This window comes from Cavia porcellus, unplaced genomic scaffold (assembly GCF_034190915.1).
Source record: "Cavia porcellus strain 051 isolate PalLab524CR breed Dunkin Hartley unplaced genomic scaffold, mCavPor4.1 scaffold_38, whole genome shotgun sequence".
Taxonomy (NCBI): Eukaryota; Metazoa; Chordata; class Mammalia; order Rodentia; family Caviidae; genus Cavia; species Cavia porcellus.
Window position 1 is genome coordinate 733,494 of NW_026947521.1, and position 144,179 is coordinate 877,672.

General features: G+C 43.0%; 3 protein-coding genes across 9 annotated transcripts; 1 reads left to right on the forward strand and 2 right to left on the reverse strand.

Annotated features, from left to right (window-relative positions):
- The first annotated feature begins 517 nt into the window (after positions 1 to 517).
- On the forward strand, positions 518 to 27,786 carry Gcnt3 (glucosaminyl (N-acetyl) transferase 3, mucin type). Of its 2 annotated transcripts, XM_063243519.1 has the most exons (4): positions 518 to 660; positions 24,496 to 24,729; positions 25,230 to 25,261; positions 26,062 to 27,786. In XM_063243519.1, the coding sequence occupies exon 4, from the start codon at positions 26,108 to 26,110 to the stop codon at positions 27,419 to 27,421; it is 1,314 nt and encodes a 437-aa protein (XP_063099589.1). In that variant the 5' UTR covers positions 518 to 660; positions 24,496 to 24,729; positions 25,230 to 25,261; positions 26,062 to 26,107; the 3' UTR covers positions 27,422 to 27,786. The 2 variants fall into 2 exon arrangements, with proteins under 2 accessions (XP_063099589.1, XP_003463558.2); XM_003463510.5 differs by lacking the exon at positions 518 to 660 and having other exon boundaries at positions 24,303 to 24,729.
- An 8,387-nt stretch (positions 27,787 to 36,173) lies between these two features.
- On the reverse strand, positions 36,174 to 51,677 carry Gtf2a2 (general transcription factor IIA subunit 2). 4 transcript variants are annotated; one of them, XM_003463491.5, is made up of 5 exons: positions 51,519 to 51,676; positions 46,538 to 46,658; positions 45,423 to 45,527; positions 39,094 to 39,220; positions 36,174 to 36,473 (listed from the first exon to the last, which is right to left on the reverse strand). In XM_003463491.5, the coding sequence occupies exons 2-5, from the start codon at positions 46,607 to 46,609 to the stop codon at positions 36,448 to 36,450; spliced, it is 330 nt and encodes a 109-aa protein (XP_003463539.1). In that variant the 5' UTR covers positions 46,610 to 46,658; positions 51,519 to 51,676; the 3' UTR covers positions 36,174 to 36,447. The 4 variants fall into 4 exon arrangements, with proteins under 4 accessions (XP_003463539.1, XP_013000935.1, XP_013000936.1 ...); XM_013145481.3 differs by having other exon boundaries at positions 51,510 to 51,638; XM_013145482.3 differs by lacking the exon at positions 51,519 to 51,676 and adding an exon at positions 51,043 to 51,066.
- A 799-nt stretch (positions 51,678 to 52,476) lies between these two features.
- On the reverse strand, positions 52,477 to 77,862 carry Bnip2 (BCL2 interacting protein 2). Of its 3 annotated transcripts, none has more exons than XM_063243521.1 (11): positions 77,653 to 77,862; positions 71,988 to 72,094; positions 70,837 to 70,904; positions 68,818 to 68,994; positions 66,850 to 67,026; positions 63,951 to 64,053; positions 63,014 to 63,145; positions 60,975 to 61,061; positions 60,767 to 60,865; positions 59,747 to 59,782; positions 52,477 to 57,022 (listed from the first exon to the last, which is right to left on the reverse strand). In XM_063243521.1, the coding sequence occupies exons 2-11, from the start codon at positions 72,035 to 72,037 to the stop codon at positions 56,971 to 56,973; spliced, it is 981 nt and encodes a 326-aa protein (XP_063099591.1). In that variant the 5' UTR covers positions 72,038 to 72,094; positions 77,653 to 77,862; the 3' UTR covers positions 52,477 to 56,970. The 3 variants fall into 3 exon arrangements, with proteins under 3 accessions (XP_063099591.1, XP_063099592.1, XP_063099593.1); XM_063243522.1 differs by lacking the exon at positions 77,653 to 77,862 and adding an exon at positions 77,249 to 77,588; XM_063243523.1 differs by lacking the exon at positions 59,747 to 59,782.
- Positions 77,863 to 144,179: the final 66,317 nt, after the last annotated feature.

Consider the following 144,179-nt stretch of genomic DNA (forward strand, 5'->3'; position numbering starts at 1 on the left):
GGAAGGGACGCAAGCCAGGCTGGGCAGAGACATGCCAAGGCACTTCGAAAACACCAGTTGCTTCCACAGGAATTTGTGTCTGTGTGTGTGTGTGTATTTGAGACAGGGTCTCACTATGCAGTTCAAGCTGGCCTTGAACTCACTTCGTAGCCTCGGCTAGACTCAAACTCGCAAAGGATCCTCCTGCCTCAGCCTCCCAAGTGCTAGGATTACAGGTGTGAGCTGCCACGCCAGCCCCTATTCCACAAGGGTTTAAATAGAATGGATGCATTATCTTAACTGTTGTTCTATTTGTGTTACGTAGCCTCTGAAACATGACTGTGGTCTCACGAACATTGGAGCCCCCTGTGACAGCTTGCATGTAGCTGTCCCCTCTGAACCTCCAGCATTCCTAGGTGGCTGGGTCTGGGCTGTGTGAACAGGGATCATGCTGGTGATAACTCAGTTAGTCCGCTGATTGGGAATCAGCAGAGTTCTGGGTGTGGCTGAAGCCATTTATTGAAGATAGAGGACCCACCCTGGGTGTGGGTGGCACCAACAGATAGGTTGTCTCCGGCATGAGGCACTGGGAGAAGCAGGCTCCCTGCTGCTGCCGCTGCCTGCCCCGCTGTGATCCCCCCCACCACCACCAGCCGCCGACGGACTGAACCTCTGCGAACTGTAAGCCACATAAACCTCTTCTCCTTTAACTTCGGGTGGCAGGGACTGTGCCCCATCATGAGAAAATAATCATGACACCACCTACCCAGAAGCAAAGACAGATCACAAGACAGGTCCATGCAGCTTCCAGAAGGGCAGGACAGCCTCTGTCGCAGGGAGGCAGGGCTGTTCATTACAGGCGTTAATAAACATCTCTCTTGGTTAGCATCCGAATCTGTTTTACCATAAGGAAATTTTATCCATCAAATCTCAGAGTTTTTGTTGCTGCTGCTTATAGTTTACGAGTTTCCTGTCTTATTTGAAAAGATCACCTTTCAGCAATACAAATATTCTCCGTTGTTCTAGTTCTATCTTTTTGAATTCAAATCAACTTGCTTTGGGGCCCAGGGATCACACCCAGGGCCTCACACAAGCTAGGTGAGTTTTCAAAACTGAGTCAGATCTCTGACTTGTATTAAAACTACATTGCAATCAATTTGAGAGGCATTTGCATATGGCATAGGGTTTGTTATTTGAAAGGGACTTCCAGGTATGCCAGAATTACTTATAAATCAGCTCTTTATAGATAAATCACTGTGTGTGACACAAAACTGAGAAAGAATGAAATGTAGATTTTTCTTGGTGGTCAGGCTACAGTACACCAAGTCTTTTAACCACTCTAAAAATAGTTTGAGAGCTTTCTAGGTCAAAGAGTCTGTGAGGGATATACATATGGGTGAGATGCGCTTTCTTGGTCTTAGAGATTCCTTTTTTCACCTTTGTAATTTGCAAACTCTGCTGCCCATCCATGGGGGCCCCTTCCACCCATTTCTGTGGATGGAACCCCACAGTGCTTCTTCCCAGGCCACCTGTGTGTCCCCCAGCACTCCACACTCCCGATGGAGCACAGTGGTACCTGCCTCCCCTCCACCTGTTACACCACCTCTTTCCTTACATCCTTGCCATCCAGGCTGCTTAGCGAAATCCTTAGGCTGGGTGGCTTATAAACAACAGAAATTTATCTTTACTTTAGGGCCTGGAAATCCAAGGTCAAGGTGCCAGCACATTTGTTGCCTGCGAGGATCCACATTTTGGTTCACAGGGGACTGATATCATGGAAGGGATGGATCGTCTCTCTAGGGTCTCTCATAAGGACACTAATTCCATGGATAAGGGCCCCACCCTCATGACCTCGTCACCTCCCAGAAATCCCACCTCCTAATGCTCTCATGTCTTTTTGATACTCATCAACCTAAGGATTTCAGGGAGACCCAGATGTTCAGTCTTCTCTAAAGTGGAAATAAATCAGTAACAGCAGTGATGTCATGGGATGGCCATGGAACTGAGGAGAAAAGCACCAGGTCCCCATGTGTGTCTCGTGAGCGTGCAGGAGGCTGAAGTGGCTGACAGTAATTCCACTTGTTAGAGGCTGGCTCTGTCCCTGCTGACCCTCAAAATCTTAGGCTCCCCAGTTCCCCAGCCAGCTCTGGGTTCAGAATGGCCAAATGGTTGGTGGCTTTTCTGGGACCTTTGCTTGCCACACATTTCTTCGAAAGGAAAGAAGAGGAGTTGACTTAGATCTCGACGCAGAGCCCCAGGAGTGAAACTCAGTTCTCTGCAGGATTTCTGTGTGCTGGCCGGCACCGGCGGTCCTGCTGAAGAGGCTTCAATATTTTTATTTTTATTTCAATACCAGGAGATGGGACTTGTTCTTGAAGAGGGAAGCCAGGCTCAGAGAGGTTCAGAAACTTGTCCAGTTCAGTCTCAACAGCCAGAAGCAGCCAGGTTGGGTTTAAGCCCAGCCCCGGGGCCCTGTGGCTCGACAAGTGGGGTGTCCCTTGAAATGTGTCCCCGGGAGCTGGGACCAGAGGTCCTAACCGTGGCTTCCTCACTGTGCTGGGTTGCAGTCCTGCGGGAGAGGAGGCGTGGTGTGCTCAGTGTGTGAAGCCCCGTTTCACCACCCTAACAGGACAGGGAGGGACCTCGGCCTCCTCCTCTGGATGCCCCAAGACACTTCCCAGAGGGACACATCTCTCCTAGGGTCTTTGCCTTCCTCTCGGGCTGAAGTCCACGTTATCTTAGAAATCCTCGTAGCCAATTGACCGCACTTTCCTCTTCCCTTTCTATTGATCAGGAGGGCCACTCACTCCCCAGCAACTGAAACATTAGATGTGTCTTTGGCTTCGGGACACCGCCCTAGACAGTTCTGGCCGTGAGCCCAGGGCGTGATGGGGGCGGGCAGAGGACGCCGCTCAGTGACTCAGAGGCGGGGCATCGGCATCATTAGCCGCAATGATTTACGATGACTTGTGCTTTTCTTTTTTCTTTTGTGATAAAGACCAGGAAGAATTCCGGCAGCACTGCAGGAAGTGAAACCAGGGGAATTTTATTTTATTTCTGTAATTTATCGTTTGATTGAGAGCCTGTCTCACTCTCTCCTGCTCTTTCTGTGTCCCATTCTTCCCTGCTGATGAACAGGACACCACTAAGCATATTAAACTATTTGCTCAAGGTTGCAAAATGCAGCCCTTAGTTTACACAGAACTCTTAGGCTGGCCAAGGCCAGGCAATAAGGGAGTAATTAAAACAAGAGATGTCAGTCAGGGTAAACTGAGGCATGTTTAAGACCACCAAGTCAGGCGAAGCTGAAGACATAAGCACAGTTTATTGGAGTCTGGGTACAGGTGAGCCAAAGCAATCAGACCACTGGCCACTAGCAGGGCTGGGGGAGGACTCATAGGGGTGTTTGGATAAGGGTGGGGTACACAGGGAGGAGTGGGGAGTTTTAGTCTAGGTGTGGGGCGCTGGGAGGGTGCGTGACCTGTGTGTCTCGAAGGTGTGGCTGTTCTGGGCACTACTCGCTGGCCTCCCTCTGTGAACCCTGATTTCTCATGATTTCTGTGTCTCTGCCACTGTGCCCTCGGCCCTGCCCGAGGAGTGGGGGCCTGGCGATATCCCCAACACCACCCAGATGTGGGGTGAAGGAACCTTAATCCCTGAGTGATCAGATTTAGCTCTTTCTGCTGATGGGTAAATTCAAGACCGACTAGTCAAAGGCAAGGTGCTGTCCTGAGACCCAGGCCCTGGCTCCTCTTAGCTCCAAGCCCTGTCCCAGACTGGGCACTCAACCAAGCAGGTGGGGGCGGGGAAAGTCCCCTGCCTGCCAAGATCTCCCTCTCCCCCTCCCCCATCACATTTACCGAGGGCCTTGGGCTGTTAAGTTACTTAGCAAACCATTCTCAGGGAAAAGAGTTGGTTGCCGAGATGATATGTTGTTAGTTGTTTTGCATCAGAAAGGAGGCTAGACATGGACCAATATCATTTTGAGCTAAGAGAAAATGGGTGAAATTTTTCTATTCCTTTGCCTTAATGTGGGTTCCAAGTTTTTATGATAAGCCTTTCTCTCTCCTGCTTCTTCCCTCTCTCTCATTCCTCTACCCAGCCATCTCTCCATCCTTAGATTGACTGCAGTGGACTCCGTGGTTCTTGGATACTGAGTCTGTATAACGTCCTGACTGTAAGAGTTAAGAGCATGTGTACAGGGTTCCGCGGCCCCTCTCGGTGTGCTCCGGGCTGGAGTGTAAAATCAGTGTCAAACTCTGCCGCACACCTTTTGCCCACAAACTCATATCAAATTGTCTTCTAGAAAAAGAAGTGAATTTATGGAACAAGATAACTAGTGTTGTTGTCAGGGGTTGCGAGGAGAACAATTACATACAGGACACAGAATTTATAATATTTTATGATGGTCACCCAGGGTTAAATACAAGAAAGTGCAGGAAATCTGTCCACACACTAAAGGTCTAGAAAACCTAGCCCAGGGCCTGGATCCTATGGCAATGTCCTGCAGGAGTTCAGCTGAAGACCTAGAGTCCACGACAGTGCCTCCCACAAATCCAACTGAGGGCTCAGAACCCTTGATAGCGACTCACGCCAGTCTGTTTCACAGATCTGCGCTGGGAAGGGCCCACGGTCAGTGGTAGAAGCTGGAAAGTCTGTGCCAGCGGGGTGAAGGGGCTGTGCCGTAGGCTGAGGATTCTATGCTGGAGCCAATGCTCAAAATAAGGACCAGGACTCCCCCCAAAAAGTACTGCAGTCATCCTCAGCGACAAGGTCCCAAGCTCCCCCCCCCAATAATGGCTAAGTTCATATCAGGGAAGCCAGCGTGACGAGCTCCTCCAGCAGCTCCACACAATAACACTCAGGAGGACCCACAATGCCCCACTCTTCCTCTCGAGTCTCCTTTTATGCCACCAATTTCCCTTAGGTGGGCCATCCACGCTCAGCACCATACCAGTTAAACTCAGCTGTTCTTCAGGTGAGCACGAGTTTTAATCCATAACAACTAATAAGTATAATTTTACTTTATAAGAAAAGTCACATTTCGAAGCAAAGGAAACATTTTGGGCCAGGCGTGGTGACGTGCCTGTAATCCCAGCCCTTGGGAGGCTGAGGCAGGAGGATCATTATGAGTTGGAGACCAGCCTGGGTGTTATGGATTAAGAACGGGTGGTCAACTTAATGCCAGCTGGATTACATCAGCATGGCATTGAGTAAAGATGCTCCATCTGAGGAAAGTTGCCAGAATAAATAGGTGACAAAAAAGGGAGGTGTTGAGGGTTGAGGCGTTAAGGAGGCATTGTGGGTTCTCCTATGAGTTGCTGTCTGAGCTGTTGGTTCTCCTGGAGAAGCCTTGGTCCTCACATCGAGCATTGCTTCCTGGCTCTGGAGGGGAAGACATGTGCTGCTTGGTCTCCAGGATGAACTTGTCATGTTGCTTCTTGGCAAGTACCCGACTGTGCTTGTCGTCAGAGGAGCTCGGGGCCTCCGTGTCGCTGAGGATGGCTGTGGTGCCTTTCAGGATAGCCCTGGTCTTTGTTGTGTGACTTCTCGGCTCCAGTGTAGAACCCTCATCCCACTCGCACAGCTCCTTCATCCTGCTGGCATAGACTTTCTGGCTTCCACCGCTGACCCTTGGGTCTTCCCGGCACAGGTCCGTAAAAGAGACTGGCATGAGTCCTTCTTGTGGGCTCTGGGCCTCCAGTTGGACTCGTGAGAGGCATTGTCCTGAGCTCTAGGTTTTTATCTGGACTCATGTGGGATATTGCCGTGGGGTTTAGGCTCTTGACTAAATTTATGTCTTTGGTGTTGCAGATAGATTTCCTGCATTTTCCTGTGCTAACTCGTGGTGACCATTATAAAAATATTATAAACTCCATGTCCTAATCCTAGTTGTTCTCTGTGTACAACCCCTGACTATAACACTGGGCTACACAGTGAGCTCAAGGCCAGCTTGAACTTCATAGTGAGGCTCTGTGTCAAAAAGACAAAGAAAAAAAAAATAAAGGAAAAAACACAGGACAGGCCACCAGGAGACCCAGCTGGGATCCCAACCTGGACATTTACATCTGTGTCACCATAGACCACCATGCAAATCTGTGAATGGCTCGTGTTTCCCCCAGCTAAATGGGAACCACCAGGCGTCAAGTCCTGTCACCATCTTTGTGCTACCCCAAATTACCAGCATTTGCCTGCTCCCCCCGGGTCCCCTCCGTGACTGAGGAGCTATCCAGGTCCAGCACAGTAACCCAAAAGCAGAACCAAAGTCCTTCCCGAGCTGGGGCACTTTCCTCTCCAGCCTGCACCCCAGCGAAAGCATCTACACACTCCCTGCTCTGCTATCTGTCTTGGGCTGCTCAAACCACCTCTGAAGAATCCACTGTACCCACTCTTTCCAACAGCACCCACAAATGCTTCAGAAGACTTCTTGTGTTTCCCCACCCCAGCTTTTGTTACTTGTTGTAGCTTGGCATAACTGACGCCATCTTGAGCCCTGCATTTCACTAGTGCCTTGTATTTGACCCAGAAGAGTGAAAAATTACTCAGGATATAAGTCCTATGAGAAAGCAGAATGAGCTGCACCCACAAGAGAAAAATTAACCTGCTCAACAAAGAAGCAGGATGCAGGTGTCAACCAAAAATTAATGTAAGACTCTGGCTAAACTGTTTCCAACAGGATGTCTTTTGTGGTTCTCTGTTTAAAAGCTTTGTAATTTTCCAGTTCAGGGCCACTCAGTGAGACTCTGAAATGGGTCCACGTGAAGGGTCGCTGAGCTCAGCTAATTAAATTCCAAATTTATCAATTTGGCTGCTTGGATTCCTGTTCTGTTGTACAGGAACCCACTTTACTACTGACCACCCCTTCTCAAAACGCCTTCTCTGGGCTCCTCTGACATTTTGTTGTTGTTGCTTTGTTTCGTTTTTTTGAGGCAGGATCTCACTGTGCATTTCAGGCTGACTTTGAACTCACTTTGTAGCCCAGGCTGGCCTGGAACTCAGGGTAATCCTCCTGCCTCAGCCTCCCGAGTGCAGGGATTATAGGCATGTGCCACCACAACAGGCTCCTCCTGATCTTGTTTATTAAAACAAAACAGAAAAAAAAGGATAGAAACAATACAGAATTTTTTTTAAATCAGGAAATTAACACTAATTAATATATTGCATATTGTTATCTTAAAAGTAGTTGTTCAGGTTACAAGATTTAGACAAAAAAAAAAAAAAATCAAACTATCAGAGTTTAGTAGTACAGCTATCTATTCTGGGTACACATGTGACCTTTCCCCTGCTTCCTTATCTCCTTTCCCCTAATCAGAGCTTTACTAGAGAAAACAGATATAACACGAGATATACAGAGGTATAAGAAATGACAAGATGGGGGGATTGAGCTCAGCGGCAAAAGCCCCTGCCTTGAAAGCACATGGTCGTGAGTTCAATCCCCGTACTGAAAAAAAAAAAAAATGACAAGATGGGCTCATGCTGGTCAGCCGCAGAGTCGGATGAGGAAGTGTGCAGAGGGCATCTGCATGCCCGAGGCCAAAGCCTTCAATCTAAGGTCTGGAGTTCAGTCTAGTGCCTTGAGAAAGTCCGAACCAGCAGGCCAAGAGGTCTGTGCCCCAAGGCTGAAGAGTCTATGCAGGAGACCGAAGGATCCAAGATAGAAGCCAGAGTCTGCGCTGGAAGCCAGGCGAGGTCATCCAAGCCAAAGGCCAGACCAGAGTTCCTCTGAAGAGTGGAGCTCACTTGCCCTTCCTCTGTTCCTTTTATGCCATCCATTTGCTGAGCCTCCCTAGGATGGGTCTTCCTCGCCCGAGGGTGCAGAATTGCTAAGCCAATTTAATCTTCTAAATGTCTCAAATTGACCCAATCAGCCAACCACTATGCGTATGCTTTTTAGCATTTTCTTTCCCTTTCACTATCACAATATCTATTGTACATTTTGGATCTTTTTACTCTTTCATTTTTTTTTTAGACTAGGGAGACAATACGATAGTTACAAATGTGAGTTTCATTTATTTCACTTAGGAGTATGGTCTCAAATTGCCTCCATTTACCTAGAAAAGCCTCAAGATTATCCTTCTTTATGTCTGAGTAGTACTCCATTGTATAAAAACACCACATCTTTTTTATTCATTCTGTGGTTGATGGGCATTTGGGTTGTTTCCAAGATTTAGCTATTACAAATTGTGCTGCTATAAACATGAGTGCACATATATTGCTGTAGCATGATGTTTTCAATTTTTCTGGGAAGATACCCAGAAGGGGAATAGCTAGATTGAGTGGGACTTCCAATCCCAGTTTTTCCTGATTTCCACAGTGGTTGCACCAGTCTGCCCTCCCACCAACAGTGGAGAAGGGTTCCTTGTCTCCCATAGCACCACCAGTGTTTGTTATTGGTTGATTTCTTGATCTTGGCCATTCTTTCTGGGGTGAGATGGAATCTCAGTATTGTTTTAATTTGCATCTCTCGAATGAACATTCGAAAACATTTTTTTCATACATTCATTTGCCATTTGTATTTCATCTCAGAAGTGCATATTCATCTCAGATGCCCATTTTTGGATTTGGATTTGGACTTTGGGTCTTTGAATTGGGGGGCCTGATGCCTTTCAGTTCTTTATGTGTTCTAGATATGTCCTCCTGACTTTTAAAACTTTTTCCCAGATCCTTTTGGGAGAAGCCCTGGAGCTCTCTTCCTCCATCGTCCTCCCAGCAGGCTCACCTACAGTTCTGAGTGAGGTCCTTTTCTTTCCCTTCCATCCTGCCTGGCTCCTCCTCCTCAGCCCTGCGCTCAGCCCCCCACCCTGCACCCCGCATTGTGTGCAGTGCCTCCCCAGGCTTCTCCACTCGCACTCCCAGTCCTCTCGGACTCAGTACCCCAGCCTCCTCATGCTCTGCGCACCTCGGCACAGTGCCAGGCACTGCCGCCCCTCCCCTGAAGTCCTACCCACTCTTCCATCCGCATCCAGTGAGTCTCAGGTTCCCATCACCTCATGGACCGCCTGCAGCTGCGTAGTCCCATCGTGGGACCCACGAGGCTTCCAAGCACAGAGGGTACAGCCTGGCTCTGTGCTCGCCGCTCTGTGGCCTCAGGAGAGTGTTTCAGATTTTCTCTACCTCGGGTATAAAATGAGAGCAGGCACTGGGGTGCAGGGAGTGCTCAGGTCAGGGTCACTCTCCTGGTGCTCTGTGCTTCACGTGAGCCAGCCCAGGCGCTCCCTGCTGTCTGTCTGTCTGTCTTACACCAGTCCTTACGCCCGCCGGCAAACCAGTGGCCAGGTCCAAGGCTCGCATCACATCCTTGTGATCAGGAAGAGCAAAGCTCACATACCTTAGTTTACAGAGGTTTTCACAAACTCGCCACCTGTTCATGTCTTCAGCTGCCTTACCTCCTCTTGTCCCAGTGTGAACCCGCAGCCTGCTCCCTGCCCTCCTCTCCCTGCAGAGCCTTCCACAGCCACCACTCTGCCCAGAGGATGCTTTCTCCTGTCCAGGCAAGGGCCCTGGCCAGCGACTCTTTTCCCCAGGAACACTCCTGACCTCCCTCTCTCTCATCCTTCTGGTGTCAAGGGACACAGGGGACAGACGGCCTTCTCATTTGACTCATGGGCGCCCTGCCTGGTGCCCAGCCTGGGGAGAACATGGGGAGCAGGCCCCACAGCGCTGCTGTGTTTCTTTGATAATGGGATCACAATGTTTTTTGTCACGGTCACTTGGACAGCAGGAGCAGGTGCAGCGCACAAGTCTTCTGGCAGACAGGAGCAGACAGCTGTGTCTCCTGGTCCGGGGTTGCCTAGTGCTCACAGAGGCCTGGGCTGCAGAGGGAAGCAGTGTGGACGGTCCCTAGAGATGTGACCCGAGTAGCAGAAGCAGGTGGTCAGGTCCCGACGTGGCTCTCTACACTCCCATGCTCATCCCCAGTCAAGTAAGTAACTGAGGCAAGGACTGAGTTCCTCTCCTGAGTGGTATCTTCATTGATAGGTGGTCATGTTATCCGCTGAAGTTTAACTTTCAAAGTTGGGCCATAAGTAATTTAATTGACTTATTGAAAAATTAACTACTGGGGGCTGGGGATTTAGCTCAGTGACATAAGCGCCTGCCTTGCAAGCAGGCGGTCGTGAGTTTGATCCCCAGTACCGATAAAAACGAAAAAGACCAAAAAAAAAGAAAGAAAAGAAAAAGAAAAATTAACTAGTGATTGATAATGTTCCTAACTAGCTCAGTTCCTTTTGAATGGGGAGCAGAGAAAGGACAAGCACAGTTTTCTTTCTTTCCTTCTTTCTTTCTGTACCAGGAATCAAACTCAAACCTTGCGCTTACCAGGCAGGCACTGTGCCACTGAGCTATATCTGGCTCCCCCACTGCTTTCAAGAGCTACAGGGACATTGCTGCCATGTTGGAAGCCCACGTGGACATTTTAACGGCCCCAGAGAGGTATCATCGGAAATGCCCACTCACTGTGAACACGGAGAGCTCTCCTAGCTTTGGTGAGATGCCCTGTGATGGGAACTGCAGGACTCCAGGGCTAGAAATCTGGGCCGGCCTGAGGCTGACCTTGAAAGAGAACATGCCTAAAATGGACCCAAGACATGGAACTCAGACCCCGATCCACCAGCTGGCAGAATCATCGTCCTTCCTCCAACCCGAATACCTCTGTGAGACAGTCTCCCCTGCATTTTCCTGAGTATTTCAGAGCCTGCTCAGATGCTGTGCACCAGCCCCCGTTTCTCCGCAGTTGCGCTGATCTCTGTGAGCTTTTTGCTTAGATGTTCGCTGGAAGGCTGCCCACGAGATTGTTACCCATGCCTCCAAAAGGGACATGAATTTAAGCCGGACGGGAAAGTCCCTGGAGGCTCACCATGCTCCCTGCTCTTCCTTTGATCCAGTCTCTGACCCTTCCTTGGGCCCAGAAGGAAGAAACCTTCACCTTCCCTTGTTAGCACCCACGCAGGCATGGAGCTGCCTCCTGAGGATGGTGCCCAGCCAGACAGGACCTCCCCATTCCAGGGCAGGACCTGGCCTGGTCCTTTGTGACTCCCAAGCAGCTGGAAAGTATTCCAAAAACCGAAGGCAAAATCTGAAACCTGTGCTGGAATACTGCTTCTCCTTTAGACATAAAACGGCTGGCGGTTTTGACATGGTGTTTTTCCCAGCTCCCAGCAGGCAAACCTCCAGAATGATTGGGTCTTTGTGTGCACACCCTTGATTAGGGGGAGGTGGAGGCAGCCAGCAGAAGCCCCTGTGAGCAGGGCTGAGAATGTCCCCTGCACAGAGCTGGACTCCAGGGAGGAGAAGTCAGCCTAAGGCCATGGCAGGCAGGGGCGGAGGTGGGAATTCTGGGTTCAGTGCCTCTGATATATTGCACTTGGGACCAGTGGGCAATGGCTGTAAACAGTAGTAGCAGCGGCGACACGCAAACACCTGCCCCCAAGAGCAAGTGATTTTTGTTTGAGAGTCCGGGGATGCGTTACACCCAGTTGAACAGCCTGGACATGAAGGTTCCTTTCAGAGCTATAAAACCCTACATCTCGGTGTAGGAGTGACAGAGAAAAGGGAAAAGGCCCAGAGATGAGCAGAGGAAGCCAGAAAGGAGGAAAAAGGTGCGAATGGGACAGTGGGGAACAGGCTTGCAAGCCCTGTGTTAGTCAGGGTTCCCTAAAGGAACAGAGCCTACAGAATAACTGTGCCCACCAGCTTCCGGGTGGCTCCTGATGCAGTCAAGCTGATGATGACAATCATCTCAGCTCTACTGTTGCAAACAGAAGTGGGTGCTCCTTGAATAGCAATGGAGCTGGAAAGGGGGTGTGTGCTGGGGGGGGTGTCTTAGAGGGCAAAGCCACTGAAATTGAAGCAGGAGTCTCTGTCTGATTGCCAGCACCCAGCCCCCCATCTGAGCAGCACTTAGGTACTCTGCACCTTGGAGACTTCGCCAAGCCCCAAATTTCAGCCTGGGACCTTGGAGAGAATGACAAAGGAGCTCCAGGGAGGGAGGTTTTGGTTGCCTAAAAGTCCTCCAGCTGGTTGCTCCCGGTGGGTCTTCCAGGTGAGTCTTCCAGGTGGGTCCTCCAGGTGCTTCCAGTCAAAGACTCCAGGAAGAATCTCTCTGTTCCCAGGAGCAGCAGGAAGGCAGAGAGGTCTGGAATAGGCAGGTAACTCAGAATTAAAATAATGACACCTGGTTGGTGTTACAGGGTGTAGACAGAAAAGGTAGGGTCACATCACCCAAGAAACCACCTGTCATGATAAGGTGACTGACAAGGGGGAAGAAAATTCACAGTGGAGGTCAGGGATTAGCTCAGCAGCTGCTGTAACTGTGAGCCAGCCCTAGCCTCTCCTTTTTAAACCACGGCAGCAAGGCATTCGTCTCGGAGATGAGGAAAGAGACTAAGACACCTACTAACCACTCTTCTGTCTCTTTTCCTCTATGAATCGGATCACTCTGGATACTTTTTTTAGGGTTGCAGTCACACGGTTGTTTACTTTGTGACTGTTATTTCATTTAGCTTGATTCACCCAGGTGGCAGTGTGTGTTGGAGCTTTTCTGTTTTTAGAGCTCAGTATCTCACTGTAGGTATTAGCCAGGCTTTATCCATTCTTCTTTTAGTGACTTGTAATTCTGTGTGTCTGGGTGTAGTGCTGGGGATTGAAGCCAGGGCTTCGTGCATACTAGGGAAGGTCTGTTCTGTTGAGCTACATCACTGTAATAACTCGGACCCCGGTATAAAATCCCAGGAAGCAAGAGACTGAAATTTGGGAAGCAAAGGCTTTATTTCCAGGCCTGGTGATGAGTCTCCGGGAGCCAATTTGGAGACTACGTGCCAGAGACTGAAGGGAGGACTTTAAAAAGAGGCTGGAGGAAAAGGGGGGTGAGAAACAAAGAAACCTGCAGAGCCATCAAACTTGTTGACCCGAATCTGGAAACTGTATAGCTGTCCACTTAGCTCTGACAACCTCGGGAGCCTTTGAGTTACTCTCATCCTGCAGATAACAATTATCTGCAATAACATTTGGAGAAGAAAGGAGAAATCTAATTATCTCAGGACAGCTCGTTAACACTAACAGGTGGGAAGGGGTCGAAAGTTACAAGAAGCTGAAACTTAAGCCTTCATAAGGATTTGGAACTTAACCCTTTTGGTGCATTAGGGTTAAGCCACAACATTTTCCTGTAATTTCTCTGAAGCTAAGGCACATTTTATGACAGACCACCACCGGGTCAGGAAGAGGCCACCAGAAACCCAAAATCTTTATGGCCTAGCCTAGATAGACAGGTAAGGGGAGAGGGAGGCAATAAGGCGCCATACAGAACAGAAAATGGCGGTTATGTTTTTCTTTCTTTCTGGGGAGGGGGATCAAGGTCAGGTAAAGGATTATGCTAATAAGCAAATCTCCCTGCACACAAGCAAGTTACTTCAAACAAGTGTAAATTAGAGGGCCATCCTAGTTTTCTTTAGCTCTTTAGTGGAGAATAGAGGTGCCTAACAGTGATTAACAACCCTTGTTAGCTTGTTTTAGCACAACTTCTGTTATGTAGAGGGAAATAATGGTTAACATATCAATTAGGTAAGGTTTTACAATTCTTTACAGAGGAGAGCATTGCTTAACAAATCAATTAGGTCATCAAAAGGGAAAAGGAAAACATGCATAAGCCGTGTTTCAGGTTTTGTTATAATACACATATAACGAAGCTATTTTCTTAGAGTACAACAATCACAATTCGTTTTTTTTTTTTTTTTTTTTTTTTTTTTGATGGGGTCGCGCCACGCAGTTCAGACTGAACTTGAGCTCACTTTGTAGCCCAGGCTGGTCTCGAACTCCCAAAGATCCTCCTGCCTCAGCCTCCCGAGTGCTGGGATTACAGGCCATTCATTTCCATTGCCAAGACATAAATATCATCAGTTCTTCCAAATGAATGTCAAGGTCCTGGCCTCGCCATGAGACTGGTCACACAGTGGATGGGCTGCCACTGACCTGAACAGAGCTGCTTGATTTCCAGACATTTAATTCACTTGAGTTAAAGCAAAACTACAAGCTTAGGAAATGTGGACCCAGGGATCTTCAACTGCCTGAGAATAACCTTGCAAATACTAACATGAGAGAGGGAGCGGGGTAATAAACCTGGGGAGGCAGAGAAGCACAAATTAAACATTCTGAGTGGCCGGAAGGCTTTGTGTCCGGCTTGGGTGAGAGGCTTTGTTCATCCTTAGAGGTTTAGAAGTCAACGATCCCTCTCACCACAACCAGCGCAGCACTGAGCTAAGTCGCCAGCCCTTGTCATCTCCTCTTTGAGCTGCATGGGTCTTAGGAGAAGGGTGTCACCCTGTGGTCTTCTCCCAGCCTCCCTGTGGCCTGTTCCCCTGCCCCTTCTGCCTGTTTCCACCACTGGAACATCCATCGGATGTTTGTTTTTCTTTTCTTTTTAATAAAATAGTCTGATTTTAAAAGAAATTTAGGAGTATTTTCTGCTGCCTGGAGAACCCCCAGCCTCTAAGTAGCAAGTGCAGTTAAGATCAAACTAAGACAAAATGCTCAGTACACGGGGAAGGGAATTCCTGCTACATTGAAAAATAAAATCTAGTTGAATAGAAAACTTTATTAAAAAACTCAGGTGCCATTTTGTTTGGAGAGATCTCTCTGTCTTAGAAAGTGGATGGTATTAAGAAAGTCATTAATTTGTTAGAAATTTCCTACTGCCTTTGAACAGGGGTGTGTGATTTCTCAAAAGATGTAAAAACAAAACAAAACAAAACAAAAAAAAAAAACATGAGAGGCTGGGGGTTTAGCTCAGCGGGACAAATGCCTGCTTGGCAAGTACAAGGTCATGAGTTCAATCCCTGCTACCAACAACCACAACAACAAAAGATGTGAAAACAATCCAGGCAGCCTATTTTTGCAGTTTCTTATTCTCTAATAATCACTTACGAGTTGTCTAATACAGGGCAGAGCCCCTTACCCTATACTAATGACATTTTGGGCTGATCACATCTTTTTTGGGGGGTCTGTCTGCAAATGGCAAGATGCTTGCCAGCATCCTTGGCTCTCACCCACTCCAAAATTTTGACCAAAAATGTCTGCAGATGCCGCCCCATGTTACCCCTCGTGGAGATGAGCAGATCCACAGGACGTGCCTGTTTGGCTGTGCTGTTGGTTATTAACCTAGGACGCAGACATTGTTCTGTAGACGCATGAGTAGTGTCTGCCCTGCAGGAGAGAATATCTCCCTCCCCCCGCCCCCCGCAGAAGTGGACTGTGGCATCCTACGGGAGCAAGGATAGCGAACCTTCCAGAGCCGAACACCCAAACTGCAACCCAAAGCCACTTATGGATCACAAAGTGCCAGCACCACGCTGAAACTGAACACTGAGGTTGTAGTTTAGAATAAACAACTCACGCAGTAACAGCTTTTGTCTTAAGAGAAAACTCCAATCTTTCAGCTTTCAGTGACACAAAGGGCTTTTTATTGAAAGGTAAAAGTTTGCATTTGGTGGGCTTTTGCACAACTCATGTGATCTTTTTTTTGGGGGGGGGTAACCTAGACTCGAACACAGGGCCTCAGGCTCGCCAGGCAGGCTCAGCTAAATCCCCGGTAATGTGATCTTTGCTGCTGTGTGGATCCTGATAATTGCCAGACCTTGGCGAGGAGCCTGGGCTCATGTGCTGACAGACAGGGGTTCTCTCCAATGCCGCAGGGCCTGAATCAATTTTCCATCCAGCCTGGGAACTCAGAAATGTCCGCTGGTCCTGGTTTCTCACAGGTTCTTTGGACCAGCCTTGCCTCTGTACTGCCTCTTTAATTCATCAGCGAGCAGAGAGAGCTCTGGACATGTTCAAGGTGTATTTGTGAAGAGAGTCACGCTTTTAACATGTGGGAAAAGTTACATGAGTTTTACAGGAGCGACTCTGGCATGATTTAAGGGTCACCAGTGTGGCCTTGGGGTCTGAGGCTCCTGCTGGCAGCGTTGTGCCTCCCAAGTGTCCCCAGAACTGCTGTGGTGGTGGTGTCACATTCTCCAGTCTCTCCCTGCCCTTCCTGTTATTCGAGGAACCCTTTTTCTCTTCCCGTCTGTCTTTGCCACTTTATTCTACCCCTGGTTAGCTCCACCTCTATCCAGGGCCCAAACACCAGAGCCCGGGGAGACCTGGGTGGAGAGAGCTGGTCTTTGCAGGCTGAGGGTCCCCATGTCTGCCGACTCAGGAAAGGGATCAGAAAGGCCAAATGCCGCCAGGAGCCCCCCGAAAGGCAGGCGAGTGCTCTCAGAGATTTTCAGAATCAGCCTGGACGTGCCCTAGATGGTCCCTCAAACGCGGGCTTTGGGTACAAAGCCTGAATTGTGCCTGGTTTGCTGCTCACTGCCACGGCCAAACACAGAGCAGAAAGTGTTTCTCCTGCTCTCCTGGGCAGTGCACGTGGCTCTGTCTGCAGCCCCGGGGCTGGGCTCCCCCCACCCCTGACAGGTTGTCTTTGCTCCACATGGCTAGTGGATCAGTGCGCAAGAAGAGGCTTTATTTCTGTGTGACTGCGCAGACCACAGTAAACACTGGACCTGCTTTTTTGGGGAGGGGAACAGGAACTTGATTAGAACCCACAAGAGTATCTTATTTAAATAGCATCTGTGGTGCTGTTTAAATATGGTCAACATTAGAAGTTTCCTAATAGAGGTAATAAAATCCTGGGTATTACACCAAGACAGACTGACTTGTTTGCTTTCTACTTTACGATTTGGATAATCATCTCAGCCACAAAATCACTGGCTGTGTGTGATTTTCAAGGTAGAAGATCCAAAGCTTTATTTCAAAGCTCTTGCTGTTTGAGTCTAGCATAATCATTGTCTTTCTTACTTCATTCAAGATGTCAAGATATATTCTAAAATGGATCTGGAGTAGAAGAAAAAAATCATAAAAACTGTCAGAATAAAATGTGTGCATAAGCCTTGTGTGGTGGCACACACCTGTAATCTCAGCAGTCGGGAGGCTGAGGCAGGAAATCTTTGAGAGTTGGAGGCCAAACTAGCAAGCAAGCCCAGTCTGGGAACCAGTGCCATGCCCCAACAGGCTGGCAAACAAGAAGTACCAATCTCACTCCACCATGCCACCTGCCCCTGCTGTGCGTGACCAGCTGATCTGGAGAAACACAAGCTGTGATGATAGCTATCAGGTGAAATGCAATTGGACGCCTGTGGTGCTTTGGTGTTCCAGGAACATTGCAGGTCTAAGGCCAGTGGTCTGATCATGGGTTCAGAGGACAGCAGTATGCAGGGTGGCTTCTGGGGGATCTCCTTCTGAGGGCTACAGCCATTGTTGATTCCCTACGGTCTTGTTTTGAAGTCCTATATTGTTTCCATTGTTTTGTTGGGTTGGGTTTTATTCTCTTTTGTTTTGTTTGATTATGTTATATCCTATGGCAGGAGCAGCTGTTTTGAAGGCAGCAAGATATATTACGGTAGCAATTTTGATTTTACTATAGGCTTGAAATCTTTTATTGCATTCATTGTTTTGTTTTTATTGCTTCTATTTTACTCTGTTCTGTTCGATTTTTGTCCAGAGGTAGCTGCAGCTATTCTGAAGACATCAAAAGGCATTATTGTTGATTTTGTAATGTTTTGAAGTCCTGCATCTCTTACACTGGTTTGATTTATTCTGTTTTATCCTCTTTAAAATTAAAAAACAGAGAGCGAGTTGGAGGCCAGCCTGGGCTACAAAGCGAGCCCCAGGTCAGCCTGAACTGCATGGGGAGACCCTGTCTCAAAAAAAAAAAAAAAAAGAAAGAAAGAAAGAAAGAAATGTGGGTGGCGTTTTGCGTGACTGCGGAGCACTATCCGAAGCGCGGAAGGAAAGCATTAATAAGAGGAAGCATAAATAAATTTGAAAGTATGCTGTGCTCACCGGGGCCCAGCTCTTGCCCCGAAGTTCTCTGCAGTGGCGCGGGAGCCGAGCTCCGAGGGTGCAGAGCGGACGCGGACGCCTCCTCCCCGGGGCTCCCTCCGGCCGAGCCCGGTTTCCTAGCAACCGAGGGACCCGGAGAGAAGCTGCAAACCGCGCTCGGTGCGCGCCGTGCGCGCCGCTCCCGCCAAGGCGTCCGGGGGACCCTCGGCCCGGAGGTCGGACGGCTGAAGGGGAGAGGTCGGGGAGGCTCCCGGGGACGGGGTGTGCCGGACGGGCCCCCCGGCAGGGTCCTGGAGAGCAGAGGCTTCCTCGGTGCCCGCAGGGAAGGGTGGCGTCGGGGCCTGGAAGGCTTTGGTGTTTTTTGTTTTTGCTTTTGAAAGACCCAGCAAATTAGAACTGCTCTCTTTTTCCTTCCACCAGTAAGACAAAGATCAGCCCTGTTCACATGGGTATGCACAAGAGGTAAAACAAGAAATCACAGTCAGCTTCCACAATTGAGACAGTACAGTTCTGGTTTGTACTTCCTACGGGAGAAAAAAATGTTTTTGGAGACAAGCTGGCCTGGAACACACTATGTAGCGCAGGTGATCCTCCTGCCCCAGCCGCCTGAGGGCTGGCTTTGCAGAAGTGTGTCGCTACGCCCCGCTGAAGGTAATTTTAACATAAGCTTTATAAAATGATACGTAACAAAGCCGATGAAACAAAAGAGGCAATTGAAAGCCAGCGGAAATCATACAGCGCTGGGGCCCTACTCTGCTCAATTCTTCCTGAAGTGTATTTCCAAGTAAGAAAAAAAAGAGGGCGTTGTGGTGTGGGCCAGAGCTGGCGGCTTAGCAGGAAGAGGATTTAGTCCTCCGTTCCTTAAGCTGCAGGCTGTAGGCTGGCTTGTCTTTACTCCTCTAAAACAGGTTTTTCCCCTTTTAAAATATTTATGATTCTGAATGTCTCCACAGTAGGAAATGGCTTCTGAATGAATCAGAATTTGTGAATTACTGCTTATGTCACAGACCCGAAAGTCTGACCCAAGAAACTATTTGTTGTATAGACGAGAAGCAGAAGTAGCCAGTCCAGCGGTCATGGCGCAGGGATATTACTATCTTCCAGGCGTAACATTGCCTCCTGGGCCCTAGGCAGCTGCTGGAGTGCCAACCATTTCACCCATATTTATGACCATGACGAAGGAAGGAAAGAATGGCTTCATTTTTCTCTTTTATGAAGTCTCCCTTAAAGCTGTTACAATCATAGTCGTATTATTACTTTATGGTTTTTACATAGCCAAATCTCTTCTGTTTATAACTTTATGATCTGGGTATGACATTAAATAGACCTTTTCAACTCAGGGGGTCTAAAAACTGTATTCCTTTTTCTGGAAATTTTAGGGTTAGCTTTTCTTTTCAGATTTAAATTGAAAATGTGTTTGTGTGTATGGTGTGAGGTAGGGATCCAGGCTTCCGGTTTCAAATGGCAGAGCTAAAGGGACATTGCTTCCTGTAGCCTCTTGTCAAGACCCTTACATAGAGGGACAGCGCAGGAGGCACTGGACGTACTACTCTGACTCTTTGGTTTTCTAGGTTTCCTGAAGATCCATTCTCTCTCTCTCTCTTGTATTTGTAACCATTTTCTTCTCCGTTTCCCCCTGTGCTTCTCTTAGATCCTATGCATACCCTTTGCACTTGCAAATACTTTTCCCATAAAGGCTATGAATTCCCTGAGAGCAGGGGCCTCCGCAGCTCTGTAACTCTCACACTCACAGGGCAGAGGCTTCCTCCTAGATGAGTGGATGGATGAATGAACCGTGGCCCACGGCGATTTTTTTTATCACTTCCGCTCTGAAAGTTGCTTCCTAGTGATGCAATAGGAAGCAACTTAATCTCACTGCTTTTAGAAATTCGTTTACTTTTTATTAGCACATGTTTGCCATACGTAATGGTCCCATTCATCTTGGGGAGTGTGAACCTATACATCCTGTCTTAATTCTTTTTTATTCTCAGCCTCTCCCTTTTCTTCCATCCTCCTTCCCCTCCCCACTTATAAAAGCTGTTTCTTATTCCTTCAATTCTCTCTTTCTAAAACCCTTTTTCCCTCCTGCCACCCCGTTTTCCTTCCCATTTGAACAAGTTCTTTCTACTGCGAATATCTACCCACCATTTTGTCCCTTATTTATCCTTTGCGTTTCTCACAGGAGAGAAACAATGTGCTATCTAAACTTGTGTTTCTGATATAGTTTACTTAAGATTATGGTTTCAAGATGCATTTATTTTCCTAAAAATGCTTCACATTTATCATCCTTCTTTATGGCAGAGTGGTAGTTGTACAGAGACACTATTTTTTTTATTCATTCATGTGTTGATGGGCACATGGGCTGTTTTCAAGATTTAGCTATTATAAACTGTTCTGCTATAAACATGAGTATGCGTGTATCAGTGGGGTATGATGACTGTGACCCTTTGGGGAGGTGGAAGAGCTGGGTCAAATGGAACCTCTAGTTTTAGTTTTATGAAGAATCTCCATATTGTATTCCATGGTTCTTCCAGTCTACACTCCCAGCAGCAATGGAGAAGGGTTCTTTCTTCCCCAAGTCCGCATCGGCATTTGTTATTGGTTGATTTGATAATAGTCATTCTTTTTGACGTGAGATAGAATCTGTGTTGCTTTACTTTTTTTGGTCTGTTTTTCTTTTTTTGTCTTTTTCCTTTTTATTGGTACTAGGGATCAAACTCACGACTGCCTGCTTTCAAGGCAGGCGCTTATGCCGCTGAGCTAAACCCCCAGCCCCTTTTGGTCTGTTTTTGAGGCAGGCTTTCACTATGCTGTTTGGGCTGGCCTTGAACTCACTGTATAGCCCAGGCTGTCCTCAGACTCACAATGATCCTCCTGCCTCAGCCTCCCAAATACTGGGATTACAGGTGTGCACCGCCATGCCCAGTTAATTTGCATTTCTTGAACGACCAATGATGTTGAATATTTTTTCATGTATTTGTCTGCTGTTTAACACACCTCCAAACTCTATCTCCTATACCATACTTTACAGAATGTTTGTTCCATAAAACTGATCCCTCTGGGCTGGGGATTTAGCTCAGCGGCATAAAGCACCTGCCTTGCAAGCAGGCAGTCGTGAGTTTGATCCCCGGTACCAATAAAAAGGAAAAAGAGAGAGAAAAAAAACTGATCCCTTTAATACTGCTTGCCTTTCAGCTAGCATCAGCTCTGCAGATCACATTTTTTTGTGTACAGTTTGCTTTTAGGGAGTGTTCATCAGTTTGTTGACTCCAGGAAGCACATTTCCAAGACTCCCGTATTTAGGGGCCCCTGGGTGGTGGGCTGGGCTGGGGCTATGCCTGCTCACTTAGGAAAGCTCAAGGTGAATCTGCTTCCAGCAGGGTCTTGAGCTGGCTGCTGTGGGTAGGGAAAGTGGGCTGAGACCTGCTTTCTGTTCCCTAGGGAGCTGGGGACACTACAGTGAGGACCGGTCAGTTTGGGTGAGCTCAAGGGGGAGGGGCGGAGGGAAGGGAGGTAGGTCATGGCCCTGTCTGGCCCTCAACTGTGGTGCGCAGGGGCCACGGGCGGCTGAGAGGCAGGCAGCCCCACCTGCACAGGATGGGGCGCACACCCATGGGGCCGAGGAAGGAAATGAGCCTGCTCTCCATGCAGTTTGACATGTGAGTGGTCTTGGAAAGCAGAAAGAGTGTCACCTGGGAAGATCAATTTTCCTTCATGAATTTCCTGCACATGCATTGAAAGAGGTGCTTACTGATTTCTGTGAATTTCCGGCTTGGTGTTGTTTACTGTTTTCCATTTATTTTTCTTAGCACCTGTTTACAGCAGATGGTGTGTACGTCCCTGTGTGACACACCTACTTAATACATCTCAGTTTCTTTTTCCACCCCTTACCTCCTTCCTCTCCCCCTGGCGCTTGGTTCCTTTCCCAGTGGAGAAAAACCCTTCTCCCTACTTCCAATGATCTAGTTTTTATTTCACTATTTATAATTTGTGTTTCTTAGATAAGAGAAGCCACAGGACATTTAAGCTTTGAGACCATTATGGTCTCAAGGTGCAACTTTTTTCCTACAATTGACTCAGGCTAATCTTTCTTTTATGGAGTGCTACTCCCTTGTGTATAGCTGCCACATTTTCTTTATCCATTTATCTACTGATGGACATATAGGCTGTTTGCAAGATGTAGGTAATGTGAATTGTGCTGCTGAAAGTGTGGGTATGCACATTTCACTGTGACATGATGTATAACTCTTTGGGGAAGATACCTAGAGGGCAACAGCTGCGTCAAGTGGAATGTCTAGCCTCGGTCTCGGTCTCTTTTATCCCAGGCCAAGTGTCGAACTCTGGGTGCAGACAGTGGGTGGAGATCTCAGGAGGGCCACAGTGTACTGTTTCAGTCAACTGCCACTCTCCCATGCACCTCATTTACCACTTCTCCGGGACCAGAGATAATAGATAAACCCCTCTCCATCCAGAGTCCCTCCCTGTCTCAGTCCCATTTTTCTGTTCTCACTTCCTGCCTCTGTGAATTGCATTCTTTTCTCTAAAGGTCACAGGATGACCCCGTTAGTCACAGCCCTTGATGCCCAAGGCCAACACCCCACAAGTGGCCTTTTTTTTTTTGTTGGGTAAAGCCTTGGAATTCTGATGATACCTATGATTGTAAGTGCTAGGAGGAAACAGATTGTCAGTGGCCTTGGAGCTGACACATGGCACAGTTAAATGCTACCCTGATAAACAAATAAAAGATATGGCAGCCAATTTCAGTTTTAAAATGGTTAGATCCCTGATGGTTGGACCCTTCTCTGAGCCTGTTTTTGGGGCTGCAGAGTCCCCTGACGCTCCACTGAGGCACACACTAAACCCCACTGGCTTCTCCCAAGTGCTCTTTGAAGACTCTGGCTTAGTTTTCCTCTTCTTCACAACTGACACTTGTACCCTTCAAAGCTATTTCTCCAGTAGACAGGCTAAACTCATAATTAGAAAAGGATTTAAGAGTCTTGGTGGGAAGAGTCTGCTCTTTCAAAATCAGCATCAAAGCAGTCGTCATTGAGAGAAAACTCCTTTACATGTACTAGTCTCTGGTTTAATGTTGGTTTTGCTTTGGATATTTGAGGGAGGCGAATGACACCATCTTTTTAGCATGCGGACATCTAAATATCTTTATGTTTTTGGCTTCTGGAAAAATTCCCCCAGGGTCATCTGGCTCTGTCTTTGGCCCTCAGCAGGGGCAGGGAACCCTAAGGCAGGGCCTCATGCTCCAGATCTGGGTTTCTGCCCCATCACTTGGGGAGTGGATCCCGCTGGCCACCTGTGTTTGCCTGCCTCCGCACACTGCGTGGGGCTTTCTGGGTTCCTTTCCAGACGTTCTCTTTTCCTCCTCCTCCATGAATTACTGGGAGGCTGTGGAGTGGGCCCAGTGGAAGCAGAGGTGCTGATGACCTTCCGTGGCTCTCTTGTCTGAGAGCGCTGGGGACAGTGCAGACAATTCCCTCATCAAGAGGGCAACGCTGTCTGATCTCCATCATTGCCTTCTGTCCTCAGATGAGGCCTGCCACCCCATACCCAATTTAATGATGCTGGAGCAGGCGCAGGAAGAAGTCTGTCAGGCCAGAGGCGGGACTTCCGGTCGCCCTCACCACCTACTTTCGGCTTCCTTGACACCCATTTCCGGGTCCTGCGTGGCCATGTCAACGGCTGCCTGCCTCACCGGAGCCGTTTACGGTGGACACAGTGACATCTGGCAGACTGCAGTATCTTGGCCTGGGGGCCCGTCTGCGAGGCCTGGCCTCTTCCTAGAGGTCCAGTTTCATTTTGGGGGGACCCCTCTACAAAGATGTTAAGTTAGGTCACTTCCGGGCCCATCCTTAGCTCCTTTAGCTGCCTGGTGGCTGTTCCAGGGCGCGAGTCGCCTGCCCCTCTTTCCCTCACTTTGTATCCAGCTTAGTGCTCTGCAGGACGCTGCTGTCCTCGCTGGCTGCAATGCATCAGCATTTCTCCGGAAAAAGCCCTCTAACTCCCCAGATCATTGAGGTCCTCTTTCCTCCCTCTCGAAAGACCTGGCCTGTCCAGCCCCAGCCTCTGCTGGCCCGGAAGGACTCCTCCTCCTTCACCCCTGCGCTGCTCTCCCTTGGGGCTGACCCCCAGCCTCACACAGGCTAAGCAAACTCTCTACCACTGGATTGCATCCTCAGCCCCTACGGGAGTTTTAGCAATTTTTTGGGAAGCAATTTCCTTTGAAGAGTGAACTCTGAGTTTCCTTTTGTTTTTTCCCTGCAACAACAAAAAATATCCGGAGGGCATTTTTAGTTCCTCCTCTTTGCATTGTTGGAGCAGCCTGAGAAGTGACACTTACTCTGGAACAAATGGGGCAGGGCACGCCTGGGCGTTTCTGTGGTTCCCTGTTGAGTGGAGAGGGCAGGACTCCTACACACTTGTTCCGGGACCATGGGTGTGCACTGGCGGTGCTGGCTGAAGCGTTGGCCCACCTTCAGATGCCCAATGGCCTTACCCCTTTGTGGCTCTCCGCCCTCTGCCTCTGGCCTGTGAACTGCTCCTGGGTGATATGTCTGAGCTCGATCCCTTATCTGAGAGCAGGAAGCCCAAAGGTGACCCAGCTCCCTGCTGTGCTCTACCTTACAGAGATTAAGGGGGCCCCCGAATGTGTGCCTTGGATGTCTGGCCAATGTCAGGAAACACGTGCTGAAGCTCTAGAAGGAAGAAAGCCGCAGGAGAAAGCCGCTGGAGGAAGGCCGTAGGACAGACACAGTGTTCACGGTGTTCACTTTCCTTCCATGGAACCCAGCTGTCTGCCCTTGGAAACAGAATCACACCCTCCCCTGAGAGCTTCCTGAGGCTGAAAAGCAGCTGTAAAAGGTGAGAATGCTCCTGACTTGTCACTTTTCTTCCTCTTAGATTCCCATGACTGTTATTACTAAAGAAGATACAACTTTATGCGCAGAGATGTAACAAGGAAAAATAGCCTTTGCTACATGCACCTGTGACGTTTGGTTTTTCCCCTTTAATGTCTGGTTTTCTTGGGTGGTACTGAGGACCTCATTGTGTTTAGAAAGTTGGTGTGGTTTCGTACGTGGGTGAAAAGCCTGGGGGAGAGGACAGAGGGAAGCCTTGCATTCGCTTCTCGTGCAAGTGTTCCTCTGTTTAGAAGAAAGACCTAGTAATTCTGTATTTCAGGTTAGTTGTGAAAATTAACTGAACAATGTAAAAAGAAGTATCTCTGACCCACAGAAGGCACTCATGAGATGCTGGACAGTTATTTGTCCCTGTGTAGGTCTATATTTTAAATTTGATGGAGTATGTCAGTGCTTACAGTGCATTTTATGGATAATAACAACTTTGTACTTATTTTTTTTCAGAGCTGGAGAGTGAATCCAGGGTCACATACAAGGTAGGAAATCACTCTCCATTAAGCTACATCCTCAGTCCCTTGTAAAATTTTCTTTTGTGACTAAGTTGCCAAGCCTTGAACTTGAAGCCCTCCAGCCTCAGCTTCCCAACTTGCTGATTTATAGACATGCACCTGGCTTCATTTGTATTTCTTTAAGAATATTTTTTAAAAAAGGTTGCCTAGCCACCACATGTGGCTATTGAATTATAGATGTTGAAAGCTTAGTCTATAAATTGCCAAGTAGAAGCAAGAAATATGTTGCCTTCTTAAAAAAAATTCTTTTTGGAGTATTAGAGGTTGAACCCATAACCTTGTTACATGATAGTCAAAAACTACCGCTGACCATACCCCTAGCCTGTAGTTGGGCTTTTCAAAGAACTTTTAAATTTCTAGAATTGCTGCCGACAGTCTGAATTTCAGGGATGTCCGTCTCCAGACCCACTAGAATTGGAGACTGGAGATGAGAGCTCCGTTCTGGGTGGTAAGGCTTGGAGCAAAAATAAGGAATGCAGGGTGGGGACTTCCCCTAATTGCATCTTGGTGTCACACAAGCTCTCAGCTGCCATGCTGTTTCCTGATGGGGAGGCGGAGTCAGATGCATGCTGTGGGAGGCTGGTCCTAGGGTCAGGTTATAGAGCTCTAACAGGAAGCTAGGTGTGTAGCTCTCCCAGACTGGCCTTTGCTGAGGATGTTTGTTTAAAGAAATGCCTAGTTTGCTGTCAGTGTAGAGTTGAACTTGATGTTCCCATGAGAATGTGTGCATGATTTGCTTGTAACTGAGGTCTTTTGTTCTACCCAAGGAGCCTGTCCTCCTCCTCCTGCTCCCCTGGTGCGCTGGCTGGGAAAATGATCCCATGGAAGAGACTCTGCTGGCATTATCACATGTGGATCCTGGGCTGTTACATGGTGCTGGCCCTTGTGGCTTTGAAAGTGACTCTCCGGCTGAAGTGTGACTTCGAGCACCTGTATTTGGACTCCAAGGAGTTTCCCGCTCAGTACTGTAGGAATATCTTGTACAGATCCCTGATGCTGCCAGCCCAGAGGTTCATCAACTGTTCGGGGGTCAGCAGAGGGGACCACGAAGCAGTGATCCAGGCTGTGCTGAATAACCTGGAGGTCAAGAAAAAGCGGAAGCCTTTCTCTGAGGTGGACTACATCTCTATGACTCGAGACTGCGAGAAATTCAAAGCCCAGCGGAGGTTCGTGCAGGTGGCCCTGAGCAAAGAGGAGTCAGACTTCCCCATCGCGTACTCTATGGTGGTTCATGAGAAAATCGAGAACTTTGAGAGGCTGCTGCGAGCTGTGTACATGCCACAGAATGTGTACTGTATCCACGTGGACAAGAAATCTCCAGAAATGTTCCAAGAGGCAGTCAGGGCGATCGCTTCCTGCTTCCCAAATGTCTTCATAGCCAGCAAGCTGGTTCCCGTGGTTTACGCCTCCTGGTCCAGGGTGCAGGCTGACCTGAACTGCATGGAGGACTTGCTCCGGAGCCCAGTGCGGTGGACCTACTTGCTGAATACCTGTGGGACAGACTTTCCCATAAAGACCAACGCTGAGATGGTCCGGGCCCTGAGGATGTTGAACGGGAAGAACAGCATGGAGTCAGAAATCCCCAGCGAGTACAAAAAAACCCGATGGAAATATCACTACGTGGTGAAGGACAAGTTGTACATAACCAGCAAGAAGAAGGAGCCTCCCCCTTACAACGTAACCATGTTCACCGGCAATGCCTACATTGTGGCTTCTCGGGACTTCGTCCATCACGTCCTAAATAACCCTAAATCCCAGCAGCTGATCGAATGGGTGAAAGACACCTACAGTCCTGACGAACATCTCTGGGCCACCCTCCAGCGGGCCCCCTGGATGCCCGGTTCTTCGCCCTTGCATGCCAAGTATGACATCTCGGACATGACCGCCATTGCCAGGCTGGTCAAGTGGCAGCAACATGAGGGTGACATCAGCCAGGGGGCACCTTATGGACCTTGCTCTGGGGTCCACCGGCGGGCCATCTGCATTTATGGGGCCGGGGACCTGCACTGGATGCTGCAGAATCACCATCTGTTGGCCAACAAGTTTGACCCAAAGGTGGATGATAATGTTCTTCAGTGCCTGGAAGAGTACCTGCGTCACAAGGCCATTTATGGGGTTGGGCTGTGAGGCGCAGGCTCGTGCAGACACGTAGAGCCCACTGGGACATGTGGGTGGGCACCCCTGGGACAGCGGCTGCAGCTGCAGAGTGGGTGAGTGGTCACCTGCCCGCACTCCTGTTGCCCGGCAGCGGCTGGCCAGTGTCCTTGCCCTCTAACTCTGCCCTCCATTGACTCTCTTGGTGACAGTGAGGACAGTTGCCACCTGGGAGTAGGAGGAGCAGAGGACTCTGGACGTCAGCTGAGAGCCTGGCCTGAGGTTTCCAGCTGCCAATTCTGGACTTAGTGCTGAGGAGGGGCAGGTTTTAAAGGAAATCAAATGCCTTTCCTTTTCCACTGTTAACCCAAAATAAAGTGCTCCTGTTCAGAACCTCACCTCTGTGTCCCCTCTGATGAGCCAGGAACAGTATGAACACATACAGTGTGTGAGACCTTTCTTCTCACTCTTGGTAACATTTAAAATCTCCGCTGACTGATAAGAGAGTTTCTACTCTCCGAAGTGCCCCGGCAAGCTGTACAAATATCAAATTCAGAAGAAAGGAGAGGAACAGAGCTGAGTCCTTCATTCTGTGGACACAGCCAGATTCATAACTTCTCTGAGGGAAACTGCAGGTGATTTTACCAGTTTGACCACCCACATCCTTCTAGGTGCTGAGCACGGTGCTGATTTTACCAGTTCCACAGCCAGAGCATAATGTTCCATAACGGCCATGTAGATAAAGTAGGATATTTATTTGTTTGTTTTTGTTTGTTTGTTTTTTTTTTTTTTGTCTTTTTCCTTTTTATCGGTACCAGGGATCGAACTCACGACTGCCTGCTTGCAAGGCAGGTGCTTATGCCGCTGAGCTAAATCCCCAGCCCCATTTGTTTGTTTTTGTTGTTTCAAGATAGGGTCTCTCTATGAAGCTCAGGCTGGCCTTGAACTCACTTTGTAGCCCAGGTTGGCACGGAACTCGTAGCGATCCTCCCGCCTCCACCTCCCGAGTGCTGGGATTACAGGTTTGAGCCACCACGCACTGCATAGGATATAATTTATCAAGAAAACTGAAACACACTTTAGAAGGGGACAGGGCTATGCTGTTGCTAATTATACTGAGAAAAGAAAGTAGGACCAGCAGGGATGTCTACTAGTCCACATGCAGGCCCATTGAGTCAAAGCTCCCTTATTTCATTGTGCAACTGGAAGGGTAACAGGTGGGGTGGTGCAGGTTATACATTTCCTGGTGGGAGACAAATGTATTTACACAAACTCCCCAACTCTCTAATGTTACTCAGTGAAACAGTTTTCTTTCTGAAACCCCAGAGATCATTGACAGGCACAGCCTCGTCTTCCTCATGCAGTGTGTCTTGGAAAGGTGATTTCTGCACAGGTCCGTTTGTATAAATTGAGCGATGGTCCAGTGAACACATCATGAGTCTCTCGTGGGTCTCCTCATTTCTGATTGTCCTTTGGTCCCGCAGATTCCTTTTCAGTCATCCGTCTGCAGCCCAGCAGCCTCTGTGTGTGCCTTAGCCAGTTTTCTCTTGACAAGTTCGTGATTCCCTGCTTTGAACGTGTTATCCATGGACCATGGTCCTGGACACTAGGAACCCCCTTTCATGATGCCGACTCTACCCCCAGGCCCATCAGAGAGAGGCCTGAGGTGGACATGTCTGGCCAGGGAGGTGGCCAGCAGTGCCCACCGCCTTGCTCTGTGTGATTGTCTTGGGCTTTCCTGAGCCTCCGGCCTCATAGTCATCTGGCTGTAAAAGCTTCATAAAAAAGAATTCATGATCTTTAGATAAATAAAAGAACAACATGCAAACAAATTGCTGGAATTTTCTAAGTACTGACACATTCAGGGAGAATCAAGTTTACACAGTTGAGCTGACATATGTGTTGCTGGTGCCTTCCGCAGAGTCTCATCTGTTTCTTTTAACTTTTCTCTGGAAAGGAAAAATCACACTCATGAACTGAGCGGCTTTGTTTGCAGTAGCTCTTGCGGTTTAAATTGCCTCATTTTTGATTATAGGCTATTACTGAGCATTGTTCTAACAACTCGCTTTTTACTGCACATTCTGTTTGTTGTACTTCTCTTGGTTAAGTGACTTTTTTGGGGGCAGGGGATCAGACCCAGGACCTTGCAGGGCTCTATCACCAAGCCCAACTTGGCAGGTATTTTTTTTTTCTAAAGAGGAAGAAAAGACAGTTGATAACTTGTTTGGGGACATGTGACGAAATTTAGTAAGCACAGCAAGGGCCCCCTGAAGAAATCTGGTATCAGCTAACATGTGGCCGGGGGTCAGGGCAACGGGGAGGAGCCGTCCAACAGCTGGAAGGAGCAGCAATGAGGAGAAAGGACAGCGGGAAGCCTTGGTGCACTGGCCCCCAGGAGGGTGCTTCCTGGCAGGGGGGGTGGGCAGTAGCCCCCAAACCAGCTGAGCATCAGAGGAGCCAAGGACAAAGAGGAGGCCCTGGGCCGCGTAGGGCAGTGTGACCCAGACAAGGTCAGTTTCCATGATTGGGCAAGGTCAGAACAAGACACATTCAGTGAGCAATGATAAATCCCTGGAAGAGTTTTCCTTTAAGCAAAGAGAAGGAGAAATAAATAGTAACAAAGGCTAAGAGCAAGCTGACTTCATAACTAGAAAAGTGGTGTTTGGTGATCAGTGGGAAATAGCTACACAGAGCCACAGACGTGGGAATGAGATGAGGGCCATCTCCCAGTAACGGGGAAAGGGGAGATCGTGCTGTCCACAAGAAGCAAGCTCTGTCCTCACTGGAAGCCGAGGTGGTTCCCCAGAGTAACAGGATGCACGCCGGGGAGGGGATGGGCTGTGATGTGATGTGTGTGTATGTGTATTTTTTCTTCTTAATTAACATCTTATCTGAAGTATACTGGCAGAAAGTGCGAACGCCTGAAATGCACAGCTCTAGACGTCAGGCAGCGCCTGGGTCAGGAAACCTTACCCGCAGCCAGTGTGCTGCGTGCGAGCCTTTCTGTTGTTTCCCGAGCTGCTGCAGGTGGCTGCGGTCCTAACTGTGGACATCACCGATGGTTCTGCTTCTTCCTGAACCTGGCAGAAGTTCCATGCTCTTTTCGGCTCCATGAGCACAGCATTCTGCTCTTGCCTTTGACTTAGGCAGCACGTAGCCACAGCTCAGCGATTCCTGTTGCTGTGAATTCCATTGTATGAAGATACTGTGGTTTAGCTACTATGTGGCTGTGGAATGTTTACATTGTATCTTTTCTCTATTGGGAGTTGTAATCCTATGAATCTTCTTGAACATGTATTTTTAGTGAACATACGTATAGATTTTGTTTTGTGCGTATGTAGGTGTGAAATTGCTGGCTTGTAACGTGTACATATGTTCATCTGTAGTGAGTAATGTCACAGTTTTACAAAATGATCTACCAATTTACACTCCCACTAGCACTATGTGGGAGTCACATTTGCCCCATCTCCTTGCTAATATTACTGTCATTACAACCACAGGAGTGGCGGGCTGATGGCGCTATCAGATTGAGGCTTTAATTTGCATTGCTCAGATGACTAATGATGTTGAGTAGGTTTGCATATGCTTTGAAGAACTTCTGTGAATTTGTTTCTCAGTGAGATAGAGAGCAGGATAATTTTATGAGACCGATTGATGATGGGAGAGGAGATATTGGAGGTTTGGAGAAAGAGGTATAAATAATTGCTTCATGTTGAAAATTTAAAGAGTACCCAGGCCAAGGTAATAAAATGGGACACGGCAGCCCACACAGCCCAATGGCATGAGAGAAAGTGAGTTTATAAAGAGATCACCCACCTTCGGCTGCAGGGTGCAGGCAGAGTAGGCAGAGCAGGATCTACCCAGGGCTGACACTTGTTCCAGGAAGCACGAGAGAAGGGGAGGGGAGTGGTCATTATGTGGCACGGACTGATTGTGAGGTGGCCACGCCATCCAGCCTGGGCAAGGTGGGAGGGGAGGGGGGAGAGGACAGCGTAATGCTGGAGGTGCCAGCAGAGGGTCCCGTCTGTGAGGCTTGGGAGTGCTTTGAAGTGAGGCACACAGGAGTCTCGTAGAGGTTCAAGAACAGTGACAACTGAGTTCACCAAATACTGAATGTGCTGAAGTTCCTGGTAGTACTGTGGAAGGTGAGATTTAAGGGACTGAATTTGGCACCTGTTGCTAAGGCGGAAGCAGCTAGGCTTAAGGCAGGGAGGGGGTGTCGATGATGGTGAGGAGCCTGGAAGGCAGCCAGGTGGCTGGAAACTATTGTTCCTCTGCTCCAGGGAGCCTGGCCCTCATCAGTGAGCCATGAGGACTACAGGAAGTATCAAAAACCACCTTTAATAAGCACATCTTCCTAGAACACAAAAGTAGGGAGAATGGGACCACAAAACTGCCAGGCACCCACCGCTGGCCAATCTGATGCTATCTCCACGCTTCCCTAACCTCCACCAGCCTCAACTCAACTGAGCTAGTCTAAAATAAACTCTACCCTACTATTTCATTTACTACTCAGTATGTATTTAAATTAAGACAGGACATGAATATGATTTCTAAGCACAAGTTATCATGCTAAGTAATGATTCTCTGACTCATGGAACACTGCACAGGTTTTGCGTTTCCTCTACTGGCTCACGATTACATGGGTTAGGTGAATCATGACTGATACGGTTGATACATTGCATAAATCCCCAGCCTTCTTGGTTCTATCAACAGATAGTCAAATAGATAGTTTTGACCATTAAATCTTTTAGCGCTTTGTCTTCTGTATTTTTATCTTCTGTTTGGTTTTGCCACAAGGTCTCAGCAATGGTCCACAGCAGCGACAGGGAGAGGGCGATGTGGGCACTTCGTGGGCCAGGCAGGTACCGTGCCCTGCATGTGACCCACAGTCAGCCCCGAGGGGGCTTAACTTGTCGGCTTCCTCTCCTTGCTGGTCTTGAGATTAACTTAACTCCCCTCTCACACCCGCTCTTGGGCCAGATGGGTCTCTCTGTGCTCCACGGTCCTGATGCTCAAGTGTCAGCTCGGGGGACAGTTGCTGCTGAGCAGGGCAGGACAGGGAAGAAGCGATGGGGCTTGGGTAGAGCAGACAAATGTGGGGTAGCAGGGTACTTTTTAAGATTAACGATACTGTAAAATATACCATTATGGCTGATGCAGACAATGTGAGATGCCTAGAAGTTTAACCAAGCTGCTCAGCTGGCGGCTGGGGCCTCACTTTGTGAACATCCTGAGCCTGAGCAAGAGGAGCCACCTGGACGGTGTGGGTGCTGCACCTGCCCTGGGGTGCAGTGGGCGGCCTGCTTACAATATAAGGGAGGAGAGGCTCATGCTCCTCCCACTTTTGCTCTTGCTGCTGTGTTGTTCCAGCTACCTTGAAGGTTGCCCCATTTGCCTTGGGGTCAGCTGATAAGGAACTGAAACTGCCACAAACTGAGGGCTACATAAACCTTCCCTTCATTTTTGAACTCTGCATTTTGCAAAACTGAGTCTACACCCATTAAACCACTGTCTACTCCTCCTCCCCAACCCAGCAGCCACATCCCAACTTTAACTGCTCTGAACCTGACCCCTCGGTTCCTGGCAGATGTAGAAGTGTGCAGCACCCCTCCCCTGTGACCGGACTATTCAAAAACCATCATGTGTCTCCACCACTTGTCTATCCACTCACCCTGATTTTTGAGGAGCTAGCACACTGTTTTCGGTCTTCCAATGCCATCCGCAGTGTCCTAGAGGTCACACAGTTCTCTCAATAGGAGCCTGCTAACTGATGAGGAGGTCAGCAGTGCATTAAAGACTTAGGCTTCCAGCTGTAGTTTTTAAGTCTGTGGGATTCCTCCCTATAGATCCCCCAACTGCTTTTAAATTTTTTATCAGCTGGTGAGGTACTGTGGTTATCCTGCTTGGAATTACACTTCTTTCCTGTCACCTTATTGTTTTAAATCAGCCAAACAGAATGTCTGAGATGAAATCTCTCTGACATGAAGCCTTAACTGGGTAAATTAACCACACCGGTGTTAGCTGCCCATATTTTCACTTAGTCCATAGGATACTCCTACATATGTACAGCGGGGGCTGAGCTGCTCAGCTACTCAGCAGTGCTATGGAAGACAGACTATTTCTGTGTAGTCCAGGCTTTGGAGAGCTCTACTTCACTTTCTTCCTGATTGAATGCTTGGTCTGAGAAAAGCAGATCCTTGTCATTTCTTATGGGTGTTACTGAGGAGACAGATCCATGTTTGAGTTCCGTCCAACCGGGACAGTTCTCATCCATAAGCCTCTATCTGTGGCCACAAGGTGATGTCCTGGCCAGAAGGTCCTGGCAAACATGGACAGCTATGTTCCTGACCAACCTGTTAACGCACTGATTTCCCAAAGAGATTTTCTTGATCTAGAGCTCTCATTCACATTACTCCCCTAAGCCAGAATAATTTTACCTCCTGATTACTATCTTTCTTGTACATTTTAGCTTTGTTTCACATTTCTCACCCTTTTAAAGATGCCCCTAGGAATTTTCCTGCCCAGCTGTCAAGGCCTCCTGCAATCTGCTCTCATTCTACAAAAATCAGTTTCCACTTCCCCTTACCATGGACTGGCACCACTGAACCAAATCTCCCAAAGGTGCTGCAGATTCCTTCTCTAGCAAACTCATACTCGTCGTAAATCACAGCATGCATGTACCTCAGATCGTAAATACCACACACTCCAAAATCTCAGGCTTCAGTATTCATAGCAATGTGTAATCCACTCAAACCTGAAGGCAATGTTGTGATATCTACCAAGAAATGAAATACTCACTTCTCCCACCCCTGAAACCAGCTGGCAGTAGGTCACGATGAACAAGCTAGTCATCTGAATTAAACCCAAGGAAGAGGCTATTCTTTGTCTTCTTTTGGGTATCAAAAGAGCACAAAGCTGTATATTGGCTGTTATCACAAAAGCTCCGCTTTTTCATGGTTCTCACAGTAGACTATTGTTCTCCTCTTGCACGTAACAGGCAACTAGGCTGAAATCCCGGTGCCTGTGGCTAGGGAGAGCTCGAAACAAAGTTCTTGGCATGGCTCTCCTCTAGTTTCAGGAAGGTGTACATCGTGAGAAGACGAAGACACACACTGCAGGTTAGTCATGGGAGGGTTTGTATATGCAAATAGAGCTGACAGGACAGTTAGGCTTGGACTTGTGCATTCCCACCCAGAAGCAGAGGTGTCATAATCCTAGCACTGAGGCAGGAGATTGCTGCAAGTTCAAGGCCAGCCTCAACTACATAGCCAGACCTTGTCTCTAAAACCCCAAACAAGCCAACCAAAAGCAGACGGGTATATGGTGGCTACAGCAGCAGTTCTGACTGAAGAAATGTGGTTCTGACCCAAGGTATTTCATGGCAGTTACCTGTATAGTCCAGTACCTGAGTACCACAGCTGACCCACGTTTAATCAGCCAGAAGCAAAAACCAGTCCTGTGACAAGGATTGTCTCCAACAACATGAGCTTCCGAGCAAAGCTGTAGGTACAGATCCCTTTGGAACACAGCTGTGTTTAAAGGCGTCTGGGCCCCATTGCTGCGCACGTTTTCCTGTCCTCGTGCCTGGCATAGAACAAGAACTAAGTGTGCAACAGCTCATGAAGGACTGTTCACTTGGAGAATGCCACTCAACAAGCTGACTGCGATATAGCCATTCAACATGGAGGTGCAGCTGGCACGGGCAAGGCCGGATTTCCAGGACACCCCACTCTTCCCTTGGGAGACACAGGCATCACTGTTCCCCAGGTTTTGTGTGTTGTTCTTGTTTCTACATGTATTTAAATACGCGTTTGAGAGGCCAAGATGGAAGAGATCAAAATGGGCTGCACTCAGCTGAACTGGGTTTATTCTGCAGGATGGGAGGATTCTGACTCTGACAGGAAGTGTGGGAAAAGCACAGGAAGGAGCGTAACGCGTAACTAAACAGGGACCCCTGCTTCCGCCCCTTCCTCAAGCTTGCCTGTGCACACTGTGTGAGGGTTGGCAGTGGGGGTGAGGACTGGGAGGAGAAGACACAGGAGTGTGCCCCAGGGTGCCAGAGCCAAGGCCCACACCAAGTGCTAAGGAGGTAACAGAGGTATGGGCCCGGGAGGGGGGCCCTGTTCCAATTTGCAGACCCCACCAGGAAGCCTGTAAGGGGGCCGGCGCTTTGGTCAGCTCACTGCTGTTCGCTGCAAGTGCACCAACCCCACCCACTCACAAACCTCCAGGTGTCCAAACAGGCTGTAACCCCAGCCCTCGCCTCCTTTCCCTGGGCTGTGCTACAGTTACCAGGAGTCCATAGCGCCAACCCTACACTGCACTTCCTTGAGCCTTAGTGATCTCACTAGCAGTGCACTGCGCTCTCAGCCACTGTTTTAACTTCCACAGCAAGGCCTGAGTTCTGACTGACACGAAGAATTCTTACAAGTTGCCTTTGGTAACTGTTTTTCATCAGATAACATAACTGATGAAACTAACGACTATTTTTATAGCACTGGGAATTGAACTCAGGCCCTTTGCCCTTAGCTGTTTCTGTAGCCCTTTTAAAAAAAGTTTTTGAGACAGGGTCTTGCTAAGCTGTTACACAGTCCAGGGTACGTGCACTTGCAATCCTCTGCCTCAGCTTCCAGAGCGTTGGTGTGACAGGTGGGGACCACCATGCCTATTCTAACATGACTCTGTTCAGATGAACGGGTTTTTTAAGTTCCTTTGTAAGGAATATGGTACTTTCAAAATGCTGATCTAACACCTTTATAGTTCTGCTTAACAGCTGTGTCAGTTATTTACACTAAATTTTAATATGAATTTATTAAAGAATGTTTTCAGGAGGGCTACAACCTTTGATCTGTCGTTAAAAAAAGTTACATTTCTTCATGCTTTATAATAAAGGTAATGTAAAATTGTAGAGTTATAAGCATTTTCCCGCAAGAATTCTGAGAGTATAGCACAGTGTAATCATTTTGCAATGCTAGAATAAATAAAAAGTCTCTTCTATGCTTCTCTTCAAAAGCGATGAATAATTGCAGATGGCATAAAAAAGCCACTTTGTAAATTCATTCTGTAGTATTGGAGCCAGTATCTAGGAAACAGGAAAGAAAGTGTAAATTCAAGAAGCAACTTACTTTTAACGAAACTAAGTTAAGAATATAAAACACAAGTGGCAGTGGCGGCGGAGGCAAGGCTGAGGGGCGTGCTGGTGAGGGGACAGTCACATAACAGCCTCCTTTCAGGCAGGGACAGAGACAGCTCCTGGCCGTCAGCGCTGAGTAGAGAGGGCCCACCCTGCACTCCCTACGTCTGCCTCACATGAACCTCACACCCAGTGTTTTCAGGTCCTCTCCTATCTTCCTGGTGAGAAACTGACCAAAATTTAGCTACTGCCACTCTTCTCAGCTTCTGTACCAGCTTCTTCTACTGGATTTCAGAACGCAAACTCTGAGAAGAAAATGAACTTACTTTTTTGTCTTTTTCTTCTTTTTTTATCGGTACCAGGGATTGAACTCACGACCACACAGTTGCCAGGCATTATGCTGCTGAGCTAAATCCCCAACCCCAAAAATGAACTTACTTTGCAGCAGCACCTTATCCATCTGCCCTCACTGAGGGATTTTCTTCATTATTTAAACTTATCTGTAGTTGTCAATGCCAAAATATTTATTTATTTTAATTTTGGAAAACATTTCCAATACTGTATCCTTGTGTAATGATACAGGCAAGCAGAATTCAATCGAAGCATTTCTGAAGTATTCAATTCCTGAACTTCGCTGAGAGAGAAGCTCGCCACATGCCACTGAAGTAGGTAAGGAGACTCAATACTTCTCAAGCACTGAAGTTTGGAAATAACCTTGCAACCTTTAGTAAAGGCAGCACACTAAGGGCCGCGGGTCAAGCTCTTTCAAGCACCCTGCACAGTTATTTATATAAGGACTCCCTGGTGTTACGTTTGCTCAGATGCCTTCTTTCCTAGCTGAGGTTCAAATGACCAAAACTCACATTTTACCAGTTTATATCTTGTGCTGTCAGAGACAGCTGCAACATGTGGTTATTCGCCATTAAATTAATTCAGATTAGCTAATAAAACTAAAACATTAAGTTTTCAGTAGCCCTGGTCACACTTTATGTACTCAACAGCCATGTGTAAGTAGTGAGTAATGCAGAACTGAACATGTTCATTACAGAAAAAGTTCCCAGCAGTGGGGGCAGACGTCATCTCGTCCTGACAGGTATTCAGGAATTATAAATGATGTCTCCACTCCATAGCCCAGTAAAAGCTTAGCAACCTAAGGGTTATGAAGATGTCATATTAAACTACAAGAAAAAAATTACACATTACTTCAGATGGAGAAGTATTATTATTCTGGGCTGGGGATTTAGCTCAGCGGCTCAAGCACTTGCCTAGAGGTTGCAAGGTCACGACTTCAAACCCGACACCAGAAAAAAAAAAAAAAGATACTATTAATTTCTCATCTAGGAAATGGCAATTCTACAAGAATTAAAAGAAACAAAGAAAAAGGCTCAAATATACAAAAAGAGATCTTAAAATATCTGATGACTTCTGAGCACTACATGAGTCAATGTCATGCAGCCAGTTTCATAGACTTTCTGACATCTGGAAGAGACTAGTTCTTAAAAAAGAGGTGAAGGTGTTATTTTATGCAGTCATTAGAAATCAGGTTTAAGAACATATTTAACTTGTGTGAAAAAAGAGAATACAAATTTGTCTCCATGCATACATGCATTACTGGAAAAAGACTCATGAGTCTTTGCTATTAAAAAGCAGTAACTTCGGGGCTGGGGATTTAGCTCAGTGGCATAAGTGCCTGCCTTGCAAGCAGGCAGTTGTGAGTTCGATCCCTGGTACTGATAAAAAGAAAAAAGACAAAAAAAAAAAAAAAAAGCAGTAACTTTTATTTCCTGGTAATGTTACAGATGATGTTTTTCTTTGGTAAAGTTTTTGTATTTTCTACATTTCTTTGATAACAGGTATTTCTTTTGAAATTCAAAAATCAGAAGACAAAAAACCCCAACCTATTATCCAACAAATGGGTTATTATTTTCTACATTTCTTTTTGTCTTCTTAAAACTTCCTTCCATAGAAAGCAAGTCTTTTCTACTTAATATCAGGAATCACTGCCTTAAAAACAAGTGGTTTCAACTGCAAAGTAAAAGTAAGCACATATTTAAAATATGATCAACCAAAAAGAAAATCATGGAACAGAAAGCAGAGATCTATGATTTTTGAAATACTTCAGGACCCAAACAAGTTCCTAGATCTGCTGTGGAAAAGGTGTAACAGATTAAAGGAATGTATAGTTATCATTATGACCACTAAGATCTTATGGTTTAATTTAAATAAGCTTTAAAATAATTAACTTTTAAAATACAAAATGTGTACATATATTGCAACAGAGAAGCCCTAAAACAGGAAAGGAAAACATTAATCTGCTTATTTTCTTTTCCAGGTAAACTCAGTCTGCGTAAACACCTTCTCTATGTGTTGTCTGAAACATGCATGCACCTAGTCAGTCAGAGGATTGAGCTGAAAATCGGAATGGAGCTGAAGAGAAGCCAGGTCTGCACCTGACACCTGCTCATGGGGCCATTTTCCTCTGTGGGCTTTTCAGAAAGATGACAATGTTTTAAAGACACCAGAGGATGGCAAGTGGCTTTGCTCTCACAGTGATTAGGCCAACACTTACTTTTACCATCGCACGCCACAATTTTCACTTTATCCACTTTAATAAGTTCTGTCACCTCTCTGAATTCAACATCGTTCAGTACAAAAGTCCACACGTTATCGCAGAATCTGTATGTATTTAGAGAGCCCTTCAAAACAAAACACGCATATGTCATGAAAGTCATCACTGTATTTCTCTTCAAAGCAATTCAAGAAAACTTAGGTAAAACAACATGTTTAAGCTTTGTTTCACATCTTAAGCTTTGCTTAAGATTTTCTTTAATTTTAATTCTATTTTCTTTAAAAAAAATAAGCACAAGAAAAATTTAGAAAAATTAAGTTAGATTTTTTTTGGCACCAAACAAACCTACACATTGCTTGGAATGAAGAAAAGCAGAATGTAAACAGTTTGTACTTTTACTGCCCTCATGTGGTTAAAGTATGAAAGTCCGTCTAAATTTTTTATAAGGTTACTATATTATTGTGTATGTTAATTCTCTAACCTTGTACAAAAACAGCAGTTTTTTAGAAATGTTAAATCAGTTTTGACCTTGTGTCTTAGATACACCATTGTGTTAACCACCAACATTACCACACTCTTTTCTGTGCAGCTCTCTTCTAGTACTTAATTTTTAAACTAAAATATACTTGAACATTAAACTGTAAGAAATCTCATGTATAGGTATCAGCCTCTCATGATGAATGTAATCATTATCCACTACAAACATGTGCCAATAAAAAAAGGCAACTGTGAAGACTGTGGTAAAGAACAAGGACCAACACAAACAGAATACAACAAAAGCCGAGTTACAGGCCAGGTGCCACAGGACACCCGCAATCTCAGCACTCAGGAGGCTAAGGCAAATGAGTCACCACGGTGAGTCCAGCCTGGACTACACAGCCAGTCTGAGGTCTCAAAAACAAAACAAAACAAAACAAGAAAACACACATACTTACATTCGCATGTGAAATTTAGTCTGAAACCAGACTAAATGGTGAAAATCTTTAATACAGGAAACAGCACTAGTTGTAATAGCAGAAACTGGATTCAATCTAAATGTGCTTCAAGGTAAAATGAAGATACAGTGACCGCTAGGAATGATTACAAGTAATTACTGTGGGTGGCCTCTGCTGGGCTGAGGTACTAAGCAGGGAGACTGCAGTATATAACAGCACTATGGGAGACCGAGTCACTAGATAACAATGGGACACAGAGTAGAGAAAGCCTTTCTCAAAAGTGGATGCTGAGTCTTGAAAAACAGCAATCAAAGGACAGTGACATGGTAGATGAAGCCCTCAGAACAGGACACGTCCTTCTAGAGAGCAATGTTTTAGGATGAAGGGAAGGAGATCCTGGGGAAGGCTGGCAGGCTCTGGCCGATCCTAACTCGGTGGGGGGCCTGTTTCACCCTTACAGGGGTGGGGTGAGCAATGCAGGAGTTCAAGCTGGTGAGTCACACAGCTTACGTTTTGGAGAGGCATAACATGAAGAGTGGCCTGCAGGGGAACACAGCTTTGGCAGGGTCACCAGCAGTGAATATCCCTTAACCAGCTGTATCAGAGAGGTAGAAGCAGCAAAGGAGCAATAGAAAGGGGCAATTTAAAAGGTAGAACTGACAGGACTTGACAACTATGGATAAAATGGGATGGTAACCCCCAAACTTCTGACTGGAGCTACAGCAGGTTCACAGAAAAGCTGGCTTTGCAGACACTTACACCTGCAGGCTGCTCGTGATTGACATGACAAATACGTAAATGAGGATGTCCAGTCAACACTAGAGTGCAGGCCAGGGAGGATGCCAGCCTTTACAAAGGTCACAGACAGCCCTTCAGAATGCCAAGAAGGGATTACCCAGGGGCCTGGCAGAAGAGGCCAGGGATGGGGAAAAATGTAAGAGTGCGGTTTCAAGGAGGCCTGAGTTTCAAAACACAAAGGGGTATTTGTGCACCAGATTTAGTGACATGTACTTGGAAGAGTAGTCTCAGTGTAGTAGTGAGAGATTAACACATGGAAGAACTACAGACGACACATTGAGTGGAAAAGAAACACAAATGTGAAACGTACATTTAAAAATTAGATCTAGCTGGGCACAGTGGTGCATGCTGGAGCTCCAGTGCAGATGTGGGAGACTAAGACAGAGAGCCATGTGCTTGAGGCCAGCGTGGGCAGTTGGCTGGCAGTTCCTGTCTCAAAAACAAACCTACATCAAAGACCAAAGCCAAAACTCTTTTTCAAATCTATCAGAAAGATTCAATCAGCTCCTTTGCTCCTCTGCGAGGCAAAGCTGGCAAATGGCAACTTAATTCTCTTTTTCCTTTTTTACTGGTACCAGGGATCGAACTCATGACTGCCTGCTTGCAAGGCAGGCACTTATGCCGCTGAGCTAAATCCCCAGCCCCGGCAACTTAATTCTCACATCTGGCACCTGAGCGTGCCTGGGCCCAATGGCCCTGCACCTGGGAAGTTACCCACGGCCAGTCCCCTGACAGAGCGTGGTCCTGAGGTTCCGGTAAGGGAGTGACATCCACCTCCAAAGAGAAGCTGAGCACTGCAGGAGTCACCTGGAGGGAAGCATCTTTTGTCCCCAGTACTGGGGATCAAATGCAGGGGTGCTTTATCTCTGAGTTACATCCCTACTCTACTCATATTTTTTTTTTTTTTTTTTTGGTACTAGGGATTGAACTCAGGACCACCCGCTTGCAAGGCAAGGTGTTTATGCCTCTGAGCTAAATCCCCAGGCCCTAAACCTTTTTTTAAAAAGTTATTCAGACACGGTCTTGCTAAATTGCCCAGATGGGACTCAAACTTGCCTCCTGCCTCAGCCTCCTAGGGGATTGTGGGTGTGGGCAACCACACCCATCTGAAAAATCAACTTACATATGCTGAAATTTTTAGTGTTAGTATAAGTTTTTGGGTGTCAGGCAGGCACTTACGCTGCTAAGCTAAATCCCCAGCCCTTAGCATATGCTTTGATTTAATCGAGAAAACAAAATGTTACAAAACTTTACTGTCAAAAAGGGTTAACTTTATGTTATAAATTAAATTTCTCCTATATTCTCATTAAAATAAATGTATGAGTAACATAATTAAGGGAGTATAGTCACTAGATAACTTTTGAGATATTAAAGGTCATTTTTTCATTTATTTTATTTTTTTTAATTGGTACCGGGGATCGAACTCATGACCATGCTCTTGCAAAGCAGGCGCTTATACCGCTGAGCTAAATCCCCAGCCCCTAAAGGTGATTTTTTAAACGTTTAAAAAACGATTAATGACATAAATCTAATCTTTTTAGAATAACTTTGTAAACTAGAATCGCCAATAAGTAATAACCTTTATATAAGGTTTAGTTATATCTAAGTATCTTGCTTTTTTCTACTTCAATACAAGCAGACTCTACTAACTCAAGTATAATATATGGGCTGAAACAATGATTACATTTTAAAAAGTTGTTTCTGTAAGATAGTTAGCTTTTGTCAAGTACTGATTTTAACACTTAGTCAAGTAGCCAAATTGTATCTTCAAAGTATCTCATAGCGGTCAAAACAGTGTACACATCAAGAAAAGAAAAGCTTGTATAAACAGTTTAATAATACTAAATGTACTGAAACTTCATGAGATTAATACAAATTACCTTCGATCTCTAATTATAAGAGGTATGCAAAATGGTGGCCGTTAGCTTTCAGACATTTATTAGTATGGTGAACTGCTGAAACGTGTATACATTTTTTGGCAGACTCTTATCTATTTATTTATTAAAATTTCCACAACCAGGCAACATTGTTTTGTTTAAGGCTAATGTAACATTTTAAAAGTTACACAGTATATGCTAATTGTAAAAATATCAAAAATTATACAGGAAAAAGAAATTGCTAGTCATTAGAAAGGCTATTTTTCTTGACTATTAAATCTTTTAAAGCATGCTTTATTACTTGAAGCTATCATAATATATAAGTAGTAAATACTTCTATCTGTGGGCCTATAGTCCCTCAAAAGCATACAATGGATTTTTAAAATTCTTGTTATTAATATTAGTTCAATATAAATTTTCTCTTTAAAAATAAATCCAGTTCAAGTTCTTAATATACTTATTTTGATGTTTTTACTGGTGAATTTCAAATTAAATTTGAAATTCAAATTTCAAATTCATCTCTCATTCATCTCATTTTCCCTATAATATCCTACCTGCTAAATAATCTCTTATACAGAATTTATACATGGATTTAAAACAAAAAATTAACATGTTATATAAAACTACTCTATTTTCTTTAGTGGGTGCTTAATCTTTTATAGGCACACAAGAATTACTCTAAGAGAAATGTCTGTAAATATCCAGCAACGTGGCTCTGAAAATTGGTTAACTATATATTATTTTATTTTTGTTATATGCTACATTAAGCTAAGGAGAATACTACTGTACATATTCTAGACTCAAAACTGATCAATTCAGGGGGACAGGGTGGCAAAAGCCTTAATGACAGTAGCAGTGGGTAAAGAAAAATGAATGGAAAAGAAAGTCTTGATCAAGTCTGGGTAATTGTAATGTCCAGAAAATAAACAAACTGACAAAACATGGAAGAGAAAGGCCAAATGTCAAAATACCAGTCACTTTAGCCAAAGAGATGCAAACTAGAAACCCATGAGAATGCAATGGAAGACTGTTTGGGCCTTGAGAAGCCTACTGTCTCTGGGAAGTGGTCCAACATATTTTGCACATGGGCAAAAGTTTATGTATCTGTGTCGGGCGTGATGGCTCACCCCTGTAATCCCTGCACTCGGGAGGCTGAGGCAGGAGGATCTCTGTGAATTCGAGACCAGCCTAGGCTACAAAGTGAGCTCAAGGCCAGCCTGAGCTGGATAGCGAGACCCTGTCTCAAAGACCAAAAAAAAAAAAAAAAGTTTATGTATTAACACGGACCAATTCAGAAGTAAAGGATGAGGGGCCAGCGGATGTAGCTTAGTGGTAGAGCACTAGCCTGCATGCTCAGTTACACACAAACTGTCCTTCTCTATCTATCTATCTCATAAAAAAGGGATCAGGGTTCAAATGGCAAACTGGGCAGCTTTCTATAACATAAAATATCAAGGAAATTTGTCAGAGATTATTTATTCAAGAATCAGGCTGGGAATGTAGTGCAGACAGCTTGCCTAACTTATATGAAGTCCTGGACTTGATCCCCAGCACTACAAAAATAAAAAGCAAAGAAAAATCAAGAATCCACCAGTCACATTTTATACTCTCAAAACAGTCTTGATCAGTGGACTCTTACTGATCTGAGACATCTTTCATTTCAGGGAAGTTTTAGGCATATGAAACTCATAGACTTGGGGGCTGGGGATTTAGCTCAGCGGCATAGGTGTGCCTGCTGTGCAAGCAGGTGGTCGTGAGTTCGATCCCCGGTACCGATAAAAAGGAAAAAAGTCAAAAAAAAAAAAAAAATCATTTACAAGAAACTCATAGACTTTGAAGCCTTCCTACTTTTTCAATTCTGCATTTTCCGTATGAAGGACAATGCAAGCCTTGAAATGTTTATTAAATAAATAACTTTTTCATTGAATATGTAACGTCCACAACAAAACCTCTCCAAATCATAACACTGAGTCTCTCAGTGCAAGGTAATCCATAAGCTCTTTTCATGTACTAATCTTCACAGAGTTTAACCTTCCAATTCCCACATTAGGGTTATGCCTTATAACAACATAAGCATTAACATTAAATATGATAATAAACAAATCACACTACAATATGGGACTATCTATAAAGTTACTGTGGTACAACTGTTTTTGTTCTACCATCTTTCAATAAATCCTTAATACAAAACTGCTACAAAATTGAGAGAGAGAATTTTATATGACTCTTCAAAGAGAAAGTGACTTAAACGAGGCCAAGTTATGGAAACAGCCTGTTAGTTCAGGTTTTTAAAAGCCAGGTCACCCAGAAGTAGGTGGAAGGCCACAGTTTCTAGAAATAACTGTACTTCCCTGGAATGAGTGAAAGCCAGAGTTAAAAACATAACTGAACCTCAGGGATTACCCTACTACTTAACTGCAATCCTGTCGTTAGTGTTTTCAGGGATTGGAAATCTCATTAATTCTTCTGGGAAGATAGCCAAACAGCTCATGTGTGAAACAATGCAATAAAAATCTCAAAATAACTCTCTAAGTCCCTTTTAAGTGCATGAACATAGCACACAGCTGATTTAAAAGTAAAGTATAATTTAGTCATTACAAAACAAGTTCTGATTAGCCATTTCTTCCTCTTACAATCAATAAATACGTAAGGGCACTAGAAAACACTGCTTAAGAACTACTGGTGCAGGCAGGCTTTGGATTTAGTAAAATATCCTTACCCTGAAATTGACTCTGTTCCTGACCCTCTGCGCCAGTGCTGAGTTTATAGCCTTATCAAACTGAAGCAGAACTTGGAGGGCAAGTTGGGGGGTGATCTGTTGAGACTGAGGAAAAATAAAGGTCATAAATCCTCTTAGGCATGAACATTAAGGACACAAATAAAACTTACAAATGACTACTTAAATCTTAACTGAGGGTATCTAAAGCCTGTAAACCAGAGCTCCTCATTCTCCACTGCCTTAACTGACAATGAAGAAGCAAAGTCTGAAAATACTTTCTGAATTATCTCCACATGAAAAGATTATTTAAAAAAGGAGACATAGTGATTTTAAAAGCCAGAACAAATCTATGTCTTTTTTTCAGTGTCTGAAAAGAGATGTTCCATAAAATAGGGGAAATCAAGCTGTTTCTAAATGTGAAAAAAATTAAATCTTACTTAATTCCATGTATCAATATCAAAACAAACAGAAATATTTAATATATTCTCAACCGGGCAATTTAAACAAAAGATTAATTCTCCTAAAACTGAAATATAAATTCAAATTCTAATTTAAGTCTCAAAAGGTTTAATGGGCTTCATTAAGTTATTACCATTATTGTATGGTACTCAAAACAGAATCCAGGGCCAGGGCTGGGGATTTAGATCAGCAGCATAAGCACCTGCCTTGCAAGTACGAGGTCGTGAGTTCGATCCTTGGTAGCAAAAAAAAACAAAACAACCCAGGGCCTGACCTCAGCTGCATCCCAGCCCTTTTTAATTTTCCCCTCTGAGGCAGGGTCCTGCTGAATCGCTGGCTGTCAAGATGGGCTTGAACGTGTATCTCCCAGTCTGCCAGAGTGCGTGGATTATATTTGTGCACCACCTTAGCCAGTGTGGGCAAAATTATTTCTAAAGCTACCAGAACATGCCTTCTTCTACATATAAGACGCAAGTCACCGATTTTAACTTTTAGTAAGAATTGTAAAGTGTTTGGCTCATTTAGCTGTGCAGTGCTGTTGTCCTCGAATTTCATTTCAGCCAGGACAGCAGACCAAGCAGGCCTTGCACCTCCCCACCGCTCAGCCTGTGTACCACACCCCGTGTGAGTGGCCATGTGCGGCCTGCAGCGCTCACCTGAATAAGCTCATCGAGGCTTTCCTGAAGACTGTTTCCCAAAGTGGTATTTCTATAGAGCTGATATGCCATGGCTCAGGAGGAATGAATTACTCTTTCTTTTCAGGCTTGCATTGATATCCTAAAAAATTTAATGTGAAATTATTAGATCACACTCCAACACTATACATTATGTATGTAAGACAGCCTACTGTATATGTTCTAACAGAGAACTATTACAAGTCTTAATCACAAATTACTATATAGGGGGCTGGGGATTTAGCTCAGTGGCATAAGCACCTGCCTGCCAAGTGTGAGGTCATAAGTTCAATCCCTGGTACCAAAAAAACAAATAACAAATTACTACATAATACTTTTGGAATTTCAAGGAATAATAAATTATTTTTCTAGCCTTTTTCTGTGATTTAGACATAGGCAATGATATCATTTTAATATCTTATAGATGGTTTTTTGTTTGAGTTTTTTTCTTCTGTCTTTTGAGGCAGGGTCTCATTATGTGCCCCAGGCTGGCATCAAACATGCAGAGATCCTTTTGCCTCAGCCTCCCAAGTGCTAGGATTATAAGTGTTTGCCACCAGACCTGGCACTCTACAGAGAATCTATTATTTTTGTCTTTCCTTTTTTGCAACATTGGGGGCTGGACGCAGGGCATGTGCACTAGGCTACATCCCAGCCCTTTCAAAATTTAGAGACAGTTTTGTGTCTACTTCTCAGATGGCTGGGGTTACAGGTGTACACCACATCCTTTTTTAATTAAAGAATTTTTTTGAGATGGGATCTCAACTGATTCTTTTTTTTTTTTTGGTCTTTTTCGTTTTTATCGGTACCAGGGATCGAACTCACGACTGCCTGCTTGCAAGGCAGGCACTGATGCCGCTGAGCTAAATCCCCAGTCCCCTCAACTGATTCTTTCATCTCAGCCTCCTGAGATGCTAGTGTGAGCCAAATGCCTGGTTTCTTTACTATTTCTTTCTAGACTTCCTTCTGATTTAGTCTAGACTTTTTCTATGTACCATCCATTCTTACCGATGTCATCAATGATCCAGACATTCTTCAGCTTGTATTTACCCCTTTATTTTCCTGTTCTCTTACCACTAAGAGGATGACGATGTGGCAGATACGTTCCAAGGAAAGAAAGAAGAAAGATAGTCTCATGATTCTAAAAGCTTACACTCTAGGTGAGGGTAAGAGACTTGGAAAAGGTTAACTTCAGTAAAACATAGCAATAACATACACTGCATGCCAACAGAAGTCTGCTGACTGCGTTGGCTTGGAAAAGCTTCCAGATTCATTGAGCTATACTTTAATTGTGCAAAAAAGAAAAATCTTTCTAGGCAGACAAAAGAGAATGCAGTAAGGAAGCCATAGCTCTTGAACCATTTTAGGCAGAAAAGGTCAGACATATGGGCTTGAGTATGAGAGTACCAACAGGGGATGCAAGCTCCTGTAGTACAGATTTGACCAGGATTTATCTACCTTCTGCTTTACTCACGCATGAGATCTCTGACCCCACCGTACCTCCCTCATAGACAGGAGGATATACATTCAAGGAATATTGTAATTATTAGTTAAAACCCGGTCGGCCATTGGTGTTCACATTACACTGTCAGCACCTGATACGATGGACAACTTTTGTGTTTCTGAGACATTTCTTTGGTTTCTGGGATACCACTTTCAGTTCTTCCCTCTCATCTCACAGATGCCGCATGTCTCGCTTTCTGCTGCGGGTCCTCCTCAGCATCCTGACTTCTGCCTACTGAACTGCCCCGAATCCCCTTAGGTCTCCTCTACGTACTTCTCCCGTGGTGATTCATCCAGGCTTACGGCTTTGAATATTGTTTATCTGCTGATGGCTCCTAAATCTGTATCTTTAGTCCTGGTTTCTCCCCTGCTACCCATATATAAAACTGTCTCCTTGAGACTGAATAGAAATATCAAGCAGGAGGCTCAAATTAAATTTGCTAAAAGCCAAATTCTTGACTCTACCCGTCCAACCTTGCTATCTTCTGTCTTGTCCATCCCAGTAAGCAGTACACCAACTGGACCAGTAAACAATTCAAAGACTTTTTCTCTAACCCAGCACCCAACGAACCCTTTCAGCTATTTCTTTTAAATATAACTAGACTCTAACAACCCTACTATCTTTATGTCTCCATCACCTGCCACTAAAATTGTGACAGCTCAGTACGTGGTCTCGTTTCTATTCTTGCCTATGCCACCCACATCTTCATCCCCACAGCAGCACATCAAGACTTTAAAACATAAGCCAAATTACATTTGCTTTTTCACAACAATCAAAAGCAGCATCTTGTCTCGGAGTGAAAAATAAGCAAAACCAAAAAACCCAACCAAAGTCCTTCTGATAGTTTGTAAGGCTCATAGAATCCACACCTCCTCTACCCTCCCTGCCTTACCATCTTCCCCTCACCTTCTCCCTTCACTCCCAGTCACACGGGTCCCTGCTGCTTTTTGGTACAGAAGCAGGGTTGTGCTTGAGGGACTTGGTGCTGCCAATTTTTTGCTGTGCAAATTCTTCCCACACAGCTCACTCCAGCACCTGATTAGGACCTCAGCAGAAAGGCCCATGATCAACCTGTGAGAATAACCTCCCTTCCAACTTCACTGTTTTATTTTCACTTATACCAATAACTGAAACTGACATAAGTGAAATACGTATATGTTTTGTCTCCATCTACTAGAACACGTCCACTTGGGAAGGTAGGTATTTTTGTTCAATTATATATTTACCACCTAAAACAGTATGTAGTATGTAATCAGAAAGTATTTATTGTATGAATAAAAAACTTGGTGGTATGCCAAAGTACTAAACATCGAACCTTACAAATATATCCAAGTGGGTCAGTTTTCTACTTTACTGAGGAAACTAGAGCAACAGAAACTTTTGAACTCTTACAAGCACATCTAATTACCTACCAATATGTATCTATACCTTTAAATTCTTATCTCCTTGTCTGGTTTGTCATTGTAGTCGAACTATAAGCTTTATAAACTTATTTCCATGATTTTGGTCACATATGCCTTAATCTAGATCCTCTTCTACTACTTGTGTTCTCTCCCTTCAGTACCTTGAGGAAACTGTATCCCCAACCCCACCGCAGGTATTGAGAGCTGAATCCAGAGCCTCTGCGTTGAGCTACATCCCCAGACCTTTTGCATTCTGAGATGGGTTTCATTAACTTGTCCAAGCTGTGCTCAAACCTGTGATCCTCTTGTCTAACCCTCCCAGAGGCTAGGATTGTTAAGTATGTGCTACCAGGTTTTTTTTTTTTTTTTTTTTGTCTTTTTGAGATAGGGTTTCATTATGCAGTTCAGGCTGGCCTTGAGTTTTCAGTGACCCTCTGCCTCAGCTTCCGAATCATGGGATTACAGGCGTGTACCACCATGCCCAGCCCAACATGTTTTTTTTTTCCTTTCTTTCTTTTTTTGAGACAGTCTCCCTATGTAGCCCAGGCTGGCCTCAAGCTTGCCATCCTCCTTGCCTGAGTCTCCCAAGTGCTGAGATTCTAGGTGTGAACTGCTAAATCCAGCAACAGGGATCCTGTTTTAACAATTCAGTTGTTCCTTTTCTCCCTCATCACCAAATTTTCCTTCTCCCTGTTCATTCTCACCAGCAACCAAAGCAGTGGTTACTTTTCCTCTTGGAGAAAAACCCTAACTCATCTGTCTGAGGGCCACTCTACTTCTGTCCTCATTCACAGTAAAAATTTGTTGAGTTGTCTGCACTCACTGATTTCCACTCCTTGTTCTTTTCTCGAACTGACACAGAGTGGGCTTCTTCTGCGTCTAGCACTGTAAGGAAACAGATGGCGAAGATTATCGTGGCACTGCTAACCTGACCCTCAGTCCTCACTGGACCAGAGCACTTGACAAGGCCAATCACTCTCTCTTTGGGAAAGGGTTTTTGCTTGGCTTCTGGGACACTTCATTTTTCAGGCTGGTTCACCCTTCGTGATACTGCTTGTTGGTTCTCTTTCCCCTGAGCTCCTGTTTGATGTCGTAACTGATAGTTGTTGACTGTTTGCTGACATCTACACTTACTCCTTAGTGGTAACATTTACCCTGGTGGCTTTAAATAAACATCACTGCCTATAATTCTCAACTGACATATCAGCATAAAACTCTTTCCTTGGCTCCACTCTGCCGATGTGTTCCTAAGCCCCTGGGGAGGCTTCTTCTTTCCACCTGGAATATACTTCTCCATACTGTACTTAGTCAATTCTCCTAAAAATCCTCCATCTTTGCTCCAACAGCATCTATTCGATTAGGACTGAACTGACCACCGTAATTAAAATACCAATTCCCACTCCATTCTGCGACTTCCTCCAAGTCCTTTATCTCACTCACTCTTTTTGATGGTACCACCGCCTTTTAACACATTACAGAATGTACTTATTCCACATCTAATTTCTGCTTTCTCCAACAGAATATAGGCTTCATGGATTCTGTTCTGCTTACTGAAGTAAAGGGGGCGTCTAGAATAGTACCTGAAACACGACGGGAGTCGAAGAAAACATCTGCTCACTCGAGGAATGAAGGGAAACCTAAGTCTAAGGTGGGAGGAGGGGAGCGGTAAAGGAGAGGGAGTGGGCCCGCAAACTACGCAGAAACGAGGGTCTTGCGACGCCCCATCCGACAGCTGACTACTAAAAACGCCCGTTAGGAGCGAACCGCCCGGGCAGCGAGGCTCGTCACCTTCATCTCAGGGGCCGAGAATCCCCGCGCAGCGTTCGGCCTTTATCCGCGGGCCGGGCCGGGCAAACGCCCTCCTCCCGCCCGACTTCGGCCCGGGCGGCCCCGCAGAAACCTCCCTTTGTGGAGGAGGCCGCGGGAGGGAAGCTGGAAGGCGGACTCACCTCGCCGCCCGCCCGCCCGCCCGCCCGCCCTGGCCTGCAGCGAAGGGCCCAGCCCCGAGTCCTCCCAGGCGGCCCCAGACCCCGCCTGCCCACTCGACCTCGCTCACCAGTCCCTGCGGGAGACACTTCCCGCCGTGGACCAGGGGCCCGAAGGAGAAGCCGCCTAGCCAACCGCTTCCTCAGCCGCCGCGGAAACCACAGAACGCGGACCGCGACCCGGAAGTGCTTGAGGAACCAGGAAGTGACCCGGCACCAGAGGCCCCGCCCACCAGCTTCGCGCACCAATGGGACTAAAACCTCGGGACGGCAGGGAGGACGCTGGGTCTTTCGAGGGAGAATGCTTTTTTTTTCTTGGCATAGGTAATTGAACTCAGGACCTTGCGCTTCCCAGGCAGGCGATAATGCCGCCAATCTCCTTGGCCGAGAATTATAAATTTTACAGCTTAATCTTCTACACCGTTAGCTGCAGTCTGAGGAACGATGGCTATTCACATCTTATTCATGCTTTTTATTGCTGATATCCTTGCAACATTAAACTGAAGCCTAATTCTGAAAGTCACCGTGGAGGGAATTCTACCCCGTTCAAAAAGGGCTGCAATTAGGGTAGTCCTATAGGTTTTTAGCTCGTGATTCCTTAAATTCCATCTGGCACATTTTGAATTTAAAAGTTGCTCTTTAAATGCGAGCCAAATACTGCAGTCCTTACATCAGGACCGCCGACTGGCTTAAACGCAGCAGCTGTGCGCCTAGCTGTACCGTGGTTAAGGAGCTAGAGCGAACCTGCCCCCGCCCCCGGAAACCCCGCCGGATCTGGACTCTTACACAGGTCCTAATGTGTGCCGCGTCTTCCTTATACACTCACCCTTGGATCCTCTACTACAAAGCAATTCCCAAATATGAACACCAAGTTTAACTAAGGTTTAATCAACGTTAAAAACCAACGCAGAACTGTTCACTACACCCAGAGTATAAAGAACACTGAAATTTGAAAAGCTTATTAGCTAACTCAAGTGTAAAAATCTGTAGCATAATGAAAAAATGTGATAAAATGAGGCAAATACCGACTTTCCAATTTATTTAAATTTATTAAGGTTGGAACACTATGCAACAAATAAGACAAGTTACTGTATTCCTAAAAGGTCAAAGGAAAAGAAAATATTACATCTCCTACACTGTGTAAATCATGACCAATACTAGTATTTCTTACAGGGACTTCATCAACATTTTGCATACAGACATCAAAATTTGATTTCTCACACTGAAATGACAGTACTAGTCAACATCACTGTAATACTATAAAAAAATCACAGTAACATTTTCCAAATGACAGCATGTGAACTTGTGGTAACCAACATAGTTCTGAAATATGTATCAAAGTGCACTGATACTGAATTGTGTTTTAGGTAAATCCTGTCCCAAGGGCTGTGCAAGTGAGTGGCCCTGAATACCACCAATATTTACTAGCCTGGTGCATGTTAATAAACAGTCAAGTCATTGTAAGAAAGGGGCACTAAAGGAGCTGCTATTATCTAAGCTCTTTTGTCAAAGTAAATGTGAACAATGTTTAAAAACTTCAAAAGCAAACACAACCTTTTGCTAAATGTAAAATGTCACATGAGATGGACCCCACAGCAATCTGAAGCAAATATCATTCTTTACTAACTTGAGAGCAAACCCAGCTCTCTTCTGGTGACTGATTTGAGAAGTGCTGTGTGGGCCTCCTTTGCAGCATTTTTAGTTTGCAAAAACAACACATTAAAGATTACATACAGTTGCAATACACTATTCTTTTTTTTTTTTTTTTTTTTTTTTGGTGTGTGTGCTGGGGATCGAACTTATGACCTCACACTTGCTAGGCAACACACTATTCTACTTGGATTTTAGTGTTGGTCCTTACTGTTCCACATCCTGCTACTTGGAACTTTAAGCAAAGAAATTACTGGGCCTCTTTGGCGCTGATTAAAGTCACAACAGCATCTCAGGGGAACTCAGAACAGGGCAGGTAAAACCCCACTTCCCGCTGCACTGGGCCTTCCAAACAGCCTGAGTCCTTGGCTCTTCCTCCTAACAAGTCAAACAACACAATCCCATCCCCCGTGGCAAGATGAACTCTTCAGTAGCAAACCTACATTACTTTCTGTTACCTACTCCATCCCTCTGAAATTTGTGGCCTGTTTCTCAAATATCTGCATAGAATGGGGGAAAACCAGGTATGAAAACAAAACAGGATATAGTTCTCTCTGTTGTCAGCCCTCCTCTACCTCAGCGAAGTTAACCATCTTCTACTTACAACATGGGAAAAGGAAGCTGAAACCACCTTCTATATACAGACTTCAATGCATCAGAAACTGACATGTTCTACCAGATAAGCTGCAATTATCTGTCAGCTGAAGAAGGCTAAAAAGTCACTTCTGCATTAAGTTGCTTTTCCGAGTTCCCTGAGCACTCACACAGCCAAATGGTAATGCTACATACTCATCTTAAGCCTGTCAAGAGGTAGGCCCTTTACTCCTAACTTCTACAGTTGTGGTTGAAGCAGCTCTCGCTGTGGTTATTATTTACCGGCCAGTGGCAGATTTCAGTACTGTATTCAGTGTAGCTACTAAGTAGCGATGCCTGCTGGGAGTTTTGGTTTCTTTTCCTGCTCTTCCCTACTTGCCATTCTGGGAACTGAACCCCCAGGCCCTGGCACATGCTATCTAAGTGCTCTCCCACTGAGCGACACTGCCTGCCCATGTATTCTATTAGGGAAGCAGCATTTCTCAACTGAGAAAGAGAAAACAGTGCTAAACATGAATTTGAACACTGTAATTTTAATACAGTCTACTCAAACTTGCTTCCGTACCAAGGGACACAGAAAGCAGAGAAAAGCACGTTTGCATCATAGGTATCACCAGCCTTTTTTCCTTCAACCCACGGTCTCCTTACTGGGTGCAAGAAATGGTACCACTAGTGGGCTGCATTCCACTTCCCCCAGGAGACAGAGCCAGTGGGCACCTTAGATAAGAGCCAAGTCGCTATCCCTTTTTAAGGGTTTCTCTCTTTTCAGCTACTACTTAGAATCCTCTTTTTTCACATCCTCTCCATCCCAGCTTGAATTAATGACTACTGAGCTTACAGGTGGGCTCAGAATCATGTATTTCCTTGGTGCCTGTTTAGGAATATGATCAAGCAGCACACAGCATTGTTTCATATCTCATAGGAGAAACTTTGACTAAAAGGGGCACTCAGCTGGTGACAGAAAGAGCAAGTTAAACCATTTAACTTAAGACACTAGACCCTAATGGGAAGATAACAGAATTCTATGTAGTAGGGAATATGTTACATAGGCACAAATTACAACTACACTTGTTTCTGTCTTTTGGAGACAGGGTCTCATTATGCAGCTCAGGCTGGCCTGGAGCTCGCATTGTAGCCCAGGTTAATCTCAAACTCACAGTGATGCTCCTGCCTCAGGCTCCTGAGTGCTGGGACTATAGGTGTGCACCACCACCACCAGCTTACAACTAAATTTAAATCCTTTCTTCTAATCTACTGATTATCATCTTAAGTCTTCTAGGTTTGAAACATTTATTGTGGGCGTGTCCCCATAGCAGATCCCATTAAGGTACAGACTAAAACAGGCATCTTTTAAGATAGTGATAAGTCTGTCCCTTTCACCATAACTCACTGTTCCCACTGAGTTTTTAAATTACTCTTTGCATTTTTCAAATTCGGGGCTAAGGATTCAATGTAGTAGAAAACCACCAATTAGAAAGCTCCTCTCATTTTAAGAACATTAAAGACATACAGACATGACTACCCACAGTGTTTTACAAGTATCGCATCTAATGATAGCATGATCTACACTCACAATCCCTGTATGGTAGGTTCACCAGGCACGCCTAAGGAGTTGTTCTGTATTTCCTTCTTCAACACAAAATGTTTCTCAGATGGTGGCTTTGGCTTAAGCTACTGCAATGACGTCAGTCCAGGCTCTGCCTGAGAACTACTGCGTCCAAACCGAGAGGCCGCTGAAGAATGTTTCATCCGGAGAACCCTCCCTCATCTCCTGGTTTTAGGTCAGCATGCCACGGGTGGCAGGAGAGGACAAGAAGTAAAGGGCAAGTTCCCTTTTGTAACAGAAATTTTATACTAAAAAAGGATAGCAGTAAAGACCATGTAAATGTTTGGTACGGGAAAGAATAAACCTTGAAAGCTCAGCTCATTCCCTCTTTACTTTTACCCCTCCAGGTCACTCCTGTACAGTAACTCACAGGATGGCTGGACGGTGTGATCTTCACATATGGAAGGCAGTAAGCTTACTGCACACGTTCATGCCATTCAGGCATGTGACACTGTGGTACACCAGTCGGTTGTTTTATAGTAATTCTGTGGGTAACTAAGCTCTGTTTGGAGGTACAAACACAATTTATTTCAATGTAAAGGTAATTACCAAATGAAACAGGGAACTTAAATGCTTATATCAAACATGTTGTCCTAAACAGTATAAGAAAATGATGCTCTCAAACTTACAAAATTAATCTAATTTACAGAATCGTCAAACACGATTCGACAGAAAATATACCAAATCTCACTAGGCCAAACTACCACTGACTTCAAATAACTGACAAGGAAATATTTTGGTAAAGTGCCCACAGTGAGAGTAACTTTAAAAGCAGCCCCTGTGTCCTGCAGAAAAAGTGACAGTGAAAACATGTCACATTCTCTGCAATAAAAATACTACATGGCACTCATGCATTCAGGGGCAACATCCTGGACCCACAGCTTATTTCACATTAGTGAACAAATCCAGGATTTTTATAACAGTTCTGACTTTGGGCCAGAAGATAAAATGTCCCAAATATACATATATACAGATCCTAATTTCTAGCTTCTTAAATTCTCTAGTTCTGCAACATGGCTTTCTGACTTGTTTTTAAACGGAGTAAGTATGCAATACACTTGTATTTGCACTTTTAAGCTAAGTAACTGTACACATCAAGTGAGCCCGGGATGGTACTAATCTATTCAAGGTTATATACATTATCTTTGGATATTCTGAGAATCAGTTTAACTGTCTGTTCCCGTAGAGCAACTTAATTTTCTAAGTTACCCAGGAAATGCATTCAACCATTTACAAAAACAAAAATTCTAACATGTACTTTATGCTCTTCCACAAGATAGGTACACATTAAAAAATATTGTTCAAAAACATAAAAATATATATTATTTCTTTCCTTTGCCATTTATGCATATAAATATTTTACTGAAGATGCATTATTCAATAAACAAATGCAAAAATTGTTTTATATAAAGTATAGTTCTCTGCTATTTAGCAATAGAAAATATAAAGTGAGTACAATGTAAGTATAGTCACTGAAGAGCTAAATTCAAGAGATTCAAAAATGAAAACAGCAGTGAACAGTTCCTTGTATAAAAGTCCATTAAAAAGTCATGTTGTAACATTAAAAAGTGATTTTGTAACAGATTACAGAAAAATACAAGCCAAGAATGCAAAACAGAGCACGGATTCCTTACAGCCACATTCTTCAGTCTTGTTTGAGCTTGAGGCCAAACTTACTGTTCACTTTTTGGTTCATCTTGCTTTCCGTTAAGCTCCTGATCAACTCTGTTTAATGAAAAATACAGATTGTAAGACACAACTGTCTTTCTAAAAACTCAACAACTCTCTAAAAACAGTCACTACTTTCAGCATAGAATTATTATTCTGTTAAAAAATAAAGCTTTGCAAAAAAGCAGGCACAGTAAAAGGCTACCAAATATTATTTTTCCCAACCAAAAGAGACAACAGAACTTTAAGGCAGGAGGACGCTGGCAAGAAATCTGACTGCTGGTTTTTTAAAGGGTATAAAACACACACAAACACAAATAAACTTTCTTCAAAGTTTATGACATGTAGCTTGGCTGCAGCAGGGATCCAAGTGCTAAGAGACTGGGCAAACAACTCCCTCAGAAGTGATTTTGTTAAATGAAATACAAAAGTGTCATTAAAGCTATCGGTTGATCAATTAATACTTTTTAAAATCCAGTAATAAAAATGCATATTTATAGAAATCCAGTTGTTTTCCAAAATGCATTCATACGCTTTGTGAACATCTTTCATAAATTTTGGTAGTAAGAAGGCATGAGAATTTAACATCCAGAAATAAAATCACTGGATTAGTGGTGGGTTGGAGAGAGGCTTATCAATTTGAGGATTAGAAGAATTAGATAACACAGGAATTACAGAAAATGCTTCAAAGATAAGGTACAGCAGTCCACTAATAAATCTGCAGTGGTATGAAGACCCTTCTGTGGACGGGTTAGAACCATCTGGTATGGCCAGGCATGAGGCAGCATGTTTATAATCCTAGCACTCTGGGAGCAGCAGCAGGAGAACTGCAAGTTTATGTCCAGCCTAGAGAACTTGTCACAAGATAAGAAATAAAAAGGGACGGGGATACAGCTCAGTGCAAGGGCCCTGGGTTCAACCCTTAGTACTGCAAAAATGAAACAAACTATCTAGTAAGATGAAAGATACGTTTCACACTTGTTTCCATTACTATGATCATCAGTATCCATTACTGCGATCACTTGATCACTTAAATATCAATTAATCAGACGAAAAGCCCCCGCTTGTTGTAAAGCCAGGCTGACACCACCTTAAAACACTTCTCACACTGGTACGAAATATCTGAAAGGTACATGTTTCCTGATAAGGCATGCAATACATGTCTAATTTTTTCGCATCTAAAATATCCTGTGTACTGATACCACAATTATTTTTGAACTCTGTTGAAACATTTAAATTGCCATTTCCCCGGCCACACTTGCTCTGAGCTGTCTGAAACACTGGCGACATCTCAGCCCTCTGCTTCCACACCTATCGTGTCCTATCCTGCAGGCACCAGGTGCCTCATGGAGATGTCACCTCAAGTAAGCTCCCACACCTCTGTGCTCCAAAGTTTGGTTTTAGAAACATGTTTTTATATTTAAATTTAATTGAAAAAATTAAATTTTGTCCTCAGACTGACAAGGACTTATTTCTCAAGGGTCATTTCTCAAGAAACTGCAAAAACTTAAGAACCTGCAGGATACATGCAATATTCTAGTTACAAAAACAAAAGTCATGATACAATCAGAGTGACAAGTTTCACATAACCCATTTACTTAAAAAGGATGAGTTGTACTTTTTTCCTAATGTCTAAGTATTTTTGACAGTTGACTAAACAGTAAGAACTTAAAAAATAAAAAAAGACATAGAAAATATTTCCATCAACAAAGGCAACTTGAAATGTAAGAAGTAGCTGGCTTCAAAACAGTAGTAATTCCAGATTGTATTTTAGATTGCAGTGGCTTGTCTCACAAATGCATAGCTCTGCCTAAGAAGCACTGTAACATCTGGATGCTCTAAAATCACTGTCACTTTCTTTGTTAGTACTGGTTAAATTATAAAGTGTCACACAGAAATGTAAAGCTGCGACTGCCATGTGCTCAACTGGATTTCCACTCACCAACAGAACTGAAACGTGTTCAACATTAAGACTCTCCAGTTCCAGTTGACCTCAGTTGGCAAAAACAATACATAGAAATCTCTCAACTTAATTCTTAAAGAAACACTGTATTAAACTGTTTTGCTAATTTTTCAGTATTTTAAATATCTATTTAAGTAGATTCAAACCCTACTTTCCTAATACAGAAAATGATAATTGTCTCATACCTTTCAACTTCTATTATCAAGATATAAGTAGATTGTTATGCTTGAAGCAGAAGTATTCAAAATTAAATTTGAAACGGAAAGCACAGTGTTTAAGTGTTAAATGGTACATTGAACTTGTAGGTATTTTATCACATGTAGAATCTGGTTGGTTAGCAGGCTAATTTAAGCATACAAGGAAATCAATGTTGGTTAGCCAAAGAATATATGCACTGCAAATATAATCATCAACCCCAGGGAAGAAGAGTGATTCCTTAAAAAGTCATCTGCATAAATATTTCAAAAGCCCTACTCAGGGAGTTAAAGAAAATGGTGAAACAGTTTTAAGTGCATTTGGTATTTCAAAAGATATTTTTAGGAACTTTTCTGGTTTCACCATCAGTATTCAGACACACAGAAAGGAAGGACGAGAGTTGAACTCCCAACTGATATGACATTCAGTGGTAAAACAGGGCGGCTTTCGGTCACACTCATCGCTGGGAGTTTTGTGGTCACCATGCATTTGGAGCTGGGGTATGTTTATATTTACACGTGCTCTCATCTTTGTCTACACGCTAACCAACCAGTGAGGCAGAGTTAGTCTGTGCGATGCGAATGGACTAGTCTAGATGCAACCCCGTCAAGGTGTGCATGTACCTTTTCTGTTTCTTTTTAAACTTTTCTTCTTCATACCTTGGTAGGGAAGAGTTATTTCAGTAAATAAACATGAGATAAACAAAAACTAAAAAAGGCACTAAAAATAAATACTAGTCTATATGCAAAACCAAAAACACACTATGTGGAAAAGTAAAACCTTAACAAACCTGGCACAGATACAATGAACAGTAAAACCTTGGGATATGACCAAACTTTCCTGCTAATAGCAAGGTGAGGCTTGGGTAATTATGTTAATAGCCTTATAACACGTCTTTTAAGATAAAAGGAAGTGGGTTTTTTTTGGTTTTGGTTTTTTTTTCCTATCAGTACCGGGGATCGAACTCATGACCGTCTGCTTGCAAGGCAGGTGCTTATGCTGCTGAGCTAAATACCCAGCCCCCAAGAAAGTGCATTTGGTAAATAGAATAAATTCCAATCACTGGAATACTAGGCGCTGGGCTGATTTCAATGAAAATTTATTTCTCTGTGCGTTTGTGTGTGTGTGTGTGTGTGTGTGTGTGTGTGTGTGTGTTTTAGATGGGGTCTTGCAACATAGTTTAGGCTGGCCCTGAACTCACTATGTAGCCCAGGCTGGCCTCCAGCTCATGGCAATCCAACTGCCTCGGCCTCCCAAGTGCTGGGATTACAGGCGTGCACACCACACCTGGCCCTGACAATATCATTTTTCAATGCAATAAGGAATTTCCTCCAATTGGGAAAGTAACATGTTCAGGTTGAGAATGTTCTTTAGTACTCATCAACCAGAAAATCACTTAAGACTATAATCACCAGTCTTTAAATCTATGAAATGAAATCCTATAATGAAAAATTATTTCTCACAGTTTTTTAATCGATAATCTAAGAAAATGATGATTTACAGGGAAGACGTGGGATAAAGGATTCTTCTGCTTTTTGAAAGGTGTTACAGATACTATATGAGAATTAATATTGAAAACTATTACCTCTTGCATGTCAAAATATAAAGAGCTAACATAATTAAAGAAATAAAACAAAACATACTGTTTGATGCACTCTGGTATACCAACATACTCCATTGGAACAAGTTCCGCTAGTTCTGCCAAGTTAAAGACGTATCTAATTTTTTGGCTGAATTTTGAGCTATGGAGAAAATAAAGACAACTGCTTCAGTGTTTCTGACTCACAGGACTGACAAGAAATTAATACAAGGAAAAAAATTTTTTTGAGTGAAAGGCTTTTAGGAAATTACCTAATAAATGGTCTTGTAACAGCCAGAAGTGTTCTGATAAACCAAGACGGATGTACAATGATTAGAGATTTCAGGTTTTTCCGTAGCCTAAAGAAAAGAAAATTTATAAACTTCTACAAATCCTAATGCCAGAAATGAAAGAGACAAAAAGTTATGTGCAGCTTTATACAAAATAACTGACACTGTCATCAGATGTTCTAGGCACAACCCTCTTGAAGATAAGATGCATTCCTGAGCTGATGGTGCCTCCTACTGCTGGCTCTAACAGCAACTGTACTTACAAAGTACACACCCACACCACAGCCAACCTCATCAGACAGATCCCAGCACACACTCACCACCTTCAGGACTGTCAGTCAGGGCAGATGAACAAAGAACACAAAGTAAACTAGTTTCGCTTTTCAAAACTAGGGGAGCTATGGCCCAGGGTTATAGCTCAGTGGCACAGTGCCTGTCAAACACAAGGTACTGAGTTCAATTCCTGGTATCCCCCTTTCCCCTTCCAAAAACATCAACCAACCAACCAAATACCAGGCCTGTAATTCCATCTTTTAGGATGCTGAGAGGAGACTTGTTGCCGAGTTCCAAGCCAGCCTCAGCTATAAAGTGAGTTCAAGGCCAGCCTGAACTGCAGAGTGAGACCCTGTCTCAAAAAGAAAGACTAAGGAGAAATTGGTCCTGATTTCTTTAACATCATGAAATGGACTGTGCAGGTAGGGAGGTAGAAGCAGAGATGAACAAACACCGTGAGTTAGACCTAACATCTATTCTTAAGAATTTTAGTGGGGTGTGGTGGCACATGCCTTCTAATTCTAGTCTCTGGAGGCGAGGCAGGAGGACTGCCATGAGGTTGAGGCCAGCCTGGGCCACAGTGGGTTAACCACAGACAAGGTTAGCCTGGACTGTTGGGGACCACAAATTCACAATGGCTAATGTTGCATACTTCCCTGTGGGATAAAATGGAGGTCTGAGATTATTGGGACCACCCATCTGAGATTTCCCATTGACTCTTCTAAGCATAAAATCATCTACGCTTCTTGAGTTATCCCGGGACCACACTGCAGGACAAGCCCCTTCTTAGCATACGATCATCTACGTCCTCCGAAGTCTGAGTCCTCTGCCAACTGGAATGCCTTGCCAGCCTCACCGTATTGCTGCACAACCTAATAAATAGTGGCTGCCTGGGGAGTGGAGGAGGATCCACCTGGGATGCTGACTTTCCAGCCACTGATGCAATATTGTACCTGTCTGTGTTTTTATCTTTCTCACCGTACTCTTAAGACAGACAATCAGGACTCTCAGTCAGGCTCCTAATACTGAACTACAAAGATCCTGTCTCAAAAAGCAAAACAAAACTTTAAAATAACCAAATAAAAATCATGCATATTTCACACATAAATAAAATTATCACTATGGATACACACACACACACACACTCAGCATTTGTATTTTCCCGCCAATCACAAAAGCTAGCTACTGTCCAGTACAGGTGTGAAGAAGAATCTAGTAATGTACCTGAGTTCATTCAACTAGTTTGAATTAGCCATGGCAAAATCAAATCAATTGGAAGATTAAAGTTCTACTAGTACAGACCACTAATTCCTATGGGAATACATTTCAAAAGTTTGTGTTGAGGACAATTACAGCTAACCTAGTGCATTTATGAAAGATAAAATACGTTAAGCACAACAAATTAGGGAAAACTCAAAAAAGCAACAGAAAATGTGCTATGTTCCCTTTCCTTTCCTAAGATACACATTGTAGGAAATATTTCAAATGGTACAGATGAGGAAAATAAAGAATGGTCTGATAAGTCTGCCTTGAAGAACTGGCTTTTCTTAAGAATTAGCTATTCTCTAAGACAACTCAGAATTAATTTTATTCCTAACATTCTAAAACACTGCCTTTAGAGAACAGAGATTCACAAAATTAATTAGGAAGTAGAGATGGTATCTTTAAGTGGCAAAGAAAGTAAACTTTAACCTAATAAAGACACTGTAAAAACCATTCCGTTCAGTTCTCCACTGCGCCTACATTACCTTCTATCGATCTGCTGGTAGCACTTCCTGAGCCACCCCAAACTGGGCATCTTTCTCCGAGTTGTTGCACCATTCAGATAAACTATCATGTAGTTTTCCGCTACTAACAGCTCCAACGTGCCGATAACATACCTATAAAAACAAGCTAAGTCAGTATGTAGAACTGAGCTAGACTTCTCAAATTACACAATTCCCTCCTCAGGTCCTCTTAGTGGGGAAAATGTAATTAAAAACTTAAAGCTGCATTAGCTAGCATTAGTGTTTTTTAAAAAGTTGTTTCTTTGAGGTATATACCGAAATGTTTACAGATGAAATGACATGGTGTCTGGGATTTGTCCCAAAATTATACAGCAGGGAAAAAAGTGGGAATGGAGAATAAGTTAGTAACTGGTGAGGTAGGTGATGGATGGATGATCTGATATATTTCTCTTTACTTTTGTGTAAGTTAAAATTTTCCACAATACGGATTTTTTTTTTGGTCTTTTTCGTTTTTATCAGTACCAGGTATTGAACTCAAGACTGCCTGCTTGCAAGGCAGGTGCTTATGCCGCTGAGCTAAATCTCCAGCCCCTACAATACAGATTTTAAAAAACTGCTGGAACCTGAAAAACAGAATGCTTCTGTGGAAATAAGAGAACCACATCATCTCATTATATTGGGCTTCTAGGAGTAAATGTAATTTAGCTATTTGATTCTAAGATGAAATCAACTTCTAGAAATGTAAAATAATGAAGCTGGAACAGACAACTCGAGATATTTCTCTGAATTTTAGATTGTCAGTTTTTCTGTTGAACTGGAAAACTATAGTATTATGATGATATAGAACAAGACTCAGAACTGACATTATGATTTTTATATCACTGACTTTCACTTCCTTAAAGTAGAAACATTTACTATCTTAGAATTCTGTCTAAACATTTTTGTTAAATACACTTACTTAAAGAGATTGTCCATCAGGTATCTGTAGTTAGGCTGACCACTCTCAGGCATAAAACAGACAGCAAACACTACAATGGCATTTAATCCATCCCCATAATATCCTGAAATATCAAAGATCAGATCACTGAGAAGACTTGTTGTGAGGATACTCTGGAGGGCATCTGTAAGGCTGAGCCCATCTGTAAGACTGATAGGAAACTTAAATCTGTATAGTTAAAAAGCAGGCCATATGCTAGCAACTAGACAAACAGTGATATAATCCAAAGCGAAACAACACAGTATCTATATAAACATTCCGTATGCAATTTATGATTAAGGTGAGTACTTTTAAAAAAAGATAGTTTTATATTTGACAATGCCTAACACTTTGTAGAATTCAGGATATTAAAATTAAGATCACAACTCTGATATAATTATTGACGAAAAAACTAGTAACATTAGTTCTGTTTTAACAATCATTTATTTCTATTGTTTATAAACATGAAAAAAATCTGAACATTTCAGAACATTAGAACCTTAACTTTCTTAATCCCTTAGTCACAAAAGACATTAAGTGTGATAATTCAGTAAGACAAGATGCCCTAATTATTGTCCTGTAAGAAAAATGAAGTATTACTTCAGAAAGATAATTAGGTTTAAAGCATAAGGCAGGTCTCACAAGTTTCTTTCTACGAACTAGCTGAATTAATGCATGTCTGTGGACTTCCTGATTCAAATTAACCTGTTTCCTTCATCTGAGTAAGATTAAATTAGGCAGAAGAATGTAACTGCAAATATTCAAGTGATTGCTTTTAGATGAAGATTGTAGAAGCAAGCAAGAAAATGCAGCTGGCAGAGAGTAAATTAAATGAAAAGGAGAAGAAAAGAATCGGTCTTCAGTCTTCTGTGCTCATCTGTCCAGGGTTATAACGGAGAATTTAAGGAAATATTCTGACGGCCACTATGTTCTGGCACTGTTCACCCAGTGCCAAGGTAGACGGCTGTGTATGTACAGATGGTTTGCCACGGCTTATGACTTATACTTTTATGGCTTCCCTATTTGAGACTTAAAAATTTCCTAAAGGGAGGAACTAAACTTTGTTATGTTTGTGTACTCCACCACTTTGCAAAGTAGGTGCTCCATAAAAATGTAGAATTAGTTTTTTCTAAAGCTAAACAATTTATAGGGACGGGGGTTTAGTTCAGCGGCATGTGCCTGCTTGGCAAATGCAAAGTCACGAGTTTGATTCCCGGGGCTGGGGATTTAGCTCAGTGGCATAAGCGCTTGCCTCGCAAGCAGGCAGTCGTGAGTTCGATTCCTGGTACTGACAAAAAGGAAAAAGACCAAAGAACAAAAAAAAAAAAAAAAAAAAAAAAAAGAGTTTGATTCCTGGTACCAAGAAAAAAAAGCTAAGTGATTTATTTGTTCAGTTTTAAGGTAAATTAAGCATTTTATTTATTTATTCCCAAATCTATTTTATTCATAGATAAAAAGAAAAAGAAGAAAAAAAGCTAACAAAATTTTAAAGAACATCATTGGGGGTAACAATGGTACACACGCTGCACACTGTGACCCCCAAATCATTCACCCAGAGCAAAAACATCTGTCTTCAATTGTCTGAGCAATACCAATACAAATCTTTCTCTTCAGCAAACTCAGAGAAATCAGTAGTATAAATATCAACTATTTTATAACATATATACATGTTTTTTCTTTCAGCTTGTCACATCAATGAAATAATACAATGTTTACAGATGTGTGCCTTATTTATTTCATTGAGCATGTTCTCAAGGTACAGCCATTTACCTATAAAAATGTTCAGCTTATTATTCTTTATGGCTGAGTAGTATTCCATTGTACAGAAATACCACATCTTTTTTATGCTTTCCTCAGTTGATGGGCATTCAGGTTGCTTCCAAGTGCTGGCTATTTTAATTCTTTTGGGAAGATAATCAGAAGGGTAACAGTTGGGTTGAATGGAACCTCCAATTCTAGTTTTTTGAGGAATTTCCACAGTTGTTACAGCAGTCTGCATTCCCACCAACAGTGGAGAAAGGTTCTTTTTTCCCCACAACCCCTCAAGAATTTGTTACTGCTTCATTTCTTGATACTAGCCATTCTTTCTGTGGTGAGGTGGACTCTCAGTGTTGTTTTAATTTGTATCTTATAAAAAGCGTTACAGTTTAAAAGTCTAAGTTTTACTAATATTCAAGAAAATCCCTGTGAACTAATGTTGAAAGAAGCTTTATCATGATAGTCCAAACTGGAAATAACTCACGTGCCTATCGAAAGGAGAATGGATACGCAAATGTAACAGAATACCATTCAGCAACTAAAAGGAACAGACAATAAATAAATGCACTAATATGTGTTTTTTAAAAATGTGCTGAACAAAAAGCAGTACATAAGACTGAACAGATAGTGTGATTCTAGTTAAATGAAAATTTAAAAGGCAGAAGTGACTATCAGGATACACGTGAGTGAGCACACTGGTTACTGCAGAGTATGTACTGGACAGAGAACTCTGGAGCAGAGCAGTTCACCATGTAAGTCACGAGCGCACACGAAGGGGACAAAGCACACTCTTGGCGAAGGGTTAGAGACAGGTGCAAGGTGGGACGTTTTCCTCTGCACTCAGTGACACTTTGAATGTGCTGCATGCATATATTAATGATTTTTTTTTCTTTTTTAATCTTTTTATCAGTACCGGGGATCGAACTCACGACCGCCTACTTGCAAGGCAGGTGCTTATGCCACTGAGCTAAATCCCCAGCCCCCTATATTAATGATTTTTAAATTTAGGTTTTATTTTTTTACCTCAAACTTATGTCATTATTCTTTCAAAATTATGCTAATGTCCCTAGTGATGTTTTTTAAAGTATTCAGATTTTGGATGGTGCATTAACATCATGTGTACCTCCGTGGCTGATGACTTTCTTGTAGGGCTCGATGGCCTTCATGTCAACCCGGTGGTCCTGCTCGCCAATCCTGAACATGCGCCAGCGCCGCCCATCCTCCTTCTCCTCCGCTGCAGTGTACTCAGTCACCGAGCCTTTCCTAATGACTTCAGTAGTTTTGGGTTTTGGGAGATCATCTGTCAAAATAAAAGGTTTTTGAATTACAAACTGTTATTTATACAATAAAAATGAAATTATGTGTCAACCACTTTACTATCTAGATTATGCAGCTTTTTTTTTTGTTTTGTTTTGTTTTTTGTTTTGAGGTAGGCTTGCCCAGGCTGGCCTCAAACTGCTGGGCTCGAGTGATGCCAAATAGCTGGGAACAAAGATACATGCCAGCGAATCTGGCTATTCAGAGAATTTTCATCATATCCTTTGAAGAATTTGAAATATCTCTTTCATAATAAAGGAAGAGGCTTGATCATAGTATAAGGCCATTTTACGTCTTTGGAAATCAGTTTCTAGGGCTGGGGATTTAGCTCAGCGGCATAAGCACTTGCCTTGCAAGCAGGGGGTCGTGAGTTCGATCCCCAGTTCCGGAAAAAAGAAAAAAAAAAAACAAAAAAGGAAATCAGCTTCTAGAAAATTTCTTTATTGCCCAATTCAACAAAGCACCTAATCTCCCTAATCCAGGGTAATTGATTTCCAAAAGTTCAGAAAAGATAATTTGTAAAGCCATTACAACTGTACAACAGTCCCACAATGGCTTTCCAGATTGCACTTACGACAACACTGTCCAGGACAGTCACTACCACAGATTACTCCAGGTAACTATCGGAGGGCTAATATAAATTCCCAACACTGAAATTCCAGATAGAAAGTGGTTAACGACTTAGTGCTCATTTTTCATGGGATCAATTTTACAAAGCAGAAATGTGTGTATATTTTGAAAAATACATGCAAAAGTCTATTTAAATTAATATTAGCCAAAGAACAAGCACCAATGATCAAGTATAATTTATGTTTCAAGATTGCAATTTAGTTGATTTTTAATAAGTGATGATTTTCAAAATTTTAGTATCATAGTCCTTACCAAAAGATGGGGGAAGGGGAACCTACTGCATGTTAGTTGTTTCCAAGACAAAGCTGTTAACGGAAAATATCCTTCCAGGAAATGACTACAGCAGCATTAAAGAAAGAGACAAAACACATAGGCAGAAAACTGTTTCAGTATCTTTATAAAATATTGCTTATTACTGGACTGCTTACTGAATCAGCGAAAAAAGGAACAAAAGATAAGACTACCACTCTTCACTGAAGATAAAATGCCTAATGCTGTACAGGCCTTGGAAGTGAGGCTCATTTTAAAGATGGTATATATTACCAATAACTATGTAAAGATACTATAGACAGCAATGGTGTAATTGAAGAAAGCATGCAAAACCAAATACATGCCAATTCCTTTGAATTCCAAATTAAAACGATAAAGGTACGGAGGCTAAGGGTACACATTAATTCACATTGGTCAATGAGTGAAGTGGAGCACTAACAAGCAAACCTGCTTAAAAAACCACCCCCAAATCTCAATGCCTTCTCTGCAAATCCTCAACTATCAGCATACTCCTTATCTGCTGAAAAGTTTTCCACACACTTCCACTGAAAAAAAGCATGCCATAATTACCAGCTAATGTTTCTTAAGGAACTTGTGGAGAACACACTTTACTCCACTGGTCAATTAAAAAAAAAAAAGAAAAAACTTCAGAAAAGCACAGAATATTCAAGTGCTTGCAGAATTTTGTATCTTAGTAACACAAATGTACGAACTTTTCAAAGAATATTTTAAAATCTCTTAGAACACTGACTAGTAGACTTCATTAACAAGTTTTAAGGTTTACCAGTTCTCCCCCTCCTCCTACAGAGCATGCCCCTGTGAAAGCATATTCGTGTACATAAACGAACGTTCGCAAAGATCGGCAAAGCGTTACCTTCCCACTCAAACTCGTTGCTGTTCTCTGATGGCGTGTCCAAGCCATCTAGGTCGACCTCCCCACTCTCATCCAAATCATCTGACAGCACAGAGCCATCGCTAGGGTCCAGTGTCAGGCTGATGTCTGGAGCTATTAGTTTCTTTCTCACTTTATTTCCATTAACTTCTGGTGAGTCTGGAATCAGGAAATGAAGAAAAACTTATTATAAGGAGTGTTTCAGAACAGCAATGGTAACCTTTTACATGCTGGGTGCCCAAACAACTCGTCCATCATTGACTGGTGTTGACCCTGAGATGCACACAGCCCCGTTTGGTCATCCTATGCTCAGGCGCTGGGCCATATGGGGGCAGCCTGGCTGGCGTACCAGCAGAGGGCTCTGTGTGTCTGTAGCAGCATGCATGCCATAGGCTCGCCACCAATGCTTTAGATACTTTAGTTAAGTATGAGAAACACTCTAGCCATTTAACAGGAAACAAAATTCCAAGAGCAATTTTTTAATGATAGCAAAGTTTATTTGAAAAAGCAAAAGTGAAGAGTGATGGAGAAATTGGCTCTGCAGAACCAGCTTGGGGTGAGAAGAGGAAAAGCAAGCAAAGGGTGGGCTATCTTAAGGACAGCCACTGGAGCAGCTCTTCCTGGTGTCTGTGTCCTTGCCTACTGTGTAAACCCGGAGGAGCCTGATAGCGTCTCTATGGGTGCTGGAGGTGGGATTGGAATCCCAGCTCCTCGGGCTTAGGTCGTATCTAGGCCCTCCTGCTGCAAACCTGCCTGAGTTCTCCCGAGAAGTCCACCTGCAGGGCTTGGGAACTGCTCTGTGCCTGAGTCCAGAAGCTTCCAGTTGAGTTCACCACCTCCTTCCCAAGCAGCCTTGGCATCCCCCAAACCATCTCATTCCTGAGAAATGTATCCCCATAGCTCTTTATGGAGAGCAGGGGAGTAGCAGGCTCTGTCTTCTATCGCTCAAGGTGAAAGGGGCTACAGATTCTACCCACAGCGGACTCTGTGCACTCCAGCTGTCCCAGGGTGCTAGGCCCACTGGCCGGACTGAAGAAAAACCTGGTCTCCTGACTGGCTGTGTTCAATAACGTTACTGGACAGCACCTTCTAAAAGTGGTGCACCAAATTAAGTGCTGCTGGCTTCTGTGGTGCTTGCATCTCTTTCTGGAGTTGGAATCCAGGTCTGGCCGGACTGAAGAAAAACTTGGTCTCCTGACTGGCTGCGCTCAATAACGTTACTGGACAGCACCTTCTAAAAGTGGTGCACCAAATTAAGTGCTGTTGGCTTCTGTGGTGCTTGCATCTCTTTCTGGAGTTGGAATCCAGGTTGATTTCCTCTCGAACAAAGAATCAGAAACAAGTAAAAAACAGCAGCACAGTTTATGTGAAAAAGCGAAGTGTAGTGTGTGGGAGAAACTAACCCTGCACTGCAAGCGTAGGCAAAGTAAAGAAGAAAAAACACTGGATACAAGTACACCCTGGAGGTGCTGGGGATTTAGCTCAGCGGCATAAGCGCTGCCTTGCAAGCGTGTGGTGGTGAGTTTGATCTAAGGTACCGAAAAAAAAGAAAAAGACAAAAACAAAAACAAAAAAACCCAAAAAAGCAAAACAAAAAAAACAAGTACACCCTGGAGAACGTAAGACGGGCAGCTGTACCAAAGCGATAGCCCCAAAGCATTAATTTATAAAATTTCATTTTTACTACAGCCTATGCCACTGACAGGCTCAGAGGTCCCTTTTTTTTAAAACAGAGGCTGAATTTACAGTCACATCTCACTACTAAAAATGATCTACTACTATTTCCTGTAGAGAGCCCCAAAAAATCAAGGGTATGCTTTGGAAAAGTTGAATTTCTCAATTACTCCAAAAATGTTTCTTTAAGGTTCAATTTATCCTTTAGCTCCCTATGATGGAGTAAATACTCAATGTTGTTGTTCCTTATTTTGGGACAAAAACAAAAACAAAAAATGCTAAAAATTAGCATAAAATCCACTGAAAACGAAAACATCAAGTTCTTACCAGGCTGGTTCTCTGGTCCAGGTACACCGAGTATGTCTGCTTCAATACTATCATCTTCTGGTAGAGGTCTAGAAGATACAAACATGCTGTTCCACTACACATGTACGTACACACACATACACACACACGTATGTATAACCTGATGTTCAGAGATCTATGAAAATACAACTTACGGAAACGATTATGTGGAAAATGGAATAAGGTAGTATTTTCTAAGCTTTAGTAACTCACAAACTATTACTAAAGAAAAAACCTCTGGGCTGCCAAGAGTTGACATACATAAGTAACATTGAAACAGATTAGATTCCTTGTACAACAGCTCTCCAGTAATGATAAAATGTATACCAATATAAACTATAAAACAATGCAAATGCACAAATGTGCTGTATGATGAAGCTAACTTTGCTTGTAATGAGAAGATGCTATGGGCCACAATTCTTTGGGTTCAGCGCCTCTACACTGCCCCCGTCATGTGCTGTGGAATGGATGCCCCACCAACTGTTCCCATTCAAATTACGAGTCTTCTGACCATGATGGTGAAAGCAGCATTTAAACAGAAGGTAGCCTTTCTAAAACTGTCAAGGTAGCTGCCAGATGATAAAGAAGATCCTTGTTTGTTAGTTTTTTGAGATAGGGTCTTAGTATGCAGTTCAGGTTGGCCCCAAACTCACTATGTAGCCCAAACTGGCTGCTAACAGTAACCCTCCTGCCTCAGCCTCCTAAGTTCTGGGACTACAGGAATGTGCTACCACACTTAGCTCCTTGTTTATTAACTAAGCTTTTTTTCTTGGAAAAATCCCCACACAATTTAAAAGAACAACCAAAGACCCTCTGGAAGCCTCCCAGTCCCTAATTTTTAAAATACCGTATTAAAAACTGTGTACAACAAAAAAATTGCAGCTTAAAATGATCAAAAGGAAAAACTAGCTTATATACATATTTGGTTGGAAAATGAGATATAAGAGACTCGTTCTAACTACTGGAAAGGTTCCAGAATCATGTGTTCATGTGTGTACATGTGTAGCGGAACAGCATATTTGTATCTTCTAGACCTCTACCAGAAGATTCCTAGAACCAAATAATCATTTCCAACACTTTATAAATGAAGTGACACTTCAATAAAGACACTCTGAAGCTCTGGCGTCGCTCACATCGGGAAATCTTCATCTTGCCACTCCTCTTTCAGCTCTACACCTTCCATCCTCAGCCTGGACTCGATGTCAGCTGCAAGCTCCTGACAACCCAGAGAGCCGAGGGCCTGTGAGGAAGCAAGGACCACAGTCAGTCAACTCCCACCGAACTCCCCACCTGCTAACAGTGAGCTCGCCAGCTCACACTTTCACTGACGGAGTGCAGCGGCTGGGCCATGAAACTGGTTCATGGGGTTGAAACTTGCTTTTGAAGAATCAGAACAGAAGTACACTTACCAGCACTGTGTGTAGGAAGAATGTTATTAGGGGAAAATAGCTGTCCTCAGGTGCACATGTACAATTGAGTCTGGCTGTTATTTAAATGTACTTCATGAGTTACACAAAAAATTGAAGTGTGACAAAAATAAGTAAATATATTTTCTACTACAGTATCGCAACTAAATATTCTATCTGTTGGATAGAGGTTATTTTAGAAACTGAACATGAGTACACATTTACACTCATGATTCAAACTTAACTCTGGTTCCTACAAGGAAGGATGTAAGTGGCAATATCCTTATTTCACAACGGGTGTCTTATGATACTCCTTTCACTTGAAGAAACAAGAAGTCATTAACATCAACTGGTAAGCAGTATCACAGAAACAGTGACAGGGACAGAGGCAAGCAGTATAAATGAGAATTTACTTCACTTGGAATCAACAGATGAAGCTATTAAAAAAAATAACAGAAACACATTGCTTAAGATTCATAAAACACTAATAATACCAAAAGCTACAAGTGGCTGAGATCGGAGAAGAGGAAAGGAGGCAGCACAGGGACAATGACTTACACTGTAGCAATCCTTACTGTTTTCACACAAAGTTCTTCTTGACTATTCCATTTGTAAACACTGTAACTTTTAAAAATACTTATCAAAAAAGGATTCTCACCATTTATACTCATACCAACTGTTCTCAAACAAGGAAGTGGTCGTGCTTTAGGCTTGGCCTATCTGCTACGATGTTACAGTACTCACAGGACAAAAAAGTTGCACCCCTCAAAAAAGTATTGTATTTTAAAACAACAAAATTTGAGTGGGAATTCTGCAGAAGTGCTAAGTTTCACATAAACCAGTTCACATCCTCATCAAGACCTGAGGGCTGGCCTCCCGGCTTGAATATAATCATTCAGGGAATATGGTTTCATTCCCCAAAACTGAAGTTTTTGCAGAGCCACTCATTGGCACAGAAGAACATGGCAGATACCGATTGCTCCTCAAAGTAAAATACTTGTTTTGCAAAGCTGGTTTATTTATATATAGGAGTATGCTTGCTATTTTTAATTCTCTGAGGAAACAATGAGCCAGGAAGTTTCAAAAAATTAGGGAAAAACACTTAAAACAATCTTGACTTTGTAGCAGTTTTTGTTTCTTACAACTTCTACTTCAAGGCACATTTTTAGTACTTACTTTATACAGTAACCCGATACAGGCACTCTCTGTAGAAGATGGGGCACCTAACTTACCAGACAACTCCTTCTGTTTAACACACATGCTCAAGCACTAGCAGCTGAAAATACAAGCTCCAGATTTTAATTCACTACACTACTCAATGTTGTTTTTCTCGGACTTTGGCACCCATTCTGAACAGGTACATTCTGCACATTCAATAATCAGAGAAGCTTCCCCTCATCTCTTCTTCCTGGAGGGTGTTGAAAAGCACCAAGATGTTCTGGATGTCTTTTTCAAATACTTCAAATATCCAGAAAAATATGTGACATTTCAAACAGGATGGAGCATGTTCAGGCTGGCAAGGCTATAAACTGTCTAACGTTTCAAAAATAAAAGTATTGACTTAAAGTGGCAATCAGTGCACTCCTGAGGCCTGCAATTATTAGTTAACTGTAAAAGAAAACACTAGGTAGCAAGCTTTCTTGTTACTCTTGGACTTATTGTGTTTGTTAAACTAGGTAAAAAGGACTATGCTTTACCTCCAAAAATTACAATGAAACTATTTTCTGAGTATTTACCCATATGCAACATAAGTTTCTGTTGGTAAAGTTATTCTTGTAAGAGAAAATGTTTCTTGTGCCAAAAAAATAAAAGATATCAAAAAAAAAAAAAAAAAAAAAGAGAGAGAAAATGTTTCTTATAAAATTCCATATCATGCCTTTTAGCTGTTTTTTAAAAAAAGTTATTACTTTTTTTGTGTGTGTGTGTGTCTTTTCGAGACAGGGTCTCGCTCTGCAGTTCAGGCTGCTTTGAACTCACTATGTAGCCCAGGCTGGTCTCGAACACCCAACGTTCCTGCTGCCTCAGCCTCCTGAGTGCTGGGACTACAGGCATGAGCCACCACGCCCAGCACCTTTCAGCTGCGTTACAACTTCACAAGTTTATCCTCTGAAAACTGCTTCTTTTGTGTATTGAAAGTTCAAGTGCTTCAGCTCTTAGCCTACTTATGCAGCTTTCACTGTAACACTAAGCCATGCAATGTTAATACACTTTTGCGTACTGCCATGGACATATCGTTGAAGGGACAATTACACCAGTTAAACCAACAGTAGGAGAAAACATGAACAGATTTACTCTATCATTTCATCAAGGAAATTACATTTGGGGGAAAGTACACTAGGTAGATTAAAATAATTTTTTTTTTTTAAATTTTATTTAAGGAGAAAAGGAAAAAAAAAAGCAGGGAAAGGGTACAAGTTATACAGATTTACAGAAAAAAAATGAACAGTAGGAAATCACTAGTTAATGGATTACATATTGTCATCTTAGAAATAATTGTTCAAGTCACAAAATTAAAGCTTGTAAAGTGGACATTCCATCAACGATACTGCAAACAGTTGTGTTCATTGATCCAATAAAACTCTGTGATATCATTTTCTATCTTATACACTTAAATATACATGCAGTTATATAGTTTGGAAGATTAAAATAATTTAAATAATTGAGAGAGTACTCTTCCTGGAAGCACTTTAACACCCAGCAGCTGTAAGAACAGGAAACAAGAAAGGAGTTAATAAGCACAAATCACTTTGAAGGAAATCAAGACACTGCTGACTTACAAGTTAACTGTAGCTATTTCCCATTTTTTTTTTTACAGATTCAGAAAAAAATCAGAACGGGGAAATAACACTTTGTTATGCTATTTGTTAAAATAATCTCTTGCAACAGAAATAATGTAATTTCTCAATAGATAGGTGGTAGGGGCAGCACATTCTTCCTTGTGCCTGTTCCCTCTGGAGGTCATGATGACCTCCAGCCTAACCTCAGAGAGGTTAAAAAGCAAGGAGCTAATGGAATTCCTCCTTGGACAGTCTGAGGGGACGTATACATCCAATCAAGACTAAGAAAGAGATTTCTACATGCAGGTTAGCAAAAGAAGCAAAAATTAAGTATTACACTGATATTTAGAACTGTCTGAAACTTAAAATTTTACACAGCAATTTTACTATTATGCAATTTAACATTGCTAATTAGGTGCAAGTAATAACCACCTATGCTGAAATCAATTACAGCTGGCAGAAGAAAAACAGGCCAAATTTCACTTGCCCATTTTCAAAAAGGTTTCATTTTCAAATATTTACTGTTTTAATAAACAGTCTGTATGTTTATGAAGATCATAAAACACTACCCCCAAATCTGTACGAGCTTAGTCATTATTCCTTTCAGGGTAATAAGAATAAAATGAGATGCTGTGTCAAAAATGTTAACACAAAGGCTGGGGGTGTAACTCAGTGGCACAAGCGCCTGCCTGACAAGTGTGAGGTTGTGAGTTCGATTCCCGGTACCAAAAAAAAAAAAGGAAAAGAAAAAAAGTTAACACAAAATAAAGAAAAATTAAATTAGTGCTAATTGCCTTCAAAACTGTGAAAACAGAACAATTATGACATCTAAAAAGCTGCATTTTATGGGTCTTGCTTTGTAATTCAGGGTGGCCTTATACTCACTATGTAGCCCAGGCTGGCCTCCAACTTGAAGCCATCCTCCTACCTCGGCCTCCTGATATTACTGGCAGGTACCACCAAATCCAGCAAAAGCTACATTTATTATCAGTAAGCAGAACATACTGGACATGATGAGATCTTTAAAACGATTAAAACCTAAAACCTGATCACAAACATGGATGTTAAATGGTTATTAGTTAAAAAATTATAGCCTGAGAATGACTTATCCTGCTTTTTAATATATACATTTAACGAATACCTTTCAATCCACTGTCACACAAGGCTAATTTACTGTACTTACACAGATGTAGTGTAAGCATCTTTCTCAGATGCTTTCCTCCTTATCACTCCAACAGGCATTATTCCAGATGCAATGAACAAAACCACTGTCCCACTTTTACACCCAACAAGTTTATGAGGTATAAAGCACTGGTGTTATTATCCCCTTTTAGCTTACATATGAGAGGAATGAGGACACATCCTGGTTCCCTGGGGAGACCAGAACTGTTTCTAAATGTATACCCTGTCTCCAGTTCACCTGCAACCCTATAGAAAGTAAGTCTGCAATGCTTGGAAGGCCCAGCAATGCCTAAAGGCCACAAAAGCACTGATTTATAATTTGGATCAAGTTGCAAGTGTACATATGTCAGTCTCCTGCACTTCCTTCCGGTCTAAGCTCAACACTATTGGGCTGTACTAAAGATTATGAAGACTAGAAGAGTTTTAGAGGAAAACGTAGTAAGAACTAGGAGTAAATGTGCAAGGTGACCAAAAACGAAACAAAACAAAACAAAACACCCAACTAGCTTTCAGGGTGACTTAATTGGGTAATTTCAATTATAATTGAAAAAAAATCCATTCTCAAAGAATTTCTTCAACTGTAGAAATTCCTGTACTTAAAACTATAAATGAATACATCTAGTTGAAACTAACAAATCAAACACGAGGAAAAGGAGATTCTAACTGCGGCTGGGAGGTGAAGATGAAAAAAAGCAATACATTAAACTACAATCACACACTTTATCCAACTGGCTAAACAGGAGGTACCACGAGTACCTCGATGAACACATCCAAAGCTATGCCCTCTAAGAGCTCCCAGGCCAGACAGAGCAAGTTTTCAAGCAACGTAATAGAGACCTAAAGAAGCTTCTGACTTAACTGAGTTCCTCTAGCAGTCCTCCGGGACAAGAGCTGCACCCAGGAAATTCAAGCCATTTTTGCCAGCTATGGGTGTTGAAAGTACGCAGGGTCGCAGGGACTCGACTTTCCATGCACACACCCTCTACTTAGTTTGGCAGGCTCGGGAACCTCTATTACAGCCCTGATTACCTTGGTTTCCGCGTCTATCCCCCGGGGCTATGAGGCTCACCAGAAGCCCAAGTGTCTTTGTTCGGCACCAGAGCTGACGCCAGTCGTAAACACGGAACCAACGCGCCTGTCACCGCACCCAGGCCACGCCGGCGGGGTCGCGGAGGAGGAAGGAAGGCTCCGTCCCGGCACAAGCAACCACGGGCGGAAGAGAGAGGGCAAGGCCGGCAAACGCGGGCACAGCCGGGCCAAGGGCGGGACCAGGCTGGGCGTGGATCCGGGAGGCGGGAAGCAGCTCCAGAGCGCGCCCAGGGCGGCCCCGCCGCAGAGAAACCCCGCTTCCTCTCCCGGCCAGAGTAGCCCGCGGCTTCGCCCCCGGGACGGGCACCCCAGGCCCGCGCCCAGCCCTCCCGGGCCGCGCTCACCCCGGAGGAAGCCTCGGCTCCCTCGTCCTCTTCGCCCCTCCAGGTCGGCGACGTGGGGCTGACGGCCAGGTCGCAGAAGTCGGCGCCGAGCGGAGCCCGCTCCCCTCGGTCTGCGGTGGAGACCCCAGCTTACTGTCCCGGCCGCAGCTGTTTAGACAGCAGCGGCAGCAGCTGCTGACCCGGACGCAGTGAACCACCCGGCGGAAGTGACGACATCCCGGCCGCCCCTAAGGCGCCGCAACAGGCGGAAGCGGAGGCGTGGCGTCCTCCTGATCAGCTCCACCTTCCCGCAGCGTCGCCCCGCCCGTGGGGCGCGCGGGTGGATGCCAGCGCATGCGTACGGGCGGCCGCTTGGCGTCCCTCTGGGCGTGTCCGCGGCGCTGACGCCTCATTGGCAGTTCCTCTGGGGGCGTGACGCGCGTTCTCGCCGCTGTTCTCTGTGAGGACTCGGGCTCTCAGGGCACTCGAAGTTGGTTTTGTTTCTCCTGTGCTTGTCTTTATTGGTAATTTTAATAACTGAGTGACAAGACGGACGAAATGAGGAGGGGGCGAATACCCAAGCCTTAATGTTGGGGCGCTTAGACCATAAAGGACTATTTAAAGAGTTGGGTGAGAGTCAGTTTTACATATTTAAGTTGTGGATCACACTTGATTAAAAATAAGGGTAGAATAAAAAGAAGGAATACGGAGTTCAAGTTGAAACATTTCGTTATTGTTAGATCAACAGCCAGAAAGTTTCGATTCCCGATTTCTTCTGTGCTTTCCTCGCTCCGCAGCGGGTTGGGAGCATTAGATTTCCGCTCTGAAGCCGCGTCCGCTGGGTCTGTCCCGCATTCTCGGGTGTGCTCAGCTTGGAAAGAATGGAAACGAAAAAGTTTAACTCGTTTACAAGTGCAGGACTTTGGAGCAGCTGTCCAGATTCACACTGCGTGGACAGATGGCTAAACTCACCGCCTCGCTTATAAAATTGGGAAAAAATAATGCCTACCACATAGACATTTTGGGAGAGAAAATGGTATAGAATGGTGCTTGTCGTGTTGGCGAGCACATATTTGTGTCAGGCATAGTTTTTCTTCTAGCAGTTTCTTTAAAGGGCTTCCAGAAAAATCAAGATACATCAACAGAGCTTTTGTTCCACAACTTGGGCCGTGTAAGAAAGAAATTTCATCTTTAGTTAGAGATTTTTCAAAGTTCTACTTTGTCTTTATTTACATTCTGCAGTGTGTAGAATTCCCCACAGGGTGGCAGAAAATAATTTGAAATCGCAGTTATGTTTTGTAAGCGTGTGTGTGACCTTTAGTTTTCCTTCGTTTTAGTAACTACCATTTAATAAACTAGATCAGTGTTTGCTTTGGTTTTCAGTAAGCCATTCTACTATTTTCCTTTTTATTCCCGTCTCATGAGTTATTCATGCTTATTGTTGAAGTTTTAGAAACTACAGATATGCCAAATGATAATCACGATTAATGTTAGATTTAGATTTGTGTGTACATAGAACCATATACATGAACATATAGCTTTATAAAAATAATGCATCTCATAATTTAAAGTCTTTTTTCATTTAAAAAATGTTCTTTTCATGTCAAAATATTTTAATGTCATATTTTTAAAAGATTATTAGCATCTTGTATTGAACATTTAGGTTGTATAGTTTTAAAAAAACAACTGCAAACCAGGTCCCAATGGCGTGCACCTGTAGTGCCCAGACTTGGAAGCTCTAATGGGAAGATGCAGAGTTCAAGCCAGCCAGCCTGGGCTACATGGCAAAACCTTGTGTCAAATACACCAAAATCCAAATAAACACAAAAACAAAACAAATAACAATGACAATCCTTCCCAACCCAGCACTTTGTAATGTCCAAAAAATCAGAAACATAGGACTAACATTGCCAAATAATACATTAGTTATATCTTCAAGTATGTTCAATATATTTTCCTTCAACTTCCATGGAAGTGTCTCAGAATCAATGAATCCAATTGTTACTCTGAAAAGTATTTAAAATACACTATTTTCTGTGTTTCCAAACTTCCTGCATAATAGTGTATTTTAAAGATTATTGTTCCTCTGTGTATCCTTCAACAGACAGACCTTTAGAGACATTTAGATTCTTTTTTTTTGTATTTAGATTCTTAAGTGAAAATGAATTCTGAAAAAAAAACCTCATGCTTTCTGGAGCCTCATAGAAAGTATTACATAGAAAGTGATTTGTTAAAAAAAATTGATTTGTTAACTCAGAGTCACCATCAACATTTTCCTTTGTGGGTCCTAGCTTTGGTCTAATGTAAATAGGCATTCCTCACCCTAAAATTCTACCGATAGTCACTGTTTTCTTCTGGAGGTTTCATAATTTCTATTTTTTAACATGAATTTCAGATCCAAGTGGAGTTTTATGTACATGCTTGAAATATAAAACAGGGCATCTGGTTTTATTAAATTGATTGGTTTGCCTCACATCATCTATTGACACATCCCATAATTCTGGAACTCAAAATAGAACTCAGTCAAATGAATGTTTATTTTATTTTGAAGGTAGTAAAAATACAACAGAACAAGACAAAACAAAGCCAATCGAGACAATGTAGTGAAATTGGTATAGAACTTCGGGCAGGATACCAGGATAACAGTAATAGGTACCATAGTATATCTTGTTATCTTTATAATAGTTGTCCTTTCAATCAGGTATAGCAAAATCAAAAACAGAACATTATAAAATCATTCGAAAGAGAATATTGAATAGTGTAATACACTTAATTGTAATGAAACAGAACACTGAAAAAAACATTTGCCTCAAACAGAAGATGGAAAGAAATCCCCCATATTTGCTGTATTGCATATGGTCATCCTCTCAAGAGATGCTCAGACCTCTGCCCCCAATTGCTAATGGTGGTGGTGGTGGTGGATTGGGATGTTTCTCAGCCTGCGCACCGGTAGGCTCACGGGAGCTGCTGACTGGGTTTCCTCCTGGCTCACACCGAAAAGAGGCGCTTACCAAGAGGGCAGGCGAATTGCCTTCTTCTGCAGCCACCTGGGTTTACCACAGCCAGTTCTCAGCAGCTGCCGACTCTGAATGTTTACTTTCTGAGTAGTCATTTTAGGTTGCCCACTTCTTTCAAGGATCCATCATTTGATAACTCTTTATTGAACAGTATTAGAAGTCTGTGCTGTTGGACGCTAAGGACACAGAAAAGTAAGAGTGAGTGTCTGCTTTCAGAGAGCTCGACCACTATTGAGAGGGGCACATGGAAACAATAAACACTCGGGGTGAGCTGACTTTGGTTCACCTAAGCTACAGCAAAGTTGAAGGGAACCAAACAAGAGGTAGACCTTCCAAGAACCAGATGGCGCATGCTAACTCAGTGTTCAGGAGCTGCTTGTAAATTGACAAGGCTGTAGCACAGTTTTAGAGGGGTAGGTGGCTATGAACAGCCCAAAAGAAAAGTAGGAAGACAAAGTGAAATGTGACTTTTACTAGTGGGAAGGATTGATTCAGAGTCAGTGTGAAGAGCAACCTGGAAAAGCGATCAATCATTAATGTATAATTGCACCTCTAAGGAGGAGACAGAGAAGTCACATGTGCTGTCAGCATCGTCAGGTAAGTCTCTGAGAAGCCAGCTTTGAGGGAGCAGCTCTCGACCCTGGATATGTGCTTTTGTGAGACTTCATCACACTTTGACGTCCAAGTAAAAGCACTCCGCCCATAGACTGGAAGAGGTGCTTTGTTCATGCCGAGGGTGGACCTTCCTTAATGAAATGCTGCAGGCGTGGACACAAGGGCTGATGTGAGGCATAAGACACCCCATGCCCTGTGTTACTGGTCAGGCCTGGGGAGAAGCAGCGCTCTGCCACATTCTGAAAAGCCAGGATGACCTGTTGCCGCATGGTGAGTGGTGGAGTGGCATTTCTTTGGGATGCTATATGTACAGAGGGAAGGGCCACTTGTCACCAGGGAATTACTGATTCCTCCTGCTTACTCCCCTTCCGTCATTCCCCTTTTTTGTTGTTGTTGAGATAGAATAATGATGATGGTGATGATGATGGAGATGGTGCGTTGACATCTTTTCTATGGGAAAACTGTGGTCCTGGTGTCCTTTTTGTATTCTGTTTCTGTTCTCTACTGGGCCCTGTCTTTTGTGAAAGTGCGAGAGTCTGGAGAGCTCTGTTCTGCTGCTTTGTGCTCTGTTCCCATTGCTGGTGTTTCCTCCCTTGTTGAACCAGTCTCCTGCCGTCTCCCAACAGATGGAGAAATTTAGTTGTGTTAACTCTGCCCAATAGGACGTGTTATGTTCCATCAGATTGTTTTTTAAAATAATCAGGAGAGTGTCTTCTCACACTGCTTTGCCGATGTCTCTCATAAGTCCAGCCTTATAGATGGCAAAGTCAAGGTGTTTATTAGAATGACAAAAGTTTCTCCTAGAGCTGTTGCCAACCTCTCTGACAACTTTCTGTAAAGAAGTGAAGGGATCCCTTCTGGGAGAATGAAGCTCCTTGGGGCAGGGCTGGTGAGCTGAGTGCCTCCTTTCCAAATCTCACATAGACACTTTGGTGCAAATTTTCAAGACGCTTTTGCCTTGCTCCTGCACAGATAGAGCCTTGCCCCAGGACCTATGGCTCAGTTACTGGTGCGTTCCCTCTGGCGAGTGCTGTGTGCAGTCCACAGCCTGCTCAACTGGATGGGCTGGCCCTGGTCTTCTAGTAAGATCTCAGAACAGAGTGTAATTCTCTTATTTATCATAGGAACACTTCCTTATTGTTCTGTGAGTGAAGCATTTCTGGAGAATTGGTTCTGACGATGTGAAGAAGTTTCCAGAAACGTTCATCTGTGCTACCTAACGTTGCTCACTAGTCTGCTCCCCACCCTAGGACCTGGCCTGGACCGAGATACAGTGAGAGGTGCTGAAGAACGAGATACTTGAGACGACACTTAGAAACTGCCGTGTAAATTCATTTTCAGAAGGTACCAGATATATTAAATAAAACTCTTTAAAGTTACCTCACTCTCCATTGTGTGATTTTTACAGACAAATTGTTATTTTCACTTCCAAGCATATAAATTCAGTGTTGTTTGGCAGCTCACTTAAAGAAAAATAACCCATCAAGTATCCTTTTTACATGGACTGAAGATGTCTTTGTTGGTTAAGCTTGAGGGTAAAACTGGATACAATTATATATTCATTTAATTATTCATGACTTGAATCTGAAATGAATGTGTATATATTTTTCACTTTATAAAATTCAAAATTTTCACTTTATAAAATTCAAAACTAAACCCAGCAGCAGTTTTGTGTCTGGCACGATGACAAGTTTCTTTCCTACAATGAACTAGTCAAAGAAATTGTTTCCAGGGAGAATTTATGCTTTCCTATTTCAGAAAGTCAAATTGGACTGCATACAGACATCACACATCAGCCCTGAATGGTGCTTTTGCGTCCCAGAGAATCCTGGAGGGAAGCCATCCCACCCATTTCTAAGCAATATTTTCACATGCGGAGTTAGGTTATAGCCTCAAGGGAACGCTGCGGTCATTACAAGATGCACAGCACCTGGAGGATTGGACTCATTCAGGAGAACAGAGTCACACTGAAGTGGAGAGGTCTGTGCGTATCGTCCGACATGAGTTGGAGGAGACTCATTCTGCTTACAATGTCTTGTCAAAACCAGTCCTGTGCACAAACCTTAAAGCCCCATTCCTGTCCTCTGTGAAGATGTTTCTGCAATATTTAAAAGAAGTAACATACGAGTTTAAAACAGGGTATACATTTCATAATATGAAGTCATGAAGTTTGACAAAATCGTAGCCATTTGGTTGTTATCGTGGTTACCATTTAGAAATCCTTCTACATTGAATTCTCAATGCTGAGAGTATTCAAGATTTTCTGCCCTGAATAGGAGTTACAAAAAAAATCACTTAATACTCTTGAAAACTTACCAAGACATAGAATCATATGTTTGGTTTATAAAGATTAACCTTGAGGGGTGAAGTAGATTTCACTCATTTCTATCCTGAAAGATATGAAATGTTATATAGCATGATGACCGTCAGCATTTAGAAAAATATGAGTAATAGCCCCCAATTAAAAAACAGAGTTTGTTCATGGATGGATTGATCATTGTGACAAAAATTAGTTTACTAGTAATAGTGCTTTTTAAATTCTTTTCAGGCTGGGTTAAGTAAAAGTGAGAATTGATCAATTAAACTTAACTGTTCTGCAGTCATTTATAGGCTGCTCATGCAGATTAATTTGAATTACATACAACACTAGCATTTTAAATGTATTAATCATTTGCTTCAGATCTTCACAGAGCACAATCTTACTTGTTTCAAGAAAAGAAATGTATTTCAAAATAGGCAAGCAATTGTTTGCTCAACTGGAAATTTTATATATTTAACAAAATAAGGTGCTAACATGGCTCTGTGTAAGGCACATGCATTTTTATCTAATACAAATATAAAAATTAAAATGTGACATCATCTAATTCCCTGTTGCAAAGGGGAAATGGTCTATAAATGTATTATCAGAAATGCTTTACTTTTATATTGTTGCAAAAAGGAAATGTCCTGTAAATGTTTCCAAAAATACTTTCTGTCCTAAAATTAACTTACTCAACCGAGAGAGTCTAGGTGATTATTTGTATTTTAAAGCATGCAGACTCTGTAAATAGATAAAATATACTAACAATTCTTTTTAATGAGTTTCAGTCCAACTGAGGAGAAAATACAAAAATTGTGCCATTATTTTTCATTTACATAGTTCCCTTATGATAAAGAAAAACACATTTCCCCAATATAATTGCTAATGCATGAAATTATACTCATTAGGAAAAGGAACAAAACATTCCAGTTTCAGATCTATATATAATAGGAAGAGTTGCAAAGGCAGACATTTCTTAGGAATTAAGAGATCTTTAATTTATATATTTTTAAAAGGCTGATTACTTTTTTAGCAGGTCATCCATTTACACGAAGGAATGCCAGTCCATCTAACACTGGCTTTACCCAGATGCTGCGTGCAGGGGCTGCGTCTAACACACCTTGCGTGTGACTTGTAGTGTGAGTAGGGGATCAGACCTGAGTCAGTAAGTTGACTGATGTCTAAAGTGACATCTTCAATCTTTCCTTCATTACCAGGTGACATGGATCCGTGTTTAAATGCAGTCACACTTCATGGCAGGGTTTAACGCATAAACTTCAGACTAGAATGGAAGGTGTACTGCCTGGGCGGGGGTAAGGAGAGGCTATTTATTTTTTTTTATTTTATCGGTACATTTTAGCTGTATAGAGTGATCACATTCATCATAGGTATTTGCATCTGTGCCCTGTACATCTCGCAGCTTTTGTTTCCTGTCCCCCTGCCCTCCCTGCAGCCTCTAGGAGAGGCTATTTAGTTTTTGTTTTGCTATAGTCTCTTCGCCTTGGACAAGTTACCCAACTTCTCATGTTTGGCTTCCTTGTCCATAATTTATGAGGTACTCAAGACTGATTTTACCTATTAGTATCATAGTTTATGTCAGTGGCCCCCAGGCCCCATGCAATTATGGACTCCCCCAAATATAGCGTTTGTGACTGGTTCCTTGTCTAGCGCTCGGATTGGTGGGTGAGTGCTACACCCGCCCGGGGTGAGCTAGGACGGACCACCGGAAGAAGACCTGTCTCTCTCTTGAGGTTTCCGCCTTGCTGTTTGCAGCTGCCATGAACAGTGGTGGCCCCGCCATGCCACCCTGCCGCTTGGAGCCAGCTGAGTATGGACTGAGACCTCCAAAACTGTAAGAAATAAACTTTCCTTCTTTCATGTGGGCATCAGGTACTTTGTCTTCAATAAGGAGAGTGAGAAGTAACTAAGACATTTAACATTTTGTCTAAAGCTGAGATTGTATATTTTTAGGAATTCACTGAAATGTTAGGTAGCTGTTGAGGTACAAATGTGAAAATTGAACATCGCACACATCTATGTCTCATCTTAAAAATGGCACAAAACAGCAAAATAACTCGAGTATATACATAATTCCGTGCTAGATTATAGGAAAGACAGTTTGAAGAATGCATAGTTAGCAGGGTTATTGGTATTTGAGTTTGCTGTTTTGCTCAGTACAATTGGAAAAAGGTCTGAACTCAAAATAAAGAAATTTTCTTGAGAATTCCAATCTGACCACTGATTTTGTAGCTATCCCCCACTTTTCCCATGTTCCTACATGCCTCCTCTATGACTAGGTAACACACAGCAAACAATGAAGAAACAGATGACAACTTCAGACTTTGAACTGAATTTTTTTGTGTGTACGGACTATTCCTAAAATGGGGAGTTCCTTCAAAATTTAGTTGATGACTCCCCTCTTAGGGTCTTGCCTCAGGGAATTGAAATTGCTTGAAATGTATTCCTTTTTTAATTTTAGTAATTCTTTGCCTATTCTAGCCATCTTCTAGCAGATGAATTTCTTGGCTTAACTATATATTTTAAAGTATTAATAAAAATATACATGTTTTAAGCTTCTTTTAGCTAGGGTATAATGTATTCCCAAAGATGTCTCAGGACTTTTCTAAATAAATGATGTTGGTTAAATTCATAAAACTATCAAAAATTAAGGTTCTTATGTCCATTTATTTTAGAAAAAAAGTCACAGTTTGTGGCCTTCATTGCCTGTCTACCCCCACATCATCATAAATTCGTTTGGTGTTTAATTTTTGATGTAGGGAAGAATAATTCATTTTTAGCTTCATTTAATTTTAATAGTCAGGGAGTAGTCGATAGAGATTGAATAAATTTAATCCTTCTGCAATTAGTGTCAAATTACCTCATTCTGGATGTGGATAACAGAAGAAATACTGACCCTCCCACACACTGACAGATACCTTTATCAGGGTTAATGTTTTATGTAAATGACCCTATTTGAAAGGAAGCTTGTCTCCTGCCTCTCTCCTCCCTTTCTGACCCTGTTAATTGTTTTTAAATCTGTGCTTTCTCTCAGGATTTCCTATTTCACTGCATCCACTGGGTGATCCTACAACGATAACCGCTTCCATTGTTGATTTACCTCTTTTCATATAGAGAAATTCAGTTTCCCTATATGAAGCAGAGTTTCCAAACACCTAACTTTTGTGGGGTGCTCTGGCAAAGATGATGTGGTCAGACCTTATGAGGATTAAAATGATGTAGTTTATATGCTAGATGTAGCTTATATGCAGCAAGCAAATAGGATTATTGTCATTAGCCATTTGTCTCATACAACATGATCTGTCTGGATCAATGTAGATTTGTCACCCAGAAATAACTTTACTGAGTAGAAATCTATTCTCTCCTACGAAGAGACGAAGATCCCAAATTTACCAAGCAGTTCAGCACCCAAGACACGAAACACACCCTTTGTTCTTCCCTTTCTTTATAATTGACAACTAAGGTAATATTGTTACCACCCCTATAGGTTTTACAATCAACCATATTAATATATGAAGACTTAACAATCGTATATACTTCTCTGAATTTGTAGAACAGCTATAAATGTATACTGGCTATTACTAAACATGACTCATCAAGAATTTTTTAAAAGATAATTTAGTTATCTCTTGTCAAGTCAATATTTAATGTTACATTCTGTATTTGCTGTGATAAGCGTTAAAATCTGTATATTGGTTGATAAATCATTGTTTAGGAGTGTCTAATGGGTTCAGTACATGGTATGAAATTGCCATACTGTAATAAATGGTTATTTGATAATGAATGAAATTGTTTGAAAATACTGTTAAAATGTCAAGTTTAAACATATATATCATTACTCAAAAGGAAGGCAAACATGGAAACCACAGTGACATCATAAATATACTGCAATAAACACATTTATTTATACCAGGCAAGTTGTAGGTACTTTGTATCAATGTGTACAAATTGATGTATGAAGTTAATTTTAATCTGTGAAAGTAATTGCATTGGTTTAACTTACTTAACTCTCCTTACAATAATATTTATTGCAGAAAAAGAAGGTAAAGAAATAAATGATGATAAATAGATAAAATACATAGGAAATGGGAATTGTTTTACAATTTAATTACACTGTCACATAAAATTATCACACAACTACGCCAATCTGACAGCAGAAATACATTACAACTCTATTATCCAATCCAGAGTACGCTTTTTGCTAGGTTTTATTTCATTTGCACATTTAAGAGTACTTTATATTTTCCTGGCAGCATAATGTGTCCAAACAATGTGAAAAGAAAGAGGGCAGATTGGGAAGAAAATTATTCTGTAAAGTAAGATTTTACAGCTTGGTGCAGAATTGTATACGCTAACACACAGTCTGACCCATATTCTCCCATAAGTGGTAAATTGGAAAAATGTAAATAAAGAAACTTGCAATAGAAAATGAAGTTAACTGAGTTGTTAGATTTGGCTAGAGATGATAAGATGTGCATATAACTTAGTATTTGTAAACCTTAAATTGCATAACATTTCATATTGGGGTAAATATGTAAATGCAAAGATTTGTAGGTTCTATAAAGTCAACTCAAATATTTGTTTCCTGATGCTTATGAGGCAGATGCTAGGTATTATGCGTGGTACTTAGATTCTCTCCTAATTGTTGATCATCTAATGAGGGAGATGAGACTTGTTTATAAGAAGCTATTGAGTTTGGCTTGCTATTTAATTGTTGATTAGTACATTGAGTTGTTTTGCCGTACATTTCGAAACCGTAAATGGAACCAGGGTGTAGTATCATAAAATCTTGCAGAAAAATTCTGCAGTCTTGCAGTCAGTTTCTGTCTTTGGCATCTAATCATCCTAAAACTTTTGTGACCCATTTAATAATATGTTTACTAGTTACATACTTAGGTTATTCAAGCAAAGATGATTTTATTCTATAATAAAAAACATACGTTGGGAAAAGTGAAGATGATAATGAAAATAAAGTAGTTAAAAGGAAAAGCTCAGTGGAAGGATGAGTGGCAGCTGAAAATCATTATAAAAGTGAAAACTCGAGAGTATGATTAACAGTATGAAGTGATTCAAAGATACATCATGCAGTTTCTTCATGGGAGTCAAATCTTTAGTCATGGACAATAAATTGACATTTTAGATGATTTTCAGCCTTTGTGAAATAAAGCCATATTTCTTTTTCTCTCATTCATTCAAGCAGAAGGTAAAGATGTGGATCTTTTACAGTGTGAGATTAACTAAGACATTGTAAACATCTTCAGTGGCTGGGTCTTAGCAAGTTGAAATTTTTCTTCTGAGTTCTTACAAAATGCCTGATAGGGAAACATAAATGATGATTGAAAAACTACAAGAAAGTTTTCATGGACTTAACTGAACAAGAATTCATGTGAAATTAATTATGCAGTTCTTTCAGCTAAAGAAATCTCTGGTAATTTTCTAATCTCCAAAACTCGAAGACTACTAATGCAGGTTTGATTGGGTCATTTTACAGAATTGTCCACTACTTATATGCACATTTATAAATTTATAGATTCCTAAATATGTTTATTGATATGTAAGTTTTGTTATTTGTACATTTTTCTTTGATTTAGTTTCGCTTTTTTAAGTAAAATAAGCAGTGGGAATGAAGAAAATATAATTGCACACATTTAAAGTGTTTAAAAATTCAAAGATAAAATAAGAATACAGTCAATTTTAGTATGCATTATACTTTCCTTGTTTTTAAAAGATCACTTTTAATAAGTCAGACAATGGTGAGATAAGTATAAACATAATTCTTATTAGAGCAAGAGAACTATCTGATCTTTCTTAATACTTTTTTGTTGTTGTTGTTGTTGTTGTTTTTGAGATAGTTTTGCCATGCAGTTCAGGCTGGCCTTCAACTCACTTTGGAGCCCCCACTGGCCTTGAACTCGGCAATCCTTCTGCCTCAGCCTCCCAAGTACTGGGATTATAGGTATGTGCCACCATGCCTGGCACTGATTTTTCTTAATGGCATGATATATAGTAATTAAAGTGTATTTTAAATCTTAAAGGATTTTTGTCTCATTTTGACTCAGCTGGTGAATTCATTTATATAAAGCAAAGGAATAGACATTGAAATAGGTAAAATACAATATAAAGGTAATTCAGACACGACAGTGGAAATGGAGGTGCTTAAAAAAGAAAATTTAGAGTATCAGATATTGATGAGAGTAGAATCATAAAATGTTATTCCTAGAATGGCTTTCATATTCCTATAAATTAAATAAATTGACTCACTTCTGAACATTCAGGTCTTCACAGTGATATGTATATTCTGAAAATATGATCTTTTTTATTGGCTATTGCAATAGAAAGGGTCATAAGTAATGCCAGCCATAATTAGAGTTTAGCATACATCATTTATTATATTTCAGAATGGCCTGTAATATACAATCGTTATTTAAGAAAATATTGAACATGGGGTATAGTTAACTTTTAACATATTGAAAATACTGTTAATTATAAATGCAAGTTCCTCTATTCTCTTATTAGTTTTTTTTAAAAAGTGTGTGTACTTACCGTGTAGGTACAAGTGAAGAAATACCACCGCCATGGAAACAGAACGTCTGCATCTTTCTGAACAGATAAAATGTCATTATGCTAAATCGTATTCTTTAGTCCTTTATTTCTTTCTTTCTTTCTTTTTTTTTTTTTTTTGTCTTTTTCATTTTTATCGGTACCGGGGATCAAACTCATGACCGCCTGCTTACAAGGCAGGTACTTATGCCGCTGAACTAAATCCCCAGCCCCTAGTCTTTTATTTCTAATACCTCACAGTATCAGTGCTTCCAATAATACTACCATGCTGCTTCCTATTGCCTCGCCACAGAGCCAGTTTCTCACCTGACATCTTTCCTAAACTGCTTTATTTGGGTGCCTGGGGAAGGTTGGTGTGCTTATGTTTGAAATTGCAAAGAGAGAGTGTGGTGCACCCTCCTCTTTGTCTCTAGGCTTAGAGACCAGTCTCATAATGACGCCCTGCCCCTATCCAACAACCACCATCAAGTCAGGTCAAATGCAAGTAGGAAACCATCAGTCATACCTACAGTTCAGACCAGTGTGGGGACGACATGGCGAGCTGCCACAGACTTCGAGGCTGGACCTGTTGGATATACTGCTGAGACATTGAAATCGGGAATATAAGTGCTCAGGCCTGAGTCTGAGTGGTTCTGCCAGCTTCCAGGATCTGAGCAGCTGTTCCTACCCGGTGCTAAACAGAATGGAGGGCAAAGAATGCTCCTAGTTAGTGCCAGGCCTGGATCGGAAGCCCTGGTATGCATTTTCCTAGATAATGCTCCGTGCAGGCCCACCTTGTTTATTTTACTTGATTCCAAATATCCCCAACTTCTGATATCATTTATTTATCTATCATCTATTATCTATCAATCTTTCTATCTATGGAAAGTGGGAGAAGAGAAGATATATATTATTTTTGACTCCATCCTTGAAAAGCCCCAAGGATGTGAATGGAGGCCAATTTCACTAGACAGACACTAAAGAGCTTGCTACACTGTGATTTTTGTTGTAACTCAGCTATAAAAGATGTAATTTGTGTATTTTAAAGTTCATCCCATTTTGATGTACAGTTCCATACACTTTGACTAGTTTATGTGGTCTTATAATTACCATTACAATTAAGGTGGAGAATTTTTTTATTATTCTGACCATGGGTCCAATAGTCATCCTCTACCATACCCTGTGTACAAAAATTACATTCAGGTCAGGTCCTACTCTCAGCTCCTGATAGCTGTTATTAGTCTACTCTTTGCCCTTATAGGTTGGCCATTTCGACCATGTCCAGGGTACAGAATCACACACCGTCTTTTGGGGTCATCTCTCTACTGCGTAATGCTTTTAAGACTTAATCCATGTTGGTGTCGGTAACAGCAGATGGTTTTGTTTCATTGGTGAGTGGCACCCAGTTACATGAATCTATTATAATTTATGCATCAATTTATAACTATCTAGATTGTTTCAAGTTTTTGATGATTATGATTTTTTGCTATAAATATTTAAGTATAAGGCAAGTGTATGTTGAACTTTACAGGAAACTGCCAAACTTTTCCAAAGTGATTATACCATTTTTCACTCCTTATCCTTACAATGTATAGTGTTTCCATTACCCCATATCTTTGTTAGCACTGGATATTGTCAGATTGTTTTGATCTGAGCCAATCTAAAAAGTATGTATTGGTATATATTATATTTAATGAAGAAATTTCACATCTATATCATTTGACTCCATGAGAAAATTGGGTGAATTTTAAATAATCCTGCCTTCAAGGAACTTGTTGAGAAGCCAATACAAAAATCAAATGGAATATTCCAGTTATAGGCCAAGATGGATAGATACCAGAAAAAAGTATGTGATTTATTTCCGTTAATAGCTAAGGTAGCTTAGGCATTGCTTATGCAGCTTACTGCCCTGCATGCTTTGTGAACACCAGGTCAAATGGATTCTTCCTTCTAGGTTTTTCTGTCTGTGTTTTGCTGTCAGTATCTAGTTCATGCCTTCATTGTCTCATCCTAGGTGATTATCTCCTCTAGGGCCTTTGTATTACAACCAGTCCTCCTTATAGCTGCTAAATTAATATGCCTCAAACAGTTTTCTGTTGTTTTACAACAAATTCACACAAACTCAGAGGCTTAAAATGATATTCATGTTGGTGTTCACAGTTTTGTAGGTCAGCAGTCTGGGCATAGCATGGCTGGATTCTCTGTTTGGGGTCTCACAAAGCTAAAATCAGGTGCTGAAGCTGGGCTGTGTTCCCATCAGGAGTCCAGGATTCTCTTTCAGGTTTCTGTGGTGGTGGTAAAATTCAATTCCTTGTGGTTGTAGGACTGTGGTTCTCATGTCTCATTGGCTTGTCACCTGGGAGATGCTCTCAGTTCATTGAGATCACCCTCATTCATTGACACGTGGCCTCCTTCGTCTTTAGAACAGCAATGGAAAGTCTCTCCACATCAAATCTTTGCTGTACTTCAGATCTATCTCCTTCTAAAGAGGTCCTAGACTCATTTTAGGGCCCACTGGTTGCCAACTGAAATAATGTCCTTTTCTGAGATCCACCTCATCCATAAATACAACCTAGTCATGCATGGGCTTGCCTGCACATCCACAGACCCATCCATACTCTAGAAAGGGGGTTTTATGGGTGCTATCTAGAAATCATGCCCACCAGATGTGGTAGTTTTTTAAATTTAGCAACATTTAAAGCATGAATTTTGATGTGGCTCATTGTTTATTGTATCTGACTTATTTCCTCTGGGATTATAGGTGTGCCCCACTGCACCCGGCAATATGAGATTTAAAGAGAATTATTCTGGCTACTGCACAGAGACTAGGTTTTGGAGATTGATGGTGGGGTCCTGGGGATACAGAGGTAGAGGCAAGGATGCCAGCAAGGAGGCTTTTTGTAATGGTCCACATCAGAAGTGCTGGTGGCCCAGACCTGCCTAGAGGGAAATGAAAGATGGTGAGAATTCTTCTGCGGGCAGCTAGGTGGATGCCGGTGCCAGTTACTTAAATGGGAAAATAAGCTAGATCTTTTCCTGGGCAGGCAAGGTGACTGTTTAGCACCAGGTGATTACAGGGTGTTTCAAGTCCTCAGTCCAGGCGTGGAAAGTGAGCCACTGGGTCTCCAATGTTTAAGGTCAGAGATCTGCTGCATGCAAGGGTAAGAGCTCCGTAAACCAAGAGGCTTCTCTAAAACTGGGATGGGCTACCCAGGCTGGAGGTAGGGTGGGAGCGTCTTGCATAGATGGATGTGGCTTACTCACGAGCCTCTGTTTCTGTATACTCAGTGCCACCTGGGAGTCTGAGCTCCTGTCCTGTCCTATTGGCTTGGGGCTGTCTCCCTTCTGTGTGCCACCTCTGTTACCCTGGCAATGAGTCTTGGCATCTATCCCATACATGAAACACCACGAATATCTCAGATTTATAAACCAAGTGTCTTTCAGGGTGTATGTCCGAGTGAAAGGTGGAGTCAAATGTTGAGGCGGTTGTGAGAATTATCCCAGCAAAGACATTTCTTTCTCCACTTGTATGAATAGTTCATGAAAAAAATTTGGGCCTGTCATTAACTAGCTCATTACTCTAATTAACCACTTCATTATGTAAGTGTAGACACAGCTTTAAAATTATTTATACTGTTTCCTCCTGTGTGTAAATAATTGTGAAGTAAAAAATATTAATTTATGAATGTAATTGCGTAGGTGATCACTTTGCATTTACTCAGAACTAGCAATTAGCGCATGCAAATCAGCTAAGACAAAGTCTCTGTGATCCTGTTCAGAATCCGGGAAGAGTTAATTTGCCAGAGTGCCTGCTCCTGGCCCATCTGATTCTCCAAAGTCACGTTCTTGCCTCTGAAAATCAGAAACTGACCGTATTTGTTGTGGGCTTTATGATCACTTTTAATGCCCTTGCAAACACAGAAAATAAAATGCTAACAAATCATCATCTATTACCTAATTATATTTATCTAGACAGATGAAGTTGGGGGCAGTAGATTTTTTAAATCTTTTCTCGTTCAGCAAACAGATGAAATTTATAGCTTAGTAATTCTCCATAGTGTCATATCGAGCCCTTTCTATTAGTCATACCTAGATCCTGAGACTTTGTTTCACCCCAAAGAAGTGCAAAAGCTGTTGACTCTCAGTAAATCAGGAGCCCCTCCAAAGAGGGTTGCTAATGGCATTGAAATGCAAGATTTCCCTGGGTCCCTTAGTAGGAAAAAAGTCGAATGCAGCTGGAATGCCAAATCCAAGTGCCCAGGAATACAGAAGATACTGCCCTGGACACCTGGAATTGTGGTCGTGACCAGAATTATTTTTCTGCACTAAAACTCCTTCCAACACTGGGTAGAAGCAGTTGAGCTGCCCTGATCCCTGGACACTACTGGGACATTTATTTTGTGCTACTTGTTTGCAAATGCTCGGTAGTGAAGTCTTGTGTGCTGCACCTGCAGGCCTCTGCACACCTGGCTGTATCCCCTGGCCACCAGAATTGTGCATGATTTTAACTCTGGGTGCCCTGGGGAGGTGACTCCAGAGTTGGCTCCCTAAACCCAAGGCTCACGAGACCAGGGAGGGCTCCAAAGGTCAGCAGGGAAGAGGGAAGGCAGTGATCCCGCCCTCGCTTAGGCTGGGCTCCATGTCCCTTGCTGTGTCCATCCACAGCGTGGGATGGCTTGATGCCCCCACGGGAGGGAGCAAAAAGAGGAAGCAGCCTCGAATCACTGTTCAGTCACAGCCAGGACCGACTCCCGTCTGCAGAGGCTCATCCTGGAGGGCGGGGAGCATATACAGTATTTCTCTATTTCAATCCTTTAAATGATAATTTATTTCAAGTTCAACATCCATAGACATATTTCAGAATGTCCGCAGTACAGACTGGTGGGAGGTGAGAACTCTCCCTACCGCCCTGTGCCAGCCTCGCTGTTCCCCAGGTGGCTCCTATGGCCGATTTCCTGTGCTGTCACACCACTGGCACTCCAAGTCCTCAGGCTCTGGGAAGACCAAGTTTGCAGGGGACAGCAAACATCATTCCCTTATTGTCTTAAAGCATTATCTTTCATCTTAGAAGGGTAGGGTTGTGAAGACTCAGGCTGAGAAATAAATCAAACTCACATGTATAAATACCATATAGTCTTCCTAGTGTAAGAAATGGTAAGAGTACATAAGATTTTATGGTAATCATTATTCTCCATTACATTGCTTTGAAGCCTTATAATGTTTTCGTTCATTAGTTGAAATGGTTTTATTCTGTTCTGTTTGATTTTATTATCTGTTGATGGTATGAACAGCTATTTTGAAGAAAACAAAACCTTATGGCAGCCATTGCTGATTTAATATCATCTTGCTTTGAAGTCCTACCATGCATTTGTTCTTCTGTTTCCATTGGTTCTATCATGTTGTATCTTATTGGATTTTAATATGTGTGATAGTATAAACAAATTTTTTTATGGAAAATGAGATAATATAGTAGTCATTATCTGTTTTCTGTTATTTGGTTTTGAATGTCCTGTAATACTTTCATTCTCTTGAATGGTTTTATACTATTTTGTTATGTTTGATACTCTTGTATGTGAAGGTAATGCTCAACTATTTCAAAGAAAGAGACATTGTGGTAGCTACTGTTCATATCTGGTTGTCTTGTGTGAAGTGCTGTGTTGCTTACATTGTTCTGTTCTGATCTGCTTTGTTCTGTCTTCTTTGGTCTTAATCTCTTTAAAATAAAATAAAATACAAAATAAAAAAAAAGACCCAGGCTGAGATTTTGGTGTGACAAGGACTAAACTTTTTGGCTCTAATCTGAAAGACTTCATGACACAGAAATTCATTCTCATGACCACGTGCAGTACTTTTTCCCTCTGCTGGCCATACTGACCCCCACCCACCAGTTCTCAAAAGCCTTACAACCCTTGTTTTGGGAAACCTGCACTCCTTGTGATTATGGTTGAGACGACCAGTATTATTCACTGGCAGCACCCTGCCTCAGAGGAGACGTGGCTTGTGTGGCGACTGCGGTGTAGAGGAAGGGTCACTGGGTTGTATACGTTCTGTGAGTTCGGTTTTACAAGCCAAGCTCACCTTGGTCTTCCGCTGCACAAATATCTGTAGATCTGGGAAGGAAGCTGCAGTGTGGGGTGAGGGAAGGAAGGGGGTGTTAAAGCATATTACCTAGAATAGACATGAACTAGAGCTCTGCCTCTCCTATCCAGTTCTGCAGTTAAAACCTCCACCTGGTGGCATCACGTTCTGACTTCCGTAGTTGAAAAGACCCACCACATACGACACCATGAAAGCCTGCAGGGCATTCTTGTCTTAGTAAATTGTAGATTAAATGTGTGTTCATCCAGGATTGAATAGCTCACGAAGGTCCATTGTGTATTTTCTTTTCAGATTAACTAAACCAAGGGACATTTCCTGAAGTTTGCATGCAAAAAGGTATACTTCCTGCCCGTCTTTAATGTTGGACTCTCTTCGTTATGTGTGCAGTGACCATATTTGCAAATATACCTGTCGAAACCTACTGAAGAATTTCATTTTTTGAGGTATGATTTGTAAATATCATTTTTAAGGTCTTGGTTATCAGAGTGCAGGCCAGTATGCAAATTCTTTGCCTTTGCAAATGACAAGAATGTGTGGCACATCCTATTTTAATTAATACCATTTAACAGGAGTCTCAAATTATTTTATCATGAGTTTTCCAGGGAAGAGATCCATTGGCACATCACTAACCATTTCAATCTGTTTGGCGTCTCTAGTTATTCTTTATAATGAAGTTTATAATCATTAAAATGATCCCAAACAAATTAAGTAGCAAAATGATGAGCCCACAATAGCAAATGCAATTATTTTTTAGCATTTTATAGTCATACATATAGTAATTAGACAAACAGATCTATTTTAAAGATTCCATTTTAAGGTTAGAAAGGAACTGATTCAGTTACTGAAGTTTTTGCTTTTTTGAAATATGATCAGTGGACATAAGGTAACAGAGAAAATAAATAATATCCCCAAATATGACCATTTTTCCATATTTTATAAAGACAATCTTGTGTGGCTTGGAAATATATAGTGTGGTGGTGGTTCACTGAATTATAGATGAAACAATTATGCTTTGTAATATGATTTAATCATTTAAGGCTAGAAATTAATAATGTGCACGAACACATTAAAAAGCATTAAAATAAATTTTTTGCATCACAAAGATAATATATATTCATTTTCAACACGTAGAAAATATGAACAAAAATATAAATGAAAGAAAATATAGAACATAGCCTCAATGCTTTATATCTTTGATCTTTATCATGTATATTATGATGTACAATCCAATAAATTAGGATTATACTTAGTCTCCTCCCTTCCCTTCCCTTCCCTTCCCTTCCCTTCCCTTCCCTTCCCTTCCCTTAATATCTGGTTGTCTTGTGTGAAGTGCTGTGTTGCTTACATTGTTCTGTTCTGATCTGCTTTGTTCTGTCTTCTTTGGTCTTAATCTCTTTAAAATAAAATAAAATACAAAATAAAAAAAAGACCCAGGCTGAGATTTTGGTGTGACAAGGACTAAACATTCCCTTCCCTTCCCTTCCCTTCCCTTCCCTTCCCTTCCCTTCCCTTCCCTTCTCTCCCCTCCCCTCCCCTCCCCTCCCCTCCCCTGTCTTTGTGTCTCTCTCTGTCTCTGTCTCTATGACCACATGAGGCTTTGGTAGGACATCTAGACATAAATCATAACAGGAATGTTAAGTTATTTTTAGTGACCTAGATTAAAACTGAACTCTGTACAGTTACCAAAGTGGCAATTACATTGGAAAAGCAAAAATACAGAAAAATGTTTTTTCAAGAACAAAATAGAAGAGAGAGAGAAATAGGAAATAATAAATTCAAATAGTTCCACAAATTACAAATTCCATAGTTTTAAAAATATTCCGATATATATGCTAATTAGTTTCATTTATACTGCTAGTTTATCCTACTTTGTTGAAAAGAAAGATTTGTGTTATTGTGTGTTGGTTTCTTTTTTGTAAGAATGTTTCTGGTTTATGTGCTGTACTCTGAATGACTGCTTTGAAGATAATGATACATAGTATAATAGCTATTGCTGCTCTCTCACTGTTTGATTAGGAAATTTGTTTTTTTCCCATAAAATAAAAAGATAAATAGCTAATGAAAGGGTACAAGTTGAGGGAGAGAGAGAGGAAGAGAGAGTGAGCACAAATGGTTTCAGACCTTTTACAAGGACGTTTACCTATTCAACAGCAGGAATCTAAACATCCACCTGATAGGACAGTTGGCTGAGCACTGCAGGTGGCATCAGTAGATAAAATTCCTTCCGTAAGGAGTGGCAAAGGAACCATTAAATTAATGGAGTGAAAACTTTTATTCGTCAAAGGAAGACCTTCTAGGACCTCTCCTTGGATTTCACCAAGGAGTAGTTTCTGTTAAGATTTTTTTAAAGAGCATTTTAATAAAGTTAGCCTTTCAGTAATTCAGAGCAGCTTCTTCTTTACATCTTTAGGGCATTTTTATTAGAACGCCACCCATTTATTATGGCATCTTTTTATTGCAACTATTTGTACTTACAGAATAATTGCAGATCAAGATATTTAAAGTGATTTTCGAGGTTCTAGGACAATCTGATCACTTTTTGGAAGCGAGAACATAACATAAATATGCACTTGGCCTACATGCAGCCATTGGCCTCTTTAAGACACATTAATCTTAAAAACGCAGACAGCCAGTTCCTGAGAGCTTTTCTGGAGAGGGGGGAGCTGTTGCATAAAGTGCTTTCTGGTTTTGCAGAACTGAGTGCTGAGTGCTGAGGGCTGAGCCACCGTGCCACGCATAAGATAAGAGAGTGTGGTCTCCTCAGCCAGGAGTAGAAAAGGAGCATGTGCACAAGATAATATGACAGAGACCCACACTCATGAAATTAAGAAAATGCGATTTTCATTTATTGTTTTCCTTCCCAAGCCAGCCCCATCATAAAGCCTCAGGAATCTGTTTTGGTGCTGTGCAGTCTGAGGCTGACCAGCAGGACATCTCGGGGGCTGGAGTCATCAGAGAGTAGACTGGCACCTGTGGCTGTCTCTGCCACAGCAGAGGCAGGAAGTCACCTTGGGTTAACACCCTTGTCATACCATTTCTGTTCCTGAGCCTCCTCAAAGTGTCTCTAGGCAGAATGGTCTCTGCTACGGTTATTTCCAAAAGATGAAAAATATTAACAAAAGATGAGAAATATAAAATAAAAAGCGGCCTTTATTCTGAGAACATGGAGAGAGATGACCGGCACCCCCAGGGCTGGCGTCTGGCGATCTCTCCGGCGGACACGTGGCGTGGGGGCATGTAAATAGCCTCGGTTTGGGGTGGAACTTAAGGCGGGCATTAGGGATACACAGGTAGCCCATTGGTCCTAGGTTTGGCGCCATATGTAAATTTTCAGGGGCGGGAAGATGGCGTCACAGGTAACTTCCTAGGGGCAGGGGAGATGGGGCTTCCTGCTTCCGGTTGTGGCTTTCCTGGCTACAGTGTCCTATCTGGGCCAAAACCCTTTCAGTCTCCAAGGCCCCTTGCGGGCACATTGATTTAAATTCCCAGTCACACAAACTTTTGGGTTTGAGATAGGAGGACCCAGTCCTTTGAAAAAGTCTTCTGATTTCTGCAGTAACACTGTGTCCTGCTTCTGCTGGGCCTCCTTTATGGTTCCCAAGCAAAACCTCTGGCAGGCAGAGGGACCATTCCTCGTGTCTTTTCCCGTGCTCTCTTCCAGTGGCCCTTTGGAAACTTAGGGCACTCGCTGCATTCCCCTGAATGCTTGAGGCAGAGTTCTAGAGTTTCAAGACTTTATGAGCTGGTGGCAAACTTCTTTAGCTCTGAGCACCAGAATCTCGGGCATGAAGTTCTGTGGTGCATCAGGCTCAGCAGGAAAAGGGTGTGGTGGCCGAGGGTGGCCGCTTCTGGGCCACATGATTCTCCGTGACTCAGTAGTGACCGCCCAGTGCTGCTTCAGGCAGTTCTTTCATTCCGTGTCTCATCCCACTGTTCCCCTGACCCAAGCAGGTTAGTGCTTGCCAACCCGGTCCCCTGGGAGCTCTGCAGTCTGTCCTTAAAGTCTGACCTCAGTGGCTCTGAGACTCTACCTGGGGTCTCTCTTCTGCATGGGGACCTCACACAGAGGGCCTCGTGGGCAGTGGGAAGGAGAGGCTATCTACCCCCCTAGGGGGACATTAACAGAGGAAAAATGCTGTCCCACTGTCAGTGGTCCTTTCACCCTCCGGGATTGAGATTAACTTCACCTGCCTAACATGGTAAAATTTATTTCGGTAGCCTCTGGCCACCATCGATCAGTATCCTACCCCTATCTACATGAAACGATAAGCGTGATCCTAAGGCACCCTTAGGGGCTGTCGAGGAGATGTATATCTGCTGACATACAACCTGACTGGAGCCAAACACCATTACCCCCGTGACTGATGGCAGGGCAGCCCTGACCGAACAGTTTTATTGCTCTCAGCAGCTGAGCACCTGACCACGCGAGCTGCGCTGACACGGCGTTTCGAGTCCTGTTACCAGCTCGATGGTTCTCCTGTGAAAGAAAAAAGCGCTTCTCTATCTTGATCACGGCCGATGGGCTATCATCCATAATTTCGAGTTGGCTGAGCAGCTGGCTGAAGGTTAAATAAATTCTGCCGGCTGTTTGCATGATTGGGCCTGAGCAGAAGAAGTCCGAGTTAAAGGTGGTTTCCTGCACGCGCTCCGTGGGTAAGTGTCGAGAGTCACAAAAATTAAGCCATTCAATGGTCTGAGTGAGCTTGAAATCAAAACACAATCGGATACCATGAGAACCTTCACATTATGAAAACTCTTTTGGTTGTAGTTTAGATTTTTTTTCTTAGAGCAATTTCAAGAAATGCATGGAATCACAACGCTAGGGAAATTAGTGCGCTACACTGCTATTTTGGACATTGGCCTTTGTTCTTTAGAAATGAGCAAAATTATGTTTTTGGGGAATCCAACCAACAGCAATGAAAGTAAGGTGGTCTAGCATAAACTTTATTCTTCCAAATAAGATTTTCAGTTGTTGAATGATACACTTTTGAGTACTTGATTCACATTCAGGAGATGACTTTTCTCCTAAAATAAAATTTAGTTGTTTCTTCCCACATTTCAAAAGTAATATTGACTGTGGAATATGGAGAAAGTACATATAGGCAAAAAGAAAATAAAAATCACCCACAAGAGTTACTTGTTGGTAGCATTTTATTATATACCTCCCTAGTTTCATGCATATATACTTATAAAAATATTTTTGTGTGTGTTTTTGAGACAGGGTCTTGCTATGCATTCAGGCTGGCCTTGAGCTCACTTTGTAGCCCAGCCTGGACTTGAACTTACAACGATCCTCCTGCCTCAGCCTCCCAAGTGCTGGAATTAGAGGCATGTGCCACCATGCCTGGCTTATATTTATTATACACTCATAATTTTTTCTCTTACTCACATATGTTTTAATGAGTATAAAATGTTGCCCCTGTCTTATACACAGCACTGAGATCTGGGTGTGCCCCCCAAGTTCCTGTGCTGGGAATGTAATTTCCATTGCAAAAGTGCAGGGAGGTGGGTCTTTGGGAGGTGTTAGGTACTGAGGAGGACTCTGTCCTCGTGGGAGGATTAATGCTGCAATAAAAAGGGGTTGGTGGAGGGACTGCATCCTTTCCTGCCCTTCTGTGTCACCATGAGGTGGCAGCCTCCTCTTCCTGAGTATGAATCGTCTTGGAAGCATGGTGGGCATCAACCCCATCAGAGCCTCGGGCGTGAACTTCCTGGCTCTAGACCAGAAGGGATTAAATTTCTATTCTTCAGAAATGTTCCATTCTCAGGTATTCTATTGAAGCAATGCAAAAAACAGTCTAAGATATATACGTTTAAAAAAACCCCACATATATGCTGTACTTAAGGCTATATCTCTGGCTTGGGAAATTATTTAAACTGGAAACATGGTTCGAATCCGTGCTGTTAGAACCTCATACTAGGTCCTCAAGAAAGCCCCAACTTCTGGGGTCTTTTTCGAGATACTACACTTCTTGCTCTGTACTCTTCCAGGCTGGCTGTGTAGCTCAGTGGTAGAGCACCTGCTAAGACGTGGGTTTGATCCACAGCATCAAAGTACATCTTTGTTGCTTGGCTCATGACTAATTGATTTTAAATGAGCTTATGCAAAATTTCCAAGGGTTTTTAATGTTAAAATTCTGTTAGTGTTGCTTTACAACTAATACAGCCTTTTGCTTACCTTTGAGTCTTGTAAAGACATTTTTCTGTCTGTCTCACATAATCATGGTATCCAGGTTGGACAGCAGGGCTGTTGACCATGAATCGGGCTTTCTAGGTCCTTTTTGCTTGCCACGTCAGGGGCATTTCTGTGTAACTGTGAGATACACTCTTTCTGGTTCCCTAGATGCAGTGTCATTGTAGATAAAACTGAGTCCCAGATCCTTTGCCCAGCCCTGCTCAGGGCTGCCAGTCTCCCCTACACCCACGGCTGTTACTCTGTGGAGGGTGATGGTTAGATCCTCAGAAAGGGAAGACTCTGCAAGGTCCCATCCTGTGTCCCCTGGCTTTTCTCTGACTGTGGATCGACTTATTATGCTCTGCTGAGTGGCAGGGGAAGGTAGTGATAAGAGAGAAATGAATTTTAGTGATTTAGAAGGTTGCTACTCAAAGGATACTCTGCCCGCCAGTGACAATTGACCTTCTCTGGGGATTTATAAAATACAGCAACCTCAGGAGCCACCCAGGCCGGCTGAATCAGAATCTGTGCTTTAATCCCTGGTTATTCTCATGCATGTTGAAATTCAAGCCGCACCTGCCTAGCACAATCATATTCATAGGTATGAAAATGTCGAAGTTCGCGTATCTGTAGCAGTGAAGTTTAAGCGATAGAACCTAACCCAAGGATGTTGAGATTATTCTGACTTTTTGAAAAATAATCTGCTCGGAGTATAGTTCAAAAAACTATTCTCAAAATATTGTACTAGTTTGGAAATGATCGTCTCTGAATATAGTATTGTATTTTAAAGTGAGGAGCTCTTCCTTTGCTTAGGATGATCTCTCCTAAGATGATAACTCTGAATGGATGCAGAGATATGGGTCAGATGACTTACTGAAGTCTCTTCAGGCTTCCTAACGGGGAAGCAATAAAAGCCTCCAAATGACTTAACTCTGAGCTGGGCACTGAAATTAACTCACTAATCCTCATAGCAATCCATGAGTGTGGGTGCTACCACTGCCCGCATTCGCAGGTGAGGCGATTGAGTGTTGGAAGGGTTGAGTAATTTCCTTAAGGCGATGCACAGAGAAAGTCGCCGCGATGGGATTTGAACCCAGGCTATAGCTCTGAAATGGACACACTTCCTGAAGCTCCGTGCATACCACCATATGAAAGAGCATTGCAATTTTATTTTATGTAAATTTGACATATGCTAACTTGAAATCACAAAGTAGAAAAAACATAAATCGAATCTCTCCTTATGGACAAAATTTGAAATAATGCAAATACACCCTCTCCCCCAGGTGTCAACTGCCGAAATTTTCAAACCACTTGGTTGAGTGATTTGGGAACTGTCGAGCAGTCGCCACGTGGTGGCGCCACTTCAACTAGGAAACGCGTCCCGGGTGCCTCCTTAGCTCTAGAGGAAAAATCAAGGTCTAATTATTTAGTCCTTTGGGAGTAACCCGGAACTACATCGCAACCCTGTGAATCTGAGGTCTTTACTATAACCTAGATCAGACTGCCTGGCTTCAGTTGAGATGAACAATTCCGGGGTCTTACTTTATCTTTACATCACTTTGAGTCATCACATTAATTTCAAAGTTTATTTTCTAATAGGCTGTGGATTTGGAGGGAAAAGGACTGGAAAATGGTCAGTCAGCTGCAATTCAGTACTTTTTGCTTTTGGACTATTTCAAGTAGACCTTTCCTGTGAAACACACAGATACTAAACAAAATACTTGGATGAGGCGGGAGACACACTTCCTTTCAAATTGGACCGCAGACTATCTGGCTACTTTCTGTTGTTGGAAGACTTACATTGTTTATTTTATTAATATTCTACATCACTCTAGAATATTCCATGTGTATTTTACTAAAATTTATAGAGAATTAAATTTGCTTTCACATATAGACACAGCCTTTAAGATATTGCAATATTGCAAAGAATTGTTAAATCAAGATTGGATGTTAATAATAAAGAAAAACCCATAGACTTTTAGGGAATGCTTTGCTTGGAAAGTTTTTTTTCTTTAATTTTTAAAATTATTTTGAAGGTAGTAAAATACAACAGAACAAGACAGGACAAAGCCAACTGAGACAGTGCAGTGAAATTGGTACAGAATCCACAGCAGGATACTGGGATAACAGTAATAGGTACCATAGTACCAAAGCAAATACAAAATACTATACAACTTATCAAAACAGAATATTGAATAGAGCAAGACAATCGGAACAAAGCAAAACAGTGATACAATATTTGCTTTCAAAGAGATGGTAGAAGGAAATCTCCATATTTGCTATACTGCATATGGTCAGCCTCCCAAGAGCTGCGCAGACCTCTGGCTCCATTTGCCAAGGGGAGGTGAGGATGGGATGTTTGATTCTCAGCCCGTGCGCTGGTCTGCTCACGGCTGCTTACCAGGGAGGCAAGCGGGTTGCTTTGTTTCCCAGCACCCTAAGTTCCAACATGGCACAGATCTCGGGAGACACTGGCTGCTTCTCTCTCTGGGTCGGCCGCTGCTTGCTCAAGCCACAGCTGCTCTGCTTGGAAAGTTTTTGACCCTGAAGCCAATAGTCTTACTTGTTAGAACTTGAGGTTCACCGAAAAGACTCATTTAGAGTGCAATTTCGTCAAGAAATGAAATCTAGTCAGTCTTTCTATTGCCAAGGATCAAAGAACATTGAGTCATAATTTACTGAACTAATAATAATTTTACTGTAAGTTCAAGGCAAAAGTAAGTTCCCCATAAGAAAACAAGTTATCTCATATCATTTTAAAACTGTCAGTTTATTCACAGGCCAGTCATTAATATATGTGCCAATCTACTAGAAATACAGGCCTCATAAAACTGGAGGTTATAGTAAGTCATTAATTAAGACTGGTGGCTTTGGCAAACTGTCTGAATCGATTTTACAGGCTCATGTCGAAAGTATTTGGAAGGGTTTCCTTCAAAGGTAGCTCACGGAGCTTAAAAACTTTCATTGACCAAAGTGTAAGTAAAAATAAAATATATAAATCTAGGTGTCATCACTGAAGTCTGGGCGGGGCTTATCTGTCCTCTGCATGCGGGGGGGGGGCATTGAAGATAATAAACGCAGAGTGGGGACAACTTTTCTTTGACCTCCAGCAGGGGCTTCAAGGGGCTGAGGAATGAGGCGCCGGGGGTGCCCTGGACATTGAGAGTCAGGGACCAGTCAGGGACCAGGGCAGGAAACTCGGCAGAGTGGGTCTGGGCACAGATGTGGAGTCAGACCACCCGGGGCTTTGTCCCAGTGTGACTTCAGACAAGTTATGTGACCTCCTTGGCTTCTGTTCTCTCATCTATAAAATGGGGGAATATTAGCACTTACGTCAAAGAACTGGAAGGATCAAGTGAGATGAAGCTCATTAAGTTCTCAGGGCGTATTTGGTCTAATTTATTTAATAAAAAATAAAAATAGGTTTGTTCTAGCTGTCTTTAATTCCCTAAGGCTTTCAGGGGTGCCTCCTCCTGACTCCACATGTAGAAATTATCACTCTCTAATCCCAGCCGAGCTCTGCTCAGCCCTGTCTTCCGGGTCATCAGCAAACCCTTTGGCTAATCTGCTCACCTGTTCCCTGCCCCCACAGTCCACACCCACTGCGTCCCCAGCTCTGGCAGGTTTCAAGCCTCCCAACTGTGCTCGCACTGGCAGATTTCTTCATGAGACAGCCTTTCCTGGGAGTCTGCCTGGTGAATTTAGGGTTCAGACTGTGTTCTCCAAAAAGCCAAAGGTCCAACCTTTCTCTTTGGCCCGTCCTCCTGCCCTGGCCAGATGCCCTGATAATGGGTTAATCTCTCTCAGATCCATTCTGGCATTAATTGTGTCATATGGCATCATGCGACATTTGCCCCTGGAGTACAAATGTCTGGAGATTATAAAGTTCCCCAAGCATCTTGTAGAGAAATATTCATTTAATGAGGCTGTCAGTAATTCCCTAGTCCACAGTATTGCTTTCAGTGAAGTGCCAATCCCTGTCTTTATTACTGTTTTTTTTTTTTTACCTTGGGTTTGATCTCTTGAAGAGCCTTAGGTTTTCTAATGAAGTCTGTGTTATGGTTTATGTCTAGATGCTCCTCCCAACCTCTGCATCCCAATGCTCATACAGTCATAGGTGAGGCTTTTTCAGAGGTGGCTGAATCTAGAGTGTATGACTGATTCATAGTGCAGTGCTGGGGCTAAGGGTGCTGGGATTAAGGCTGGGAAACCACTGCATCAGTCAACTGGTTGGATTGGCACTAGGCTGCCAGGTGTGGTGGTGCATACCTGTAATCTCAACACTCAAGAGGCTGAGGCAAGAGGATTGCTGGGAATTTGGGTCAGGTTGGGCTACAAAGTGAGTTCAGAACAAGCCTGAAATTCATAGTGAAACCCTATCTCAAAAAGACTCTCTCTCTCTCTCTCTTACACACACACACACACACACACACACACACACACACGGTGGGAGGGGCAAAAAGAGGCTTGTCCCCCACTTTTTTTCCTCTTGTTTTTTCTGTCTTCCACCACCATGAATTGTTGCCCCTCTGCCATGTGCCACCCTGCCTTGGAGCCAGCCAATTATGGACCGAAACCTCCACAAACTGTGTGCTAAATAAACCTTTCCTTTAACTTTGGGTGTTGATTATTTTGTCTCGGCAATGAGAAAAATAACTAAGACAGTCTGTCTGGAGTTTTCATAAGCATCTGTGGCCAGAGACAACCCAGTCAGCCTCCTGATAGTGAGGGGTGGGCTGGGGAGCACTGAAACTCGGGCTGTCTTCCATCCCTGTGCCTCCTGGACGCTGTACCTTACTCAATGCACAGTTGACTTTCCATAGTCCTGCAAGTACTTCCCATTGGAAGAGGGCTACCTGCCTGCCAGAGACGATTTTCCTGAGAACAACAAGCACAAATCACTGTATTCTGGATGTGAATTATTTAGTAAGTGTATTTAAATACCAAACATGAATGCTGCCCTGGGCATCTATGATAGTCACTACTGGTCAGTGCTTCTCTTTGCCTCAGGGAAAGGGGAAGAGCTTAGGTAAGAGCTGAGGATGCTCTGCTTCCCCATGGTGCTGGGTGACACCCACTGTTCAGGAGGCTCTGCAGCCACTCTGGGCTCCCCTGGGCTATCCCGTCACCACTTCACAGTGGATGGTGGTGCGGTGTTCACTCATGTTTTTCTGAGTTGTCCAGTGGAAAATGACCCTGGCTATCTTACTGTGAATAGAATCCAGGTGCTTAGAAGGGGCTGGTTTTTAGTTTTCTATTCTGACTTCTCTGGCTTTCGTGCAGTGTGACATTGGTGTAGTTGTGATCCTAAGAATACAAAGTGCCACATGGCATGGCACGGGATATTCTTTGGAAACTTAAGTATTTCCAATCTGTGGAGATCCCAAGTAGCAAAAGCAAAAACCAAAGTACTAGGAGGCATATTTCTTCTGAAGGCAGAAGCTAAAATAGAACCCACTCAACTCAATGCCTTCTGACCCTTGGCTACCGAGTCCTTCTGCGGGAGGAGGCAAAGGAGGTGCTAAGGTACCTTGATCATTCCCTTGTAACATAATGAGGGGAGGAACATGCAGGTCTACGACCAGCAACTTGTCTGTAGTGCTGACTTCAAATACATCATTCTCCTGTAACACACCCATCTCATGTTGTATGATTAGGACAAAGACATTAAGGAAAGAAAAGAGAAACCCAAGTGTCTCAGTGCTTTGTTTTTAATTAATTTTTCTCTTTTGTTAGTGCTTATTAACTTTACAAAATATTGATTTTTTTATTTTAGAGAGGGTAAAATTAAACAGAACAAAACAGAACATAAGGAAGCAAGGTAAGAGACATAAATCAAAATACTGAGTTTTAATGTGTATGATACATCTTGATTAAATCCATTACTTTATTTCTCTCCCCTGAACCCCACTCCCTTCTCTCTCATTCTTTTCTCCTTGTCGTCCTCCTACTTCTAGGTCATCTATTTTAGATTTCACATATTTGGCAAAGCGTGCAATATTTGTCTTGCTGCTTTTTGTATTTTTACTTGCTGGTAAAGGTTTACTTGCTGTACATAATGATTTTACTTGCTAGTAAAGGTTTACTTGCTGTACATAATGATTATGTTCATTGTGGGAGTTGCTTTATGTATATGACACACCTTAATCCTCAACAAGATACTGGCAAACAATGCACCTATCAAATCATCAAAAGACCCATGTATCAGTGCCAGGAATCATCTCAGGAATGCAAGGACAGTTCAACGTATGCAAATTAATAAATGTGATGCATCACATAAACAGAAAGGAGGACAAAATCATACGCTCATCTCAATAGACACAGAAAAGGTGTTTGACAAAATTTAACATTCACTCATAACAAAGATCCAGAAGAAACAGGCTCTTTCTATTACACCAGCAGTAGCAAACTGGGACTTGTGAGATGCCTTGTTTCTTGTAAAGTTTTAGGTGGACACTGTCACGTGTATTCATTTACTTATTGTCTGTGGGTACTTTTCTCTTGCAAGGGCAAAGTCAAATGGTTATAAAGAGGGGCTAGGGATTTAGCTCAGTGGCATAAGCGCCTGCCTTGCAAGCAGGCAGTCATGAGTTCAATCCCTGGTACCGATAAAAAAGAAAAAAAAATAAAAATAAAAAAGTGGTTGTAAAGAGATGTAAGGTCCTAAACTTAAAATAGTTATTATGTACCTAGACCACTACGGAGCTACTTTGCAAATTGTTGATAGTCTGTTATGACTAAAGACTGTCATTTGTATGTGAGCAACAACTAGTGAAGTTTTCCAAATTGTTTGCTTCCACTCTGATTTCACTATTACTGTAAACTCCAAAAGTGTCAGAACACTGCACATTAATAAAAAAGGAAGTAATAATCATTTATAATCTTGCTATCTATGTATAGCTAAGGCTATCCTTCAAAATTTTTCTCTATGTGCATGTATGTTCATGTGATTTTATTCCAAAGGTGAAATGGTATTGTAAACACTGCTATTATTTGATTTTTCAGGGCAATTGTAATCACTTTAGTGGCTGCATGGTAATTGATTTTATGATTTCACATGACTGACTTAATATAGTGAGATTTTATTTATTGGCAAAAAAGAGGAGAAACCCATGCAATTGTTTTCTGTTAATGTAAGTTATGAGTAAGAAGGTCATCAGAAGTTATGGATTTCTTAATTACATTAAAGTTATAGGTTTATTTGCAACTTAATCTAGGGTTGAGCTCATGTGCATGCTGGAGAAATGTACCCTATCTCACTCTTCACCCAGCAAGTAGTGAGGGAACTTGAATGCTTTGTAGGATCCAGGAGAATGATGTATTTGAAGTCAGCACTACAGAGATGTTGCTGGTCCTAGACCTGCATGTTCCCTCCCCTCATTATGTTACAAGGGAAGCAAGGCTGCTGATTGGTCACAACATTATGAACTGTTGTGCTAAATAACAGCTTTGCCTGTGCTAGCATTTTGGCCTGGGGTAGCACAGTACAAATGATGGAATAAGAAAATACTAAATCCCTCAAATACAAACTCTTCATTTTACAAACGAGGAAGAGGGTTCAGAGAGCGAATTTCTGTGCATTTCTAAAGCATTCTTGACTGTTCTTTTGGGGAAAGTTTCAGCCAGTTCTCCTTTTCCAGTGCCTTCTAACTGGAGCACCATTACACAGAGGGCACGTGGGTCCCAGGAGAGCTGGAGCAGTGGAAGCAGGGCGAGGGTTGCAGGTACCTATGTGACTTTCACTTTCTCAGCAGGTGGGGTGTCCTGAGTCCAGGGCTGTTAGTTCCATGTCCTGCTGCCTGGCTGGGCCTTGAACCCAGAACTGGATTCATTTCTCTGGCCTCACCTTACCACTCCCTACTATTTTAAGAAGAGGTGTCAATCTGAAAACCTTTGATTGAGAGTTACCATACTTTCTTCCTTATCCATTAACCACTTCTAGGAGAGAAGGAGTGACATTTGGAATTAGAACCATAAAAACTTTGTTTCAGGTAGACCTAGTCTTAAAGGTCAGGAAAAAGACATTTTCCCATATTCCAGCTTCAGACCAGGATTCTGGAGATGAATATTACATTATTAATGGTCGAATATACTTGCTACAAATGTTCATTTAGTTATTCAATGGCATTTTGCCATAGAAGTGATCATATAGACAGCAGATCACAAAAATTTACTGTAATTTTAGGGACATTTTTATTCCAACATTTTATGAAAGGTGAACCAATCTATTACCTAATCCAGTGGCACAAGTAAGAATTATTAAAACCCATCTCAATTCTAACTTTATTGACGTTTCTCACTTGCACATTCTGTAATATACAGTATTTATCTTGGAATGACAATACCTTGCAGCACAAAAAGAAAATTGAAAACCAGTTCTTGTCCAAGAGTAAAGCAAGATCATTATGTAAACAGCAGCCAGGTCTCATCCAGAATGTGTCACATAAATATCACACCATCAAACAAGAAATGTAAATTATTGTACACAGGCTGTAATTGAAAATTGTATTCTACATTAGTGAAGTCACCCATTTATCTAATTACAATCAGTTCCCATAAAATCTCATTTAGGAAAGTTAAGTGCAATTCAGAGGAGGTGGATATGAGGATTTCAATCATGGGAATCTAAATCTGGAGTGAGGTCTCAGCAAGTTCTGAAAGTTAGGCTTTGTTCTTCCAAAGCTTGTCTTTCAAATTTTCAGAATTACCAATAGGTGAACTGCAGCCCCAGAGGAGAGGTGAGATGAGCCAGCATTCATGGCTTCATTTTTAAATCTTGGTCCAAAGACAATGTCTAGAGCATGGGGCCATGTGTGTGATATCTGGGTTTTCTCTCACCTTCAGCCAATCACTTAAAGTCATTCATTTCAATGGAAGTTTTAATCTCCTGGATCTCTGAATCGGGATTTCATTCCTCTCCTATGGAATGAATCAGGATTTCATTCCTCTCCTATGCTGGGCATTTTTGTTTTCATCTTTTTCTCAGCTCATCTATTCTTTTATTTATGTCTTCTCTAATAGCTTTGATTTTTAGCATCATTTCTTTTTGTCCCTGAGAGATCATTTTCTCTATAGCCTTTTCCACTTGTTTTTTTCATTTGTTATCATTTCAGAACGTTCCAGTGTTTGACATCCAACTTGGTCCATCTGGTTGAGTTCCTGTCCTGGGTGGGCTGGGGGTCTGGGGCCACACCCCACCTCTGCATCTTGCCATCTCCACCTTCTCTTTTTCTTTTGTCTTCTATGTTGATTCTCACCAACCTCCCATGATATCTCTATCGCTAGCACTGAGGCCTCTCTCTAGAAGGAAAGGAGAAGTCTATTCCTCAAGGATGTCCTCCAAATATAGCTGGTTCTTTATATCTATCCCTAGAACCTCCCTTCTGGTGTTTACAGTTATGTGATAATGTCCATGTCACATCCCTGGGATGTGCTGGCTATGGAGCTGATGTTGGTCTCTGGATGTAGGGGCTGGGTCTTCTGTCGGTGGAGTTCTTCCTGTAGAAGTTTCCAACCACCATCTGCTCATTGGTCCAAATTAGTCTAACCACAAAGCCTGCTGATTGGTACAAATTCAATCCTACCATCAGGTTCAGATTTGAGCCCACTCCAGCCAGAGTGGGCCCTGGGTGATCTCTGCCTCCTTGGGGTTGGTATCCCGGTTGTTTCTTCAGAGAGGTGATCAGACTGGAGCAGGTGTGACAGCGGCTGCATCTGCTGGCAAGGTGGCCTAGAGAGCAGCTAGGAGTAACCCTAGGGGTGGTCCTAGTGCCTCCTTGGGAGACCTCACTTGTAAGGGGACATGTGGGAAGGATGACGGCTGTCTTCCAAGTCACTCTGTGGTCCCAGGAGAAGGGATAGGCAGGGACTTCTATCTCACTTTCACGAGGTGGTAGGATATTTGTGTAGAGGTGAAGAGATTAAGACACCAAGTGGGCAACTCTGTCGACCTAATCTCTAGCCAGAGGCAAAAGTAGAAACAACTGTGAATCACTTCTTTTCTCTATAACTAAGCTCGGAAAACCATCGGCCAAAACTGGTGTGAAGAATCCCACACTGGGTGCAACCCATGGAGACCGGAGAACTTGCTCCAAGTCTGTGGCCAGCGTGAAAGGCCACTGCCACCTCCAAGCCATCCCTACCAGGGCCAGGAGGTATCCAGGCCCGGCCGACCAGATGGAGGTGACCCCACGGTTCCCAGGATGCCCGCAGTGTGGAGTGGCAGTGATGGGTCACATCCGTCCTGCTGGGGTTGGCTGTGGCCTCACTGGTTAACAAAGGTTTGACAGCGTCCAGCAGCTTTTGTTCCTGTTCTCTCTGTCAGGAACCTGTGTTCAGGAAGCAGGAAGGGCAGGGTAAGGACGAAGCCACACTGAAGCAATTCCGTCCCCTCCCGCCCTCCGGGCCTCACAGACTCTGCCAAAGCTGCATTTTCCTGGCTGAGGCCTGGAGACCAGACTTTCATCACAGCTGGTCCCTTTGCTTTTGGGGGTTGGGGGATCATCCCTCTTAGTCTTATAAGTAATGAGAAGCTTCAAGAAATGTGTGAAAAGTTGCTGCTGTGGAACAATGAAATATAATCTAGCCTACGGTGTGTGTGTGGGGGATGTGTCTGTGGGGATCAAAATCAGAATCCATGCCAGTGTGCATTGACAGAGAAAGGGTAGGGATAGGCCTCAGGTGGTAGAAATGTATGCATTTGTTTTATTTTATTTTATTTTTGATTAGCACACAATAATCACTTGTATTTATGTGATACAATGTGGTGTCTTCTAAGCACTCTACCTCTGAGCTACACACCCAGCCTTAACATTTTTTTTAAAGATTTTAAACCAAGGAAAATAAAACAGGATAAATCCAATCAAAACAAACCAGTGTGAGTGATACAGGACTTTAAAACATTACAAAATCAACAATCATTACCATAATGCCTTTTGTTGTCTTCAGAATAGTTGCAGATAACAACAGTCAAGACATAGTAAAAATCAAACAGAATGGAATAGAACAGAAACAATAAAAACAAAACAATGAATGCAGTAAAGGACTTCAAAACAAGATAATAGTAAATCCAGTGTGTCTTGCTATCTTTGAAACAGCTGCTCCTGCCATTGGATTTAACATAATCAAACAAAACAAAAGAGAATAAAACCCAGCCTAACAAAACAATGGAAATGATATAGCACCTCAAAACAAGACCATAGGGAATCAACAATGGCTGCAATCCTCAGGAGATCCCCCCAGATGCCACACTGCATACTGCTGTCCACTAAACATGATCAGACTACTGGCCATAGACCTGCAAGGTCAGTGAAACACCAGAGCACCACAGGTATACAATTGCACTTCACCTTAGTAGCTATCATCACAGCCTGTGTTTCTCTGGATCACTTGCAGGATGGGGGGATGTGGGACTGGTACTTCTTGTTTGCCAGCCCACACACCAGGAAGCTATCTGGCTGTCCCCACTCCTGTGGAGGCCCATGCATGGCTCTGGTTCCCATGCAGATAGCTTCCTGGTGTAGTCTTGTTCTCCCCCACTGCAGTCTGCAAGTGGCCAGTGTGATGTTTTGATACCTGTGGGCACTGTGTAAGCGTTCAATCAGGGTGGTTAACACATCCACCCTTTTATCATTCATTTGTGATGAAACCACTCAAAAATCCTTCTTCGAAGCCATGTCTAGTAGTGCACTGTAGGAGAAGAGGCAGGAGGAATGCAAGCTTGAGCCCAGCCTGGGAAACTGGAAAACTCAGCAAGAACTTGTCCCCAAAATAAAATAAAATAAAATAAAATAAAATATGGCTAGGATATAGCTGTTATTGAAAGGAAAATTCAAATTTTAGATAAAAGCCTGCCAAGATCAAGGGGACCTGTCCTGGCCAACCTGATAATAAAATACCCCTTCTTTTGTGTAAGCTTGTCTAACAGATGGCCTTAAAATGTAGCTCGGAATGTTTCCTTGTGTAGCCCATCTTTACTGCCTTTGTACAGCTGATGACCTTGCAATATAACTTAAAATGTAACAGTACATTTCTTCCTCTGTGTAACCCATGCTTTGTATAGCTGATGGTCTTACAATGTAATCTGAAATGTTCAAAGTCCCAATCCAAAATCTCACCCAACCTTACAATCGTAATGCACTAAATCTGCCTTGCTTCTTCCCCCATAAAAGCCCTGAAAGCCCACTGGGTGGATCCAGCTCTTTGGGAAACATCCTGTCAAGCCCACTGGTGTAATAAACTTCCTCCTAAACCTCTTTGGTGCCATTTCTTCCCATGTCTGGTCTAGTTTCTAAAACATTTCGACTTGCATCTAGGTGCCTTCCCAAAGTCTCACATGGTCATAGGTAGCGCTCTTTGAAAGTGGCCAGATCTAGTGTGTGATGCTGGGATTAAGGGTGTGATGGTGGGATTCATTCATGGTGCAATGTGAGATCAAGGCTGCCCACCCCTGGGTGTGAGTCCTAGCCACACCAAGGATGAGTGTCCACACCAAGGATAGAATGTAAGAGACGTGAGAGAGCATCTATGGTTGCCACCGGTCGCTTTCTGCTGGCTGCTTCACTGCTGGCTGCCTTCTGCCGGCCCTGCTTTGCCATGAATTGTTCCCCTCTGCGATGCTCCTCAGCTATGAGTCCTTGCCGTGGAGCCAGCTGCCTGCGGACTAAAACCTCTACAAACTGTGAGACAAACCTTTGCTCCTTTAATTTTGGGTGTCAGGTATTTTGCCTCAGCAAGCAGAAAAGTAACTAAGACAGCAACTTAGTGTGATGGCTCTGGGTTCAATCTCTAGTATAGAAAACAGATCTCTTCTCTGAGCTGTTTGTAATGCCGGTCACCCCACTGAGCAACAGAACACCAGGACACATTCCTCCCCGCTACTATAGCATGGAGCTGGCTGCCCGAACCTGTCCCCTGTCCCTTCCCCTTTATCTCCTAGCCTTTGGGAACCACGATTTCATTCTCTATTTCAAGGATGTCCACCTTTTGAGATTACATGCATGAGATCATGTGCTCCGGTTTGGCTTTTTGTGCTTGGGCTGTTTCACGTAACATAACACCCTCAGCTGCATCCGTGTGGTGGCAGATGGCGGGGTCTCATCGTTCTCTGGGGCTGGACAGTATCCACTTCTGTGCTCCCTCATGTGCTCTTTGTCTGTTCTCCCACTGATGAACACTCGGGTTGATTCTGTTTCCTGGTTATTGTGAATAGTGCAGGGGATGGAGATGTCTCTCTTTTTAAAATTTAAAAACAGAACAAAAGATAGGAATAATACAGAATTTCAAAGCAAAATAGTAGGAAATTAAAACTAGTTAGGGGCTGGGGGTTTAGCTCAGCGGCATAAGCACCTGCCTTGCAAGCAGGCAGTTGTGAGTTCGATCCCTGGTACTGATAAAAATGAAAAAGACCAAACAAAAACAAAAACAAAAACAAACTAGTTAACATATTGAGTGTTGTTGTCTCAGAAGTAGTTGTTCAGGTGACAAGGTTTAGGTATGAAAAAACGATCAACAGTCAAACAATGATAGCACAAACTGTTCTTTTTGATGAACTTACAGAGGTTAGTAGTATAGTTATCTATCATACACACACACACACACACACACACACACACACACACACACATGTTTACCTATGTAATCTGCCTTTCTTCTTTTTCTCCTTTCCCCTATCCCGGTCATTCCTTCCTTTCCTTTTCATTTTCACAATATCTGTTGTACATTTTGAATCTTATTATTCCTTCCATTTTTTTTACACTAGGGAGATAATACGATATTTACATGTGTGAGTTTGATTTATTTCACTTATGAGTATGGTCTCAAGCTGCCTCCATTTATCTATAAAAGCCTCAAGTTTATCCTTCTTTATAGCTAATATCCCATTGTATAAAAATACCACATCTTTTTTTATCTATTCTGTGGTTGATGGGCATTTGGGTTGTTTCCAAGATTTAGCTGTTACAAATTGTGCTGCTATAAACATGTGTGCCCATATATTGCTGTGGAATGATGTTTTCAATTCTTCCGGGAAAGTACCCAGAAGAGAAAGCTGGATTCAATGGGACCTCTAGTCTTAGTTTTTTGAGGGATCTCCATACTGATTTCCACAGTGGTTATATCAGTTTCCACCCCCACCAACATTGGAGAAGGGTTCTTTTTTCCTCACAGCCCCTCCAGCATTTATTATTGGTTGACTTCTTGATGGCAGCCATTCTTTCTGGGGTGGGGTGGAACTTCAGTGTTATTTTAATTTGCATTTCTTGAGTGACCAGTGATGTTGAACATTTCTTCATGTATTTATTTGCTATTCGTATTTCTTCATCTGACAAGTGCATGTTCATCTCAGATGCTCATTTTTGGATTGGGTCTTTGAATTTGGGGGGCCTGATTTTTTAAAAAATTCTTTGTATGTTCTAGATAGAAGTCCTTTGTCTGAGGAACAGTTGGCTAGATTTTTTTCCCATTCTCTGGGTTTAATTTCACTGTGGGTTGGTGATTTCTTTTGAAGTGCAAAAACTTTTTAATAAGTTGAGATCCCAGTTGTTAATTCTTTGAAGTACTTCCTCTGTGGTTTGCCTTTTGTTCATGAACTCTTTGACTATCCCTGTGTCTTTAAGCTTTCTACCTACCTTGTCTTCTAGTAGACTTGTGTTTCTATTTGAATATTTAGTTCTTTGATCCAGTTTAATATCAATTTAATATTTAATATTTAGTTCTTTGATGGAGTTTTTGGGACCTTCTAAGTAGAGTATCATGTCATTTGCAAACAATGATAGTTTTACTTCCTTTCCTATCTTTATTCCTTTTATTTCTCTCTCTTGTCTGATTGCTCTGGCTAATCTTTCCAGAACTATATTGAATAGGAGTAGTGATAGTGGACATTCTTGTCTTGTTCCTGATTTTAGAGTGAAAGCTTTCAGGCTTTGTCCATTTAGTATGATGTTGGCTGTTGTTTGCATAGATGGCGTTTACCAGATTGAGGTAGAGACCATCTGTTCCTATTTTCTGCAGGGTTTTTAATCATGAACAGGGTTGAAGATGTCTCTGACACACGAGATTCAGGAAGCATCATAGTTCTTACTCTGGGCGGGGTTATGCGTGCACGCATAGGCATGTGGGCTTTGGTGGGTTACTCTGTGGGTGTCATGAACACTTTCTGAAGGCACAGCTGCTGTAAGGACCAGGAGCTCTGAGCCTAAGGCCACATGGCTCTGGCAACTCACCTTCCCCTCTCCTCACTTCATCACCAGCCCTTTCCTTCCCGTGGTCCTGAGGCCCCCCCCCTCCCCGCCCTCTTTCTGATCACCTGATTTATTTCCTTCACTGCACCTGTCATCCTCTGAAACTGCTTACTCGTTAATGACTTACTGGCTGTCTCCTGCCACCACAATGTTGATTCTGGCATGCAGGTGCTTCTCATTGCTTTGTTGCCGAGGAATTCCCAGGAGAAAATGTAGGTAGGTTGTCTGACTGAGAAGGAGATGCTTAAAACCTGGTATTAGGATTTTGTTGCAGAGTGAGTGCTACCAAAATAAGATTAGGACCTCCTATGATACTCACGATGAAGACTGGAGGCTGGCTGAGCCTGAGAGTTACAGTTAAACATGTCAAGGTCCAAGAACGAGCCAGCACAGGGTGGCCCCCATCGGGTGTGCATGACCCCCAGGTCAGCTGCAAGGGCAGCTCAGGTGCCCTGGGCCAACAGTGCTCCTCCAGCCAGCAAAAGGCCCTGGGGTAAATGGATTCAGAGGTGTGAACCAGCTTCTGTGTGCTTCTCAACCAAGGGCAATGTTACCTTCCAGAGGGTCTGGAGACATTTCTGGTAGTCACGGATGGGAGAAGAGACTACTGGTTTTTAATGCATAGAGGCCCGGGCTGCGAAACATTCCACAGCAAAGGGTTTTCTGATCCACAATACCAGGAATGATTGAGCAGCTCTGCAATAGAGAGCAGGGCAGCTCTACCTGCAGTGGGAAGAAATGGATCTGTGGCTAGAAAATGCATAAATAGGGGCTGGGGATTTAGCTCAGCGGCATAAGCGCCTGCCTTGCAAGCAGGCAGTCGTGAGTTCAATCCCTGGTCCCAAGAAAGACAAAAAAAAAAAAAAAAAAAGAAAAAAGAAAGAAAATACATAAATACTTTGGGGGAGGCCAAGGGTACCAGTTTGCTGGGAAATGATTTCCTCCCCATACATCCCTTTCCATGGATTCCCCTTTCTTCACCAGCAAAGGCTGGTCACTGCCTTGGCGTTTTTTGCAGTAGTATCCTGGAATTTAAACCTAAAACTAGTTGGCATTTTCCCTTCCAATGAACTGCCACTCCTGCAGGCCTGTCTGACAACCAGTCATTCTTGGGCTCCAAGCCAATTTCTTTAATGAATCTCTCTAATTTAATTCATATTTTCCCACCTCTCTGTTAAGTACCACCCAGGCTCACCGAGCCCAATATTTGAACCAAACACATTTTCATTAAACATTACAAGCTCTTTAAGGCTTGGGCAGATGGGTGCCCCCTTCGATAAGCTACAGTTCCAGCAAAGCCAACACTCAGTACCACGCCCACCTCTCCTCCCTCCCTCTCTCCCTCCTTCCCTCCCCTCCCTGCCTCCCTTTTTTTCTTTTTTCCTCCCTCTCTCACTCTCTTCCTTCCTTCCTTTCTTCCTTCCTTCCTTCCTTCCTTGCATCCAGGGCTGAGCCTCCTGGGTGACAGGCTTTATCATTGGGAAGTCCAAGTTTTCCAGACCAATGGACCCTGGGCTCTGGCCATATCTCATGACTTGACACTAGATGTCAGCGAAGGGTAATTGTTGTCTCAATTTAGAGGCCGGCTCAGGTAGCTGCCGGCACCTTGGTTCCTGTTTTATAGCAAAGGTGAAGTATGGCTCCGTTCCCACTGCGCACATATATTACAATAAAAGGGGATATTGGCGCCTGTGTTTTTAAGCGCCGGTCATAAAAGATGAATAACGAGGCAGTTTAAGGCTAAAAGACAGCTGCCAAGCTCAACGGCCGTGATGGATGCCCGACACCCAGTGTGGAGAGGACCCGTTCCTCCGAGACCACCATCCAAAAAATTAATTACTACAATTCAGCATCTTTAAATGTGCCACTTAATATACTGCTCCCATAATTAAATTTCCAGCCCTGTGACCTTGAGACCATTTCCTGAGATAATAAATGAGATCAAGGTTTAATCGATGCAGAGGCAGTAGAAACTGTCCAAGGGTGTAGACAGCCGCCGTGCTGCCAGGCGGGTGGGGGCTGGTGGTGGCCAAGGGGGTGGAGGTGTCATGTGGAGCTCGCCCTTCTTGGACCCTGGGTGTCTCCTGAAGTCTCTGTGCGGCCAGCCGGGGCAGTGCAGTGAGGTGGAAACAGCTGCAAAGCTGGAGCCAAAGGGCTGGCGATCCCATCAGAGCTGTGCTGCTAAAATCCTGTTTGACCTCCCGTGAGTCACCTGTCCCTCGATGATGGCTGTCACAGTCCTCTGTAGAAGGAAGGGTGGTAGCACATGCTCTCCACCGTGCTTGCCAGCCCTAAAGTCCTGGTTTTTTTTTTTGTTTTGTTTTTGTTTTTGTTTTTTTTATGTTTTGTATGTCAAGTTGTATGAGAGTAATGTGCCAGCTGCTCGTCCCTCTTCTTTCTTTCCCAGAAACTGCCACCCTGGCCTGCCCCCAGCTGTCCTTACACACCGTGACGTGCAGGGAGGTTTTCCTGCCAGCAGCTCTGGCTGGCGATGGTGGCAGTGAACAGGAGTCATTAGCATCTTCTCTTGGAGATTGCTATTGTCTGAATAGCCAGGTACTCAGCGCTAGGGACACTTTCTTATCCAGCTTACCCTGGGGCATACCCAAGCATGTTTAATTCTTTGCCACGTGAAGGGTTAATTCTTACACAGAAGAACACAGAAAATAAAAGGTCTTCATAGAGTGTCCAACTAAGGTGGAAGCCCGAGGTGGAACCAAGGACAGTTCCTCTGTAGTGTGTCAGTTATCTTTGCTCTGTAACAAATGTTCCCCTCTTCAGTGGCGTACAGCATGAAATACCCACACTTACTACCTCACAGCAGGTGTGTTGGTCAGGGATTTAGCAGCATTCAGCTGGGTGGCTTCAGCCCAAGCTCTGTCATGAGTGGTAAGGAAAATTTTGTTCAAGGCTGTAGTCATCTAAAGGGATGACTGGGAGCAGAGGACCTGTTTCCAAGATGGTGTGCACACAACAGCCTCATCCATACGGGCTCCTGACAGGAAGCCTTGGGTCCTGATGGATGGAGCCCTCTGAGGGGCTGGTTAAGTGGGCTCATGACCTGGCAGTTCCTTCCAGGTTAAATGATTCCAGAAAACTGGCAGAAACTTCAGTGTTGTTATAACCTAGTTTTGGAAGTCACATAGCTGCAGAGCCTCTGCGATCTGTTTGTTAGGAATAAGCCATTAGGTCCTCAGTCAAAGAGAGGCAATTTAGGTTTTACTTTTTGTTTCGTTTTTAAAACGGAGATCTCACTGTGTTGCCCAGGTTGGTCTTGAACTTGTGGACTCAAGTGATCCTCGTGTCTTTTCTGCCTTAGCTTCCCTCGTAACTGGGACTAAAAGTGTGCACCATGGCACCCAGCTGAGGCTCTGCCTTTTGAAGGAAGGAATGTCCTATTTGTAGACATATTTTTAAGTGACCACGTAGAGTAGCAGGCAGGAAGTCAGATGTGAGGAAGGATTGCAATACGCTGGTGGTAGCTTTCTGTTCTTACTGAAACAACAAGCAAAGGCATCAGCTGAGCATGGGGAGAAGGGCTCCGAAACGTGGGGAAGGGACAGGATAAGAATGAGTGGATGCAGGGAATGGGTTTTCAGGTGGACCAGGTGCTCCCTCCAGGCTATGAACTTGAAGTGCGGCCAATCAGAAGTTAGGACATTTGTCTCCAGTGAGGTTCATTGGAAAGCATAGAATATGAGAAAAGAAATGCTTGCTGCCATGATGTGGGATTGCATTATGCTTCTTATTACAGTGTTAACATGGATCTTTCTTTCATTTGTATTTACAGGGGAACTGAACATTATGTTTCTTTATAATTTATTTCATTCTGTCAGGTTTTCCAAAATCCACCGTGCAGGATTTTCTTCCCTGCTCATGTAACAGGAACAGGTGTGTGTGTGTGTGTGTGTGTGTGTGTGTGTGTGTGTGGACTCGAAGACACAGTGGCCAGCGTGCTTCCTGCTATCGGGAGCCTGGAAGGGAGAGTGGAATTTGTAGCAGGACAGATTTCTCTGCATGTGAGGAAAATGTCCTAGTTGGAGCTACTTAGACACGGAGGGACCCCTTTGAGGGAAGAGCTGGCGCACCTGGCAGGCTCCTTGGGAAGAAAACCTCTCAGGCGGGGAGGCTGGAGAGGCTGGTTTCCGAGGCCTCTGATGGTCTGATTCTGAGATCTGGTCACTTGGGGTCTTTCCATTGAACAAATATTTGTGCCCTTAGAGGTGTGCGGCACACCGCACACTGAACACCTCTCGTCCCCACTTCAGGTCTCCCGAGAGGCTTCTCTCCTGCCAGCCACAGCTGTGGCGAGAGCTCCACCAGGTGCCACCCGCTGACTGTGTCTCAGGCCTGCTCAGGGGACGCCAGGCTCCTGCCCTGGCTCCACTGAGGCTGTTTTGCTGGCCCCACGGGAATGCCCGTGGCACTCTCACCTCTGAGACTCACAGAGTGGGGTGAGGACTCCCAGGAGACAGTGCTTGCCCAATGCTGCGTCCCAGACACACTGACTTGTAACTCTGATCGCCATCGCCAGGCTGCTCTTCTCTGGTGCCAGAGCACTTTGCATGGTCACTGACAGTGCCCAGAAATGCCTGTCCAGGCGTAAGAAGGATTGCTTATTTTTAAAATCAATAAATGATTTTAATGTTTTTAGTGGAGGTTAAGCAAGTGACTAAAATCAACATTTGTCTACTGCAAGGCAGATTTTGAAGAAAAACATTGGAATCAATATTATCCTAAAACAAAACTGTAGCAAAGCATTTTTTTCTTTTTCTTTCTTATTTTAAAACTTTGAGTCTTAAGGTTAAATTTTGGATTTTATCACCTGTGGATTCAGAGGTTTCTCCTCCAAAGACTGAGCTTTCAGGCTTCTGATCTTTCTTTTCTTTTCCTTTGTGGGTTCAGTCTTTGTGTTAGGATGGCCAGCAGTTCACACAGCCTCTTTCCTATCAAATGTGGTGAGCCTCTGGACTCTCTGTGAACTAACTTATTTTTGCTAGGGCTCTGTCTTTGCCCTGGCCTGTTCCTAGCAGGGAGGGACTGTGGTTTTCAATTCTTTTTCAGCAATTTTTCTCTCATAGCAAACCTTTGAAGTTACCTTAAACTACACTTCTTATTTCCCCAGTGTTCTGTTTTAGTTTTTATGTTTATTTTGTGCCAAGTTCATTTCTGTGATGTTGAGTTTTGTGTCAGCCCTGCAGTTTTTGCCTAACATTTCAGTGTACTGCGACCAAACACATTTACATGGTGTTCTCCCTTCCCCAGTGTGAGTGAGGCCACATGGGCCACATGGTGTTGAGTGGGGCTTCCTCTGAGGATGCACAAACTTGTGCCAGGCTGGTGCCCATAGAAGGGGACCCTGTCGCTAAATGGGATGTCTGGCTTTTGGACCTTTGAGATGTACACTTTCATACAGCAAGAGCCATTTACCCTACTTAACCCTGACAATAAACTCACAAAGAGAAAACTGTTATCAGCCCTATTTTGCAGATGAGGAATCTGGGGTGTAGAGGGACGAGGTGACTTGCCTGTGGTCATACAGCTCACACAGAGCCCAGACTCACACTTGGTCCCCACCAGCCTCTTGGAATTTAGGGGAGACTTTAATGATCCACCAAGATCATCAGATCATCAGTTTCCCACCCTTATCTTCCTGACTCTCTCCCATTCACATTGGCTAAAGGGGGAAAAAAATCTCTTCTTTTTTCTACCTCTTTTTTTTGCAGTAAAATAACTGTTCTGCATTCTTTTTTGTAGAGAAGACAAAGATTGCTCAGCCCCGATGTCAGTGGGTGCCAGCTTTTTCCCCTCTGCTCCACTCTCATGTCTTAAAGGTGCAATCACAAAACCAGCTTCCCATGCACTGAGAGAATAAGTAATTGCAGGCCCTGAAAGGGTGAGGGGAGGGAGGACTGGGTCCAGCCAGTGCTTGCTGACCTCCAGCCTGTACCAGGAAGACAATGGCAGTGCACCGGGCTTGAGTGGAGACAGTCCTGGAAACGACCATGACCAAAGGCACAAGTGTTTGCATGGGGGCAAATCTCCCCTCATTGTCCTATATTCCCTCTTGCTTGTGTAGAATCACCTTGACAACCTTACAGGGAGCAGACTCTCACATTAAACAGGAAGAACTTTCAAAGAAAGGAAACATGCAAAAAGTGAAATTCCAAATCCTTTGCTACTAGATTCTTTGTAACTTTAGCTGAACTTATTTCTCTATAGTAATTGAGGGCGAGTTGCTAGAAAATTAATGAGAAAAAGCTAACCATAATATATTATTGCCTTTACTACCTTTAAAAATGCAAGCAAGAAACAATGGTGCCAGTAGGAAAATTATAAAGGTGCCCTGTCCAGGAATAAAAACCATCTCTATCAAAGAATCCTATTACTTTATAGTTATGCTTGTTGAAACTTGGGAGTGGTTTCTATAAGACACAAACCCCATCCCTTCAAAAATAATAAACTCAAAGCCTGAGCAATGTGGTTACTATTTTCCTTTAATCTGTACTGCAATAAACAGAAAAGGTGAGTGAGAAAGGAAAGGAGACCAAATAACATTCCCAACGCCAAGTCATTTAGTCAAGCAAAGCAAGACGAGCTGAGGCCACCAGTACATCAGTAGGTGCTGAATGTCTCCAATATATGGAAAGTCCAGCCCCCAGTGTGGTGAATTGCCTGACTTTTAATGTTTAAACTCACCAAAGGGTCCAAGTTAAATTTAGCCAACCAGAAAAAGCCTTGAAGGATCTCTGTGCTGTGGAGACACTGGGCAGCTCCTAGGAACACACTCTGTTCCCATCCACAGCATAGGTAGACTGTGCTGACTGAAGGAACCCCAAGGTGGCATTCTTGCCCTATTTTTCTAAATTACTCTTCTGGTCCAAAACCAAACCCTCTGTAATCCTCACAAACCTGGGTGGTTCAGTTTAGGGGTAAGACCGAACGTTGCAATGTGTAATATTACCTAAAGCAGTGCTTTCTGAGTGGATGGAGGAGGCGGTTGCCTCTTGGCGGTGATTTTAGAGATGCTACAGGCCCGTCTTCACCTGGACAGTTTCCTGCTGTGGGTCAGCCCTTCTGCCTGGAGTGAGGGATTTGTCCCTCTTTCTGTGAGTTATCATAGGAGCTCTAGGATGCCCTCTTTTGGCACCTAGGAGTAGCGGCTTTGTATCCTGTGACCAGCCTTAGATGAGACCCCCAGTGTTACCTATCTAGTAGGGACCTGGAGGAAGAATCCACAGGACACGTGAGCATCCCTTGAACCAGAGATTGAGGAGAAAATGTAATTGCCACTCTTTTAATGCCTCTGGTCACCTGTGTCTTCCTGCAATCTTCCTAACACTCTTGTATCATGTAGCAATATTACTTTATGGGGGAAAGATCCATTTTAGAGCGACACTTGGAATTATGGAGCATTCCACCGCATGGCACAGGTTGGACAGACTCTGGGGTGATGCCAGAGTGAGTCAGGACTTCCGTTGATTCCGTTTTGTGCCTGTGTGGCTCTTCCCTGCCACCCAGATGCTTCCCACTGCTGTTTAAACACGTTCAGATCGCTGCTGTCACTTGCTCTGCTCTCTGCTAAGTCCAAAATACACACAGTCTCAGCTCTCGTGATCTCTCAGCAGAAATGGACAGTTGTTCTTTCCGTCTGTCTTCAAGCATCCCCACAGTGCTGTAGCTTCCAAGGAGAAGTTTCTGCTGGTTCTCTCCTGGTCCCTTCCTTTCTCTTTCACCCATCCTTGCTGGTTGTTTGACTGATCGGTGACCTCCACAGTGAAGCATCAAGTGCAGACTCCCCCATGGGGCCTCTGCTGAGTCCTTCCAAGGGTGACTCAGACTGGGCGTATGCTGGACCTGGTGTCTGAAATATAGGTAAACCAAAGACCTCAGACTCACTCCCCGCACCCCTCCTCCCCACTTTCTGCAGCTAATCAGCCACCCAGTCCTCTCACTTTTTTTGAAGTCGATTGGTACAATTTTATCTAAACATCTGCCCTCACTCCCACCAAGCCTCTGTCCCTTCTGGTCTAGACAGCTTGTTATTTTCCCTGGAGACTTTAAATCCATTCTCTGCAAGGCAGATTGATTTTCCCCCCAGAACACCAGTCTGGTTTTGTTCATTCATTGTTTAAAATGTGTCAGTGGTTCCCCTGCTCCTACAGAAGGAGCGAACCTGGCACGACTTACGAGGTCCTGCGTGGTTTGGGCTCTGTTCACCTTCCAGCTGGTTACCCTCCTCTCCCCAAACTTGTTCTGAGTCTTTCAGCTTTCCAGCCCTTCTCGCTTGCTCCCAGCCTTCCCCTGCCTGTACTCATTCAGAATTCAGATTAAGGGGCCCCTTTTTAGCCATGGCTTTTCTGACCACCTTCCTTCCCCAAAGTTGCTTTGGTATTATCTGCCATCCAAGAATGCTTATCACCCTTCGAAGTGCTCGTATGACTTTGTCATTATGCATTCTTTGGTATGATGATGATTAAAATAATCTATATCTTTCTCATTATATTCTTCACTTGGATTTTGGTCACTATTTTAACACTACACATGCAGGGATCGGCAGATCCAGGCACTCAGTAAATACTTGTTAAGAGACTAAATGGTGAGAAAAGGATACCAAGATCAGCTTCACCTATGACAGTTTTACCTAGTTTAGACCACACTATAGATTTTTTTTTGGTCTTTTTCCTTTTTATCGGTACCAGGGATCAAACTCACAACTGCCTGCTTGCAAGGCAGGCCACACTATAGATTTTTGATGAGAATCAATATTATGTACTTCATACTTCTGTGGTCTAAAAGAATAAATAAATTCCAATTTGGTCACTCTACAGTGTATCAAGCAAGTCTCATAGTTGTTTTTGAATGTTAAAACTGAGTGAAATAATCCTAAAAATAAACCTTTGTTCACTGGAACTTGTATTTCTATTTAGTAGACATCTAGATACATCCCATAAGGTATCAAGTTAAAATCTGACAACAGGAAAGGTTTTTCTGGCTCAAATTTTAATCAGAGGAGAGCTGATTCAATCTCAGTTGTTCAGAGGATTTGCGAAACTTTCCCTGTTAAAATCTCACCATTGGAAAGTGTATTGAAAAGAAGAAACACCGTAATTGGAGGAAAACAGCCACGTTAGGTGGGGCTCAGAGCATCAGATTCGTCTATGTCAGAGACATATCATGATTGTCAAAGTGACAGCATTAGCCAAGTGTGTTGGCACACACCTGTAATCCCAGCACCTTGGGAGGTTGAAACGTGATGATCCCCTGGTTGAGCTCAGCTTGGGCAAGTTAGCACAACTCTCAGAATAAAGAGGACAGATATAGTAAAGGGTTCTGGGGATGTAGCTCAATGAGAGGACCTTGAGTTCAACCCTTGGTTAAATAAAATGATGTGGAAGTACTGTACGGACACTGTAAGACACCTCCATGGATCTTCCCTAGGGCTAATTCAACAGGAAGCTCTTAAAATGGAAGAAACTAAAATTGGCAACTGTATCCTTCATACTAAATCTAATAATTGTTAAACTCAGTACCTATACTTAAATATGGCATTGTTAATTGAACAATAAATTTGCACTTAAGAAAATATGATATTTCAGTGGAATATAATTTTTATTGCAAGTATGTATCTTTTTTCCCCCCTGAAATTACATTGTGGGTTATGTTGATATGCACTGGATTACTGGAAAACCCTATTTAACTTATTCCAGTGAGTTGTAAGTAGCTGGGTTTCCCAAAGAATTAGACATTTTGGCTGAGTTCAACAACAAATAGATGAAGTTAATTTTTTTCTTTTACATTACTATTATTATTATTATTATTATTATTATTATTATTATTACTGGTGCTGGCGATAAACAAGGGTCCTCCCGGATGCTAAGCATCCACTCTACCACTGCCCAGCATGGTGAGTCATCTTCTATTGTTTTTCGGATAGAAATTCAACAGGTATCTTTTAAAACCCTGAAGTTTATATGGAAGTTAACATCTAGTCTTAAACACAGAGACTTAAAATAGATAATTCATCTTCTGCGTTTGCTTTTCATGTTTAGCTGTCAAAGTTCACTGATAACTAAGAAAATCAAACATTAGTTTTCATTTCTAAATGTTTAGCTGCTCTAACTTTTGACCAGTTTGCAAGACAAGTTGAAGGTCAATGCAAAATCTCAGATGTAAATGTAAAGGTAGAGTTTTTCCCCCTTGATTCTAACTTAGAATTTCTGGGATAAACAAGACACTTTACATCTGCTGGTAGGAATAATTGATAGTTCAAGCTTCTGTGTATTATACTTGTTAAAATATTTGCATTCACAAGCAAAGTCAGAATTGGAGCCCAAGGCTATGTGCATATCTTTCCTAAGGAATAGGAGACATGAATAGCAATTTGAATTGTAACTGTTTTGAAATCATAAATTTAAAGATACAGACTTGCGTTCTATTAAAAGAGGACATTCAGGTTTGTCTGGCATTGAGAGTGTGGGGAGGTGTGCACTGTGGTGGGTGCTGCATAGAAAGGTGAGTTCGAGGGCCTGCCTTAAAGAAACTTGAGTCTACTGGGGACCCTGACAATAATAAGGTAATTGCCACACGGTGTCGAAAATGCTGCCCTCACGGTGGGCGCTGGGATTCTGGGAGCGCAGGAAGGGCTCTGCATGGTCACTGTGACTGTCCCTGATATTGTTCCTTCCCCCTGGTGCATGGTGGAATGGCTAACCAAATCATGAGTGGAGCTAAGATGAGTCCCAGGTAGGTGGCAGTCCTCCATTCTTGTTTCTTGCCTGGTGACTTCCGCACGCTGCAGGTGGAAGACCCATGGGGACCAGAAGCGGGGACGATCCAGAGCAGAGCTGCAGCTAATCTTCAGTGGATCAGAGGTCTGCAGGACAGATGAACCTTTATGTGTGGAAGCCTCAGAGTTTGGAGCAGGTTTGCTTTTTACATTGCCTAACATATCCAGACCACTACATCCCTACTCCGGACATGGAGAACTTAGAAAGGTTCCTGGGGAGCATGAAACCAAAGAACTGTCCAGGTCAAAATTTAACCCATGTTCCAGGGTTAAAAGCACAGCAAAGGCTTGGAGCAGGCTGACGATTGGATGTGGTTGGTGAACAGGTTTTTGAATTTTACAACCGTTGCAGCAGTTCATTGGAATAATTGGGGAATTATTCACAGTAAGCCTAATATCAAAGATGAGATGCTAAAGGACTTCTAACAGGTTTATTTGGGGGATTCTTGGACACAGAAAATAAAACTGAAGAACCAAACTTCTATGGATCAAAATAATAATTGCCTTGTGTGGAGAATTCAGTTGCAAAATACATACAGCCTTTCCCTTCCTTACTCGTGAAGTCATTGCTTCATTTGGTACTTGCTTCCATAATACAGACTCAGGTGAGCTTTTTGTCTTGTATAAGTCAGTGATGGTTAGGTGTTTGCATGGTTAGTGATATGTAAGCTCTGTGAAGGCACAGCAGACGTCATTTTCAATCTTACATCTTGTTTGTTTTCAGTTTATTTCCTATTCAGCATCCACAACTATTTTAGGAACCTAAAGGCAATTAAAGACATTGGGTAGCTTCTCTATAACTGCTTTAAAGTGGAGAATAAATATCTCCAGGACGCTGGAAACATGTCCATTTTAAATGTGCCAGAAACATGCGTATGTCTTTTGATAACTGTAAAGGCTGTGGCTTCATGGAATCTGCTGTCTGAGGCTTGAATTTGGGGATCACTGCTTCCTGGTTCAGAGTCCTTGTGTCACACATCTACAGCCTGCATTCCCTACCTTGTGATCTTCATGGAGAATACGCCCTACTTGTGAGATCAAAATGACAAACAACTCTGTGGACTTGATGAGACATTTGTGTTACTGCTATCTGCAACATCTTCCTGGATCACTGTAGGTGGGGTGTGAAAGGCAAAGTCTTGCAACCAGTTAGACTTGGGGTTCGGTTCTTTCTCCATCACTTAATAGGTGCATAATTCTGGCCAAGCAACAAAGTCTCAGCATATTACTAATCTCCGCCCAACTTAAACTATTGCTTCTAACAAATACTTTTCTTCTACAAATATTCCTAGAGAAGAAACCTGGTACGCTAGCAGGTCACTGAGCTCTGAAGGCATACATTTGGAGTTTAGATCCCGCCTTTACCACTTAGATTTGTGATGTTGGGTAAGACAATTAACTCCCTAGAGCCTCAATTTCTAGGTCAATATCCTACGGACAGCATTCCTTAGTTTCCCAAAGTTAAAAGATCACAATGTAGAAAGTGCTGACCAATTGAAGTGTTAACATCTGTTTAGCAGAATAAACATCATCTCTAAAAACCGGAGGCAAAGCTACTAATGGAAAGGCCCCAGCAGCTCGCAGCTACTTAGCAAAGAAGCCCTTCCTTTATCACAATGCAGAGAAAGTGACTGAATGCATTTAAACTTAACCCCCAGGCCAGTACGTGACTCATGTGACTGGGCCATCCTCTCTGTCCAGAGATGTCCCAGGCCGACCATGAGTCTTCATGCCTCTTCATCTTACCTTTCTGCCTTCTTCCCATGGAACAGCAATGATCTGTCTGCCCCAGGATTGTACAAGGAATTGTAGGGGAAAAATAAATAACATATAGGTCACATTCTAATAAGAATCATAGTACAGCATGGCCAAGACCGTCGGGTGTTTGAGTATCTTCCTAAACACACCACTCTGGTCTAATGAAGTTGCTCAAATGGTCGTTATCATGTCCACCAACCTGCTGACCACATTCCACAGTGTGTGTGGGGTGGGACCATTAGCCAGGTCTCCAGGGAGAAGCACATCTGCCACCTTGCCAAGCCTCTCCCTACTGTTTGTCACCCCGGTCTGTCACTGTGATGTGATTTGGGCACCAGCAGCACCCGTGTCAGTCAAGCAGCACGTGACGAACACAGATGTTGACCCTACAGTGTGAGGTCTACATTTTTCCCGGGATCCTGGTGCTTCCTGTACTTGACAGCCTGCCAAAGTCTGATATGTGGGACTAAGGGGAATCATTCTGTAGGATTTGCTGGAGGAAATCAGTCACATTTTCACCAACATTCTTCACCTGGATAGACATTCAATTAAAGAGCACTAGTCTTCCCGCCCTGCAGCACAAGCGCATACTACAAAGGTAGTAAAGATCCTGCTCACTTACTAACAAAGGACTTTTGTGTCTCTTGAGTCACATAAGATCACAGAGCAGGCAGTTGCTAAAATGTAGAGTAACTTTCCTTTTCTGTAACTGTTGGTTTCGATGGCTAGAAGTGGTGCTTAAGGTCATATTTTAGAGAAATTACCGTGCCTTAATGAGAACTTCAGGTTGAAGGGAGACATTTCAGTCAAATGACAGTGAAATTGATACGATCAAAATGAAATATGTGGCATATTTATCTAATCAGTTAGTGCCACAATCTCTAAGCATAGTCATTTACAGCTTGATCAACTCGTCTGGTCATTATCAGCTAATGATACAATGAATGATTACCCCCATATTGAGATAATAAATGAATGCATGAAAATCCGCATTTCTATTACAAAGTGTGACAGGTAAGGCTGGAAATAAAGTCATTGAGTATAGTTCGTGTCTGGCTTATATGGCAAAAATTTAATAGAAAAAATGGAATTGCATAGTTGGAAATCAGGAACTTTTTTCAAGACAATATAAACCTTGAAAATTGGAAAGCAGTCCAAGGAAATTTCCCTGTACCATTTTTTTTTTGGTCTTTTTCGTTTTTATTGGTACCAGGGATCGAACTCACGACTGCCTGCTTGCAAGGCAGGCGCTTATGCCGCTGAGCTAAATCCCCAGCCCCTCCCTGTACCATTTTGAGGGTTAGTGGCCTATATATTGGCCCTTGCCCTGAGTACTTGAAGTTACATTTTTTTTTTTTTTTTACAAATGAATGACAGTTAAGTTTTTTACAATGAATACATTCTTCTCCTACATACTATATTCTCATCACAATGAGAAAATTAGCCTTGGGATGCTACTGCCATCCTGGCTCCTCGACGTTCTCTTCAGTCTTCCTAGTGGCCTCAATGATGTCTGCATAGTGAAAGGACCTGATTCAGAATCACGCGTGCACTGAGTGTCTTGGCTCTGTAGTCTCCAACAGGGAGCACCTGTTCCTCATTCCCTCTCACTGGTCGCACCGTCTTTGAAGATCACAGGCCAGTTATGCCGTAGGTGGTCCCTCACTGTGGGCTGGTCTGGTGCTCCCTTGGGATCCGATCCAGTGTGTGTGTGTCTCTAGCAGGAATAGGGGAGAAGCGACACGGTGCTCCTCTCACTGAGTCACCTCAGGTGGTGTCAGTCCATTCCTGGTTACGTTGACTTCAGTCACTTCATTCAGGGGGAGTCTGCCTGGTTTCTTGCTTTGAGACACTGTATATGCCTCACCAGACATCCTGGATTATTGTGTTCATTCATGTACCTATTTATGCAATTTGGTTTCACTTAGATCAACATGAACCAATTCATTGAATAGATTTGAATCTGCTAGTTCATTATTTTTTTTGAGGAGGGGGATTATCCTAGTGGAACTCCTGCAGGGTGACTTCTGTGTCATTTTGGCATGTGCCCATCATTTCTGGAGCACCTTCTTCCTGCCATAGGATATTTTGGGCACCTTTTGTATGTTTTCTGATCCAGTGCTGGAAACTTCTGTTTCTCCAAAGAGCACTGGTTGCTTTTAGTGGAGAGTAAAAGTAAGAATCCGAAATTTGGGAGCTAAATGTGGTTGTCATATTGGTGACAGTGTGTGTGTGACTCTCCAGCCTTTGCAGTAGACAGAGCCAGGGAATGAATACGTATCTCTCTACAAGTAGGGATACTATAGGGGGCCTCTAAACTGAGACACAGAGAGATATTTCTATCTGTAGATTCAACCATGAGCGCAAGTTGATACTGTCAATTTAAATCTCACATCTCAGAGTTGCAGCTTTTTTCTCTCGGTGCCTCCTCTGATAATAATAAACCCAGTCCTTTTATTAATACATTTACAAATTTGGTTAACAGACATATATGCACCAGCCTCAGGTCACTCCCTTAGCACAAGGACAGGTGCTGTAATGCTACTTACTGTGCTTAGTTGTGTATTACAGAGCCATGGCTCACACTCATAGGCATGAACTATGTTCAAAGCCTAATTTCCTTATTTTCTCTAAATTATAGGAGTATTTTGTTTACATGATCTCTCTCAAAGTCAATCAGAACAGTTTCTTTTACTTTAAGGTATTTTATAAGATAATTTGTGAATTATTGCTGAGACAGGAAAGCACAGTATTCACACTGTGACAGGTAAAAGGCTGCAGATTATAGAAGCACAGATACACATCCAGGCAGGGGGCTTGGAGTTCAGTTCTACAGACTTATTTGTGGGTTAGGAATAAAACAGCCACACAAAACTTGGCAGGTCCAGATAGCACAGAGCTGTTGTTCTGCTGGTGAGCATCAAATTCTTAATTGATTTGAGCTAAAATAGATAATCAGTAAAGATAAAAGCCAAAATGCAAAACTGGGAGAGAGAGGACAAGATGAAGGGGAAGAAGAGAGAAAGGCAGAGACCCTTAGAGAAACCTGAAGGAAACTAGAGACACAGAAACCTAAAATCAATTGCTGCTTGAACGTCACATCTGGACCTAAGCCAAGCTGTTCCTGGTTTTCAGCCACCTCTTCACCCGTGAACAGGGATGCGGAGTGTTCTCTGGCAGTGCCCTCTACCTGGCTTGGAGGCCACTTTCATGAATGACTTTCCAAGCTGTGAAAGGACAAAGAAGTAATAACCTGGCCTTTGTGCAAACATAAAACGAGTATGAATCAAAGATTTTATTTAACTTATTAACCATGAAGGAACCAGTGAAATCTTATAAGTAGTTTCTACAGTGATTTTTAGAAAAGGGAAAAGAAAAGAAAGGAAAGGAAAGGAAGGGAAGGGAAAGGAAAGGAAAGGAAAGGATCTGAGAAGAAAGCAGAGCTCACTATGTAATCTTAACTCTAGGATGTAGTCCAAGGGAAAAATCTAAAGGGTATAGTTTTCTGCACAAAGATCTTCATTTATATTTAATAGATGAAAACCAGAAGCATCTCATAGCCCATCAATAAAGAAATGATTAAATGATGATAAACACTGATTATTGGTAGAGGATCTTCTAAGTTATGAAGGAAGTCTGAGCACACACATTGATTCCAACTCAGAGTAACAGTAGCTAGAGATGAGGGCGTACTACGATTATAGCAATCATGTACTCCAGTTCGCCAGGCACATTCCTAGTTTAACCTTGCTGTCTAGTTATTTGTCTCCCTCTTTTTGCTTTCAAAATATCTCAGTTTAGATGATAAATTATGTGGCCACTCTAACCTCAGTTATGTCTCTGGAAAATATCCTAGAGGAGGAGGTCACAAATAATAAGAGTCTTTCTATGATGCAGGTATGCAGTTCACACTTGAGTGGGGATGGTGCTTGGGCTGGTGTAAGCGTTTGGGGGTGTTGGGGACTATCCTTGTTATTAGTACATTTGATGTGAACAGACAGGCTGAGCAAATACAGGACACCACTGTGGCTGACTCTGCGAGGGCGCTCTTAAACTCGAGGCCACTGCCTGAGTATTCTGAACAGCTGTAACCAGGAAGACACAAAGCTCATAGCACTGAGGGGAAGCTCCCAGCTGTAATGACTTCTCTTACGGCTGCTTTATTTCGCATTGGCTTCCAGATCTAAGTAAAAACTGTGGCAAATTTGAGCTGTGGTTTTCATAATTTATTTAGGCCAACATGTCTGAGTAGGACTCAAAACAAATTGTTGAGTTGTTCTAAATCACCAAAGCAGGCATCTTATGGAAACCCTGAGAAAAGAAAGTGTTTCAAGACAACAGGTCAAATTCTTAGCAATCAAGTTGTCTCTTGTTACTAAAATTGTGGGTTAAGCTGTGGGAGATTTAAAACACATTTTAAAATCAAGCTCAAGGAAGGGTTTGAATGTAAAAGCTAGTGAAGACATGAATAGAAGATGGCGAAGAGAAAGAGTAAATAAAGAGGTCATAAAGATAGAAATCGTAAATGCTAAAGTAGAAACTAAAAGTTGACCGCTGTGGGAAACTAATGACTTACAGACCTCTGACTTAGAGAAAATTCATAAGGGAGGGGACTGATTTTGTAGAGGGCTACAAAAAAAAAAAAAAAAAAAAAATAGTAAGAATTCTAGAAAGAGAAGAAAATAGACAATGGAGAAATAACCATCAAAATATGATAGAAGACAACTTTCATCAGCTGATAAAAGATTTGAACATTTAAAACAGCAGGATTCACTGAGTGCTAGTATGAGTTCCAGTGAGGAAACCTACTCCTAGATGTCTTCTCTTGTACTTTGGGGGAGAAATCCTATAAGCATCCATCCAGTGAAACAAACATCAAAAGTTTCTGCATTACAACAGAACATTTGAGAAGATAATGGAGTATTAGCTATCAGAGGGTTGGATGAAAGGGTTATTGTTAGGTCTGAAAGAAGGGAGAGGATGGGAAGAGGTCGAGGAAGAGGTCCGTGGAAGGAGTGAAGTGGACGGCTGTGAAAGTAGTGGGCAGCGGTGGCTTTATTTCGGGAATGCAGGGAGAGACCCCCCCGGCCCCAGGGCGCAGCATCTCCACTGCACCCGGGCCGTGGTTATTCCGGGAACATGGGGAGAGGAGACTGGCGCACTGGCCGCTGGGATCTGGCGATCTCTCTCTCGGACACGTGGCGTGGGGGAATATAAATAGCCTAAGCTTAGGGCAGTGCCCTAAGGCCATTAGAGATGCACAGGTATTTCATTGGCACACGTTTAGCGCCAGAAACAGGTTTCTAGGGATGGAGGTATAGGGTTACAGTTAAATCTATAGGGGGCGGGGGAGGCAGGAGTCTCCTAACTTGGCTGCAGCTTTTCCTGGTTAAAGTGTCCGGTCTGGGCCAGCAACTCTTTCAGTTATGATCTGAAAATCTTATGTAATAATTAGAATTCTCATAAAGCAAACAATGAGCAACAATTTGATTTTTAATTGAGCAATAAGTAGTGTGTATTTATCATGGACACCACATTGTTTTGAAGTATATGTACACTATGGAATAGCCAGGTGGAGCTAACAAACATGTATTATCTCATATACTTATCATTTTTTGTGCTCAAAACATGTCAAATCTACTAAGGTCAGCAATTTTCAGGAATACAATATGTTGTTTTTACTTATAGTCACCCTCTTGTACAACAGATCTCTCCTTCTTCCCCCCGCCAACCCTTGGTGGGCATCATTCTACTTTCTGCTTCTATCAGCTCAGCTTTTTTAGACCCTGTGCAGTGGGAGATCTTACATTGTTTATTTTTCTGTGGTTGGCTTATTTCACTTAACATGTCCTCCAGGTTCATCTATCTTGTTGCAAATGACAAGATTTCCTTATTTTTTAAAGGCTGAATTATATTTTATTCTATGTACATGCCACCTTATGTTTATCCCCTATCAGCTGACACCTAGGTTGATTTTATATCTCCGTTATTGTGCGAGGTGCAGTGAAGACCATGCGAGTGGAGATATTTCTCCAACATACTGATTTTGTTTCCATTGGAAACTCAGTAGTGAGACTGCTGGATCCAAATACAAGTATTTTCAACTTGCCCATAATATCTTGTTTTCTTACAAGCAAAAATATTTTGACGTAGAAATCATCAGAAGTAAAGAACTCAAGAATAGATGATATGTAGACTAAAATAAATGGTAAACAGGTACAATCAACCTATTGAAAGAGAACTTTAAGAGCACCACGAGTAAAAGCATGAATAAGAAAAGAAGCAAGATGAAGATAAAGGAAATGAAATTATAACATATTTTACAGGCTTTACAGGAAGAAGTAAATGTAAATTTCAGTGACATTGATGAAGAAATACAGGCTCAGATAAATTTGGAAATTCTCAAGATGCCTTTAAGAGAAACAAACAGGAAGAAAAAGACACAATTATAAAAGGAACATCAAAGAAAAAATGTAAAAATAAAACAATAAGATAAGATGGTAAAAGAAAGCCAACCATATCAGTTACGATAACTTTTTTCTAAGTCTCTCTGTTCATTTCCCTGTGCAGATACCAAGGATAGGCCACACGTGGTCATCTGAAGCCAGGAGGGGCACTCTTACCAGGAAGACTTTGGTCATCCCAGCCTCTACAATTAAATTTCTGTGGATTAATTTTGTGTCTCTTTTTATGGAAGGCTGTAACACACTAGGTTACAAAAATCAATGTTCTTGAGGTGACAGGAAACATACCAGAGAGTCATACTTGAGGGGGTCCTCAGGGGATCTGCCTATCCTTTTCCTAAGTACAGCAGCAGGCTGATGCAGGACTGGTCACAGATTGCAGGTCTTAGTATCGAGTCCTGATGCTCTGGGGGAGCACAGATTCAAGGCCGGCCAGCAGTGCATGCCTGCCCTCCTGGGGAATTTCGTGTTCATTGTTCGAACCTGATTTGAGAGGGGGATCATTAACCCAGTGAGAGCTTCAGAGGAGATTAACCAGGCCAGGGAAAGCTCTTCCAGAAACCGTACCTGGGCTGGGGAGATGGAGAGGAACAGAATCTGCAAGCATTGCTCCTGCACATGTCTGCCTCTCTTCTGCCTCTGAGATTCTTTGAGTCTCTTAGGAACTCCCTTCAATCCACAGACAGGCACTTCCAGTGATTATATGTCAGATTTCAACTCACTTTATCCTGCTGCATTCCAAGTTAAAGAAATGCGAGGGTTCATTTTCCATTTTTGCAGAGGAGCAGTGTCACATTCTTACTGCCTGGCACAGCTCAAAAGCCAACGGACAGTTAGAGGTTCCAGTGGGCACGTGAGCCGCAGACACATCAGAGAGGACATGTGGCAGGTGCCGGTGTGTGGACACCGGGCTGCATGCCACAGTCTCGACGTGAAAGTGTACTTCCTAAAAACCTCAGGACATCTTCCATGAGTGGATAAAACCCAAATAACAATATAATCTGCACTTTTATATTTTAAAGAGGATAAAACCAAGGAAAATAAAACAATAAGCCAATAAAAATAAACCAGTATAAGTGATACAGGACCTCAAAACCTTACAAAATTAACAATAGTTACCTCAGTGCCTTTTGTTGTCTTCAAAATAGCTGCAGATATCTTCGGACATAGTAAAAATTGAACAGAACAGAATAGAAACAATAAAAACAAATTAATAAATGCAATAAAGGGCTTCAAAATAAGCGAATAGTAAATCCCAAATGGCTACCATAAAATGTCTTGCTATCTTTTAAATAGCTGCTCATGCCATCAGATTTAATATAATCAAACAAAACAAAAGAGAATAAAACCCAACCCAACAAAACAATGACTATAATGTGGTTTCCAGGCAGGGATCACCTCCTGGTGAGGCCTGGTTCTCTACCCTGCAGTCCACAAATGGCGCTGACTCATGGAGAGAGGCCTGGGTGTGGCTGTCCCCACTCTGGCAGCAGCCCACACATGGCACTGGTTTCCAGATAGAGATCAGTTCCTTGTGAGGCCTGCTTCTCTCCCTCTGCCATTTTTGCAAAAGAGCTACAAGCCATCAACTTTCTCTCCAATTACTTGATTTTTAAAAATCTAAATGTTACTGACCTAAAAAACCAAATCTGATCAAAGGCTGTAGGAAGTCTAACCATTGGTCCACTTTGTCCTACACTGACTAATCGTTACTCTCCAGAGCTCCGTGACTCATGAGGGGCTCTGTTAGTGGTCTGGAGGCAGCAGGGAGGTATAGTGTTGTCTCTACTTCATTCCTTTAAAACCACATGCAACTCTCCCAGCCCCAAATCTGCCCAAACCTCAGCAATAGCCATGTCTTTCTGATGGGATGAGATTGTACTTCCTGAGTGGTCTTGTAAAATGAGAGAAAGCATCTTTGAGGAGTACATCCCTTCCTTCCTTACACCTAGCTCCCTGCCCAGACTTCCCCTGGGTTGTGAAGACCCTCAGATTAGCACAGACCCTGCCTCCTGATCTACCCTGTCTCTTGCCTGTCTTAGCTGCAACTCATCCTGGTTTTCCTTACTCTTCCAAGTTAGGAGGGCTTAATCCTGAAGGGCTTGATCCGGATTCAAAACCTGCCAAAAGAGAAGCAAGCATATCTCCTGACATTGGGTTACAAGATTGACTGAAGTTGGTTGCTTTCAGGAACAACAGAATCACAGTTATGACAACATAATTTGGTATTTGGGAAAATTTACTTCTATTTTTTGAGGCGTTCCCTGTTTTATTTGTCTAAATGGTATCTTTCAAAAAAAAAAAAAAAAAAGAGTGTGACTTCCTCAATAATTAAAGAAATTTTCATGCATCTCCACTCCAGAGCCAAAGGTCCACGTAACCTGTTAGGTTGTGAAGAATTTGCCATCTGGGTCAGTAGAATGCACCATATTACTATAGATAAGTGAATTCAACGACCAAAAGAAATTGATTCTTTATGTTTTTATTAGAGCATTGTGTGTGTGTGTGCAGACTCATGCAAACACAAAATAAGCTTTGCAGAAATCTAAATGACAACAGCCTCATTAGAAACTAGACTTATAGTTTCTCATAGTTTATATCTGAAACAGTCAGCAACAACTTCCATATAGCACAGAGTTTGGATGGTTCACTACTTCAGTGACCTTGAGAAAGGTTCTCTTTGCTTGGATAAGGGGTAAGTCAGTTGCTTAATGTGCACGGCATTCCTCCATGTGCCAGTGAGTCTTGGCGGCCTGGGCCTCACACAGGTGGCAGTGTTTCTATCCGCTCCCACCACCCAGCAGGCTCTGTAATGGGCTTTGGACCCCACTGTCCAGTGCTGGCAGGGTCTCTCCAGAGGCTTGTCTCTTTGTGCCAGCTCTGAGTCCCCTCATTACTGCCTTTCCATTCACTGCATTCGCACTCTCTGTCTGCAGCACGACCCATACTTACTCTTAAACGTTCTCAGAAGGACACTCCTTGCCCCACCTGCTCAAGGGCTCAGAACCTTTCACCTCCTCACAGCCCTCTGCAGACCTTCCCACATGCCCAGAAGAAGATTCAGACCTTAGACCTGACAATGTCACATGGTGCACAGTGTGGAGATGGGTTTCCTGTGTCACTGAGGTCTAACCATGCCAACAAAACACCTCTGACAGCCTAAAAGTGTGGTGTGTTTTACACTTGGAGGCTTGTGATTATCAATCCAGAGAGCAAGCAGAGAGAGTGTCTCCAAAGAATAATGATTATTTTTTGAAATATCAGAGCATTACAGTGGGAATACTCACGGTAAACTACAAGTGTATTCTGAGAAGCTGAGACATGGCAAAGCTTTTAAGAGGGAAAACAAGGAGGCTCACACGAGTCATACTGAAACAGTCACCCTTGGCCATAGGGATGAGTGATGGGGGCTTTGCCCAAAGCTGGCAGATGGACACTGTGCACAGCCTTGCAGAAGCTCTTTGCATGTGGGTGTGTAGTATATTGCATTTGAGGCTGTGATTCCAGCAGACTTTTGTGACCATGTCAGGCAGCTGTCATGACAAGTGCTCCTTTACAACCTCTGGGCTCCGTGCTGATTATTTAAAAAAATTCCATTTAAAAATGTAGAATACACATATAATGTTTTAAGCAAGATGTAGATAAAAATCATCTTATAAAAATCTCCATGTCCACCACCCACTCTTTTTCACCTAAAGTATACAATGGGAACATTTCCTTGACATTGTGGTTGAATCTTTTAAAATAGAGATCTATATGTATTCTATACTGTAGCTATATCTTGAGTTACTTGATTTTTTCCCCTGCTGATAATTAAGGTGTTTCTAAAATCTTGAAATGCAAAAACAAAGTACAAAACAGTTGCTACCATAAACAACCTCTTTGCTTTTGCCATTGTGTGTAGGTAGACACAGGATGATGGATGACCAGAGGGCACCCATAATTGATTAATATTTTGACAGACATTACTAAGTGTCCCCCAGTATATACTCGAGCAAGTTATGCCAGGGATTGCTTGCTCTCCAAACCCTTTCCAATGTGAAATGTTACCCATTTTCAACTATTTTGTCATTGCAGTACACAAAAAAAGCTAATTTATTGTGACATCTCCCCTCACTTCCAGTTCTTAGACATTTGTTAGATCAGAGATAATAGCACAGGGCCTGAAGAGGGGGTTCTAGGTATTCCATGCAGGGAAAGCTTGGGAGTGTCAAGTTAATTGGGGGTGGACTTGATGGGGTCCCTTTGTTAGGAAGTCAGCGTTTGCTTTGTGTTATGTAATTGGCTTTGGGATCTTTGGTGAAGATTGTGGAATGGTTAAAGCCCTTCTTCTTCTGGTTATGAGACATGGATATTTTGGGAAGGAGGCCCAGTCAGTCTGCCTCCTGAACTGAAGAAAGTCATGGTGCTGAGAAGCATGTTAAATTTCACAAACACCTCCATTCCTATCACAGAAGCTTCCACTTCTGGGTGATAGAATGCACCAGTGATTATCCCTACCCACAACCCCACTCCTGGAAAATTTTAGGTTGCATTTAATTCCTGACCTGGCTGCTTGAAAGTGACTGATGTTGGAGAAGTTTCCTATCAGTTAACTAAGATCCTGTTGGGGAGACAATTTAGTATTTAGAGAAAAGAACTATGGACTTGTGTTACCCCTGCATGTGCTTGGCGACATCACAGGGGCTGTGAGGTTTGATGCAGCATGCACTGTACTTAAGTCCAAGCAGAGCTAACCACCACAACGGCCCAATTCCTTATCATTTTGAGGAATATGCCAGCCAGCTTGAGCCAAGTAACTTGTGTGTGTGTGTGTGTGTGTGTGTGTGTGTGTGTAGTCAGGAAGGGGACAATGAAATTTTCCCATACTGTGAAGTCAAAGCATCTCTCACGTTCTCCTGCTTTTAATCCTGAACACAAATGCCATTCTAATTATCCTGCTATATCTGAACAGTGTGAGATCCACTGTGAAATGAATATTTCTAATGTAGGAAAGAAAAAACACCCAGCTCATATATCTTTTTAAAAATCTAGTATCGTAATGTGATCCGCGACTGAGTCACCTTTTGTACCGCTTTCTGTTTGATTATAATTTTACCTATTAATCATGTTAATCCAATAGAATCTGCCTTAATCAAATGTGAGTCAATTACCCAGTTATTCAAATTATATTTTTAATGAAAGACATTTTTTAAAATCGAATGCCAATTAGGCCGAGCCAAACTCGTTCAGGAAAGTTTGTGCAATAGCAGAACAGTGTGAGTTCTACGCATCTCCAGCGCCTTCTGATGAGGACGTGCTGTGTGCTCTTAGACACAGCCATTAACCTCTCTGTACCTCCTACTTTTCCACCTGTGAAATGAGGATAATGATACTTCTGGCTTGGGAAAAGATTTTATGACTTAGTTGAAGAATTCAGCTAGAATACCATTAAAAAGGAAAAAAAGCCGTATGTAATTTCGCTCTTAATTTGTTACCTTAGGTGGGTTTTTTTTTTTTTTTGGTTTTGTTAGCACCAAACAGCTTTTCCACATCATTACAGAGATGCATATAAATCCATGGAGGAGGAAGCCTGTCTGGGAAGGGTCTCTCTAGTAATTCACCAGGGATGTTTATGGATGGAGTGACAAGGATGCTTTGTTCACGGGCTTCCAGGAGTTCTGTGCTGAGAAAGGTTGTAAGGTTGCTTCTGAACTCAGTAGAACAGAGCTCTTTGCTCCATCTGTGAGGCCTGTTACAGACCCACAAAGGGCATGGAGCTGATGTAGAGAGCTGGCTGAGAGGAGCTCTGTGGAGGGCCTCTGAAGAGCCTGTGTGCCATGGTCTTTGTATCATTGTGTTAGTCGGCTTTCTATAGCTGTGACAAAATACCTGAAATAAACGACTGATAAGGAGGAAAGGTTTATATGACTCACCAGTCCATGGTCCTGGGCCCTGTCTGGACCTGCGCCAGTGTCATGGTGGGAGAGCATGGCTAGGAAGCAAAGAAAGACAGGAAGGGGCTGGTATCCTAACATCTCCTCCAAGGGCACCACTCCCATGACCTGACCCCCTCCAACGAGGCGTCACCTCTTACAGATTTTTCCATTTCCCAGTAGCACTGCAGGCTGGAGAGGAGCAACCCTGTACTGCGGGCTTGTGCATATGCGCGTTTCTCTCCGAGTGGTTGATTTTCAGTGAGATTTTAAATGGAGTCCTCAAACAACTGCTTTAGGGTCTAACTGACTGTGAGGTGACAGCCCAAACCTTGGCGCGTTGCCCGGGGATCATCTTCATCAGCTCTGGGGCACAGAAAGACATCTCATCAGCTGATGAGTGTCCACTCCTGAGCTCTGGACCTGGCTGTCATTACAGGGTCTGAAATTGGGGATCTGGACTGCTCAGGGAGAGGGCTCTTCCCGGTTGTTGAAGGTATAGGAGGTAATGACAGTTATTTCATTCCCTTTCTCCTCTCCTCCAAGGGCTCTACTCCTCCGGTATTTAGCTCTGCAGCTTAGTTGAAATCACACTGGGATATTACAGGCTGATCCAGCTAAGTGTGCTGTGCAGAGAAATGACAAGTGGCCTGGAGGTGGCAAAAGCTGCTCTGGTGGCAGCTGGCAGCGTGGCACTGTAGTGCTTCTTGATGGACAGCAGGGGACCTGCTCTGTTTCCGGGTTCTGTGTCCCCATAGGTCCAAGGAAGACCATTTTTAAATCAATTATCACTTAGAAGGGGCTGGTAGGGCAGAGTTTCTGTTCTATAAAGTGGCCTGGAACCCGGGGAGGTGAACCGAGAAGTTTTGGGCTTTCTGCTAATAATCTCTTGTGAACACTTGAACTGAATTGAAGTCTCACACTTCCGAGGGGCTCGAGGCCACTTGGAGCCAAGCTTGGATGGGGACAGACTATCTGAGTGGTGATGCTACCAATAAGAGTCCACACAGTGCTATTATAGACGACCCTGGCTGAGCTCTTGATTTGTATGGGATTAGAATAAAGACCCTTTGCTGCATTCCAGCCGGTGAGTTCAGAGTTCTGTCTGTGTTTTGATCAGGCCCAGTGGTGGAGATGCAGGTCCTCTGTTTGTGTGCAGCATGAAACTGAGGGTCTCTGCTGTGTAATTCTCTAGTGACTCTGTCCATTCTGAACCCCTAGGTCCTGTATCCTGTCTCTAATTTTTCCTGCCTTCCCCCATTAAGGACAGAGAGGAACATTCCTAGCATTAAAAAAAGAAAAGAATTATCTTTTAGATTCTCTGCCCCTGTACCAGCATGAGTTTTAGGTTCATTTTGTTTCTTTTTTTCTCATTTATTTGTGTGAACTCTGCATCCTAAGAATGACACCCCTCTGCCATATGTGGTGCAAATATTTTCCTAAGGCTACTGGCAATTTTCTTGACCTAAAGAACTTTTCACTTTTCTGAAGTCAACCCTGCCCCTTCTTGCGACTTTTATGGTCACTGTATTTTGAGAGATAGTTACTAAATGAGTGTGGTGGGTTTAAATGTAAATACCATGCCACCCTGGCCTGTAAGAACTTGTAGTCTCTGTGGAG

Coding starts and splice junctions, on each gene's coding strand:
- Gcnt3 (XM_063243519.1), top strand. CDS start 26,108: ATGATCCCATGGAAGAGACTCTGCTGGCATTATCACATGTGGATCCTG.
- Gtf2a2 (XM_003463491.5), bottom strand. CDS start 46,609: ATGGCATATCAGCTCTATAGAAATACCACTTTGGGAAACAGTCTTCAG. Junction 45,528..46,537: donor GCCTCGATGAGCTTATTCAG/GTGAGCGCTGCA, acceptor ATTTTTCCTCAG/TCTCAACAGATCACCCCCCA. Junction 36,474..39,093: donor TGTGGCGTGCGATGGTAAAA/GTAAGTGTTGGC, acceptor CCTGTTTCCTAG/ATACTGGCTCCAATACTACA.
- Bnip2 (XM_063243521.1), bottom strand. CDS start 72,037: ATGGAAGGTGTAGAGCTGAAAGAGGAGTGGCAAGATGAAGATTTCCCG. Junction 70,905..71,987: donor CAAGATGAAGATTTCCCGAT/GTGAGCGACGCC, acceptor TGTATCTTCTAG/ACCTCTACCAGAAGATGATA. Junction 64,054..66,849: donor GAAAGTCATCAGCCACGGAG/GTACACATGATG, acceptor TTGATATTTCAG/GATATTATGGGGATGGATTA.